The sequence below is a fragment of the Melospiza georgiana genome, chromosome 5 (assembly GCF_028018845.1).
Source record: "Melospiza georgiana isolate bMelGeo1 chromosome 5, bMelGeo1.pri, whole genome shotgun sequence".
Classification (NCBI taxonomy): domain Eukaryota; kingdom Metazoa; phylum Chordata; class Aves; order Passeriformes; family Passerellidae; genus Melospiza; species Melospiza georgiana.
Window position 1 is genome coordinate 32,190,425 of NC_080434.1, and position 141,061 is coordinate 32,331,485.

The 141,061-nt window shown below is 45.3% G+C and overlaps 6 protein-coding genes across 9 annotated transcripts; all 6 read left to right on the forward strand.

Annotated features, from left to right (window-relative positions):
• Positions 1-22,994: 22,994 nt before the first annotated feature.
• Positions 22,995-24,860, forward strand: LOC131083814 (interleukin-8-like). Its single transcript, XM_058024784.1, has 4 exons — positions 22,995-23,058; positions 23,233-23,368; positions 24,151-24,234; positions 24,830-24,860. The coding sequence occupies exons 1-4, from the start codon at positions 22,995-22,997 to the stop codon at positions 24,858-24,860; spliced, it is 315 nt and encodes a 104-aa protein (XP_057880767.1).
• A 2,989-nt stretch (positions 24,861-27,849) lies between these two features.
• On the forward strand, positions 27,850-30,426 carry LOC131083893 (interleukin-8-like). The gene is made up of 4 exons (XM_058024884.1): positions 27,850-27,913; positions 28,585-28,723; positions 29,672-29,755; positions 30,351-30,426. The coding sequence occupies exons 1-4, from the start codon at positions 27,850-27,852 to the stop codon at positions 30,424-30,426; spliced, it is 363 nt and encodes a 120-aa protein (XP_057880867.1).
• Positions 30,427-36,416: 5,990 nt separating this feature from the next.
• LOC131083794 (interleukin-8-like) lies at positions 36,417-38,899 on the forward strand. Its single transcript, XM_058024752.1, has 4 exons — positions 36,417-36,547; positions 37,335-37,470; positions 38,222-38,305; positions 38,869-38,899. The coding sequence occupies exons 1-4, from the start codon at positions 36,487-36,489 to the stop codon at positions 38,897-38,899; spliced, it is 312 nt and encodes a 103-aa protein (XP_057880735.1). The 5' UTR covers positions 36,417-36,486.
• A 17,601-nt stretch (positions 38,900-56,500) lies between these two features.
• LOC131083833 (bifunctional methylenetetrahydrofolate dehydrogenase/cyclohydrolase 2, mitochondrial-like) lies at positions 56,501-95,994 on the forward strand. 4 transcript variants are annotated; one of them, XM_058024804.1, is made up of 11 exons: positions 56,501-56,684; positions 58,971-59,155; positions 59,455-59,577; positions 64,159-64,311; positions 65,018-65,125; positions 68,741-68,833; positions 72,815-72,940; positions 84,568-84,657; positions 89,005-89,125; positions 89,854-90,006; positions 90,291-95,994. In XM_058024804.1, the coding sequence occupies exons 1-11, from the start codon at positions 56,551-56,553 to the stop codon at positions 90,343-90,345; spliced, it is 1,341 nt and encodes a 446-aa protein (XP_057880787.1). In that variant the 5' UTR covers positions 56,501-56,550; the 3' UTR covers positions 90,346-95,994. The 4 variants fall into 4 exon arrangements, 3 of the variants coding, with proteins under 3 accessions (XP_057880787.1, XP_057880786.1, XP_057880785.1); XR_009114485.1 differs by lacking the exons at positions 89,005-89,125; positions 89,854-90,006; positions 90,291-95,994 and adding an exon at positions 83,921-84,067 and having other exon boundaries at positions 84,568-84,654; XM_058024803.1 differs by lacking the exons at positions 84,568-84,657; positions 89,005-89,125; positions 89,854-90,006; positions 90,291-95,994 and adding an exon at positions 83,788-84,011.
• Positions 95,995-105,199: 9,205 nt separating this feature from the next.
• Positions 105,200-117,578, forward strand: EREG (epiregulin). Its single transcript, XM_058024805.1, has 6 exons — positions 105,200-105,298; positions 106,723-106,800; positions 115,264-115,347; positions 115,494-115,617; positions 116,182-116,328; positions 117,187-117,578. Exons 3-6 carry the CDS (start codon positions 115,323-115,325, stop codon positions 117,245-117,247), a joined length of 357 nt encoding a protein of 118 aa, XP_057880788.1. The 5' UTR covers positions 105,200-105,298; positions 106,723-106,800; positions 115,264-115,322; the 3' UTR covers positions 117,248-117,578.
• A 13,706-nt stretch (positions 117,579-131,284) lies between these two features.
• Positions 131,285-138,918, forward strand: AREG (amphiregulin). The gene is made up of 6 exons (XM_058024662.1): positions 131,285-131,435; positions 131,632-131,808; positions 134,370-134,553; positions 135,005-135,163; positions 136,687-136,789; positions 137,711-138,918. Exons 1-5 carry the CDS (start codon positions 131,393-131,395, stop codon positions 136,772-136,774), a joined length of 651 nt encoding a protein of 216 aa, XP_057880645.1. The 5' UTR covers positions 131,285-131,392; the 3' UTR covers positions 136,775-136,789; positions 137,711-138,918.
• Positions 138,919-141,061: the final 2,143 nt, after the last annotated feature.

Here is a 141,061-nt window from a genome sequence, read left to right on the forward strand (position 1 = left end):
GAGGACATGAAAACTGGGGGACCTGCAAACTGAGCATCTCTAGAGGAGGACTGCAACTATTGGAGGAGTCTAGGAAAAGCAAAGGGAAAACAGACCAGTGCACATTTCAAAGCTGCAAGAGCATCAGCACGTCAGGGCACAAGGCAAATCTCACAAAGGTAATGAGCTGTACTTGCCTGTAAGATTCATATCTTACCTGAAATGGGCTTTTTTCCCCCTCAAAGAAAAAGTCCAAGTGTCAGTGCAGAGGCAGATAAGAGGACTTACTCCCTTTTATTCAGTACAGTGATATTTAAGTCATTTACTTAAGGGGACAGACCAGGCACAGTAGAGTGCAGGAATGACATAGCAGAAGTTAAGAGTAAATGGCTACACAGATTTTTAGACAAGGATAAAAAAAGGCAGAAGCAGAGGAGGACAGGAAGGAGAGGGACACCCAGGATCCAGAACTGAGCCAAGCAGGAGCAGCAAGGCAGCAGTTCAGTTTGTGTGAGAGCCTGGATGTGCTTTCTGGTGCATCCATATCTGAAGACAAGGCCGCAGAGTGCAGTGCACTGTGCAGAGCCTCTGCCCCTGCTAGAGAAACTGATACCCCAAAGCTCAGCAAAGACCCCCAGGTATTTTAACCCAGCACTCCCCAAAGCTCTTCCAAACCCACAGGAAGACAGGGGGTTTCTATTTCTTTTACAGAAACCACAAAGCTCAGCTGCCTGTTAACTCAGCTATCCACTACACGCACATAAAATATTTTGTACACAGGCACAACTCCATGTCCAGCTGAGTCATCTTCTAAACTCACAAGTGGCTGGTATTTAGCAAATTTTTCGATCCTGACTAGTTTCTATAAAGATGAATTTAAGATTTGTTCTGATAGATAAACTCAGTATCAGCAGAATAATTTTACTAGTCACATAGTTGTGGGACTTCACGTTCCCCTTTTTTGTTCTTTTTGTTTATGTTAGATGTCCCTACCACCAAAGAAAAAAGTGGCAATTTAAAAGAAGTACTTATTCTGAACAACAGTATTTTCCCCACTAAAAAAAGGGGGCTTTGTTTTTTTTTTCTCGGGCTTTCAGATTTCTTCACACCTTATTTTAATAATTAGCTGTTCAGTACAGAGCATTAAGGGCACTCCTTGAGTACAAATCACAGCATAAGCCCTCTGCTCAGGCAGGCTCGGAATGGGATTTGACAAAACCAGCAGTAAATTGGATTACGTGATGATGGCCCCTTAACTTTCCCAGGCATACCGCAGGACGCGCACACGCTCCCTCCCCTCGGGCATTGCCAGAGCGGGGCTCGCACACATCCCCTTCAAACACTGTGTTCCCCCATTTTAGGAGAAGTTACTTTGTGCCCGCAGCCGAGCGGCACGGGCCGTTTCCAGCCGCCGAAAAGAGCGCACAAGGTCACCGGTGTCGCTCCCCGGTCATTCCCGGAGCGAATGAAGGGCAAGGCAGGCTCCTGGCCACGGGCACAGGAGGAGCGGCACTACCTGTGACCGCCCGCCCAGCCTCAGCCGGCTCTCACACAGCCTTTGGGAACTCCTGTCCTTCGGGCATTTCTCCTTCCCCCGGCACCCCCATGCCCCAGAGGAGTGTGCCCGGAGTTCGGGTGGCTGCAAGCACACCTCGCTTCCCCCGACAGCGCAGCAGAGCTGCCCCAGCCGCCCTCGGCACTCACCTGGCCGGGCGATCCGAGCAGGAGAAGCGCAGCAGGAGTCTCACACGCCTTTCCCTGAGCCGCGAACGGGGCATGGCCAGCGCGGACAGCCGCCTCCGCTGCTGCTGCTCGGGACCCACCGGGCTGGTAATTATTGTTTTGCTTAACAAACTGGGAATGCTGGAAGCCCAGGACACTCCCCGCACCTCGGTGCACGTCGGGAATATTTACCTACCACTTTCCTTTCTCCAAGCGCTGACAGGAGCCCGCCCTTAGTCACGGTTCCACCTCCAGGAGGCTCCGGTTAACCTTTTAATCACTAACTTGACCAAGGGAGGCAACCTGCCGACTCCCTGGAATCGTCTGGTGGACATGCCGTGAAACATCCTGCCCCCAAAACACTTGTTAGGCTTCTTCTGTTTCCTAATCCATCGGATAAAGCAGGCTTTCCCTCACATACATACATGCCCATCCTCAGTGCTTGGGGGAATAACTGGTACAACTCATCAGACCGTGCCCCAGTGTAGATACACAGATTTAGAACGTTATGACAAATTGTGACAGCACAGCTTGATTCCTTAACCCCACACAGTTCTTTTTGCTGAACTGTAGAATACCCTTATGAACATTACTGGGCAAGAGCTGCATCTGTAGGAAGGAAAGCATGGCCTCTTGCTTTAATTGCTCAGCAGTAAATTGCATAAGCAGATGCTTAAGCTAGAAAAAAAGAATTGAACCAAGACACACCTTCACCATTCCTACTGTTGGCCCATCTGTTTCCAGCAAATAATTCATTCACCAGATCAACCCCAAAAGCAGAAGTTATTGGACCACAGAGCGGAGCATGAAAAACGCCAAACCTGAATTTGCCTTCACACCCATATTATTGCACTGATTCATATCAAGTTCCTTTTGTTTTATATAATTTGATGTTAGGGAGAGGCAGACCAGACTCAAATACTGAAATATTTGATTCCTGATCACATCCTGTCCTGTAGCATACTTCTGTCCAGAGACGGACACACTGCCAAACACACACCACAGCAAGCCTGGTGTTTGGGATTAAAGTTTGTGTTGCAGTTTCTGGCTTTGCACCTTGAAAATGTTGACACAAGGATTTAATTGCTATTTACAACATTGAGAGACGCTGAAAACAGGAGGGAGGCAGCACGCAAGGTTTTTTAACTCAGTTCACAAGAGCACAGAAGCTCTGTGCTGGGGCTTGCAGCTTTGCGCCAAGCTCAGTCTCTGGAGCTGCTCTGTCTCAAGTGGGACAGTTTAGCACAAACCACACAGCTTCCCAACTGCTGTAAAATCAGAGGTTTGGTTTTTCCTCTCCCAGCTTCAGGTACTTGAGTGTGCTGCCTGACCCTCTGGGATCAGAGAGCTGGAGCAGAGAGCAATAGCAGCCTGACTCCTTCAAGTCTCTAACCCAAGATAACGTCAAATACCTGTTTTTGACAAGTCTGCCACCCTGCTGGACACTCACACTGTGAAGCTGTTGGGCACCAGGAGGTACCTGGGTATTTTTATAGCTGAAGACCAGACAATTGACTTACAACAGCAAAATGTGATGTTAACCCTCTCCTTCCCCCAAGGATAAATCAGGCTTCATCCTGACCCCAAACTTTTCAACTTAAAAAGCAAACAAAACCTCAGGTTTCTAGGGATAGTTCTTTTCTTTTTCCTTTTTTTTTTTTTTTTTTTTTTTTTAAGTTTATAACCAAGTTTTGAAAACCCAATGCTTAAAATACTTAGATTCATGCAAAGATGTGTCAGTAAGAAACTAATACTATAAAGCAAAGAAACCTCTAATTGTAATAAAAAACTGCGGTTCCCATATCCAGTAACACCAGGTGTGTTGGTCCTTACCTTGGCCTGGGCAATGTGGCTCTGCTTTGTTTCTAGCTCTCTCTCACCCTTGAACTCTTCCTACCACTGGGCAAGTTCTGACCTCATCTGAGTCACACAAAATTACCTGGTGAGTACTTGGGAAGGACTGGTCACCGCAGGCTGGGAGCAGGTGTGGGGAGGGGAAACAAGTCCTCAGGGCCACAGAGCAGGAACTACTTTACTGTCACCTCCAAGAAACAGAAGGCTTTGATCTCTTTCATAGAAATTCAATCATCAATGCACAGAGACAATTATTTTTTCCTCTTTCATAATCAGCATAGTTTGCATGCCCTGAAAATCTATGAACAAGTCACAGCTTGGTAATAATGTTTCACCTCTTGAGTGAAAGGGTAACAATAATTTCTTTAGAGCAGGCAGGGAATGTGATGATCCTGGAGTCTTTACAGACTTTGTTAAACTTCTGCTCCTTGCATGATTAATAACTAAGTAATTTTAGGTTAATAAGTAATTGGAAGTTGCAGTTGAGCTACTTCATGACTTGGCCTCCAACCATCAACAAACACACTGCTGAAGATAGAAGAGAACCTCTAACGGGAAAAACAGAGATTCCTGTTCTATTTTTGTAGTAGACAATCACAATAAGCAGGCTGCCATGGCAGCATCACACACACGTGCTGCACTTCAGTGGAAGGACTTTGATAAACACAAAGTATTCCTTTGTTTCACAGTGAGAAGGAAAATCCCTAATCCTGTTTGCAAACACCTCTTTTTAGACAATTCATTAGCTTCAAGCACAGAAAATTCTTCCAGGATTTTCTGAGCTAACTGCTCCAATGCAAAAGGAGAGCCTCATCTGAAAAGACATGAATTTAACTCAAAAAACAAGTGATCAATCCTTTCATTCTCATTACAAATGCTACCCGAGGTAGCATGATCATAGGAACAAATCAAGGAATTCAAACCTGAATTTAGGCTACATAGGGCCTCTGACTCCTTAGCAAGATTATTTTCTGTCATCAGAACCAAGTGCCAACAGCAGTACTTGTGTGCCAGGACATCTTCTGGAGCCACGACTGATAAGCACAGAAAGCAGAAACTGGGTAACAGATACTAGCTCAGACACTGAAATATATCACAGAAATGAAAATCACACAAAGGCTTGTGCTCTGCCATAGGCCATAATCCCTCACACACACCATTTGGACCATGAGCTTTTAAGGAAGAGAAAAGAAGTAGAGCGGAAGTTGGCAGCAGCACACCCACTAAAGTTTATGTTTTTAAATATCACATCAAGAGCTGGAGCTTACCAAACGCTGACCTTTGCCTGCATGGAGAGCAGCTTGCAGGTGTCACTATCATTATCCTCATGAGGCACTGCTGGATGGGCAGGTCTGACCTAAGTATCTGCAGCACCTTTAGTCATGCCTCGTGGCTGTCACTGCCTACCCACACCCATGAAGTCACCCATTTAATAGTACAGGACTTCATAGAGGTACACCCAGATTCTTACTGCCTGGAGCCACAAAATATCCTAGAGGGCAGACCCAGAGGGGACTGCCCTGTCCCAAAGAGCTACAGCAATACAGCTTGTCACTCCCACTAGAGCTCAGGCAGGAGTAAAATCACCACATCACACCCAGCCACCTTGCACAGCCCTTAAAAACTGTGACTTGGCAACAATCAAGGTTTTCAGATGTGCATTTTTCTTAAGTCCATAAAACATAAATTGTCCATTTTTTTTCTGTAGGTCATGCTATATATATATATATATGGATTTTTCTGTCTTCAAAATACAAAACCCTTGGTCTCCCTTACTTTTGACAGGTGCTATCAAGACCCTCCCAATCCCCACACAACAACCACCCACCAATGCATTACAGGATCCTTTTATGCTCAGTCACTCCTCTGACCAGTTGAGGCCATGTGACTGTATCCCCTGACTCCTTTTTCCCATTTACAATGACTTTTCTTCAATTGTTCCTTAAAGCAGGTGAGTCATGATGTGGACTGTCTCCTATTTTCTATTTCTTTTAAAAATGTCTGTCCAGAACTCCCCTCGATTGAGCAGTCACTTCCTAGAGTTCTGGGGAAGATTCAGATCTTAATCCTGAACTGAAATTGTTACCTTCATTCCTGGAAGGGCAGACTCACCTGCTACAGCTGGGGCATCCTTCCAAAATAGCCTGTCATTTTTCCTGATACTTCCATTCAGATGAGGTATAAATATGCATTTTCAATGTGAAAGGTGTTATACATCAAAGCTTCTCCTGTACAGACAAGAGGACAGTTTGTCCCTGCAGCAAAACACGCTGAAATAAGCATCAGTAATCCTTAAATTTGTACCAATTAGTGCAATAAAAGGGTGAGAAACAGCTGTCTCTTGTTGTAGCTCTGCCTGGGCAACAGGGGATCAGAGGCTGGTGGGCACTGGGCAATGGCAGCAGTGGCAGTGTGCCTGAGCAGCCCACACTCCTGCCCTCACGGCCCCTGTGCTCTGCAGGCATTCTTCACATTTCTGCAGGGCACACAGCTCTGCACTGTGTGCTGCTGAGCACAGATCTCCCCACTGACACCTCAGACTGCTGGGAAGCTGTGAAACCAGCCACATCTGACACCTAAAAATGTCCCTGTAGTGAATATTGGCAAGCAACAGCCCTGAAGCATTAGAAAAATTCTTCACAGAGAGAACTGTGTAATATGTGTGCATTGGAGATCCATACAGACAGTAGAGCAGATGACCCAGAAGCATCCATGGCACTTATTCATTAATTTGGTCTTGAAACCATGAGCCCAGAGAGCACTGGGGAGGAGAAAGTGCAAAGCAGAACAGATCAGGCTGACTCACCGAGGTTCTGCCCTGAGCTGGCTGTCTTGAGGGGACCACTGTGACTCCTCTCTGAGCAAGTTGATGCTCTCACACTCCTTGGCTCAGTTCAGTCTTCTCACTGGAAATCACCCTGCAGACACTGCAGTTGCCTGCTCTGTGTCACTCCTGACCTTCCATAATGCTGCTTTTCCCTTGCAGGATCAAATAACCCCTTGGAGCATTGTGCTGTTGAGCACATTTCACCAAGAATCAATTCATTTATATACTTACTACATCAAATTCTTATCCTTCTCCTAAGTGTCTGATTGTATGGATCACATTTTTCTTCTCATTCAGATACTCAAGGCCCAAATTCTTAGGGTCCTAGAGCTTATGGTGGCATTTATATGTCCCCTCCAGGGCAGAGGCGGTGGCATTTCAGCAGCATTGGAGGAAACAATAGAGTCTCTGATTTGAAGGGCCAAACCCTCTTTCATGCTTGGCTCACACATTTACCAAACTATGCTAGGCTTAACGGGAATTAAGGGGGCTAAACTTTCATTTGATTCTCGAGGACATCTGAATGTCTTTCTGGCATAGAGGGGCTTTGGAAAAACGAATCCAGATGAGAGGGCCATGGAACGTGATGGAGTATCAAACCGCTATCTGATTTGGACTATGAGCTCTGCCTGTGCCTGTGTAAGGCAATATAAACAAGTCAATAGCTGTTTGGGAGATGCTGAAATTCTGGAAAGATTCTTCCCTGTGCAGTTTTTTGGAGGGTGTGTCTTCTAATTTGGAATTTGATCCGTCTGAAACTGTCATTCTCAGCCCCATGGGCAAAACCTTGATCCTAGCCAGTACACATGTCCTTACAAGTGAAGAATCTGAACGTACTGGGAATGCAGAGTCAGCCTCTGAGTTGATGCTGCCCTAGCTTTTAAGAAACCGCAGGATGCTGGCTGACAGAGCCCATCTCCAACAAGAGGATGGTCAGTCAGCTAAAAAGCTGCAGAGTGTCTGTAGGACTGTTACCTGGAAGCTGTGCTCGCCCTGGTCTGTGCACAGTGCACAAGTTCTAACCAGGGCAGGAGCAGAGACAGTTTCAGGCATGAAATGTTATGCCTAAAGTTGTTGCAGAAACACGAACTGCATTGAGCAGTAAATGTCAGCGGTGGCTCCCAGGTGAGAGCAAAACCCTCTCGTACGTACACAGCTCTGGTGGCATGAACTCGGTGTGCGTGACTGGGTCCGGCCAGACACGCAGATTTTGGCTCTGCTCTTGGACTGCCCGTACCACGGCGGAGCGCGGTGCCGTGCCTGATCGTGGCCACGAGAGGGCGCTGCTTCCCGGCGGATCGCGGTGCGGGGGGCACCGGGAGCGGCGTGTTCCGAGCGTGGATTGACACGAGGGGTGCTGCTCATCCTGCGGGCCCCGGACCGCCGTGACCCCGGGATGTGCCTTGGTGCTCCCGGGAGAGGGGTGCTCCGAGCGTGGATAGCACTGCTACGAGGGGATGCTGCTCACCCGCCTGACTCTCAGCGGGGCTCTGGACCGCTCCCGCTGTGCCCGCGGGATGAGCCTCGGTGTTCCCGGGAGCAGCGTGTTCTGAGGGTGGGTACCGCTGCCTCACAGCTCTGTCGTACACCACCTCGCTCAAACACACACGGGAACAACTTGCCTTCCCAACTAGCCAGCCCTAAGAAGCGCTGCTGTTACATTTTGTTGTGCTGCGCTTTATGCAGCGACCCGCGGCAGAAGAGAGAAGGACGTGCAGCTGCCCTCCGCACGCTGCGTGGCCCATGCTGAACACCCACACCAGGGTTTCCCTGCCCAGGGCTGCCCCTGTAGGCTCGGGGGCTGCAGGAGTGGATGTAGAACTTAAAAAAGGAATCCATCCTCAGGGATACTGGGACATGAAAAAGTCAGTTTGGGTTACAAACTCAACAGTGGGTCAGTGACAGGAAAGATAACTGGTCCTGGACAATACAGTACTAGAGGCTCCTGCTTGGCTGAAGGTGTTAAAGAAGCACTTGAAAGAGAAATCCCAATATTCCTAGAAAAGCCAAACACTATTAAAGGAAAAAATCTGCACCAAAAGTACTGAGTCCTGGACAAAACAAGAAATGGACATGGCCAGTGTAGCCTGTTCTGTCCCAAGGGCAAGATGCTGCTTCTGCCCTTGTGAACAGGAAAAGATCCTTTCTTTTAGCTTGCAGGTTCGCGAATTCCTAGACAGGAAACAGTGTCTCTTCCCATCAAACACTGCAATCACATAAACAGGGATCCTGTCAACTGGATCTAAATTATTTGAGATACTAGTACTGGGAGGTGTACCAGCATCGGGTCACCTGCAGGAAGTGTAGGAACTGTTTTTTATCCCAGCTGCTGCTCTGCCTGTCTGCTGGACACTGTTTGCATTGGCTGCTGAATGGCACCTCGTTAAATATTGTAAGCTTCTGACTAGTTATGACCCATCAGGATAACCTGACAATTTCTGGGTTCAGGCTGATGTGTCTGAAACTGACACAGCAAAATGTTACAAGCACAAAACTCAAAACAGACTAACAACACAATGCAGCACTTGTCTTCCAGAGAAAAGGCCCACTTGGGCAGTCAGCAGCTTGCTATTTCCTGGGTGGTTTGTGTGTGCACGCAGGGACGTGCTGCTGCAGGTTACTTCCAGGGTAGCTTCAGAAATTAATCTGCTTCTCATAAAATAAAACATGAGTATCTCTTTGTCATCGTTTCTGAAAGTCATGTGGGCATCAGTTTGTTCTATTTCTGGAAAACACAATCCTCAAGAACACAATTCAAGTCCATGTTTGGACACTGTTGGAGCAGAACCCGAAAATCAATAAGAAAGCTTTTAAATATGCAGTCAAAGCCTTTACAAGATGCAACCATTTTATTTTGGGTGTTTTTATACATGTCTCATGCATTTCACTGACAACCCTTCTGGTGGTTATCAATGTGCCCTGCCATTGTGTTATACCTTGTTCAAAATAAAAGCCAGACCAAAATGTATTAGAAAACACTTAATCTCATTGAGTGTGATGTCAGGATGAACTACTTCTTCATTCTTTTTTTGCTAGAGTAGAAGAAGCAATTTCCCAGGGAAAGAATGTGCAGTAGCTGTTAACAGTAAAGAGCTGCCTCTATGTAACACCTTTCACCTGGGAACATGAAGAAATTTAGTCTAAAACTAAACTTCCCCATTAGTGACTGAAGCATTATTATTAAAAGCCTAAAAAATAGTGAAATCCGTGGACAAGAATTTTTCCAAACGCTGACATGACTTTGAGCAACCCAGATTCAAATATACCTGGTTTACAAAAAGAAGAAAAGGCTCACTCTGAAAATCACCCCACATCCAGGTTTTCAGAAAAACCAAAAGAATTTGCAGCCAACAGCTGGACCAGGAAGCACACTAGGTAATTTCTGCCACCACTGCCAAGGGACAGGAGATCCAGCCTAGAGCAAGCACATGTGATTTAAAGCTGTTCAGTTTCTCACTGAGCAAGGAACCTCACATAGGAAAGTAGTAAAGGCCTGTTTACATTGAGGTATGTATTCAAGACAATTTTAAAAAAATAAAAATCAGAGATATGTGTCTAAAACTCAGCTGTCATTTAAAGATGGAAGGCCAGGAGATCCAGAAAAGGGTTTTCTGTTGTGCTGTAACTAGAAGGAAAGCTTCTGTATTTTACCTTTGCTGTTTCAGAAATGATTAAGATTTCAGTTTTATTTCTGGTCAGAGGACTTAGGAAAAAATCAGGCATGCAGAAAGGTCACAGAAGGCATCACAAGCTGAAGCTTGTTTGCAGTCTGTAGCTGAAGGAAGTTGAAGGACAAAAGTCCATTGAGTCTTTTCTTCCTGCAGTATTTCCAGCTAAATCCTTTCATGACCTGTCAAGCTCCTCTAGCAATTTACCTTCATAGTCCTGGGACCTCTCCATGCATCCCCTCTTGCCCACAGGCCCAGAGGCCAATTTAAGCTTGGGCTTTGGCAATTTTCCTGCTTTTGAACTCGTTTGGAGGAGTGCTTGTGTTGGGCTCAGCCTGAGCTTCGAGTTTTCCTGGCCATGGATGGCACTGATCCGGGTGCCTGCCCTGTCACTTGGTTTTCTGGCTTCACCTGGGACTGGCCTCATTGCCCTGAATTTTGCTGCTGATGTGGGCTTTCGGTTGGACCCAGAACTGCCAGGATCTCCTTGCTCAGGCTCTGTGGGAAGGAGCAGGGCCAGTGAGGTGCCTGCCCAGCCTGCTGGGTTTGGGTGCTTGGCTCCCCGTTTCTTAGGGAGCTGCTGGTCCCTCCTGGGCCCCAATATCCACCTGCCAGAACTTGCCCACTTGCTGCAAACCTGAGCACTGACTGCTGGTAGTATTTTCTGGGTGCTCTCTCACTGAAGGTGTAAAATCAATCGAAAATAAATGTGGAAAAAAAAATTTTGATTCATGTGAGAGCAGGGGAGACACATAAAGATGCTTTCAAGTGGATGCTCTGAGTTCACTTCTGCTGCAAGTAGCAACATTCTCAGTTGGTACCCTGTGATAGCATCCCCTTTTTAGTGGTGTTTCGCCATCTAATGCTTCATCCTGGACCTTTTGAAGTGAAATATTAAATGATCAGATGCTTATTATATTCACCTCTTTCACACCTTCTGAAACAGCCATTAAACCTTTGAAGCCAAAGACTGGTGAAGGATGCCCACAAGAAAGGAATGCCTCACATACCAACAGGAAGTCTTGGCATTGTTCTTTACTTTAAGGATCTTGTTAATGCATGTGAGATGGGAGGAAAATTATCAGATTACAGAAGAGGAAAGTGGGACAGGGAAATCACCTCAGTGACTTCAGTGGGGTGAATAAGACCCTTGCAATCCCCAACAATGTGTTAGGACAAATAATGCAGAAGAGAAGAGAAATAAATCATGCAAATCCTTCATTAAAGGATTGATACCCGTGTCAGCTACAAGCAGGAAGTTCAGCTTTCAGGTGGTGTCTGTAACAGGCACTACTAGGAAAACAAAATGGGCTGCGTTGAAACAAGTGTGTCACTGGTGGCTGAATTTCCTGGCTCTGAGGTGTGGAATGAAATGATAATCCACCTCAAATCCTTTATCCTGTGATAGTTTATTTGTTTATGAAACGTGTTGAGGTGAAATATATTGCTTGAGTCCTTTCCAAAGGATTATAAGGCATATCTGTCCCAGAAACAAAGAAAGCAAGACACTATGTTTCTGAGTCGCAGATTTACACGATTTCTTTTCAAAGGGTTAAAGTGCCCAAAACATTAAAGATAAGATTATGTACACATGATTTGTATTGTTTCACACAAAACACAAAATAAAGTTGATGTTTCTTTCAGAGGTGTTCTAAGTCCACACTTCTAAGTATGCTTGGTAATTCCCATCCTTACTTTTGAAAGAAAGATAGCCCAGTACCACTGACATTGTCCAAGGTCTGTACTATTTGTGTTTGAGAATTGTGCCAATTCCTTATCCATGGCAATCCTCTACTCCTGTTTTTTAAAATGCATATATATGTATATAAATATTAAAATACTAATAATGAAATTCTCAAGGTCACTAACTTTTCTCCATACTGGTATTTTAGTGTTTGTTTCTTTTTCTGAACCTCTAGCAATTATTCTGAAAGCCTCAGTAACTCAAACTCATCTCCTGGTAGACAGGCACCTTCAATCTGTGCAGCCATGTAATTGTGTTGAGGAGTAGTCAGGCACAAAGAAATAAAACTTTGATCTTCAGCAGTAATTAATTTGCTCTGGCAGTACCTTTGAGGATGAGTCTCATCTTTGATGAGGACTTGGCAAATCCTGGCTTAATCAACTATCCCAGAGTCACAAACCTCTGCTCCAAAGCCAAGAGCTGCACTGAAATTTCTGCAGTTCCAGATTAACACTCTAGGCATGTGGTTGTCTTTTCTCTGAATCTATCCATCTTCGAAATCATGTGCATGCAATAAATATAATTTACTTGCAGAATTTGTCTTGGATAGTCCTTATAATTTTCTTTCACTACAGACTTGCCTAAAGCTGAAAATTCCTAATGGGTCCATGCAGTACATTGCATTGCAAGGACTGCATCCACTGTAGTGTCCTTTCACAGGTGCACTTGGAAAGCAAAATACTGAAGTTCTCTTGATTATTGCTTTCCCAGATACCCAAAGACTTCAACTGTAATTAAAATGTGAAAATCAGACCATTTATTCAATGCTACAGCTTTAAACATGAAAGGCCAGCCTGTTAACTTGCCTGAGAAAATTAGCCTCACATTCCACACATCCAGAAAATAGGCACATCACAAAGTGACTTCATATCCTTGGCTTGAGCCTTAGGGAAAATTCCTGCTCCCAGGCAGGATGGTGCCCTGCTCTCCTGAGAGCGGGACCACCACATCTCTTCCAAAATGGCACTGTCCTCGTGTGTGTGCCACCAGGGCAGAGGTGACACTGCACACAGGGCTCCCAGGATGACACTGCAGTACCAGGACATTGCAACATGATGTGGGGAGGATTTGATTGTCTTGCTGGAACTCATTACCAAGTTCCTGCCTCTAAGAACAGGAATGACATGAAAATGCCCTTTGGATGTCCCAGCAATGAATCACTTTGAAATGGGTGATGGCTGTCTCACAGGTTTGAGGATGAGGCCCTGAAAAGCAGCCAAGGTGCAGTGTAGTGGCCTTTTGCAATTCCCCTGGGCAACAACTGCTCTTGTGCCTCCAGCCTGCTTGTTCTCCCTCTGTCCCATCACAGTCACATGCAGCTCCAGCTGCAGTGCTCCAGCTGGGATAGAAGATGTGTGCTGCAAGTCATCCCAGTATGGTCTGACTGCTTCCTGAGCAGCACTGAGTGCTCCATATCCTCACTGGCTGCTGCTGAGGCTCAGGGATCCAGCATGCTGTCAGAGATATCCAGCACTTCTTTAATTTACACCCACTGCTCCTAGCAGGAAGAGCAAACGTGACCCAACTTGTCATGAAATGAAGTGACCTTTATGTTAGTAAGGCTAGTTCTGTGATAAAAAGGCATTATGCCTTGAAGTTCCATTGTGTTGTATAATTGAAATTCATGGTGGCTTGGTTCATAAGGGCTGTAGAGCCATTGCCACTAATCCCTCAGGTATTTTCTGCCAGCTAATACAGTGTTTAGTGTCTCTGGTGTTTCACGCAATGGATCACAGTAAATAATTTTCCAGGCTGTGCTGTTACACTGAGACACAATTTTGAGGAAGCCACTCAGATGTTTTTATTTCTTTTCCAGTCCTGGCCTCTTCCTTCCACCTTTGCAGTGCAGCTTTTGCACCACCTACTCAGTTATTTCACCACTGGTGTCCTAGAGTCAGATTATAAAATGGACCCCCTCAAATAAGAATCACACTAAAAGCAAAATGACCAGCCCGGAAATTAAAGAAATTTGTCTACAATGACAAGCACTCCAGAAATTTCAGCCCATCCTATTCCCAGGTCTCAAAGTCAGTTCCAGAAGTCCTCCACTGAAAATCCACTGTGACTGCATATTAAGGAGAACCACTATTCCTTTCTAGATTAATCTATTGAAACATAGTAAAACAGCACAATAGATGTATATTGGGAACTATCTTTGATTCAGAGAGGAAATAAAGACAAGCAAATAAAGGAGGACTCCAAGGAGCTCTCAATGTGTAACATAATTTCCCTTAAAGCTCTGCTTAAAGAATAAAATGTGATTTTTGGTATCTTCAGAAGGGAGGCAATCAGTTGCCTGAACTTCTGCCACTTGGCTTATGTTTCCTACTATCAAAAAATCACATAAGTACTCAAAAATGTGTTTAAAAATCAAATTGCTTTGCTCTTATGCCTTCTGCTCCAGACACATGCTTTTCATCTGCATTTTCTTTTGGTAAATGATTACCATTATGTTTGGCATTTCCTTTTGGAATAGGCTGTGAAAAGGATAGGACATGCAGTGGCTTATAAAGGATTGCAAGGATTACTTTCAGAGTGCTCTGGGATGAGTTCAGACCATGACACACAACTTTGTAAACAGGGATCACAAAACACCCAATCCAGAAAGTGCATGATAAAAAATTCTACTGCGACAGAGAGCTTTGGACAGGATCTGACTGTCCATCATGGCAAGATTGTTTACACCAGGACAACAAGGAATACAGCAGCTTTTTCATTCTGAGTGTGCATTTCAGGGTTTTGAAGGTGGATAAATGGAGCCTATCTTGAAAATGGACATAAAAGACAAAAAATTTTAATGAGGATGCACAGACACACTCCAGAACTAATTTTCTGCTTCCTGTCCAATTCTGTACCTTGAAACTGAAGCTTTATTACTTGAAGTTTATAATAAGTTTACTGCAAGCTGAAGTGTGATCTGTAGCTATTTCCCACACCTCTATAATGTACTTCAGGAACTTGTGTGAAAGGTGAACAGTGACGTTCAAGCCAACGAGTGAACATCCTGCTCATCTTGCAACATAAGCTGGAAGGAAATTGTTTTCAAACTTTAGTTAAGTAACTGTTCTTTGATCAAAACCACTGTCACATAGCTCTCACTAAAGTGCAAACCAAATCCTGATGTACCAATAATTATGTACCACCACTGCTACAGGCCTGGTAATTGCTGTTTATGACACTATTGCCTGAAAACTCTTTGTGTCCCAGCTGTAGGAGCTTCCTAGGCCTGTTATGCTCGTGCCGACTTTTGTCACTTGTCACACTCCACATGCAATCAGCAACCAAGGTGCACCCACCTATTTTTACAAGAGTAACAATAAAGCCCCTGTGCAGTAGGAGAAGAGTTGGAGCCGCCGTGTCAATGTGCTGTGAGAGTCTTAGTGGATTTGATGGGACAGAACTTGGCTAAATGGCTCAAGTAGAACAGTAAAACTAGAATACATGGGGAAAACCTTTTCAGGAGAGAATCTTTAAAACCTTACATAAGCCAAAAAGTAGACAAAACACGAAGTCTAACCAAGAAGAACTGCTCCTAGGTGTTATGAATTTCATATTTACTCTCTGACAGTCTATGAGAAACTCTTCTGGAGGACATCTTACCAGCCAAGGAGTTTCTGTCCTCTAAGGCTGCTGAAATAATGGGGGTTTTTCAGGAGATACAGAAATGTTCTCGGAAGAATATGTGTGATTAGTGGCATGAACCATATGAAAGGCTGCCAGCTGGCATGCAGTCACACATGCCACTTCAGAAATGAAAATGATAAAACAGTGTCTGGCATCAAAGCCCATAATGACTCCTAGCAGTTTCCAAGCTCTCTGGTGGTTATTGCACTTCAGAGGAATGGGGAAGGGATATGGTTTTCTGTGGGTGATTAAACATTCGGCTCTCTGCCCTGTGCTCATAATGGATAGTTTCCTGATTAATTGTGCTGGGATTGGATACCTCAGCTGGTTGGACCTAACAAACAGGTATTGTCAGATCTCCGGGAAAAAGGTGCTGGGGAAAATCAAACTGCCTGATGCGGGTTGATATCCGTGATCTACATAGATATTCAGATGTCTGAGTTTGGTATCGACCACTGATGTTCTGTGTCATACAGCAATGCAGGTCTTCATGCTAAATAAAAGTGGGTTAATTCCTGACTTCTAATCACATTCCTTCATCTAAGGAAATTAGCTCAGGCCTGAAAGTAGGAGAAACAGTGGCATACAAGAGTAATTTCCATATTCCATTGAATCCAAATGACAAATACTTTTCCTAAAATGAAGAGGAGGATATGCCTTTAGTGCAAAGAGAATCCAAACCCAGAAATAACAAATACTGAGCCCCAATACTGAAGAGAGGGCAGGGTGGGAATAGCAGAAGGACAGTAGAACTTTTCCAAGTTCACAACACACCTTAGGAATTGCTAAAGGTATAAACACATTAGGAGTTCTAACAGTGAGTGTCCAAGCCAGCTGAGATCTTGGCTTATGGTGGTTAGGCAAACATCAGGTCCAGGGACATGAGTCAGACATACAGAGAAAGGATCTTCCTCTGAGGAAGAAGATTGATCTGGGTGGGAAGTGATTACAAATCACTACTTCAAAATGTCCAGTCACTTTCTTCTGAAGAGTTAAAGATTAGCTTCATCCTTTTCTCCCAAAGCACCAGGGTGAATTGCAAGCACACTAGGAAGTTAGTGTGCAGAGGAGATATGATTCAGTGTATAAATACCAAGAGAGTTAGGCAGAGATTTACACTCCTGAACAATGGTATTTTAAATGTTAAGTCCACAAAATCCAAGATGCTTTATACCCTTATTGTGTTGCTTTCCAAAAGTGCTGTAATTCTTTAGGCAAGCTACAGAGGCTTAAAACAATATGAATTCTGTCTTTGTACCACAGGGCCTTTAAAAATCTAGAGAGCTACTTGTGAGTGCTCGGAAAAATCCAAGGTGCAAGTTCCCAAACTCTCCCTGTCACACAAGTATTCTGGTTTGCTGTTACATATCTGTGAGGAATGGGAGAGGGCAAACAGGTCATACCTGAAGCATTTGTTTGACCAGCTGCTAACTCATGATCAGTGTTACAAAATTCAATGGAGTTAAAGGAAGTTCTCTATGGCAGGAATTCCCAACAAATCAATATAATGTAAATTATTCCCTTTCCATTTCACATGGGAATGAAACAATGAAGGAAAGAAGAGGAAAATCCAGTGACAAAAAAATCAGTTTGATTTCCCTATAAATCATTACCTTCCAGCACAGTGTTCCCAAGCAGGGAAAGTAGATGCTGGAATTTGAGGCCAATGCACCCACTTTGTCTCCTCATAGCTGTTGTGCTTTGCACCATCTCAGTGCCTCCAAGTTCAGGACCTTGCTCTCTTTAGATCTACATCCAGTGCTGAGGTGTGACTCCATTGATTTTAATTTATTCCCGATTTACACCAGTAGGGGGGTGATTAGAACTGCAATGCCCATGGAGTGTTCCATAGGGTTGCTAATTCTTCTTCACTTCAGTTCTTGAAAAGATGATAACTTTGGGAAAGCTGTCATTATTTTATCCTTCCCTCCCAAGCAGGTAAACCCTAGAACACAAGCTTCTAGATTTGGAACAACTAAGGGGATACAGGCTGCTAAAGAGGAGGGGGTAAGGAAGGGAGCATAAGCAAGTGCTATTCCCAGAGATCTTCTCCAGTCCTTTCCCTATTCTCAACTACTCTTCCTGCTCAGTTCTGGAAGTCTTGACTTTGTCACACTGAATAAAATATTTTTCTGAGTAACTCTTGTTCATGCATTGTAATAGGTTTTCAGTTACATATGATGATTAATGAAAAAAGGTATCTATCTAATAGGAAAGACAATACATGGTGATACCATGTATTGCAATACTGCAATACTGGAAAGTCCCTGAGTAATCCTACTGCAATTAGTTTTTTCCTTTAAAATGCAGTTAATGCAATTAAAATGGTCTCGTCTGTTCTTTGAAAAAGTTGCTGAGTAGCCTGAATACCCTGACAGTGTTTCAGGCACCATCCTGTCCATTTCTTCTTTTTCTTTTTTTTTTTTTTTCCCCAGTACTACTTCCCCTTCTGGAGATGATTTCATTTCCTATGCAGTTACTACATACATGGGGAAAACCCAGGAATACACAAAGACAGATATTTTCCATCAGACTTGATCAGTAAATGGCTTTTGTTGTATTGTGAATCTACCAAAGGGCACAGAAAGGAAGAACTGCAATTTTGGAGTCCTTCAAAGCGCTGAAAAATGTGAATCAAGTTCTGAGTCAACCACAAATACTCTGCTGGAAGCTCAAGGAGTGCTGAAACAGGGCTCAGCATCTCCATTAGTGAATTTTAGATGCACAGCTGCAAGCGTGGAGTATTAAATGCATAGCACCAGGACCTAGAAGAGCCAGCAGGATTAACACTGGGAAATCAAGCTGGCTGACAGAAAATTCAGGAGAGAGAGAGAGAGAAGTGCTAGCAATGACTTTAAGTGTGTGATATGATTGTGTATTCCTGGAGCAGCTGCGTGTGCTGCAGGGACATCCACGTTCCGTGTGCTCTTGAGACAGAGATCTCATCAGCAGGGCAGGTGGAAAAAAACCATTCACCAGCTGAGATGTTGCAACTGTGCTTCTCTGCAGCAAGAATCACGGGCTGCACGGAAAATACAGGAATAGGGATCATCATCTCCTGTGCTCTGAGGAAGTAGTGCTGTGGTCCAGCAGAGCTCTGCCTCTCATCCTTGTTCTCAGAAGTCTGTGCAATTTTATGACTAATTAAAACTCCTTCCTTAAATCACTTGCACAGTGACCTTTGTAACACCTGCCCAGTGCAGGACTGATTTGGCAAAGACCCTTCACTACATGCCCAGCACTTCTGGAAGTGAACAATTGCTATTTCCATTTTTTAAAAATGAAGGTAAATATCAAACACAAGCAGTTTCAGGAAGTGGGGAGGTGTCCCGTTCTCGGCTGTTTTTAGAGTCTTCAGGTTTTTTCTCGGTCTTCAGTGTTTATTAGTTTTTATCTACAAGATTTTCTCTCGGCCCGACAGAGGTCTGCACAGCACGCCAGCCATGAGCACACTGAGAGCCCTCGGGGCGGTCACTTATCTTTATACCCAAAACTACGTATAAGGTATTTACCTATTTTCCCCAATACCTTTTACCCCTATTGACAAGTGCACTTTTAGTAAGAACCAATCCCAAAGTGCCACCACCACCACAGAAGATGGAGGCCAAGAAGAAGAAGAAGAAGAAGAAGGACAGAACACGCCCCAATTCCTCCATCTTACTTCTCTAGAACCCCCTGTACCGAAATTCTAAAACCTGTGTTTGACACTATAATTAACCTATCCCTTCACCATTCCTCCTCGTGAGATCCTCCCATCCTCATACAGGTGTTGTCTCCTGTGCAGGATCAAAGTCCAGCCACCAGACACTTCTGGCAACAATTCCAGGACCCCCGAGTCCCCCAAGGGTTGTCTCGGTGTCTCTGCATATCAGGTCTGATGTGCTGAGATCCCACAGGGAGGCAGCGACAGAAATTTCAGCGAGCCTCTCCTGAGATGGAGGGCTCAGCAAAAGAAATTTGGCTTGCAGAATTGCACATTAACTAAACAAAAGAGAATTAATATTTTTGCACAGGACTGATCAGACATTGCAGAAGCTCATAGGAGACAGATACTGAATCTCATGGTTACATTTCTAATTAGCCCTTTATTCTATATTTTTCATGTAAAAGTCATTCAGTGAGAAAGCTGGCAAATTTAAAATCTTGTGGAGTTTGCTAATACCTAATTAAGGAATAGTAGTGGGGAAAGACATAGAGTTATGGCATTTGTAACTATAATTAATTCTTTGTTTGGCCCTCTCAAGTCTGTCAAGGAAAGGTTCACAGTAGAGACCATCTCACTGCTAAAACACAGATGAAACTAAAGATCCCAAATGCCAGGAAAAAAACCACGAAGATGTTGAAGTATTTTCCTATTGCAGATCAAAAATATGAGGAGATTTTGCATACAGGGTCACAGAAGCATAAGAAATTAAGAGGAAGAGTTTGCCTAAAGGAAATGTAAAGCAAAAGAGGACTACCCTTTCCTGTGGAACCTAACACTCTTTCAAAAAACCCCATCAGGTCACAGGGACTGACTCAGCTGCTCAGCAATTTTAAAATCATCTTTTACATGTTTGGATGTAAAATTCCAGGCATGAGGCAGAATTACTAAAGATAGCAGTGAGCAGTCATTAAGGGAAATGAGGACAGGGCACTGCAAGGATCCCCCCAGGGGAGAGAAATTCCTCACTGTTCATGTGGGCATAAGGAAATGTAAATTTCCTGGGCACTCAACACACAGAAAATTATCTGAGAACTGCAGTATTTTCACTTGGGTATCTCAGCCTCTCTCCTGCCCTTTGTTTTCTATAGTATAACTGATGTGGAAGCCTTAATTAGTGGAATTACTGAATCCTATGCCTACTGTAGCACCTCCAGGTTGATCTAAACTAACCCTACACGTAGCAGTTTGCCATGTGATTTGGACAGGGACTGTTGGACCACACACCAGTGTCAGAAGTTGACACAGGACAGCCTGTGTGTCATATACTGCTGATAAGCATCAGTACTGAGAAATCTTATCACTTGGTAGCTGTTAAGGCACTCTCCTGCCAAGAAAGTGGAAGCTTGTCAATAACTGTATTCATGACTCTTACAACAAAAAGGTGTTTATACAGCTGGAGGATATCAGATATCATTTATGACACCCATATTTAAGGCTTAGCAATGGCTCTTTTCAGTCAGAGTGTGTGTGAACTAGATTCCAGCAGCTCTTAATTCACCCACCTCACATCTCCAAAACAAGATCCTTGAAATCAATTGGAACAGCATCCGCTTTCTTTGGACCAAATCACATGGTTTACAATAAAACGTGTAACCTTGTCATTCAGAGTTTATCTCTTCTGACTTCTCTCTGTAATCACAAGAGAGATTTTATCTTCGTGGACTGTGAGTTTTTGCAGGCCACTCCTGAGCACTCTGCTCCCTACATCATAGCTTACAAGTCAAAGCACAGCCTCCAGTGCTCAGTTGTCCCACTGCTCCATGTCAAGATTTGTTATGCTGTAACCATGATGTTGTCTCTGATAGATGTAAAACACCTAAGCCCTTTCTTTATATTTGAGTAAAATACACAGAGTCACAAGCATCTGCTCTGTCTGGACCAAGAAAGCAGAAATGGCATTTCCTTAAAACCAAACAGGCAGAAGGTTTTGCACAAAGAGCATGAAGGATAAAAGCTTCATTGCATATAGAGTCCAGAAAGAATATCTTCTTACTTGGGATACAGAAAATAATTTGTGAAATTAAAGAGGAATAATAGTTTGTTGGAAATACTTGGGGAAAAAAATCCACACTCCTTAGGCCCTGCAATTCATCCTCCCATTTTCTCCTTGTATGCAGGCTAGAAGACTTTTCCATTGATACTCTAGCTTGCATTTCTGTAAACAGCTTGCTCTGCATGGAATTGGTGTGTGAGAGGAAAATAAAAAGTCCAGAGACAGGAACAAACGATCCAGTCTGTTGGACAGGACAACACTTGGTAAAAAGAGGTTAACCTGGAGATATGATAAAGCCTACAGAAGTATGAAGCTAGTGGAAATCAATGATAAGGATCAATATCTACTTCTTGTAATCCTGTAAAAGAATCAGGAGGCAGCAAACGAAACCAGAATCAGACTGCTAGGGATAAGTCTCAAAGACACTTAGTATTTTCTTACACAAGACACCTGCTGATTGCCATGGTTGAAGAGGACAATCCCCAGGCAGACCTCAGGTCAGACAAGCAAGGGCTGTGATGAGGGGTTTTTCTGTTTATCTCTTAACTAATCCAGCTGTATTCTGCACGCTGTAAAGTGACAAGGAAACCAGGTGCTTAATTCCATAGCTTCTGGAATAGCTACTGTTCAGATGATGTGCTCTAAGGCAATTTATAAACTACAGACAGTGATAGATATGGTAATAGGAACTGGAATTCAGTCTGGCATATGTAAATCTCTGAGACCTTCATGATCAGTCAGAGAAAAATAACCTGCATTCATTCATATTTGGCCCTATGTTTTGTTCCTTTGACTTCTCCATTACCTGGCAGAGGAACAGTAATGAGAGTCCTTATTGTTTAACCCAAATAAGGCCTAGTTGTATTATAGTATTAGTGTCTACTGTTGAAAGAAATGGTTGAACACCTCTGACATTGTCAGAATAATCCTTCTTCATGACCCCATCTTCAGTTTTCTTTATTTCCATCATAATCAGAAGAAATCTTCTCTTTACAGGGTCAAATTTAAATTCACAAAAGTGCCTCACTTTTTTTCAGAAGCAGAATCCTACAGCAGCTTTTAGAATTTTCCTTTGCCCAAATTCAAAGCAGCAAATAACTAAGAAGTTTTTGCTTCAGAAGAAACAGTCATTCTCAAAAAACAAAATCTACCTTAGGTTAGACAAAGGAATTCATTGCATCATATTTACATATTCTGTGTGTTCTCAATGGTTCTACAGAGTCTCAGTGGTACTATTGCTTATTTCAGTGAAACTAGATTTGAATTCATCAAAAGAATACTGTAAATATTTCTGGTAAAGTTATCTCAGCATACAAAACAGTTTTTTAAAAGGTACATGAATACAAGGACATGGAGAGCTAGTATCTATAATTTCTAGAATTATTGGCTCCTACTTCTGTCATGTCTTAGAACAGAAAAAAATAAAAGTGAAGTCCAAAGACACAGAGATAGAAAACCACAGAGCAAATGCCTTTGCGCTGTGGTAGAAAGTCACAAGGAGGACACAAGTACACATAAAAATTATTCCAAGAAGAAATTACAAACTCTCTACAGACTCTACACAGGTCACTGCAGGGCAACTCTACATGTCTTTACTTCATAAAGTGCTTTCTATGAGTGAGAAGCAGCTTTGTGGTTACCAAGGGAAAGGGGCTTACCCACTCACCTGTGACTCAGGGCTCGGCAGCATCTCGCAGGTTCGGAGTTTCCCGGGTATGACCCCCCCTCCCCATGATGCCGGAGTGCCCCAGCTGGCCAGGCAGGATATAAACACAGCCTGCCCCAGAACACAGGCACTTGTTACCCTGGGATCTGCCAGAGCTCACTCCACCACACAACCAGGCCCAGGCCACACCAGGAAGACACTCTCTTGCATCATGATTGGCAAGACTGCGGCTGCTGTGCTGATCCTGCTCCTGATCTCAGCACTTGGAGCACAAGGTAAAGAAACCTTTCCTCGAGCTCTGCTGACTAGTGGCCAGAGGAAATGCTGGAGGGGAGACACTGTGCTGTCTTACCAGTGCAGCAAAGGGCTCTCCCAGGGCTGTCAGCAAAAACCCCCAAGCTGTGCTTCCTGTGAAAATAGTGAACCATTCCACTGCTTTTTTTTTCCAGGTGAGGCAGTGCCACGCTCAGCCATCGAACTCCGGTGCCAGTGCATAAGCACCCATTCCAAGTTCATCCATCCCAAGTTCATCCAAAATGTGAACCTCACCCCCAGCGGACCTCACTGCAAGAATGTTGAAGTCATGTAAGTGTTTTGCAAAACCTTCCTGATTACTTAACAAGAAGGAAGCAGATTTCGCTCTTGATAAGGTGCAAGTGTTCTGCGAGCAGTGTGAGCAGTCTGTCGAAGCAGCTGCTTAGAAAGCAGGACAGCAACATTCCCTGCTCCTACAATGTGCTACGTGTTGGGAACTGAGTGTTGTTTTGCCAATCTCTACTTGTTGAACGCATGCAATATTTTGACCTAAATTCACAGTCATCAGGCAGCAAATAACTTTCTAAAACTCTGAATTCCACTGGCTTGTGAAAATGCATGGAGCCATGCTGAGCAAGAGATAAAAATATACTTTTTAAGGACTAGGTCAAGAAAATGATCACACTTCTGCTCAAGTCTATGAAAAAAACTACCATTGGCATTCAAATCGTTCCAGTTACATTCCAGAACTTTTTCTGTAAGTAAACAAGTTCCTATGGACTGGTAGTTCCTCTGGACTGGGCAGTACAATTTCTGAATCAAGATGGAAAGATTTAACTCTTCAGTGAAAGACTGACACCAAGCCAGTTGGGGGAAAAAAACAGTTTTGAAGAGAGGGAGAGCCCTGCAGATGGTTTAATGCATCAAATAGATATGAGAATATACTAAACCAGTGAAAATGATCCCTTTATGTTAGGCTACAGCCTCAGTTTATACAGCCTAAAGTGGAACATGTCAGTGTATGCCTAGAATGATGTTATTATGAGAGAAAGGAGACATTGCCTTGGATTTCACTGAACAGCCCTTTTCCCTTCCTTTCTTCCCTGTTGCAGAGCTACCCTGAGAAATGGCAGAGAAGTGTGCCTGGAGCCCAGTGCTCCCTGGGTGAAGCTGATCATCAAGGCAATTCTGGACAAGTGAGTAATTTCTCCTCAATAAGCACAGCTTATTGAAAACCGGTATTTTAATTGAACTACCAAACACAGACGGGTGTGAAGGGCTCCAAAATTCTGTCTCCTCAGGTAGTTATTACCTTTGTGTTCACTAATTGTAACAAACACTGTGATTGCTTTGAGCCTTAATTACAGCATTAGCTATTGAAGCCTTACTGTGCCACACATCTCTGGGAAGGTTACCTTCCTCTCCCTTAAGGCAGAAGCATTTTGGAAACCTGCAGCACAAGTGCTCAGAGAATCTGAGCATTAACTGACTGGTTTTCTCATGCTTGCAGTGGCAGAAAGCAGCAATCAGTTTTTCAAACTACTGGCACATAGATAAGTGGGGGAAAAAACAGGCTCCAGTTGTCAAGTGAAGCATCAAATGATGGAAATGCACTGTTGTTGAATCATTTTGGGAATGTTATGATGTACCAGTGTCCATTGGGTTCTGTCATAGCTTTTCAGGGTCTTGGGTACAGAAGCAGAGAGTGGCGGATTTCAGCTGACGCCAGCAAGTCTTACCTGTTGTATGGTTGTTTTTAATAGCTTCCTTTTCCATCTTCTTTCTTTCTAGGGCCAACACCAACCCTGAGACAGAGTCCTAAAACAAAGAAGAAAAATGTCCTGACTTCTCCAGCAAGGCAAAATAGGGAAGACACTCACCTGGCTTCTGACAGTTCACCTCCTCCTGCCTCCTACATCACAATGTCACATCATTTAGAATATGGATTCCCTGGTCTGTAGTTAGTTGACAACCATACTTTTAGTCTTTTAAACTGGTTCATTATGCAGGAAAGAAACCACTGCCACCTCAACAAGAAGGCAGGAAAAATGTCTCGTGAAGGAATATGGAGATGATTCTGGAATAATTTTTGCTAGACACAGCTGTAACAGTGCAGTGCATGCCCAGTGGAACTTCCACTAAATGACTCATTCCCTTTGTGCTAACAGTTTAGGAAAAGACCAGCAACAATTTCTCCCCAGCAAAGCATGGACAAGTAACTTCAACTGCACCTGGGTCACGGGCACTCGCAGTGGGCTGCTGGCTGAAGAGGGGAGTTCCACAACTAACACATCAAAATTCTTGCACATCAGGTTTTCTGTCATGATTATTTATTGTGATGAGTGTTGTGAAGGTATAAACATATATTTTAATGCCATCTTTTGGCCAGAAAAAATTATTATTTATTTATAGAATATTTATTTATTTATTTATTTATTTATTTATTTATTTACTTGTCTAAGATTTTTATGTTTACCTATCTAATAAATACTTGTTGAAAATGTTTTCCCTTCAATTTTGTTTGTTATTAATTTCCTTGTTGGAACAGAGAACTGAAAAAAAGAGGAAGCCTTTTCTTTCAGTTTGTATCTCATAAGGGGTTCCAAGAAGGGCAAGGGGAGGATCTGATTTGTGGGAGCCAGCAAACTGAAACAGCATATTGCTGCCTCTGTAAGGTGTAGATAATGAGAGGAATTATGAAAGTTATCTACTGTCTTCCTCTTTCCTGTCTGTGTTTTCAGAAGTCTGGACAATAAAATACCCACATAGTAATGACCACATACTGGTTAGTCACAGAAACACAAGGCCATAGCAGTGTGGTGCTCTGACAGCACAGCACCTGAGAACATGGCAGTGAACAAGGGGCTTCACTAGCTTAAAGAAACAGGGAAATCTGATAAACATTAAGGAAATCACTGAGCATCCTCCCTAACTCCAGTTAGGGGGGAGGACTACATAAGGGGAAATCCTAAGAAACAGAGGTCCAATTCTATGGCCTTATATCTACCTGTAGCAGAGCAATTTACAGAGGAATGTTGAAATTCAAGCAGCAAACACTTGTGAAGTGGGAAAGCTGAGCAAATATTTTGATATTTGTTTAGGTTTGGTCTTTTCCAACAAGAAGCCACTCCATATTCTGCACAATCATCTCATGTTTGCTCATGGTGCAAGACATAAAAGGAGTTTTTGGCAGTGTTTGAGTAAGTTCTTGTGCAAGAGAACAACTATTCTGTCCACATTTTCCTCCCTGTCCCCATATTTGCCCCTGTCCCACTGCACAGCTTTGTACAGGCTGCTATTCCTCAGAATGCGAAGGAGTCAAGGTTTCTCAAGGAGACAGGTTTTGTTCAGACTTGTCTTACAAGTCTAAGCCTTCCTGTAAATAATCCTGAGGGATTTTTATAAGATATCTCCTTTCAGAGATGTAATTTGGAGATAAGGATGTTGCAAGTATCAGCCAAGAATGGGGAGAGGTTGGGAAAGACCACTTGATCTGCACAGCCATAAAAATCTGGGTGTATCCTAAAGGATTGACATCAGTTTTAGTGTAGTGCAGATAGGCATAACCTCTGCCACCAGCAAAATCCCAGTCAGGTTTCTGGGAGCTGAACCACAGCCGAGAAAGGGCTTTTCTCATCAGTTCTTCTGTCCAAAATGTCAGCAATGGCTGCACTTGTAGGACCCTGGGCAGAGCATCTGCACCTTCCTCTGTAGGCTCATTGGTGAGACGCTATTCCAAGGGTAAAAATTCCAACATATCACATCTCTGTTATGTTTGCAGTTGCAGAATACCTTCCTTGGAAGCACAACAACCACTCTCATGCTTCCAAAAATGTGTTTTGGTGCTCTTGGAGACTGCTAAGTGAAGCACTGTGGCTCTTCTGACTTGGTGTCTACCTTCACCAGACTGGGCTGCTCTTCCTTGTCAGTAGAAGTCACTTATGACATGTGTTTATCTGCTGTCTTAAACACCTGTGATTATTCTAAAAGCATGAGGTTAGAAAGAAAAATAAGCAACTTCCTAAGTGTTTATTTTAACCAAGTATCATTACAGCCCTTACTGCCAGATACTTTCTCCTTTCATATTATGAACAGATTAAAGTTTCAGAAGAGCTTAAGTGACTTTGGTGATGATGCCTCAGTCATTTTAAGCTCATCATTTCCTCCTTAATGACTAAAGAGACTTCTCAGTACAGAATAAAGCATCTAAATCCCTTTAGCCAAACTGAAAAAGACAAAATCCTTTCAGAAAGCAGGAGAAACTAGTTGAGTCTTGTCTTCATAAAACACTGACCAAATAATTTCATCCAATTCATATCAAAATATAGTGTGCAAGATTGGGATGAAAAGTTCTTGTAATTATGCTGGGTAAATGTTTGTGCACAAGGCACTTTAGCATAATGCAAAGAGCTGAACAGAAGTTCTATATGCACAGAGGAGGGGAAAAGTCTCTTTATTTTGGCTCAGAGAGACGTCTGGTAATGTTACACTGATTTCCAAGTGCAAGCTTAGCATTGTTGACTAATGTCAATATTCCATGAAGAAGTGAAAACAGAAAGTGATGGATAACAACAATTTAAAGAATAATTGAAAATATACAGCAGCAAAAGGCAGGAAAGTTTGAAGTGCCACTGAATGGACTGTACAGAAGTTTGGGTTTCTTATGCAACGCTCTCCTGTGTTAGGAAACCTGCATGTGCAGATCCCACCTCTCAGCACTCAGGCTGCTGGGAGTGCACCTTTCAGGTATAAAACCTGATGGGAAACAGCACCAGAGCAGGACCTCTGTCAAGAAGAAAATCTGCACAGCAATGGATGGCAAATCTGTTGCTGTCACTTTGGTTCTCTGCTTGGTCTCAATGGCAGGGTCAGAAGGTAAGAAAATTATTTATTAAAAATCATGTAAGCAATTAATCAGTATACACATGCAAATGCAAGTGGGCTTATGCTATGTCCATGATGACTTTTTGCAAGAGAAGTGCATCCTCGGTAAACTGTCATTCAGAAGCAAAAAGGATCATTTGTACCTCTTAGGATGCTGTGGATGTTTCCAGGAGTAAAATATGCTTCTGTCTGCAAATGGATTTATTCCTATGCTACAATATATGCTTGTCTCTAGATTTTAATAAGTGCTTGAATTAAAATAGGACCTTTTCCCCTAAATATGTCAATAAAGATCTTCCTTTACAATTGACAATTCTATCCTTTTTGCAATTTTATTCTTAGTAGGCAGGTTGATGACAGAGCAAGAATTATCCTGTTTGCAAGAAACAATAAGGAATATCTTATTCTTATCTGCTATGATCAGATGATCATGGCCGAACCTTAGCAATCCAAGTTTAAATTCAAATGCACCTGCACATCAACAGCTCTGAAAACGCAGTTGCTGTGTTGTGCAGATGCAATTACTTTTATCTTAGCACACAGCAAATCTGAGTGTCTGAGAAACAAGAATGAGGCTACAGGAGAGAATGCAGTTTGCTTTACAGGGGGGCAAATAAAAACACTGTTCATGTATCCAGAGATAACAGAATTTTGTTCCACAGGTAAGGCCCTGGAGAAGACAGATGAAAGAGGCTCCCAATGCCAGTGCATAAGCACTCATTCCAAGTTCATCCCTCCCAAGACTATTCAGGATGTGAGATTAAGCCAAAGAGGACCTCACTGCAAACATGTGGAAATCATGTGAGCACTTTTCCTCAACAGCACCTTGCTTCCTACAGGAGGAACCAACCCGGCATTTCTCATCCTTTTTACTCAAGTACTTTGAGTGGCAGGATGTTTCCCTAGCAAGCCTCAGAGACATCAAGTATCAGGAATGAGGCCTTATGTCCAAAGGAATAAGCTATTTCCCAGCCAGTGTTACAAGCAGCTTCCAGACAGTATTTTAATTCTCTTTCTGTCATCTTACTTATGAAGAACATCAGAGGGGAGAATCAGATTCCCACAACACAGAGCACAATGAATAACTTAGACATTGAAGAATCAAAGATACAAGCTTGATCCTCTTGACATGAATTAAAATGGTTTCCTCTGCATGTGGCAAAGTTTGAAAGGCCCCAAGTTATTTCTTGTGTCAGAATTTCACATGGAGCATTTCCCTGTTTGAGGAGTGGGGAATTTGGATTATACTCCATGTGGGTACGAAACAAAAGATACAGTAAGCTTCATTTAAAACCACTCCTGGAACTATTCACAGGAACCAGAGCAGTGCAGTCAGCAAACAGAAAGGCTCTGTCAGGCTTTTATGCTTTCACTACGGTTTCTTAAGCAAATAATGGTTATACAATTATACCCTCTGTGCAGCACTGCATGGCATCCTGTTCCACCTCACTAGGCATTGGTAATTTAAGCCAGGCTTGGTTAAAAGAAATACTTTTAAAGGTAATTAAGTTCCCAAAAGTTCTGCTAAAGAGTGGCCAGATAGAGAACTGAAACCAAATAGAAAATTCTTTAGGTTCATCATAAGATTATAGCATAAACACCTGTACTGACATCATTCATTAAAAACCCCCAAACACATAAGACAAAACCAAACAAGTCCTTCATCTACTGGCTAAGAGAAATTTGCAGCCCTTAGCAGAAGTGTGGGGGACACACCTGGCCCTAACTCCTGTGCTCCTTTCCTGGCAGAGCAACGCTGAGAGATGGCAGGGAAGTGTGCGTGGAGCCCGCTGCGTCCTGGATCTGGCTCGCTGTAAAGACTCTGTTGGCCAGGTGAGCTGTTCCCTTTCCTGGAACACCTGCACCTAAAAGCTCATTTTAGAAGGCTACTTAAATTCTTGGCATGCAAATGTTCACCCTCTTCAGGCATAGGTAATTCTTTCCATCAGTTCTCTCTAAAGCAATATTTCTACATGCCTGAGGAGCGAAACAGTTTCCTTTGATATCTTCCTGGTATGTTAAACAACCCAAAAGGCCATGGCTATGAAGGCCCTAAACATCTACTGACAGACAGCACATTTTGTGTGTTTGATACCTCCAAAAACCAAGGTCTCAAAAACTCACTTCCTCTTTCTGGGTATAATTCAGACAGACAGCTGGCATTTCCAAGATCTTTCACTGCTGAAGACAGGGATAATCAAATCCCTACTTTGCACACAGGCAGATGAAAGTTCTTTCTGTGGGAGCGGTTCATGCAGGAACAGTTTTGGTTTTGGTTTTTTTTTTTCTTTGCACAAATGTCCATTGGTTGGCACAGTAAAAATGAGTAATTAATGATTGGTGAGCACTTACTGCTCTCCCTTAGCTTGTATTAATATTAATTGTTTCTTTAATTTCTGAATTTACTTTATACTTAATCTAATTACAGGGCCAGGGACAATGTTGAGTCACCAGTCAAAGAAAAGTCAAGGAAGAATAAACCTTGGATTTCTCCAAGGATGTGAAATGAGAGAAAGCATTGCTGCTGAGAATGCCATAATTTCTGATGCGAATGCCCCCTCTGCTAATAATCACTACAGTTGATTATTTTTCTTTCCCTGAGATGGTTGCTGATTCATGCTATTTTCTTTGCTGTCACTCTCTCTTAACTTCTGTCTGTGATAGATCAAGAAGCTCAAGGTTAATGGAAGTGTTTAAGTGTTGTAAGGATGAGAATAAACAAGATGAAGTTAGTTACCTCTAAATGGTCTGACTGAAACAGAAACAGAATGGATACAATTAGCAAACACATGAATAAACACATAATAAAGAAGCATCTCTGTAGCTTTGAAGGAAATCATCTCTCACACACTTGTTGCAGTTTGAAGGTGAAAACAAGACAGTATGGACAGATGTGACAGGTCTCACAGGCAGAGCCAAACTGCCTTTCTGAAATGCTTTCACAGCCCTCACTAAACATTGGAAATAATGAGGCAAAGAAACATGTCTTGGAAATGGATAAGTAACAGATGAATACATGGAGATGAAGGGCAGAATGAAAAGATCAATTTATCAATTTTCATTGATGAAGGGACATCACCCATGGATTCTTATACCACATTGTGTGGGGTCCTGGTAGGTTTGGCCATCCCACACAGGATCTGGGAAGGTCATTTGCCATGAGCTGAAGTACTCTGGTGATGCTAAATGATGATGTGAAAACAAGGCTTATCTATGAAGAACTGCAGAAGGACCTTGGGAGAGTCACTGATTAGGCAACAAACTACTAGGAGAAATTCCCTGCAGGAAGTAGCCAAAGTGATTGACACAGGAAAAAAATTAGAACTCCTACAGAAGCAAAACATTCTAGGCTGACCTTCAGCACACAGGAGAGAGATCTCAGGGGGATGCTGGGTGCACGATAGGAATACCAGATCAGGAATGAAGAGTGTTTGTAAGTGACTAAATGGGATATGACTGGGTGTAAGGAAGGTGCAAGCAAGCACGGGCTGATACCTGAAATACCTCCTGTCTCATCAACAGTTCCAAGTCACTGTAAGCCTCGGGGTAAAGACTGCGAGCTCGGGGCTTTCAGAAGGGAGCAGCTAAAAATAGAGACACTACATAACTCTTGTTACTTCTGTTTGTTGTGCTGCAGTTTTCACTCACAGACAGGAAGATGCAGGCAGAAAGACACACATACACATATATACCAAGAGAAGTTTAGAAGTCATCTTTCCAAAGAAAAAAAACACATTATTTACTTCAATATAACAGAAAATATTAGGTCAATATTTTTCTCTCATGTTATTTCACAGATTAGTCTGAGTTGGAAGGGACCCAGAAGGATCATCAAGTCCAACTCTTATGTGAAAGTCCAATATGGGGATTGAACCAGTGACCTTGGCATTATGAGCACCATGTTCTATCTGACACCCTAACAGACCACATTTTTTGTTATATAAAAGGATTTTGCAGCTTACATATTTATTCTGTGGTGCTTTTCCAGGGTCATGGAGAATGGTTATATGGCTTAACATTAATGTTGATGTGTCTATTCCCATTGATTTATTGTTAATTTTTTCTACAGTCAAAAAGATGTTTTGTCTTAGTGACTTGCTTCACACTGTTTATGGCTGGCCATATAAATCTGATTTCTGAGGTAGAAAGCGCTGAATTGCAGATTCTAGCAGCGTTCATCAGACTAGGCACACATGGTGAGAGTGATGGAGGACTCAAAAATGCCATGAGTGCCCTGTGGGGGTCGGTTTTGTTAGCCCCAGGGTGGGTGGTGGGGTTTGAAGTTTGACCCCCAGCAGCCCCCTTGTGGAAGCAGCTTATGACTCAGATGTGAATCCATGAGCTGACTGAACACCTCCACTGTTCCTTCCTGCAGCTGCACCACCAGGCTTTGGTGAGCAGCAAGGTTTTACCTGTCCATCAGCCTGAGATCCATTGGATCATCAAAGTTACATATTACAGCTTTTACACCAAACAGATCTCAGTTATGAGAGTTAGAGATGAGGGTGTGATGTGTGTTATGGCCACTGACCGCCTCTAATTTAATCAAAAGTTCCTGGCACAAACTTCTTCAAGCTCACCATGTGTTTCCTCCTGCCACTTCCAGGTCCTACTTCCATAGTCAGAAAATACCTCTGGCCAAGCTGATGAGGGGCAGATGCAAGATAAGCAATAAATGCAGCCTTATAGGGCAGGTAAAGCCCAGGTGGTGGTGCCTAACAATTCTCTAGCTGGACTTAGTATCTCTTCTGTTCATAGCACGTAGATAAATTTTATTTGTAGTAGGTATATTTGTTAATATTTTCTAGTATTTTATGTTAACACTACAGGTGATACTTTTCTTGTATACAGGTGTACTTTTCTTGCATCCTTTTCTTGTATTACTTTACACCTTATATTAATATTTTCAATGCATTTTCATGTTGAGTTAGAGCAAATGAAGCATTTAATGGAATGCACAACAATTTTTTAAGTGGAAGCTACAATACAGAATTGAATCTTTTCAAGCACAGCTGAAATACATATCAAAAATGAATATGCAGTAACATACAATTGTTTTTATAAATACATACATTAAAAGGCAAATCAACCTAAAAGCTCTGCTGCTACTTTGGGATTCCAGAGGGATTCAGGAAAGTCCAGCACTTGCTGTGATCTGACTAAGGCTACATAACCATCTATATTTAAACATTGAAGTTTGAAAAAACTCCACAAGCTGTCCTAAACCTTTCTCCTTTCCTTGCTGTCACTTCCCCCTATAGCAATTCTGGTGTCTAGCAGATATTTTGCTTTTTGCGTGTCTGTTCCCTAACCATTGCCTCATTGCAGACTTCCACAAGTGTTTGCACAACACTGGGCACAGCTTCTGAGCAGCGGAAGCGATTGTTTCCCAGCTCCTGTATTTGTCCCTTCAGCCCTCTGCAGCTCAAGTAGAATGGCAGCTGAATGCCAAGGCCCTTGAGGGCAAAGGAGGTAGTTTCAGAGGCCAGAGTGAGATTTTCCCTGGGTACAACTGTAGCTGGAACAGAGGACACACAGAAGGCAGGAGTTGACAGACCAGCTGAAACCTCATTCCAGCAAAAGCTTGGCCTCCTGGGCCTCTGGGTCTGTTTGCGCAACTTCTCAAGGGAGAGGATGGAATTTGCCTAAAACAAGACAGACTCTTAATTTTCTCAGGGCAAATTTATCAGCTCAGGAGCTGGAGCATTCCTCTGGCCCTGGAGCAACTCAAACAGTTATGGACTGAAGCTCAGCCTCAGTACACTAGAATCTCCCTTAGTGTGTCCCTTGTGCAGGGGCATCCTTTGCTACATGCAAAGACTAACGGGTCCCGGTCAAGATCCTAAAGATGCCCTTTTGACTTTTGTGCTTATTAGACAAGCTGATGAGTCATAACAAACCACTAGTTTCCATCCTGCAACATGGGGAACACAAGCTATATCCTGCCTTAGTACATAGGCACGGGAGCTATTTGCTTCCTTTTCAGCAGTCTTTCAGTAGTCAGACTGTTGTGTAAGCGCTGTTTTGTTCCCTGCCAGCATGGTTTTTACAGGGTTTAGCCTGGAAGGAAGGTCTCTGCTCGCGGCAGTATCAGCTCACTCAGTGACGCCATCCTTCCAAAGGAGCAGCAATTCCATTTGCACAAGTCATCTCTAATGGCTGGCAGGGAAACAAGCTGCCACAATCCCATAATGGATTTGCAGTTGCCATGACAAAAGCCTGGATGAGATCCTGGGCACAGTGCTGAAGGGATGTAGGGAGAGCTTGGGCAAAACATGGCACTCCCAGAAACACAGCCTAGGAGTGCCTGGCCTTTGGGCTCGATCTCATGCCTCAACGTTTTCATACCTCAGATTGTCTCTCTTACTCCCGCTTCACACAGTCCCAGTGAAACTGCAACTTTGGTGAAAAAGTGCAGGGATTTATATTCCATTACAAACATCTTGCTCTTTTAGACAGATACTCACTCTTAGTTCAGTGCAGGGCTCATCATAGGTGGAGCAGGCTCTTGGCTTCAGTTCTGCCCTGGGGATTTCTGCAGATCCATTACTGCCACATGCAGGAAATAGCTGAGCCTGGTGGTCAGGAGCACAAGCACTCACTGATTTCACTTGGGGATTTGAAGGGGAATTCTCTTTCATTTCCTCAGATATTGATAACATTTCAGCACACATCAAAATTATATAATAAGGCTGCAAGTAGTAACTAAGAAAAGTGTGATCTCAAATCAAATGTTAATTTAACCTCTGTGTGTGTACATACACATGCATACATGCAGAGAAAACTCAAAAGAAAAAAAAAACCAGCAAGACCTTCCAAGTAAACTGGTTAAAACTCCAACATCTACAATCTGGCACCAGTGAAACCACAAAACATATACATCATAACGGAACATCAGCAATAAAATACAACCCTAAGTTCCTAGCAAAACGCTCTCCTGATTCACATCTTCAGAGAAATAAATGTATTTTTCATTGAAGTTGTCTAAGAGACACAGCTAAGGAGCAGCACTATCAGGAGTCAGTATCTTTTGTCAACTTAATAGTCAGTAAGAGTTAGGAGAGACAAAGATGCTGGATCTTTTTCTGGCATAGCCCATGCAGTGATCGGAAACAAATTAATTTTTATCACAAAGTTCCTCTTATCAAGTTAATGATAAGTGGTACTTGAAACTACAATAAATTATGGGCAAACAAACATTCTTACTGTAAATAAACTGCAGTGCTTTACATGCTAAAGACGATTGAGTTTTTACGAAGCCCCCGGATTTGGGGAGAAGTGCCTCATTCAATCCACAGATCCCAAAACCACAAAGCTTGGAGTCTTAAGACTACAAGCAGCAAAAGTTATCCTGTCAAAAGGACGGTGTTTTTACTGCACTGAAACAGAAGGCTTTCTCCCAATTACACACATTCCAACTGAGTATGAAAATACAGATCTTAATACAAGCAAAAGCTCAGCATTTGACCCCATCCTCCCTTGGAATTGTCTCCCTTGCAAACTATTATCCCCAGCCACAGCAAAGAGAAGCTCAGCATTCATACAACAAGGATCCCCAACAGAAAACTCTGTACAGTGTCATAGCTCTCACTCTTGTGTCCCTTTGCTAGGACCTAGGGTTGCTGTCACTGAAAAGATTTCAGAAAATGCTTATTAAATATGTCTGGAATTATGGAGGAAACAAAATCAGCTGTGTTCAGCAGGTCATGCTGTTTAGCTTGCATATAAAGCTTCCTCTGTTTATCATCCATTAACACGTGTAACAGGAAAAGTAGAGGCATGATTTTCAAATCCATTCAGAATTGAGCATCTGCTTCCAGCAGAAAGCTTTGAATACTGCAGCATTTATTAGACACAAAGAATTAGTGATGAATTTACTTTGAACCATGCCCCTTGAACAGAGGAAGAAAATAACTAAAATATTTTATGTCAAAATAGTGCTGAGGTAAAATCATGACTCAGTAAAGAGCTTCTCAGTAATTTCAGCACTGCCTGAATTCCACTTTGGTGGCTTGTATCAGGTAAACAGAAGCTGTCACCATAAGTGGGAATAAGAAATTCAGTATCTCAAGTATAGACCTGATACATCTACAAAGAACAGTTATAACCCTGAAGAAAATAGTAATAAGTGACAATCTATTATTATTATATTATATATTATAATATTGTTTTGATAAATGTAACTGAAACCATTCTAAAGTTGCATTATTAAATAAGGATATGCTTTAGAAAAAGCACAAAGTTTACAAGTCTACCAAAATAATTGGAATGTGTGACTATCATAGACATATTTTAATAAATTAATGCATTGTATTAATTGTATTTGCAGAATAATTCCTCGTCATCTAGGAAGAAGTTTCACAATAGTCATGTGACTCATTTTTACTGCATCTGGGAAATTCCTCTAACGCAATCTCTGTGCCAGCAGAGTACAGAGGCTGGGCACAAAACGGTATATAAGCAGGAATCAACAGTCCCCACACACAGCAGGAATCAACAACCCTTTGGGACTCCAGCTCACAGAACCAGACCTAAACAGGCCAGCAAAAAGCTCCTGTCCAACCATGAACAGCAAACTTGTAGCTGTCCTGGCTCTTTTCCTGATCTCAGCAGCTGTGTCTCAAGGTAAGTAAAGCTTCCCAAAGTTCCCCTGGCTGCAGTTTTGCCGAGGCATCGACTGAGATGCTTGTTCTTGCAGGGTACCTTTCTATTTGTCTCACTAAGTTAGTCTCTTTTGAGAGATTTTTAGCACCTCTCTTCAGTCAGAAATCTACCATGTAGACCTCAGACTGAAGAATTACTGACATCTTGTGGGAAATATTTTAAGGGTGCAACTTGCATTTGCTTTATTTCTGTTTCTATTGAAGTGTATAACCTAGATACAGGTTCTTCTGTGGCTAGAGACAGATTTTTGTTCTGGAGTGCTTTAATGTTTCTCTCCCTTCCCACACAAATAACAGTTTATCATCTCATATTTTTTGCTTAGTGACCATGCTGCCTCAAGCAAGTAATACATAGTTGGAAAGGGAGAGCAAACGATTTGAACATAGAACATGGGAAAACCTCCAAGTAATGACCAAATCTAGGGCTCTGTCTTCTGCAGAGTGGCCAAGATTTTTTATCCAGATATTAAAACAATGCAATTAACCATACTGTGCAGTCAGTATGGTTAGTAACTGCAAAATATGTGGGTTCATTCTTAAAAGATTAATTAATTTAGTTTCCAATGTAGTTGGGCATCAGTTCCCCTGGAACCCAAGTAACCCTCCCCATAAGATGAGGATTTAGGCAGCTTGGACAAATGCAGTGTTTTAACTGAGAATGTTGTTACAATAGAGCAGCTGTGCTTTATGTCTGATACATGGACCATAGGAGCACCTGCCAAACCTCAATGTGCCTTTTGTGCTCACAGGGAGGACCCTGGCAAGGATGGGAACCGAGCTGCGGTGCCAGTGCATAGCCACTCATTCTGGGTTAATTCCCCCGAAGTCCATTCAGGATGTGAAGCTGACACAGAGCGGCCCCCACTGCAAGAACGTTGAAGTCATGTAAGTAGCTCTGCAAGAGGTTCCCTCCCCTTCCCCTGCACTGCTGCCACTGCTGCTGGACTTTCAGGCTTCACAGGCACCACAGTCAGCATGCTGACCTCATGCAGCCAGACTTGGCTTTTATTTTGGGAGGGATAGTTTTAAGTGAAACACCCTGTTTTTCACCTTCACTATGACCTTACATATTGCTGAACTGACCATTGTTCAGCTGTCAGGGACATATGAAATATTTGTAGTAGTAGAATGTGAATTCCATGGACTTGTCAGCTCTTAGTATACAAGGTAATGATGCAGTTTGAATCCTGCATTTATTAGGCAGGCAGACTCAAGGAATAAAACTGAATTCCAGTAAGCAGATTTAGGGAAACAGTGAACCAGCCTAACCTGGTCTGAACAGCGCAAAGGAACTAAAATGTTAAAATTTTTATTCTGCTCAAACAAACCTTTTCACCACTGGAGGTTTCAATAATTGTGTAAGAAAGCTTTAGTAACATAAATACATCTGAAACAGGTATTCATATATAGAGGGAAAGATTTTTGGGAATGTGTGTCTGCTTTGAGAGCAGACACAAGACTCACAGTTCTGGATGGTTCTAGTCTCTTCAGTTGTATAAAGCAAAACAGCCAAATCTAACCTGGAGTAGCTGGGATTAATTGATACTATCTGATCTAAAAATGCAAGATTACATTCTGTGAGTAAAATAAAACCATATAGTAATTTCCTGACTTTTCTTTATTCCCTGTTTTGCAGAGCTACTCTGAAAAATGGCAAAGAGGTGTGCTTGGAGCCCACTGCTCCCTGGGTGCAGCTGATTGTAAAGGCAATTATGGCCAGGTAAGTCCCATTACCTTTCTGTCTGGGCAGCGGAGTGGCAAACCTCCCAGAAAACGCCAGTTTGTAGGATTCTATGGTGATACTTCCCATTCTTTCTTAACCAGATTTAAAGAACAGAGAAGCTTCCTGCTTAACTATAGAATCAGTCTTAGTTTTTCTGGCTGTGCTTCAGGGTCCTTGCTCAAGCTGATAAGTCAGTACTAAACCTCTGACTACCAGCAACTCTGTCTGCATGGAAGTACAGAAGTGTTTTTCTCCCTTTGAAAAATAAGGCTTAAAAAAAGTCATCTTCCCCTTACTTAGTTGCTATTTTTAAGCTAGTGAGGTTCTTGCTGTGAGGAACTGCAGAAGCTTGTGCTGCAGAGCTTTCCCAGCTGTACACCAGGCATGCACACAGTGGGATATCAGTAGTTACTTTCGAAACATCAACTTTATTCTCCCTGTGCTTCAAGACAGCACAAAGAATGGGAAAGAGACCCCGCACCCTAAACTGCTTGTGCTATGCTAAGCAGTGGTAACTTGAACCTTCTTTTAAATTATCCTCTTCTCTCACCTCTTAACAGGGCTCAAAAAAATTCCGACTCTCCTCTCTAAGAAACGCCAGAACAGAAAAAATCTGGGAACTGCTTCTGCTCCTTAGTCAAGAGAAATATTTGGGAAGAGCGTCATTGAAGCAGTGTACAATCTTCCACATGCTGCACCTGTGTTATGATGTTAATGCTGGATGGTTTTATTTATTTATCTATTTATTTAACTGTGTGTATTTAAGGAAGTCTCACTTTGGTCAGTGTTGTCCATGGGACATGCTGCCCTGACACTGAAGGAAAAGTGGTTTGCTGAAGGACATGGAGAACCCTCGGCAGCCACTTGAGCCAAACATATGCAGTGAGGTGCAATGCACCTGCAGCACAGCTTATTCACACTAAGCCTGATCATTTTGCTATTTCACCAGCAAACTGATGAATCCTCCTGCTCCCCTGGAGCGCACCAGTATGTTGTGTCAACAACAGCTTCCTGAACCACAGTCAGCCTGTGGCCAGACTGTGAACTGTAATGTCTCGCTTGAAAAACCTAACCTACAGAATGTGTAACGCTCTATTTGGTATTTATGGATTGTGATTTCCGTGGTATTTATAAATGTATTTATTGAGCAGTTTCTATATAAGAAAGAGAAGTTATAATTTATTTAATTTTTACTGGATTTTTCATTCCTGATATCTGTTTGTGGAGAAATATTCACAATCTCATTACTCTGTACTTGATTTTATGTCTAATTAGCTACTCCATCAGCTAACAGAAAAAACTGTATTTTACATACCTAGAGTTTGATTATGAGAGTGTAATTATTCCTAAAAATGTACTATTAAAAGTTTTAAATAAAAAAATTGGTTTTCTGCTTGATCTTTTAAATCTTCATTTGCTTTATTTGAAAATTCTACTTTATTTTTGCCAGCCTGATTTCTGAAACTGAAATGAAAATTTTTAAGTCCATGGTGCCATAACTTTCCCTGTTATGGAAGCCTAGCACTCCTGACTACACTAACACAGACTCTTAAGCTGGGCTAAGTAGCTCACTCTCCTCTCTTCAGGCTGTTCCCAATCCATGGGGACTAGTGGGCTCTAGGGCAAGGCCCCTTCTTTAATTCCCTTGCAGATAAAAGTTTTACTCCCAGATGCCCAAACACCACTAAGTGTCTACTTCAGCCTCACACTTGTAACTACTACAACAAAAGGCCACTATCTGACCATCAAAACAGAGATTTGCCACCTTTACTTTGGGTATACAAAGAGCAAGCACTTGTCCTGGTGTAACAACTGCTTCCTGTTCTGGTCCCTGATATGCAGTGTGCTGAGCACATGACTCTTCCCTCTCTTAAAAACTTCCCAGAAGGAAACAGGGAATAAGAGAGAAAGGGCATAAGTTTAAAGACTATTGTTTATAACTAGAGTATAACTGGTTTTTTTGAGGGATATACACTCTTATCTCACTTTTATCTATAATCTAGATAGTAATAAAACAGCAGAGAGATTTTTGCTGGGTAACTTTGTGATCATAAAATAAGACAGCTGTCTCTGGCTTGTTTTTTTCTTGAAGACCCTTCTCAGTAAGCTTGATGCCAGTCCTCTCCTTCACCATTGTTATTTTGGCATCAGCCAGAAGAGTTCTGCCACTTTAAACAATGTGTCCTGTGGCCCTCCAGCTATCAGGCCATGCAGAAGCCACGGGGGAGAAGTGCACACTTTGGAGACATGCAGAGCCTGCAGTCAGTGTCTGTCTGGATACATGTGCATGTCTGTGTAACACAGCAGGCAGCTGGCCAGCAGGTGATTAAGGGTCAGATGTTTGCACCACAGGGAAAGGATGGACCCTGAGATTTCCCTGCAGCTAACTACATGCTCTTGTCCATCTCCTCCTTTTCCCAATCCCATGAAAGTTTCTGCTCCCCTCGGTCACTTCATTTAGCATTTAACTGTCTTTCTACAAGACTGTCAGAAGACCGTTCCACTTTCCAGCTGCTGTGTGCATTCATCACCTCCCTTTCATTTCAGTGCCTTCCACATCATGAAATGCAGCAGAGGTGTTTACATATCCTTTCTGTCCTCTGCTATTGTCTTGGCCCCTTTACTTCAACTTCCCTTCAAACCACTTTTATTTTCTTCTTGCACCAACAGGTTAATTTGGGGGGCAAGAGAAGTGGCAACTATCAACTGACCAAGCCATGACCTCCTGTCATTTCTCTTTCCTCAAACTCCCCTTCCAATGCCTGGTTGCTGGAGGTCTGCTCTTGTATGAAGAAGTGCAATTTGTCTCGTCAAGTGTCTATGATTGCTGTCCTTGCAATAATGAAAGTATATTTCTCTCAAATGTATAAACACTGCAAACTATAGAGGAAGTCATGAGAAGAAATACTGGAAAGTCCCTGAAAAATACTCCTAACTCTTCCTTAGAAGTACAGAGAATGCAAACATGAGTTTCTCAGCCCCAATTTCTCTGTCTGTGCTGAATATTGGCTAACATAAACATAATGTTGGCTAACATAAACATCCTGGTTTTGTGTTAGGTGACAAACGTGCTTAACTTGCTTTTGGTTATGGACTGCTTCCTATTCTAAAATGATTGTTTTTCTTATGCTCTTATCACTTAACAAGGGAAAACCCCATTTTACCAGGAAAATTATGCATAGGATGGACTTAAATCACAGATTTGTTTCAGGAATTTATTCTTGTTTATAACAAGATATCATGAGCAACTCTACAGGAAATGGATCCTTTGGAAATTACACAAACTGCCATGGAAACTTTGGGATCAGCAAATAGGCATTTTGTTTCTGAGTGCACAGGTGAAACAAGAATTTTGCCATCTACAAAAATAAGCCTGAGATCTCTGCTGTTGGAAAATGTCATGAAAAATGACTTTTATATTACCTGCAGTTAAATTACTTTTAGTAACAATCATTGGTGTCAGCCAGTGCAAAGACTACTTCACAATCCCTGTGGAATTCTGGAGAGGGAGATTCTGTGGAAGAGTCAGGAAGGTTATAGGTATAACCAGGCTCACTGATACTGTTTCCTGTGCCCTTTCGTGAAACAGGCAGCAGTGTGACGTCTCTACAAGTTTCTGTGGGCAGATTTCAACATAACTATGCTGAATAACTTTTCATCACTAACAAATATAATTTATTTTAACAAGCATCAACCTCTGATACACCCAATTATCTTATTCCATGGAAGTTCAAATTCATGAGGTACGTGATCAACATTTTTTTGAAAGAAAAGGGTTGCACTAGGTTTCCCAGAACCCATCTCCACTGACTCAGCCAAGAACTCTAGCAGAAAAGCGAAGCTAAGACTGCACCACCCAAAGTGCACATTGGCAACTCCAGTATCAGTCTGTCCATTTCTCCTATTCCTTACTAGAGGACAGGTGAACTCGGGAAAATTCTAATATTTTTTATCTTTTGCAGAAAACTTTTTGATACATAGACACCTTATAAAAATCTGTGGAAATAAGAAGTTCTTAGGCAAGTGGCTTGAGAACATATTCGAATCAACTTACCTCCAAAAGAGCCTTCAGTTTTCGAGGAGAGTTAAGCAGCTTTTCTGACTCAGCTAAATACAAAAATAATTTTTAAGCATGAAGTAACATTCTTGCTGCACTCCTAAGATTCACAATTTCTAGCTTTTTCCTTGAAATAATTTTCCAGAATGATGAAAGTTTCATAGATCATAAGAGAAGCAAATTAATAAGTCCACTCTCTTAGCCTGATTGTTTTATTAAAGACATATATAATGTTTGCACTGAGATAAGGAGACTTCTAAAATACTGACAATTCTTTTCCTCTTCTGTTTTCAAGGTCACACTTTTTACAAGTGTGCAAGCAGACAGGAGAATCAGAATTCAGCTGTTGTGCTAAAGCCAAAATGTTAATAAAATTGCAAAAGCTTAAAACACCATTTCCGTGTGAAGTGTGTCTAAAGCATCAGTGGCAGATTTTATGAAGAGTGAGACAGGACATGTGAATGAGAGCATGGACCACATGGGCTTCTTTTTTACTTGATGCAGAACTTCTTGAAGGAATGAGAATGTGTGCAAAAAGTACAGGAGAAGCAAGATATACTAAGCCCAGAAAAGGACCAAAGAGCTGAACTTGGAACACCCCCTGCCTTTTCTTGCTATTACTGAAAAGTAAGAGTTTGTCCATGCAGGTGTCAGACCTTTGTGTGAAAGGAACTTAGTCACTCAATACAAACAGTGAAGAGCAAATGACTTGTCAAAAATCCTGACTCTTTGAAAGCTTTGTGTTTGACTTATCAATAACCAATGAAGGAATGCACAGCCACCCAGCTCGTTCATTGCTGAGCCAGACTTTACCAGTAATAAAGCAAATAAATCTAGATTTGCTGACTTACTGCACCCCTGTAGTCAAAAATTCCATCAGTTCCTCATTTTCTGCTTTCTTCTCTGTTTGGTGCTTGCCTCTGAGAGCAAAGCCCATGATCCTGCAAAAGAGAAGCAATTGATGTAAGCACTGCTCACCCTGAGCACAATCTCAATGAGAAGAGCCAAAGAAAACAGGCTCTGCTGTAGCTGGTTCGTGTTCAACACTGCAGCTTCACCCACTCCTTGTTACCACCAAGGAAAACCCAAGAGGTTTTTGCATACACCAATCTCACCAAGGTCAGCAGGAGACTCAGCTGAGGAAGGAACACGGGAAAGAGCTGTCAATCCACCTGCACACACCTGACCTGTTGGCGGGCCAAATGCTGGAGTCATTTCCATGTTGAAAAGTTCTCACAATACTATTCCTGCTTAGAGGAAAGGATGAGGGAGAGCATGCAAGGTCTTCTGATAATAAAATGACCATTAAAAAAAGAAGAAAATGCATGAAAAGTACCCTGTGCGGTTTGTTTCAAATGGTGTGTACCAGGAATACAAGCCAGGGCATCCAGATGGAAAGTCTGCTGGTGGAACAGTGTTCCCTTAGAAAAATGAAGATTTGAACAAACCAAAAAAACCTCATTAGAAGGCAATGATTTTGTCAAATTCAAGCTTGTTTTCAAGAGCTAAGGGCAAAGTTCATCTAAATTAAACTAATCTTAGCTCACATCAAAATAGTATTTGGAGCTAATTGAAATTAGTATTTTCAGTCAATGTCTCGATCAATTTCATGTTATGGGGACTTTCACTGTCTAGAAGAAAACCAAAGGTAAAGATGCTGCATTTCAATGAAATCAAATGTTGCTTTTTTTCAGTAGCCAGTTTTTCATGGAATGCTCCTAGCTTGCTTATTCTCTTGCCACCTCAGTTTACTCCTGACAGCAGCACTCATTAGCAATTTTAATTTCTTACTTCTTAAGAAAGAAAAAATGCTTTCCTCATGTTTGTTGCCACAGCTTTTAGCACAATGTCTTGGCATAGTCCTGTACCCTGCATGTACTGAAGCAATTCGGAATCACACTATCTGGAAATTTTAAAAAAGGAAGGGAAAAAAGAAAGAAAGACAAGGTAATAGGGAAGAAAACCATTGACAGTAAACTCAGTGGTGATCACATTTACCAAGAATGTTACCTGTGTGTTTCCTCCAAACATCTCATTCTCCAAACACCTCCCTATAACAAGCTGAAAGGATGCATGTCCCTCTTGCTGCTTTCTAGGCCATTTTGGATAATTCAGTAACAATTAAGCAAATTCATTGGTATTCTTTTTCCTTCCTTCCAACAAATAGCAGCCATTTTTTGTTGCCAGGAACAATCTAATTCATTTTACTACGGAGTCCAAGTACTCTGGAGACTAAACCTGCACATGGCACCCAAAGGGCTGTAAGGAAGCATTCCCTGAGATGGCAGCTTCAGTGTCACCTAGGGTGCAAGTCAAGTATGGCTTCTTCATTTTTCCTTCATTGCAACACAAGCAACGAAAGTAACAGACAGGACTGAAGTCTGAGAGTCATGAGAGAAGACTTCAAATATTTTGTGATTATTCCAAAGAGTGTTCCCATTTTCTTGTGGTCAGATGTCTCGTGTCACTGTTTTCCCAAGTGATGCCATCACTTTAACCAAAAGACCACAACTATTCAAAGCACGCTCCCAAAAATTACTCAGCTCCACTGAGTCCAAAAACTGAAATTGCCTCAAGCCATGTTGGGGGGAATGTTGATTCTGGGACCATGGATTGGGGTTTTTTGGGTTGAATAGCTCATTTTTTAAGCAACTCATACTTTCTTTACTTGCAACTCTCTGCAGATGGAACAAATTTTATTGTATTTATTTCCAAACAGATAATTTCTAAGTTGACCAAAATCTTTGTTATGAAGTTCACACAGATCCAAGGACAAAAGCCTGCAGGCAATTCATAGGATGAAGAGCATTTTCTGCTCCAGGTAAGGCCAAGAGGAGCTCTTTCTGCCTTTCAGAAGCTGTGATGACCTCAAAGGCTTATCAATTGAACAACTCTGTGGGGGTGGAAGGAGTCACACAGTTGTAATCTTTGTCCAGGATCATGCCTGCCACTAAAAAGCCAGGAGATTTTTCCCCCTCAGCAGAGGTAAGATCAAATTGCTTAAAGAGTTGGGTCCCAAACTCAAAATAAAGCCCCTCTTGTCTCCTTATATGTTAGGTGTAAAATACCAGAACCAGTGAATCCACCACCAGTCACTCACTTTTTGGGAATTGTTGTGTGTCCAGGAGTCCCACTTAGTAAGGTGACAGTGAAACCACAGTCTCTGCAGTCCCATCAATGATCTCAGAAAAGGTCAGCTGGCACCTGAAACTGAAAAACAGAAATGATGGCCAAACACACGGATTTCAGAGCCAACAGGTTCTGTTTGCCAAGGTAATGCCTGAGTAATACAAACACATTCCTTTCAGCTAGCAACAGGGTGTGTGTGTGTGTGTGTGTGTGTGTATGTTCACGCTCTGATTCCCAGCAGTGGGCACAGGTGAAAAACCTCTAACTCTGGTGAAGGGAAAAAAACCCCTGAGGGCTCCTGAATGTTAAATTTAGGTGAAGATGTAGGAAGGCAGGCAGGAAGATACTGAGCATCATTTGCTATAGATAATTATTTTAAATGTGAATTTTCACATCTCAAAAGGTATTACAGAAAGGAGCACACAAAAACATGTGATGCGGGCCCCAATGCAGCTGGCAAAATGGAGCTGGGGTTCTCCATGACACTAGGTGAACACGAGGACACTTCTATCTCTTACATCTTCTGGTATTATTTTCAAGGGCCTATGGACTGGAAACATTTCAAAACTTGAGAAACACACAGGGAAATTGAAGGAAGTAAAACATCTGATAGATATAAAACTTACCTTGCACAAAACCGTAGCTTGAAATTTGGTTTCTGCCTCCAGCAAATATGTTTGTACTTCATGACAGAGCTGGATTCACAGGAGGAGTTATAGGTGCTAGGGACCAGCACCTCATATAGACAGGGAATACTATGAAACATACTGCTATAGGTAAAAAAGGTAACATAATGAAGATGAGAGGATATCAGCAGTCCATACCCTCTGACTTCAGTCTGTACTAGGTAGCAGTGACTCGACATTTTACAGATCAGAACATAAATCATTCCTAATAAAAACCTTGGAGGAAATAAGACTGCTCCTTCAGAGATTGGCCATGTTAAATGGTTTCTAGGCCATGATCAAAGTTGACCTTAGTCTTCTATCTGGGACACCTCCTCCAAGGTAATTCTCGTGCACTTAGGAGAAGTCCTCACTTGTTGAAGTGAGACATCTCTTGTTTAATTGTCTTGTAGCTCTCCTGGGCCTGCTGCCAGTGAATGGCTCCCACTACAGGTGCCAAGCCAAATAAATACCTGTTGTGGAAAGGCACACAGCCAAAGTCTGAAAGAAAGGAGCCAAATCATTTCCTGCATGTAATGAATTAAGGACTGGATAATGTGAAGGCAATTGAGCCATAAGGTTTATTGTCTTTATGTACCTATTCAGGGCTTGCCTGAGCTGGGAGTGCTTTCTGTGTCCCAGTAACCCCAAGACCCAGGCTAAGGACGCTGAGAGATTTCACAGAATCACAGAATCCTGGCGTATCTTCACACAGCAGCTTCTGCTAAAGAGCTGGGTGAGTTGAACGGGAACTTCAGTGAGGCAAATACAAACCTTGTGGTGAGCTCTGTCCCAGCTGCACTGACACCACAACTTAAAATAACTAATTTAAACTTAATCCAAAATTACCTTCAAGGTCTCTTTCCAATTCAAGCCATTTCATGATTCTATTTGTTCCACCTGCACTCAGTGCATGGCAAACATCTATAATGAAAGAGGGCAGCAGGCAGGGAAAACTCAGCTTTCTGAAGTGATGCTGTCTGTTCCTTGTCTTTTCTGTACTTGCTAAAGGCATTTTGTCAAAGGTGGTGAAGGGAAGCCGGGCAAAGGTTACAATTGAAGAGAATTACTCTGCAGCTCAGCCTTGTTGCTGCTGTCATCTAGACTGAAGAGATCTTACTCACATTTCCCCACAGAAGGGAGCTAGAAGCAATCTGAAGTCTGCAGGTACAAAGCCTTGCTCAGGCAGATGGTCTTGCATGTTGAAATAGCTCCAGAGACACCCATTTCCCTTGTTCCAGGCCTGTTTGTGCAAGCCCTGAGTCAGAGGACCAGGCTCTGTACCATCTGCTGCACCACAGCATGTCCATGACTTGACTGCGGCTCTCAGGGAGAGCTGGCCGCAGAGTTTCACACATTGCTGCTCCGTGTCTAAAAACAGCTTCACACTCCAGACCCCAGGAGACATCTGGAATTTCCTCAGCAGTAACCACTGTGGAATGAGGCTGATGGGTCAGTTCTTGTTAGCAGTCATGCAAGCATAAAGCCAAGTGCTGTCACGTAAGCTGTCCTTACTCATGTGTACTGTCCAAGAGCAGTGTGTAATCTGACTGCGCACGAGTGACAATGAGGGATCTGCTCCCCACATCACTCTGAGCTGGATCTGCCAAGGATAATTGCAATGACCCGGAGCAGATTGGGCACCATCCTACCTGCTTGTTGCCTCAGTTTGCTGCAGCTGGGCAAATCCTTCTTGCTGCAAAGAACATGGCACTTCCTTGGGACAACCATATGGGGAACTCCCAGTCCAAGGCTTGTGTGGCTATAACCTGGAGGGAATGGTGATTCCACCTCCATCATCTCAAGGGATCTCAGTGAAGGTTTCTAATTAGTGGCTGCCCCTAAGCTGACCATGTAGCTTCCTTTTAAGACCAAGCTAAAAGCCAGATGCTCCCAAGGATGTCGTTACCAAACTGCATCTGGATAGGGGTCCAAACTAGTAATTAGATATTTCCTGATAACATGGGTCAATCACCATTTGCTTGTGATATAAAATCTTCCTGCAGGGCTGATCTCCTGAGGGACTAAGCCAGTAGCTGTATGAAACAGCTGAGCTGTAGATGATGGAGCCCAGGAATGAGAGTCTTTGTGTCCCATCAGCTTGCTATGTCCTTAATCCCTTTTCAGGACTGCTTTATACACTGTATCTTATCTGGTTTGGGTCCTGACTTGGTTTTGTACTCAGACAGTTCTTCTAATCTAAGGCATTCAGGCAAATGGGGCAAGACACACGGCTGCCTGATCCTGGAACAAATTGATTTGCTGAACCCCACTCATGCTCACAAAAGTCTGTGCAAGAAAACAGATTTGCTAAAAAAAAAAAAAACCACCCAAAAACAAACCAACCCAAAACCAAGACAAATAAAGTGCAATATTCTATTTTGTACTAAAACTTATTACAAAAGAAAGTGTGCTTACCATAACTGATCTAAACCTGTGTGTAAATAAAATGTAGAAAACCTGTATCTCGTTTTCATTAAAAGCTCATAGGAAACTATCATTTTGCTTCTTTATAACTGAACTCAGCAAAATGCCTTGACAGGAATGAAGATAGAGAGTGACCTCTGTATGTGAAGGAGTGGAACAGAAGGCTGTCAGTAGTAGAGTGTACATATGGAAATCCGAGGAAAAAAGGGTTTTCAAAAACTAGGTGAATGAAGGGGTGCTCAGGAGAACAATGCCCACTCAGTAAGAGTGCGTGGTTGCACATGGTTCGGCAGCAAGGCAACCTCCAGAACCCAAATTCCCCTTTGGCACAGCACCCTGCACCCTGCAAGCTAACGGAGAGCCCCCACAAAAAGCCGCCGCTCCTTTCGGAGAATGGGGTCCCAGCAGACGCTGGGAGGTTCTCGGGACGGTGCAGTGCCACACTTCCCTCGCTCCCGGACCTAAAGCAGCCGCTGTGCCGGGAACGGTCGCTCTTCTCTCTCCGCCCTGCTCCTTTAGCTGCATACACCCACCGGTGGAAAGGGGCCAACGGGGCACTGCCCTCTGGCTACACTCCGGGAAATTCCCCGGCAGCTCCCGGCCGGGAATAAAAGCACGGGAGGGAAAGGGGGCCGCCTCGCCGGCTCCTGCACCCTCTCCGCCGCCAGCACCAGCCATGAACCCGTACCTCTCTCTCCTCCTCCTCCTGGCCGCCGCCGCTCTGTGCCAGGGTAAGCGACTGAGCCGCGGTTACCCCTCCGTCCGCGGCCGGGCCTCGGCAGGGGTGCGCGGGGGGCCGGGCCCGTCCGGGGACCGGGGGTTTCGGGGGACCCCGGAGCCGAGGCTCAGAAGGCTCCTCTCGCCTGCCAGGTGCGCCGCTGGCCGGGGAGCTGCGCTGCCGCTGCGTGCGGACCGTGTCCGAGATGATCCCGCCGCGGCGCCTGGCCCGCCTCGAGTTCCTCGCCGAGGGGCCGCACTGTGCCGTGCCCGAGGTCATGTAAGTGCCCGGCCTCGACCCCGACCCCGACCCCGGCCCCGGCCCCGGCCCCAGCCCCTGTCCCGGCCCCAGCCTCACCCCCTCCCTGTCTCGCCCGCAGAGCCACGACGAAGCAGGGACTGACGATCTGTCTGGACCCCATCGCTCCCTGGGTCAAGCTCCTGGTCACCAGGATCCTCCGTAGGTACGTGCCGGGCCAGCTGTCACCAGAGCTTGGGACCAAACTTACCTTCTTAAACACAAGAATAACGAGCCACATTCTGTTATTGATTCCTGTAAGGAAATCTGGTTAGTTACTCCAAAAATGTGTCCATAAAGTGGCTTCTGTGGTGGGGAAGAGACAACCCAGCAGGCTGTCAGGGAGAGTATCCACAACAAATGCCTGATTAATTGCAAATCTAGCCACAGTACGTTCCATCATCACCATCAGGCATCTTTTCCACACATCCTATGGGATTTATTATCTGGTGTATGCAAAAAAAAACTTATGGAAAAACTTCCTGGCGGGTTTTACAATTTGAATTCTGCCTATTGCAGTTCAGCCAACAAGCTGTGAGTGACGAAGGGAACACCTTGGAATGAAGTTACCTGTTTGCCACAAGATCCCAGGAAACAAATGCTGTGAGGACACAATAGCTCAACTCTCTAGTTTTGATGGATTTGTAGATCAGATGTTCTATGTTTCATTCCCTCTCCTCATGGTTGTTATTGCCTAATCCTCTGTATGGTTTTATTGCCTGAGACAAAATGATTGAATCCCTTTGATAAGACAGTGGAAGCTTTGCTGGACACCTCTCAGCAGCCTTCTCAGAACTTGCTCCACCTTTGTGCAAACTCCTTCTTACCAAATTCTGTTTGCCAATAAGTTCCTATATAATATTAATATCTGAAAAGAAGATGAATGCATCATGAAGATGATTTTGTAAACGTCTGCAGAGAGTGTGACAGGAGAGGTTTGAATGGATTGTGCTGATATCCTTGCATCAGGAATAACAAGAGTGCTGGCTGGCACTTAACATTGCAGTGCCTGTCCAGGATTACATGGGAATAAAACCTGGTTCAGGCAAGAATGTTTTGCTGAATCTCTTTTTCCTACTCCAACTCTCCAGCCTCTAATACAGAATGCCTTGGACCTTTTTGCACAATGTGCTGTCTAGTGAAATCACAAATTTTGCCCCTGAAGTCTTTTTCCCCTATTCAATACTTAGAAGGATTTAATAATTTCTATGAAATTGTGGGGGTTTGTGCCATGACTGGTTTGGGTTTTAACCAGATAATGTTGAGGTTGGTTAGCTGGTTTGTTTTTAAATGAGTTTACATTACAATATTTGGTATTTATGCACAAGATCTAAAGGAACAGTAAATGTTCTGGAGAGACTTAGACATTTTATGTCTACTTGTATGACATAGTGTCATGACTCATAAAGAATAACTAATATTCATTATTCTGCTTTGGAAAATTGTATGTAAAGAGGTGGATTTCTCATGATAATGTAATGAAATATATAATGCAATAAAAATGTTTTCCTGTTGAAAAACATCCCAGGTTTTTGTGAATTCCATGTTAACTGGAGCTGTGTACCTGTGTCAGTTGGGCCAGTGGGATGCAGGGAAGCAGCGACCTCTGTGTACCCCGGGATTCCTGGACACACCTGCAGACCAGCTCTCTCTGAAGTGTCAGGGGCACTTTGTGCCAAGCAAACGTGTTTCTAGATTCAGAGGCACATTACTTGAACCCTCTGATGTGAAGCTGATCTGAACTGCTGGTATGAAGAGACATTAACCCCAGGACGGATGGAGGGAACCCAGGCACACCCCTGCAATCTGCAGGAATTTCCATTCTTGCTATTCTCCAGCCCACCTTGAAGTGGGCTGTGTTTAAAGTTAAACGCATTTTGCTGGGTGGGAAGGAGTTAACAGTGTTTGCTATGGTAGGAAACAGTAAAAGTTTGCAACAGTAAATTTGTTTCCAGAAGAGAAATGGTTCGGGTCCCAGCTGTAACAAGGATCTCTGGCACTTCTGAAAGCCAAGAATCCCCTTGTCTGGATTCCTCAGTGCACATTTCCAGGACAAACAATCTCTGCTGTCACTAGGTACATGGTACTTGTTTAGTGACAAATCTACTGAAATGAAATGAAATGAAATGAAATGAAATGAAATGAAATGAAATGAAATGAAATGAAATCCACATGAAATCCACATGAAATCCACACAAAAATCCACATGAAATCCGACAAAACCTTATCTGAAAGCACACCCACATCGTGGCCTTGCTGACATGGGGCAGTCATGAGTGTTCTCCTGTGACACCTGAGGAAAGCTGGCTCATCCCCAGAACACGGGACAGACAAATGAAGGTAATGGAAATCTGTCTCCTTTACACACCTATGAGTAGAGAGCATGAAATGTTCTTCTGTTTCCTTGTGAATTTCCTTGCACATTTTTTTCCTTGCAAAAATAAAAAGGTGATTTTTTCCCCTGCCATTTAAAGGTGACCTGAGACTGTTGCTCCCTCTTCAGAACCTTGAGAAAGTCCTGCCTGCCCTGGGCACCTCTCAGCAAACTCCAGTGTGTCTGCACACATGATGGCTTTCCCCAGGGAATGGTGTCTGTCTGAAATGACCACATTGCCCTGTTACACCATGTCTGTCTCAGGAACAGCCCAGACAGAGCTACGCACAGCTTCACTTTACCAGAGCAGCAGACATTTGACAAAATCCCAGGGCAGATTTTTCACTTTCCATGCCCAGTACACACCAAAGACCGTGACTAAAACACTAACAATAACCAGATTCTTTCAAAAACTGAAAAGTATAATTTACCAGCAGCAATAAATGCCTATTTAATATGCTCTTTTTGAAAGCCATGGCTCAGTAAAAACTTCTATACTTCTTCCCTTGTGCTCTGTGTCATATGTTTTTCTTCAGATGCAAGTTAATCAACTAAAACAGCAATGGAAGTATCTTGTGCAACTCTGGATTTTTGCCTCCCACCCAGTTTTCAGCAGGAAAGTACATTGCCCAAGAAAAAATGTTAGTAAAACAGGACACATCAAAAGCCTCCCAGGTTGTTAAAGTCCTCATGAGGTCCAAGAATTGTTATCATCCGTTCTTTGAAATTGTCAAGATGGTAAGCATGAATAAAGTTAATCTTCACAGCACCCTAAGGCATTCACATAAGTGCCTGTAGATAAGTCAAATATACAAAGTCACAGTAAGCCTATCATTGCAACTTAACACTATGTTTTACACTTGAAATTGTTTGGGTTTTTGTTTTGTTTTTATTTTGATTGGCTGGTTTGGGTTTTTTGGTTGTTTGTATGTTTTTCGTCCTGGAATTGAAAAGAGAGTTTGGTTCCCATGTAAATTTCCAGATTTCAGCAAATAGCATATTTTGTACTAACCGGTAATGAGCTTGATGAACTGAAAACACTTATAAAATATTTGAAGGAATGACTAGAAAATTGCTTAGTTCTCAATAGCTGCAGACCATGGAGCAAAATGCTTTCTTGGAGAAAATAAACATGCTTACTCTGCAAGGGTAAAAATATGACAATCAAAAATTATGATTGTCACCATCTGAATAACATGTCACTCGCTTGTAAAGACTTCTCTAGGAAGGCAGGAAAATTCCTTGAAAAGTATATTCCATTTAACATCAAAAATAGAGGAACACTTCTGCAAAAACTCAGCCAAACACCTTGTTCCGTGGACCTGAGCTCACTATTTTCTTCTATACAAAAAGAGCACACTCAGAAGCTATCACCCTCCAAGACAGCAACAATTATTATGGAGCTTGGGGGTTTTCACCACTACTATTTGATTAAAGCGGCTGAACACATTTCAAATGAAGGCGCTACACTTAAAGGGTTTCAACAGAAATAAAAAGCAGATTCTTCTGCCCTCTGCAGAAACGGCTTGTCACGAAAAAGAAATAGCAGACAGGTTTTCTCAAAGCTCCCCTACGGACTGGGGAGATTTACCTTAAGGACGAGCTTCTCCCGCCCTCAGCTCCGCCCACCCCTCAGCCCCGCCCGTCCCTCAGCATCTCCCGTCCCTCAGCCGCCACCTGGATCTCTCGGTCTGTCCCCAAGCGACGTCGCTTCCACCTGTGGGGTCCGGCCGACATGGCTGCGGCCTCCTCAGGGCTCCTCATCCCTGCTCCACGCTGCTGCTCCCGGCCTGGGCGCCGCTGAGGGGCTGGCGAACCTTCCTTCGCCTTCCTCCCGGCACCCCGGGCCGGCTGCAGCGCCAGCAGCGCCCCTCGCAGCGTCGCCAGGTACGCGGCGCCCACCGGGGAAGTTTCCGGCTCGCTCCTTCCTCCTCACCCTCCTCACCCTCCTCGTCCCCCTCACGCTGAGGCGGGAAGCGCGCGGGGGGCAAAAAGGGCGGGAAACGCCTGAGGGGACGGCGAGGAGCATTTGATCAGTGTTTGGTGAGGGACCGAACGCGGCACAAAGGTTCTGGTACTGCTTTCACAAAGTAATAACAGTGAAAATAGCATTAGAAAAGCAATAATTTTAGAAAGTAATAACAGAAAAAACAGCGATAAACATTAATAATGCCATTCACAAATATTACTGGATCATTTAGACCCATTTTTCATGCATGTTTTCAAGTAGAAACAATCTGATTTATCTGAAATAGCAGTTTCCTTATTACAAAATAAGTGATAGACAGTAATAACTATTCCTACTAGGAGTAGTAACAATTCTTTCTATATAGTGACAGTCTCCAAATTCTGTCAGATATTTGCAGAAGTGTGTGCTATTTTGACTTTTTCACTGGTTTTCATCATTAGGCAAGAGAACAGGGATTTTCAGCTTCTCTTAAGCTGGATTGACATATTTTAACTTGGTTTAACTTGTCTTTTGGGTTATTCTATAAGAATGATTAAGAATTACAGATGTTGCCAAGAATTCTAGTGTGTCTAAGCACGCATTACAAATTCTGTGTGGTAAGGGGATCTTCATGAGGATCTCACCTTAAAGCTTATTCTATTAAATGGAGGGGGGGGGGGGAAGAAAATCACACATTAAAGTTCTTTTTCTCTGATAACAAATCATCAAAACAAACCCAGCACTTTATTTTTTTTTTACTTGGGTATGCAGATGAAATTAGCGCTGCTACTGAAGTCAACAAAAGATGTCTTTGTGAATTTAAAACAAATCAAACCCACACCGAAGTTCCCAGCAATCCCCATACCTGTTATGTCTGTCCTCTTGTCACTTGCCAAACCATTCTTCAGCTGACTTTGGTTCTGATAGATCACTGACCAGATGATTTAAAGATTTGGGATAACACTCATTTGTAGACAATCCCAGAAACTAACTTCTCTCCACGTCAGTCACATAACTAAAAAAAAAAAACCCAGAAAATTTATGTCAGGTCACAATTTTCAATGTGCTTTTCATATTAAAAGTTCAGCAAACGTGTTGCATTGCTGATGCCTCTCTAAGATCGTGGTATTTTCCTTATTGAAAGTGTGTGTATTTTTCCAAAGCCTCTTGAAAGTTGCATAAACTCCAAAGAGTTATGCACATATTGTTGGCATTCCCTTCTATACCTTCGCAATATTACCATATTCTTCGTGGGAATTAGACACGCTGTAGCATTAATGTCCCACAGCTGCAGAGTTCCCGACTCTTTGAATCTGGTTGGTTTTTTCGTTTTTGGTTTTGGAGTTTTTTTTAACAGCACAAAGTTTGTGCCTGAAATTTGAAAGTCTCTACTTTTCCCTGGTTGAACTTTTGCGTCTTCTGAAAGTAAAACCAGGACATTTGTGCCACGTTCTGTCCCCTCACCAAACACTGATCAAATGCTCCTCGGCGTCCCCTCAGGCGTTTCCCGCCCTTTTTGCCCCCCGCGCGCTTCCCGCCTCAGCGTGAGGGGGACGAGGAGGGTGAGGAGGGTGAGGAGGAAGGAGCGAGCAGGAAACCTCCCCGGTGGGCGCCGCGTACCTGGCGGCGCTGCGAGGGGCGCTGCTGGCGCTGCAGCCGGCCCGGGGTGCCGGGAGGAAGGCGAAGGAAGGTTCGCCAGCCCCTCAGCGGCGTCCAGGCCGGGAGCAGCAGCGTGGAGCAGGATGAGGAGCCCTGAGGAGGCCGCAGCCATGTCGGCCGGACCCCACAGGCGGAAGCGGGGTCGCAACCGCGGGACGAGGGGAAGGACCGGGACAAGCAGCCGAAGCGGGTGAGGGGTGGACGGGAGATGCTGAGGGACGGGCGGTGCTGAGGGGTGGGCGGACAATGGCGTGTTTTTATCCAGGGTATAATTTGATAAGAATAATATTTTAGAAAGGGCAAGCCATTAAAACCCAGCATGCACATTGTCTGTGGAAGCACCTGAGCCACAATGCTTTTGGAAACATTTAACTCGTCAGAATCCTTGCCAGGACCATAGCAGAATATGAAGCCTCACTAAGCTGACACATCCTTCCAAAGCTTTTCCCAGCTTTATAAAGGAATTTTCCCGCTGTCAGTAGGCTGGTGGGAGTGCTGTTATTTTGGCATGCTTTTTAAATGCTATTTCAGATCTTGGTTTGTTTGCTCCTTCCGCTCTGCACAGGCGATTTTTTTACTATAAAATCTGCCATTGAACATGACAGAAGTCACCAATATGCAAGCTGCAAGCGATTCCCTGAGTTTTCCCCTCAGAAAACACGGGGGTGCAGGGAATAACTATAAGGGGCAGCAGCGATGCTTGTCCGCGGAGCCCTGTGTCTGCCCAACCCAAATTGCGACGGGAACAGCAGCTCACGGGAGCCAAAGGCTGCAGCCAAGCCCATGTTTGGGGCATCTTTTGCGCGGCTCCTGCTGTACCCTGAGGCTCCAAATCCCTGTCACGCAGATTCCTCAGCTCCTGCCGTCCCCGAGCTCCGCCCGCTCTGGCCTCGATCCCGGTGCCGGCGGTGGCCCCGCCTGCCGTCGCTTGGTTGCGGCGCCGCTTCCGTCGGTGGGGACCGACCGAAATGGCGGCGGCCGCCACAGCCTTGTCCCTCTCCTCCGCCTCCTCTGCCGCGCTGCTGCGCCCGGGCTGGGCGCCCCTGAGGCTGTGGCGAGCCCTCGCTCGCAGCGCCAGCAGCTTCCCCCGCAGCGCCGCCAGGTACCTTGCACCGATCGGGTCTTTTTCCTCGTCATTCTCCTTCCTCCCTCCTTCTCATCCTCCTCATCCTCGTACCCCTCATGGCGCGGCGGGTCCAAAGGGCGGGAAACGCCTGAGGGATCAGCGCGCTCGGGCCCCCCGCGATCGCCCTTCGGGACGGATGCCCTCCGATCCCCGCTGAGTTCCGCGGTTCTTCCCGGGGAAACGGGGAAGAAGCAGCGGGAGAGCGGGGGGCGAGCGGGCCGTGGCCCTGGCCTTGGTGATACATTGGGGGTTTAAGCGGTGCCCTTGAAATTGAAGAAACCCCTCGCGATGTGACCTTCCTGCCCCCTCCCTGAGGGGAGTCTGCGAGTTTGCTTGCTCCTGATACCTTAAAGAGCCTGTCAGGGGATTTATACAGAATTGCCGTGTATATTCATCATTTAGTGGCAAACAGGGCATGCTTTGTAGCACCGGGGATCAGTGTCATGACAATAATCACCCCCTGCATTTTATTTATTGTGCTGTCTGCAAATGGATTCTGGTGTTGGTTTTGCAGCACTGCAGCTCTGAGCTCTTGCCTGGGTCTGCGTGGGAGGGTCTGTTTGAGCTCCTGCTTATGGACCTTTTCATGAACATGTAATTGTGTTAAGACCTGTCTGAAAACTGACTAGAGGTTCAGCACGTCACAAGTGCCGATGCTGAGAGCACTGTCTTTGTGATTTCAAGAATGAAAAGATCAGTGAGCTGAACAGCCATTGAAATAAGCGTCTGACCCTTGGATGTTCTGTGTATTGAGTATTGATTCTGTCAGTTTTGGGAGAAACAGCTGTATTTCTGGACCAGTGCATATTCTACTTCTGTGCTACGTTGCTAGTAACTGTTTTTTCCAGTTCTGCAAAACATAGATGTCCCTGCACTAATAATTTTCCAGAGGTTTTTATGGGGTGTGGGACATGTCCTGTTGTGATGCTAGATGTGATCTCGGGCTTCTGGAGTACAAATTGATCTAAAATAGCAGTGCAGATCTTAGTTTGTGTCATGGCCTGCAAGTCACTGGGTTCATAAACAAGAAGAATTTTCTGTGGTAAATCCATGGTGGGTTCAGAGTAAGAGCATGCCTGGGTGGGTGGGATAACAGTGGGACAGGATGGTGCAGTGACACATATTAAGTCTGTCATTTTAACTTGGTCATGAAATCTGTCACAAATCTATCATTAAACCTGTCATTTGCCAACACCTGGTCAATGTTTCAATGTGTGTAAAATTTACAATAATAATTATTCATGACTTAGTTTCAATGTCTGCTGCAGTGTAAGCTTTCTGTACAGGCAGTGATTTATTTGTTCATGCAGTTCTTGTGTGATATAGCCATCAAAGGACTTATCTAGGTTCTAAATCTAAGAAGCATCAACATATTTCAGTATTTGCTATTTTTATATTTTACAGATGTGAGAAGTGCTATGTACTGACTCCTTTCCTATCAGCTATGAAATATGAGAACTACCTCTTTGAGGCTTGGACAAAAAATTGTGTAAATAATGCTACATCAAATCAATTTTTAGGGAAATTTGAGGAGGGAAATGGGTAAAGTAAAACTTAAGGGAGTAAGACCATCCTCATATTTTATTCCAAAACGCAGGAGTTCATGTACATTTACATGGCTGGCTGTGTGTGTTGGGAAATGAGTTGTGGATGGTTAGCTTCTCTTCCACGTGCACTGATGGCACATCCACACTCTTCAGGTAAGAGAGTGGATGTGGGCACACAGTTTGTGGAATTGGGAGTGGGGCTGTGGCTGAGCCTCATCCCCAGTGGGCTCCAGCTGTGAGCAGCAGGTGAACCTTGTTGAAGGTAACAGCCATGGAGTGTCCAGGGGCACTGACCAATCACCACAGGGAGCAGAGGGCACACAGGTGCAGTGCATAAACAAGAGGGTGTAAAAGGTTGAACAAGAGCAGAGGCTTGCAGCCTTCTGGAGTTGTGTGCTGTTACTCTGTGTAGGTAAGGGCATGGAGTCATCTGAAGAGCTATGGTGTCACTGTGTATGGATGAGTGCTGAAAGCCTTCTGAAATTGTATGGTGATACTTTGTGTATTGTGGCCATCTCAACTGTGACAAGTGGGAAAGCACTTCTTTTCCCAGGTAGGTTTGTAGTGTTTTAGTGTTTTTGAAGTAATAATTGAAGTACCACTACATGAATCAAAACATTTGGGAGTGTTGAAAATGGTAGAGTACACACTTGAAGGTGCCTTCTTCCTGATGCAATTTTAACCCTAAGTACTGTATACCTTTTTATCTTTGTAGTGATGAAGCAGCTGTTATCTCAGGGACGAGGCTTGCACACCAGGTTTTGAAAGAAGTTCGAAGGGACGTGGAATCGTGGATATCTGCTGGCAACCAGAGGCCTCACCTCACTGTCATATTGGTAGGAGACAATCCAGCCAGTCACATCTATGTCAGGAACAAGATAAAGGCAGCTGCAGCTGTGGGTATGTCATATGAGTGTTCCTTTAGTAAGCTTTAAAGAGAAAAAAATAAAGCAGGAGGAATCCCCTTAGTGTCTTAATTTAATTTTGCACCAATTTCTTCCACATGTTTTCTGATGCACCTAAGGAATTGCATGGATGTATGGAGAAAGTAGTTTTAATGTGATTTGAATGGGTGCTGCAAGTTTCATTTTGTGTTTGGAGACAGTTCTTAAGAATCAGACTGATTTTTGAACTAAATGACTAAGCTGATCACTCTGTATTCTTATTCTGCCATGTCCTCTGTCTTTTGTTTTTATCAGGCATTTCTAGTGAGATCATACTGAGGCCTAAAGACATTTCACAGGAAGAGCTCTTGGATATGACAGCAAAACTCAACAAGGATTCCAGAGTTAGTGGCTTATTAGTTCAGCTGCCTCTCCCAGGTGTGTGACATCTTTGTCCCACTCCTTATATTACATGGTCCATATAAGAGGAAAGAGTTGAATAGTTTTGGGTTGCAAGTGTACCTTAGGGCCATAAGAAAGTCTTGAAAGAGGATCTGCATAAGGAAGGGTTGGGTGAGGTGTTTTTTGTTGAGTATGCAGTTCATTTTAAAGAAAATACTTCCATATGTAATACTTGTCTTTTTTTAATGATCTATCACAGTGGTGTTTCAAGGCATTTCACTTAATTTATCCAGTTTTATCTTCTTTATTTTTTTGCGATTGTTGCACTGCTTTGCCTTGAATTTTATGCTTTCATTCTCTATACCATGCAGCATTATGATATATAGCAGGTGATGCCATAGCCTTTCTCATAGCGATTCCAGGTTTTGCCTTAAACATTCAACATTTGTTTTCATTGTTGGCCCTAATGTTCCAGGTGAGCATTGTGCTAAAAAGCCTTGACTAAGTTTTTGGGGTTTTATTTACCTTCTTTTAATTTATTATAAAATCTCACTGAAATATCACGGGGGAGTATTTGGCCAAGTGGTATTTTTGCAGGGATGAAACTTGCAGAGAAATAAAGAACTAAACTGAAAATGTTTTTTATCTATAAAACAGCCAAACTGAGTGTTATGAAGGAAAAATGCTTTGGTTGTGTTTGTAATAAACAGCAGTGCTCATGGTGAGGAGGGTTTGCACTTGGCGGTACACGAAAGCCGCCCAAAATGCGCCATGTAGTGAAATAAGTTCGCCACAAGGTGGGAGAATAACACAAGTCAGGAGCCACGTCCTGGCCTTCAAGGTAGGAGCTGATGGAATGTGGACAGTTTCCTTTGGAGGAGCATCTTTCCCAGTGACAGAGATTTGCAGCAGCAGGTGATGTATTTACCAGAGTTTAGTTGCAGCCATGAGAACTGTAGAAGATGAAGCACCAGCAGCTTGGGGATGGGAATCATCCTGTCTGACGCCTGTAGCAAAGGAAGCAGGCTTGTACACTGGACTCCCAGTGTTCCCTAAAAATGAGAGGTGTCATGTGTCTTGCTGGTGAGGGTACTCAGGGGAATGGTTAGGTACCACTCATAGAAATGCATTTATCAGGAGAATATCAGGTTGCTAAAGTCTGCTTTCATCAGTGCACAGTTCAGAACTTCTTTTAGTCTCAATATGTAATGAGTTTAAACCTGGTCAACATGAGGAAAGAAAAAAAGCATGATGATAATTCTAGCTGTGTCAGTTGAACTGTTTGATGCTTCTGTACTGAAGTGCTCAAGTCCTTAAGTAAGGATTAGTCCTAAAATTGTTTGGAGATTCTTGCCCAGTGACACAATAACTACATGAAGACTAATTAGCCTCTCTCCAATCTATCAGACAGGCATAGCTGTTGCTTGTGGTAGGAAGAGCTTTAGAACAATTTAATCCATAGCAGAACTTTGTCAATATTGCAGTGTCTGTATAGTAAAGTAAAATGTGCGGTTTCTTGTGAACTGGAAATATTCAGTAAGCTCTTTGTGTGAGTTATATTGTTATTCCATAACAATATAACTCAGCTAAGTGGGCTTTTTTCCTCAAAGGAACTTAATAAACTAAAGGGTTAAAAGTTAAGTTAGCTTGTTTTCCAGATTTTATTTGCCTTGTAATGGAAGGAGACAAAGCTCAGAAATTGTGAAAACTCTGTCATTGAAGGCTGCTTATTCCAGAACTGAGGTTGTGGTGTGGGGTTTGGGACTTTTCTGCAGTAAACTACTTAAGGTGTGGCTTTTGATCAATTTTGGGTTAAAAAAGGAATCAGAAATAGCTTTGTTCTGTTGCACTATTTTAAGCTGGGGCAACTTAACTTTGAGGATTTTAATCTTTGACTCAGGAGAAATTATTTTCTGTGCACTTTTGAGTGCATTTCTTCGGATAGTTTTCTAGAAATTTTCCTTTTTTATTGGTTTGAGTTGCCTGGGAGAGGGCCACAAAATATTAATGTATTTGGGACAGAAGATGAAAATCCATGCAGTATTTTTTTCAAATGCCTTTTGTGCTATGTTATTATTTTCAATACTCTTCCCTTTTGAAAAGCAGCCTTTATTTTCCATGTCCTAGCACCAGAGGCAGTTGTTGTGTAAATAGGAGTTTCTCTGTGGGCAAATGCTTGGCCAGTGATGCCCAGTGTAGTCCTGCAAGTTCAGCCAAAAAGGGAGAGGAGGAGTGCAGGGAGTGGCTTGTAATGACAGCAAGGAAATTTGTATGGGTATCAGCTCATGTTTTATGAGACTGACAGTAAGATAATTAAGAAATTTCGTTCCTCTGGAAATTAAGAAGGCCTGTGGGAGCTTCTTCTCTGGCTCACAGCTCACTTGTCCCCAGCTGTGCAGCAGCGTTTCCTCCCAGTACTGTAAATCCTGTTCTGGAATTCTGCAAATCAATTTTGAATGTTGAAAATATCCATGTAAAACATGATTTTTTTTTCCTTTAACATAATTGTGTCCATTATCTGTCAGGTTTTGGGAAGCTAAAGACAGACAGTGTGGAGGAGGTGTTTTTCAGAGCAGTGTTCTGCTCATCCTAGGCACAAGGAAAAGCATGGCTACCAAGTTTGTGTTGGAAGAACAACTGACTTGCCTAAGGGTAACAAGTGCTTTTGCAAAAGCCATTTAATAGGTTACTCCAAATTTCTTCCTTGGTTTTGTTTTCCTTTTTAATTCCCCAGTTGACATGAAAACAGGGTTATGGTTGCTTTCAGTCTCTGTGAGGCAAGTTTCAGTTCTGAGAGACTCTTTCATCAATGTACTTAATATCTTAATTTCCACAGTCTTTTCTCATTAGGATTCAAAAGCAAACTTGCTCTCATCATAAAGTGGAGAATTAAACTGTAAATCTTAGCAGCCTGGTTTATCTGTAGGGGTTTTCTAATTGGAAATCTTACAACAGGAGATTAGTATGGTTTAAGTTCTACAGCATGCTTATCTTTTAATTATCTACCTCCTTTTAATGGAAAACCACAAAACCCTCCTAAATTAAAACATCCTGTTTAGGTCTTTAAAATATTTTACTGGCAACATCTGAATTTCCTTGTTGATGCTTATTTTCCTTTATTTGGTTTTTTTAAACCTCCTGTAGTGAGCTCTGACTTGGACACTGGGACATTTTGCCACACATTTGCAGGATTCTGTTCAGGTTGTGAGTCATGTAAGGGATGCAAAAAGCAATTGCTCTGAGATGGAAATTGTAAACCCTCAGCCTACTTGTCGGGTTTAGGGGAAAGTAGTTTGGTTCACTCTTGCAGGTGCTGGGGAGGAACAACCGAATTCCCAGGAGGTTCAGTAACAAACAGGTCATTAACTCATAGAGGGTCAGTGGCTCTCTCCCCATCTACCTGCTCTGGGGTTCAGCTTGCCTTTCTCCCGGACAAAAGCTTTCAGCAGGTCTGGGTTACTGCAGGCCCTGGGTCAGTCAGTGCCATTATGGGGCTCTCAGCAGGCCGTGGGTCGGTCATTAAGCAGTTTGCTTTTTGGATTAGTATGGGATGTTTTGTGGAGCTGTTCCTCTGTGGTGTTATGTATTCCAGGTTTATGCTTGGGTTTGTAACTCTGCAGGAAGAGCTCTGGCAAACACTTTTTTTTTTCCATAATCAGTACTAAAGTTTATGCTGTGTAAGCTTTAAGCAGTTACAGAACTGTCTTGTATCAGTGCAAATGAAAAATATTCAGTATGAGTACATATGAATACAAAATTTGTGTAGGCAATGTCATTTAAGCCATATTTAGTGTTTTGAGATCACCAATATCAAACAGTTTGGTGTCTTCTTGGTTTTTTTCATGAAGTACACTATGTTTTGGTCCTACTGATGAACAGTTGACTAAAAAATGCATTGTTGGAATAGGAAAGCTAGACCTTCAAAGTTACTTCAGCTTCAGATTTCCATTGATTTGTTTAAAAATTAGCTTGTGTGTCCTCTGTGGGCTTAGAAACCAGAAAAATGCATGTAACTGTTCTCCTGTGGTTTGTTGGGTATTGTACTCATATTGCTGTTATTATATTTCTAGAGTTCTGTACCTTATGAGCAGTTCTTCTCAGCAGTATTGTTTGTTCCTTCACAGTCAGGGCTCCTCCAAGGCTCTCCCTGACTGGAAAGCCCACCCCCTTTTATCCCAGTTGCCTTCATGAGCCACAGCTGCTGCCCAGTTAAAGACATCACAGCTGTAGCTCATTTAGAACAGCTAGGATTGGGGCACAGCCACTTACATAGTACATATATTTTACAAGGACTCCTACTACAGTTGGACTTTTTGAGTCATTCCATGTTTTAAGAATTCTACGTTGCAGAAATGAGTTCCTTGAATATTTCCTCTAATAGTTACTGTCCTCATTCTCAGCTGCATACTGGGTCTGTTGTATCAACACTGTAACAAATGGCTTAACCTAATCTTCAGTAAAGTGTTTGTTTGAAAAGGTAAAGCTGCCTTTAGGGGCAGTGTAGTTGGTTCAATCAAGAGCAGTAATTGATTACCCTGGCCAGGTCTGGGCTGTGATGATGCATTGATGGCACCTGACAAGGGAGGGAGCTGTAGCTGAGGGCTGTGTGTCTCCTAGATCACATAGATGAGCGGACAGTCTGCAATGCCATCGCCCCTGAGAAGGATGTGGATGGGTTCCATATCATGAACATTGGGCGGCTGTGTCTGGATCAGCCTTCCATAATCCCTGCCACCGCTGCTGCTGTCTGGGAGATCATCAAACGGACAGGTAGGAGACTCTCCTCTCCTGGAACTCTTCTTGTCCTGGGAGGTGAACAAGGGATCAACTCAGGTGTGAGCTAAAAGGTCAGGGTTCTCTAAATGCGTTGGGCTGATTGAAGAACGAACATTTAGAGTATTAATCTGAATAAGGAGCTGCCAAGTAGATGGCCACTTGTGCCATTAGTGCAGCTATTATGTAAGTGTAGACAGTAGTATTTGGTGGAACACTTCAGTAACTTTCTGGGTTTTGTAGTTTTGCAGGAAATTTTTGGTGCTGTTGTTGTTCTATTTGTCAAATAAAAGCTGGGATGTGTAAGCTCTTGTGGAGAAGGGAGAAAAACAAGAACAAAAAATGGGAGCACTTAATTCAGTACTGGAAGGGGGGAAAATGCATATGTTTTCAATAGTTGTAATTTTTTATTTACAATGTACATGTCCTTACTGGTAGACATTCTGTTGTGGCTGGACTGAGGAAATTAAGTCCTTGCTAAGGGTGATTCAGGTACCCTGAATGAGCTCTCAGTTTTCTTTCTCTGAGGTGAAAGCTGAAAGTTTTGTGGATTCATCCCTCAAATTCAGCCTTGTGGATTTTCAAGTCGTGTTGATGTCAGCAATCCACAACCATAAATAATTCTGTTGTGGGGATTGAGAAGAAGGGTTTAGATATATCAAAATACTGGAAAATAATTTTTTACTTTTTTTTCCCCTGCAAGGAATACAAACATTTGGAAAAAATGTTCTTGTAGCCGGAAGATCCAAAAATGTTGGAATGCCTATTTCAATGCTTTTACATACTGATGGAGAGCATGAAAGGCCTGGAGGTAAGTCCAGGAATGTTATCCCAATGTTTTCATTTGTGAAGTCCTGAAAATAAAGCTGGCTAGAGGACTCAGATTTAAGAGCAAGCTTTCCACGCTTTTGAATACTTTTGACCAGACCAAGAAAATAAATTTGCTCACACATTTCCTGCCTTATTCTCAGGAGAGCAGTTTCTGGACTTGACTTTTTCTGGTGTTAAGTCATCACTTCTTCCTCCATTTGAAACAGCTACTATTTCAAGTGATCCTTGAGCGTAGCCTTGAAGAGCTGCAGAGGCTCCCGTGATGTTTTTACAATGTAGCTGTTTATATGCCTTACCTTCATGCTTGTTCAATATTGATTTTGTTGGTCATGCACCAGTGAGCACACATGTACACATATGCCTACATGTACACACACAGATTTAAGTATGAATAAACAAAAAAGTGTGGCATGACCCTTGAGTTGTGCTATGTCAGTGAGGTGTTGCTTATAAAAGTACCTGAATGACCAACTAAGGAACTCTACAGTGTGAGTACCATGATTACTTGTTGGCCTGGGGAGTGTTTCTGCAGTGCAGTTTATATCCCCCTGGAAATTGAGTGCTGTGGTGGAAATATTTTTAAGGAATCCTAATTACAGAAGCCTACATGTGCTGCTATAATGGTGCTGTAGAAATTAAAACAAATATAGCTTAGATAGAATGCTGCCCTTTTGCTGCTTCATTTTGATGTTAGAAACTGCTGTGGTGGTATCCACAAATGAGGTGAACATGGACATTTAATTCCAGGCCTGTTTAATTGGAGCAGAGTGAAATCTGTTATTAATATAATAAAACACTAAAAGCTTTATACTAATCATAGAGTTGTTTTTTCCGTTCAGCCTCTGTGGGAAAGTTGCTATTTGGAACTTCTCTCAGTGCCTGGATTGTAATTACCATTGCTGCATAGTTCTGGTCTCATCCTCATTCCCACGGAAATTAGTAGCATTTTTGCCATTTGCTGCAAATATTGGGTGACATTTGTTATTGGCAGTGCAGCTGATGTTTGAAGTAGGCTTGGTAGAACACAAGGTCATGTTACGAACTACTTACACATTTCCCACCTGGAAATGAGGGGACCTAGTGACCTGTGATGCTTTTAGCAGCTTGTTGCAAAACCCTCAGCAGCTGCATGGGCAGTTTCTAGCTGTAACTAAATACTGTTTGCAGCTTCCAGCTTTTGAGTGGATTGGATCCACGGCTCAGTTTTGTTGTCTTGTATCCTGGCTTTCTAGTTCCTGTTTGACTGTCTGGTAGTGCAGCTTGTTTTGGGGGGTCAATCCATGAGGTTTTTGTGGTGCTTCATGGTCTTCTGCCAAAGTTGTGGTTCCTGACATGTCAGAAGACTTTGATTGAAACCCTGCTTGTGGGCATTGCCAGTGGTTCTAGGTGTGTCACATATTTGGTGCAGGGACAGAAGAATCTTCATAGTCCCTTGCTGACACTGGAGCCTGGATACAGAAAGAGTTAACTCATGGAAGTTCTTTGCCTAATCTGAAGAAATGGATTTATTTCTCAGGTAGTTTCATAGTTTTCCAGTCTGCTGAGTGCTGGCACACAGTATAGAACAGCTGGCAATGAGAAAACAAAAGAATGTGTACTCCTCTGATAATGAGCTGGCATTAAGTGTCTATGTGCTGTGTATATGATGGTAAATAATTCTGTATTTGGGGTAATATGGTGGAGTTTTCCTCCCTGACTCACAGATGGGGCTCTCCTTGAAGTTCATCTTCTGCATTTGGGTTTAATTTCTGCTTTGAGCAGTGAGAAATTGGCCTGGATGGCATGTGTAAAGGAAGGGGGGGCCAGGCCATGGTTTCAGCTTTTTTTCCTTTTTTTGAAACTCGGGAGGATAGGGACCAGAGAAGAACTACAGTAAGATGCTGAAAAAACTTTCTCAGGTTATCAGTCAAGAAAGAGGTTTTTTCATCAACTGGGCTGATTTGATTATTTTTTTTACAATTGAGAAATGATGCAAGGGGTGGGTATACATGGTACTACTTTTTGTTGTGCATTTTGGCTGATTTTCTTTCTAGATTATGAACAAAAATTACAAGTTGGGGACTGTCATAATTTGTGATGTTTCATATGTAGATGCACTCATGTCCTGCAGGTGGCAACATCTGATCAGATGGAAAAGCTGTGTGAACCCCTTCCAAAATAAATACTGTTCTGTGTAGGCAGGTCAAGAGACTATCTCTGTTTTGTAAGCTAGGGAATTGGCTTGGGAGTATGATGTGGAGTCTTAATTGTTAAATATATTCCTCTTCTTTCAGCAGAAGTAGCAGTGTAATAGTAGTTGTTTATTTTCTGTTTGGGCATGATCACAAATAAATGGAAAACCTCCCCTTTCTGAGGTGTCTGTAAGCTTCTGGACTGCTGTTCTTAAGGTAGGGGCTTTTTTTTTTTTCCCCTTTTTTTTTCTCCTTTCATTTTTGGTAGTGAAGGCAGTTGCTTGGTTTCAGGAGCTGACTACAGACACGTTAAAACTTTACAGACAAATTAGCACCAATTTTATTCCTCAGAGATAACCTTGTAACTTTGGCTTTTATCCATTGGTTTTTCTCAACCTTTATGCTGAGTCGTGATTGTGGTTTTGGGTGAGACATACTACTTTTGCTTAGAGGAGTCTTCCAATATCTGCTTTATTTTTTTCAGCCTGTACTTTTCTGTTTTTGTCATCTGCAAATATTTTGATCTGCTTGTCTTTGGGGAGATAATGTGCACTGCAGAGCCTGAAGAAGAGGCATAAAAAATGAGGGGAGAGAGCAGTGAAGCCAGGGCACAGAAAGGTTGAAGATGAGATGCCTGAGAGAGATAATGAGAGGCACAGATTAGACCAGTCAGACACATTCCAAAGGAAGCAGATGTGATGGTCATGTCCGAGAAGGCAAAAGGTTTCAGTTTAATTGCAAATAACACAACCTAGGTGTCTGTGATGAGTGGAAGGCAGAGATTGGGGGTATGTAACACCTGAACACTGCAGTAAACATAATTACAGAGAGGGTTGGCAGAAGTCTTCTTGGAGAGCTGTTCTCTCTGCTGCTTGCTTGGGCAGCCTTCAAGGGAATACCACACTGCTGTTGGATGCAGTATGAGCCTTTGGACCCTCTCCCTGTGACTGCTCATGTTGTGGTCTCTCCTCAGTGTCTCCACAACACATCACAAGGGTTTTCATGTCTTAGCAGGAGAGTTTATTATGTGTGCTTCTACTGATGGTCTTGTGTTGAAGTTTTTGTGTGTGGCAAACAGCTGAGACATGTGGCACCCTCTACACACTGACCTTGGTAAAACACACTGGCTTCTGTGCTGGGTTTGTTTTGTGGAGTTCCACTGAATGTAACAAAGCCATGGAAGGGAAGTATATAAATGAATTCATCCTGTGAGAACTTTTAAGAACAAATGTTTTTTCATGTGTGAGCAGCAAGTCTTGTGAGTGTTCTGCCTATGCTGATTTAAAAGTCACATCCCAAGATAAATCTGATCATCTGTTCTGTTGTTAATGTACCAAAGTAAATAATTTGTGCCTGAGGGTAAATGCTGTGCTTTTTATAGTATTTTACATCTGACAATTAATTGCTTTTCCCTTCTGTTTCAGGTGATGCTACAGTGACCATTACTCACAGATACACCCCAAAAGAGCAGCTCAAGATCCATACACAGCTTGCTGACATAGTAATAGTTGCTGCAGGTAATGCTGGTTGGTGTTGATGCTCCAATTGCAGTATTTCAAACCTTCTGAAAAGAGGACTTTGCAGTCTGTGTCTGTGGCACTGGCTGTTTCACACTTCACTGAATAATCAGTGCTTGCTGAGGGTGTTGCAGTAGGTAGGATTTCTCCCTGTAGGAAGAGCAAGTGATCGGGCTCTTTGTTCTTGCCCTTCACATTTGCAGACTCATAAACTGCTTCTTGTCACATGCGACACCTTTCCCTTAGGGAGACTTTGGAGTGAACTCAAGATTGGGAACCGGTCAGTGCATAGTTTATACAGGTGTAATTATGTAAATTAAAACATTCTCTGTGCCATGGAAAAATCATGAGTCATTTAAATTTCGACAGGAGGGTTTCTTTAAATCAGCTGGAGCCTGCATTCATAAACCCACAGTATCATTCCACCACTGTTAGAATTAAGGCCAACCTTGCCAAATTAACTGGAGGTTTGGGTAAATGTTAGTAATGGCTGGGGCTTTTTTTCTTTTACAGTTATCATGTCAAGAGAAAGACAGTGGTAATTGCCTAGAGGAAGGGGACTGAAAGAGCAGTGTCTGTGCTCTTAAAGCAACATAAACTGAAATACTTGGGGTTTAACTAATCTGTCCCAAAGAAACAAAAGGAACTCTGCTTCTAAGTGGCCTTTTAATTTCTTTATAGGTATTTGAAGTAGAATACAAATTAATTTTAAAAAAATCAAGTGACCCAACTTAGTATGACCTTGGTAAAATTCTGGGTCCCTTTGCAGCTCAGGGGTATCATCCTTCTCTTGTACTGTTTTGTTGGACTACAAGAGAATTGTCTTTCCTCTTTTCTGCTCCCTTTCCCCCTCTTTCTCATCCTGAAGACCCAAGACTTCCTTATGTATTTTCTAGATGAAAATAGACAGACAGGTACCTGTCTAAAACTTGTCACTTCATGCTGAAGTGAGATGCCCTTGCCTTCAGAGTTTAACTTCGCTGGCAGGCCAGGATCAAGAAACAACTTATTTATCCCACATCTAATTGTTCAACTGTGGGCCTGACCAGAATTCACCACTGTGAATAAAAGACAGCAATGGTGTGCTAAATGGAAATAAACCAGTGGCATTTCATCCAAATTCACTGCTTCCAGTTTAATCATTGCTTCTGATTTCTGTGCTGAACATGGTTTGTCATTGTTTATGCTTGGAGTTAAATGGCCTGGTAGCCATTCAGCCATGTTTACCTTTCACATTATTTTCCTTCTATAATTTGTAACAGGAGCATGATACAACACTCATTACACAACTTGAGATATACTTGGAATGATGAAAAAACCTGGGGCTAGGTTGTGCAAACAGGACTCAGCCCTGCCCTGGTGTGTGCTCTGGGGAAAGTTGTGTTTTAGAAAGGTGGAATCACTTCAAGCTTCCTTTTATTACATGAGAACTGTGCACATTTTACCTCTGGGATCACACACTCCCCGGAAATGGGTGATCTGTTGAGTAAGTGTTACCTTTCTTGCAATTTGTACCTTGCCAGGTTGGAACAGCTGCTTTTACAGGCCACTGCAGAATATGTGCAGAAGAAGAGAGCTTTTTTTGTATGTGCCTGCATTGGAAGACCAAGGTTCCTTTTCCTATGTGGTACTTTTGCAAGAGCCATCTGCATCCTGGCTCCTGATTGGTGACTTGTTGCAGTGAGTCCCTTCTGATCTGGCGCTCCACCTCTGAGTGCTTTCCTGTTCACTTGCATTCATGGTTTTGGTGGTACTTCAAATCAGGTGCTTCTTTTCTCTTACTCCTGAAAGTAAGATGATCTGGCTCTGTGTGCTGTCTCTCATTTGCCCCCAGGCTTGGGGCACCAGTTTTCCTGATTTGGATTGTAACTATCCATGCAGTTGATTCCTTCTTATTCCTACCCAACTCCTTGCATCTTAAATTCCAACAGGCTGCTCTTGTCCAGCCTGCCCCTCCCTAAAACTTCTTTCAATACCACACAGCTTTTGGATTTCTATCTAAGGCATTGTTTCCTGTTAAGCACACCTGACACTTTGTATCTCGCCACAGGGGTTACCTCTCTTGGCCTGCACTCCCTGCCTGTACAGACATCCCATGGAGTCTGTTCTTTTTGCCATCAGCCCAGCCCCATGGCAGCAGTGCAAGTGCAGCTTTACCCAGCAGTGCTCCTAGAGCCACCTCAGGACAGGCAAGGCTGTGATGGAAGCAACAGGACTCTGGAGCCAGTCAGCTTGCTGCTCCTGCTCTCTGGGCTTTCCAGTCTGCTGAGAGAAACAGGACTCATCTGCCTGCCACGTTTTGGAGGGGGATAAACAGGGAAAGTAGTGACTGTGTCAAATTCCAGATGAACTTCTGCTTGGACTGCTTGTGCTGTCCCTCAGGACATGATCTGTGGTCTTCTTGTGTCAGAAGTGCTGGTTGATCAGATCTTTTATTCTGGTTAGCTTCCTTGGAATTTCACAGTTCTTGCACCTAAACTCAGATTAGGTAGGGCCTTGTTTTTCCTTTGTTTAAAATGTGATTCATCATTTTCTGCAAAAATTGCCAATGGAAAGTTTTTCCATATTCTTCAGTGAGTACATTTTAGGAAAACCTACCCTAATGTTTATCCCTTCCTACTTGGTATGTAAAGCAGGCTTAAGTAGCTGGATATGCTCATTTGGTTTGGGGGTTAGTTCATTTGTTGCTATTAAGTATTTGGCTTATTATCAAACCATTTTACAAAGCATGTAACTGTGCAGCTTCCATTAATATACTTGCAGCCCTATCACACACAGATCATTTACCCCCATAAGGCTGAAGCATTATCCAATTACCAGCCAGGTTACTGTGGATTACATCAGATTGGGATGAAGGAGATGCAGTCAGATGTTATCAAACAGGGTAGGAAAGAGTTTGAGATCTTGGCTTGCTCAACATGAGAAGCAGAGTTTCAAGCAAGTATCTTATGGGGGAGTGAGAAATGGAGAGCAAGGAGTGTCCTGGTACTGTCTGTATCCAAATGACTGTGTCAGTGCTTCAGCACTGCACATGGAGCCAGAGCCTTGTACACTAGCCCTTCCCTCCAAAAAACTGCAGTTTCAACCCATATGGATTTGGTTTGTTTTCCTTTTTGCTTTCTCCCCACCTGAGAGAAAGCTGCTTTGATGGGGAGAGGGGAGTTCAGACTCTCTTTTTGGAGGTAGTTTAACATTGCTTTCAGAACAAAAAGCTGATGGCATTGCTCAAGAAGCAAGGTGAGTTGTAATATTTAGTTTGGAAATTCCCACTACTGAAAGTTGGAGGTTGCACGGTAGGGAAGAAATTCCTGACAGGAGTTATAGGGCCATGGATACATTTCATTAGCTAGACTTTGAAGTGACCTTTTAGGTTTTCTGGGTCCCCACTGAAGCACATATTTGTGATGAGTATCAAGAAGCTTCACATTTAAATGTGCTGGAGAAATATGGTGCATATGAAAAAAGATGAGGTGGTTTGTTGTGGCTCTTTCAGGTGGAATTTTTCAATAGCCAAATACTCCTACTCCAGGACCCCACACAGAGATGAAGAAGCCCATAAAGTTTGCAGTGCCCAGGGTGGGTCTCCCAGGACAAGTGCAGAAGTCTCCCAAATTGCTGTAAAGAGCAAGAAATGGTCTTTTGTCCCTGTGGAAGACCAGTGTTGTCTGCTGGGATTACTGTAACAGTTGAAATTGCCTACTGGTTGAGTGTGTTTCTTGTCCCAAAACAAATCCCATGGCACAACTTCTGATGGGATGTTTTTTGTGGGGTTTTTCTCCCTCTTTTCTCTAGTAGTAGTTACAAACAATGTGCAATTGATAAATAGTTGTGTTCAGTGTCGGGTGTACCAAGAAATATTCAGTGTTGTAGATTTCTATTCTGTGCATGCATAGCTGTGCATGCACACCCCTTGATATCATTCAAAAGTGGTAACTTCAGGTTGCCTGGCCAGGGTAGTGAAATGTGTGTTTATGATTCCAGGTATCCCAAAGTTGATTACAGCTGATATGGTCAAAGAAGGTGCAACTGTGATTGATGTAGGCATCAACCATATCCATGATCCTCTTACAGGAAAAACCAAATTAGTTGGTGATGTGGACTTTGAAGGTTAGTGAAACACACTTTATATAAATCCATTGGATAAATAAATTGAAGTTCATAGCATTCACTCATGGTAAGTTTTTGGACTAGGCAGTGTTTCAAATAAGACTGTTTTCAGGAAATTTTTATAATGTGTTTACTTAGATAAGAACAAAAATCTATCTGCTATTAAGAAATTGCTTGTTAGTTAGGAGACAAAGTGTCACTTTTAATTACAGGTACCAGCAACCCCTAAGAGACACAGATGAGCTCTTTGACACTGGTGTAGAAGGTGCTTGTGTCCAGTTCCTTTAATCTTTTCAGTTTGTGGAATGTTTGAAAAGTAATCAATGAAAACAATTTCTGCTCTTTCTCAAGCATAGGGTCTCCTGCTGTTCATAGCAACTGTTATTAAACCACAGCTTCTCAAAGCCTCCTTTTGTTCTCCTCCTCTACACTTGTCTGTGAAAATGATAACTTGGCTTTAGAAATATGCTTTATGCTAAAGTTTAATGTGTGCTTGTCTAAAGTGCTTAACATCTTAGTCCAGGCAAGCCTAACAGATAAATTGTTGTTACATATTGATCTTTTTATGTTTAACTTGTTGCAGAGCAAGTTCACAATGTAACTTGATTAAATATCTCTGCTCTGGAGGAGCTCCAGACTGGAATAGCAGGATTGTTGCACTTATTGGCAGGGTAGAGTGTGGGAAGCTTAGACAGCATTTACCCACATTATTAATGGTTCTCAACAGTTCCTTGTTTTGATAAGTATGAAAATCACCACAGGTTTTTTTCCACAGTTATTAACATCTTGGCTGGCATAATGTTTCAAAGCTTAATTATATTCAGAATGGTTTTAGCCAGCTGTGTGTATTTCTAATTACATCACTCCCTTAGTTCCCTGCTGCTTTTATTCATCATGCATGTTACCTGTCTGTTAAAGTCTGTGAAATTACCTGCATGAGTATAGCTGAGCGACTGTCTTGGAATGTGTTTGGAAATGTGTAACTGGATGTGTGCAACAGGGCTCCAGGAAAAGAAACCTTTTGGAGGACAGCTTAAAAAAAAAATTCCCCCTTATCCTGCCTGGGTTTGTGGTATCACAAAGAAAAGGTTCTATTTTCTGTTTTCAGAGCTGAACTAAAATACAGACAGTTTCCAGGTATTTGGTTAGCTTTAGCAGGTAGGGGAGTACAAAAGCTGTTAACTTTGGGAACGTTTCACGTGAACCTGCATCCTTCTTGTTTATTTCTCTTCAAACACGGGACCTTGTGCCTGCAATAAAGGTGTAGATTCAGTGGCAAGGCCATGATTCAGAGTTTCAGCAATGTGCTGTATCTGTCTCATCATGTCTGCTGTGGGTTGTTCTTGAGATTTCACCTGGGGGGAGGGAAGATCCAAAAAAGCGGGAGGAACTTGAGCTTGGATTATGCCACTGCAGTTACAAGTATCATTTCTCTGTGCATTGCCAAAGGGAAGCTGTTGTTGGTTCATTGGTATCGGTGAAAGTTTCACTGAATCTTTAACAACAACAAAAATCATCCCAGTGTATACAGTTCGGAAGACTAGCAAGTAAACCATCCTTGGCAAGTACTTGATCTGGCAGTTAGGAAATGGAACAAGCCAGCAAGTTTGTGTAGCAAATAATTTTATCCTTTTCCCCTGTTTGATCACTTGGCTGGAACTCTATTTAAGCCTGAGTGGAAATGGATTTTGCAGGTTGAGGCTAGGCACATAAATGGCTGTATTGAGATGTGGCCCCTGTTTAACATCACATAGCCCACCAGTATGTATTGTCTCTTCATCCACTTCAGGAGAAAAATCCGGCTGTGGAGAGAGAGAGAGGTTTAAGTGGGCAATCGGAGTTCAAACTTCGTTTACAAAAACTAGAGGGAAATGTCTTCCTTCACCAGGTCATCTGGCTGAAATATTCCTGTAGTGGAAATTAATTTTATTAGGTGGGTGGAAGGTGTTTTGATTCAGTTGCTTATCTTGCAAGTACTTGGATCCCATCTTCTAATCTCTGCAAGGTAGGTGAGAGAGTTAAGTTTATTTTTATCTTTTTAACAACAAAAGGATGCATTTAATTTCTTTTTTGTGTCTTTCATTGTTAAATTCAATGTACACATTTGTGAAATTAACAGAATGCTTTTAGTAAGCAGTATTTGTGATTTCCTATTTCCCCATGTGTCCTCTTTATTTTGACACTCCAAACTGCATGCACATCAAAAACCAGTTGTTGTTTGGTCCAGAGTAGTTTACTGTGCAGTTCCCAGGTATCTAAAAGAGCAAGACAGAAGAACACTGTGCATGTGGAGGTCAGCTGCAAAGCACTGAGATATCCAGCCTGATACTGCAGGGATAAATGGAACTGCATGTGCTACTCTTCATGTAAAACTACCACAGCGTATGGAGAATCCCTGCTTATGTTAAGAATTCTATGCTCTGGAGAGTGGCTGTCCTCCATTGTGGAGGCATCAGGAGGAAGAGTGAAGTGCCAGGAATGAGGAGAAGCAGTGGCATCCCTGTGTGATCCCCAGTGCCATTTTAGCTGCTTTTGGGCAGCAAGTTTCAGTTACAGAAAGGGAGATCTGTTTCTCTGAGCAGCCTAGTGCATGTGTGGGTGCACTTGGCCCTGTTTTATACGCTTTTGTTGCCACAACTATAGTGCCAAGGGAGGAGGAGGGCTACAAGGACCAGGAACATGAAGTAAAGCAACAACTTACCCAGAAGATTTAGCTGAAACAGCTCTTTTGGGTGGAGCATCATTTCCAGGAGTAACTGGTAGAGCAGGCTACTAACACGCTGCAGTAGTGGTTCACCTTTGCAAATGGAACTGGAAATACCAATGAAACTGAAGATGCTTGTATTGCTTTACAATTCCTTCCAGATTTTTGACAAACAGCAGTGCTGATTGTTAGGTCTTGATTAGATGCCTATGTAGAAAAGGTATCCTTTGTGTGAGATTTTTTTTAGGTGATGCAGTTGTGATGTGAGTGGAGGGCTTTACATATGAGAACTGTTTTTTCTGACTGGACAGTGTGAAAGATTGTGGAGAATTGGTCCCACCATGAGCAGGGAGGGATTGCCAGTGCTGCAGAGCAGAAGAGGGAGCTCCAACAGGTGATTGATGTGATCTGAGGTGATGGGCCTATATTATGCATTTTCTCTGAATAGGATTACCCACCAGAGTCTTCAAATCCAATTAATTGGTGGAAGTGGTGGTCCTCAGGTGTGCCTTGGCAGCAGTATGCAGGAAACCTGGCCTCTGTGACAGCCACTGCATCTGACGGTGTTTGCTGCCTCTCCGCGTTCATTGCAGTACCTGCCTGGCTACAGGCTGCTCCTGACTCCTTGAATCTTTTCCAAACTAGCTCCCTGTGCAGCTTTCCCAAACAGTGGTCACAGAAACAGAATGTGCATGTTCCAGGTGCTTTTGCTATAACTTTAGTTAGTTCCTTTCTCAGTTGATTTCAAAGATCTGGTGTTTATTTTGCCATGGAGAAGAGCCCAGTCTGTGTGATCACATCACCACATCGCTGCCCTGCAGACCTTAGGGGAACCATTGCCTGTTTTGCTCCATGACTGCAAGGAATGAATCAGAAGGTTGGTGTTAGGCTGTGACAGAAGCCAGAAGGCTGCTGGCTAACTGGGGTCAGTGAGCTGCTGCATGGCCTGTCAAGGTTCTCCTGCACAGAAGAGGGTCTTGTTCAGCAGTGTCACTGATACACACTGTTGGAATTCCAGCACTGCACCAGAATTCCTTAGTTTTCCTTTATATTGCAGTTAAAATAGCTACAAATAAGAGAAACAAGGATGAGAAAAAGCAGGAGCTCTGAGAAATGGGGTAGATGCTCACTGGTTGGTGTCCCACAGTGCATAGTGAGAAGAATCCCAGAACATGTGGAGCAGAACATGGGATATCTAGTGTGGCTGCTGAGCATGTGATTTCACACTTGGGCAGTGCTGCAGGGATCTGGTGTAGCTTTACAGGGACTCGTAAAGCCGTGTGGAAACAGTGCTTAGGCAGGAATTACTCTGCATCACTTAATGCAGATGCACAGGACCCAGAACTGCCTTCAGGTTGAGACTTGCCATTGGTTTGTGTGATTAACCCTATTAGGTGTCTGATGTCCTCAGCTTTAAAGGAACCTAGGAATGAAGGGCTGTCTCCAAAGCAGTGGATCCTGTTTTTCAAGGAAACAATCTACATTTCATTTCTTCTGAAGAATCAAAGGAAGATTTCAAGGTTCTACAGAAGCTGCAAAACAGCAGCTCCTCCCCCATAGGTGTCTGATTTGCATTTTCCAGATTGTCAGGGGAAGGCCTGGGAGACCAGGGCCCATCTGGAGAAAGCAGGAGAAAAGCTGTGGACTTTTTTACTTTGAAGTAACTGAAAGTTACTTCATTCCTGAGAAGCAGAAGCAGGACCTGATGGAACTGACAGCACACTAGCTCACCTGCCTACATGAGATCAGTCACACATTTACGTGGTGTCTGAGAACTGTGCTTGGGCCTATTTCACTTGACCAGGAAAGTCTATTGACGTTTTTGAGGCCAAGGCTATCTTCCCCCTTTGGTTGCTGGCATTCATCTTGGAAAATTGCACTCACCATATCTGTATTTACTCTTACCAATGGAAACTTATCAGATGGCAATTTCCCCAGCACAGACACAAAATCTGGATCAGCTTTTGTGCATGAGCTATCTGGGTGGTTTTATGCTAACTGACAAGAAATTTGGCTTCTGCCACGCCCCTCCACAGGGATTTCCATAATGGTATAATATGGGCAGAGGAATTCCCCAACAACTTGGGAAAACAGTGCACTGTGTGTTTCCTGCTGGGTAGGGTTACTAACACCACAGGCAATGCGTGCTGTACCTGATAGTGACCTGACAGGCATTGAAAGCCTTTCTTGAGGAAAGACAAGGTCTGTTTGTGGGTTGTTCTCTTTGTAGGTCAGGTGGGAGTAGTTTGAATAACACCACAAAAAGAGGTAGGTAACATTGCCATGAAAACCATCATATTTCAGTTTAAAGTGCCTACAGTATTTTCTGTGTGAATGACTGTGTTTTCTTCGGATGCGGGTACATTTCAATAATTATGACATTAATCTGAAAACTCATAGTAACTGTATTAACTCTAAGCACCATTCTGAAATGGTATGTACTTCAAAATAGTATTACTATTAAAAAGGTCAATTGTTTGTGTTTGAGAATATTGAGAAGTAACTGTCATATGATATCTTAATTAAATTTGTTGAATTTTACATCTAAAGAAAAACCACATTGTAGCCTGATTTCCTTTCCGTATGTTTTAAGAGTATATCTGGTGGTGCCAGTCAACAGGGCAATTAAAACCTTCCTGGTTGTATTTACCGGCTCTCCTCAATGAGGGTTGATCTTCTGTTCTTTAATTCAGTGAGATATTTGCTGTTAACTTTGCAAATGCTCTCATGAGTTCCCTGCCATAGGGGACGTTGAGACAGCATTTTATTAATTTCATTTATGTCTGGCTCCTCAAATCTAGTGAATATCATTTCCCAAAACCCCCAGTGTCCAATTTTTCAAATTCTTTTGTAATATTTTTTGAGACCTTGTTGAGACCTTGTCCTGACAGTTGAGCACCACATAGATTCCAGAGATTCAAGATAAATACACTAAAAGCAGTAGCAAGTGATCTTGTTTGTTCCAAAGCCAGGTGCCTAGTTTTCAGTCTCTTAACATCTTCTGATAGGCAGGCAGAGTCTGGTCTGTAGAGACTTCAGTGAAATTGAATGTGTTTCTGTCAGTTATGCTTGCTTAGGTGTCTCCTATGTGTGAGTCTTTGAAAAAGCAAAGCTTCTCTAAGTAGGGAATGATTTATCAAGAACTTATTACTAAGCAAGCCAAAAAAAGCCCCAAACTAACAAACAAAAAACCTCTTATGGCGGTGCCCTAAAAAACCCTGACTCTTCAGTATTAACAAGGTGAGTTCCTACAAAGTTGAGCAGAATTCCATTGCCAACAGCCTGTAATTCTGATCAATGGCATTTTGCACAGTAGATAAGAAGATCAAGCCAGGATTTATTGCTGTGTTGTATGAATTCCTCATACAAACAGGTTAACTTAAATGCACTCAAATGTACACTGAATTTCAATAGTCTAACATGACTAATGGTTGGAGCTACTTTGGTAGGATTTTCCTTTGTGGTACTTCACAAAGAACCTGCCCCTTTGCATCCTGGTTTAACCTAGGCACCCTAGTAAAACTGATCTTTAAAAATGTCTTTTCTGGAGGAACGGAGTGTTTATGGCTGAAATTGCAATGGGAATTCTGCCACTAGAATTGTTTTTTTTTTTTTTTCTTGAAGTAAACTCTTGTCGTTGTCTATAGTGTGAATCAGAAAAACAAATCAAACAGAAAATTTACTCTCTCTCTCTCCAGTTTTAAGTTTCTTTCCATGATCTCAGGGTGTCTTTATAGCTTGTGGTGTAGGAGAACAGATTGTGGGGCTGGAGCCTCATCCCTAATGGGGTGCAGCTGTGTAAAACAGGTGAACATCATTAAAGGAAAATGAGCAGGGAATGCTGAGGTGCATTGACCAATGAAAAAGGAGTAAAAGGCCACACAGGTGTTGTACATGTGAGAAGCAGGGTAGAAAAGGTTGTACTGGGGAGTTTAAAAATGCAGATGCTTGAAACCATTTGTGGTGTTGGTTGTGTGCCCTCTGTCACGTGGGGCACAGAGGCTGACTAGGTGACTTGGCTGCTGCTCTGCTGTGGATGGCAATAGTTCCAGCAATCTCCTGCTTTGCGTGCTGCTCCTCAGGAACACAGAGTTGGGGGGGGGTCACCTCCGTACCTACAGAATGGCATCCCCAGCTTCCATAGCCCTCCTGGATATTGGAGGTGTGGTGTCCCAGCTGACAGATGGGGGTGATGCACATCCATGCTAATCTCCTGGGCTCATCCTGACCACCTGTCACACAGATGTTCCTGGGACAGCTGGTCAGCTGTGTCCCATGGGCAGAAATTGCCCCTTACCAAAAGAATTCCTTGGGATTAACGTTCCGTCTGTCTGAGCACAGGCTGTGTGAGTGCCTGTGCTGCCATGGGGAGAGGGCAAGGTGCTGCAGGTAGATCAGCTGGAACAGGTTGTGCAGCCCTGGCCCAGAACTAGCCCTGGGTGATACATTCGCATTAGGAGAAGAACCTTGCAGCCCCGATGCTGGCCCTGTTCCATCCCTGCCCTGGCTGCAGTCAAGCTTCTGCCGTGGCTGGTCCCTTCCCTTCAGTACCTGCCAGTCACAGCCCTTCCTGCATATGTGGGAAAAAAGGTTTGGAAGTGTTCTTAGTCAATGCCTTTTTCTCTTTTCTCTTAGAAGTGAAGAAGAAGGCTGCCTTTATCACTCCGGTGCCGGGAGGGGTAGGACCTATGACTGTTGCAATGCTTCTGAAGAACACACTCCTGGTCGCTAAAAAGCTCATTTACTAGAGCAAATGGGTTACCTTGGAAGAAGAATCTGGGTTATTCTATTTATTGATACACAAAACACTTATTTTTTACTATAAATATATTTATTTCTACCTTGTATTTATTTTTACATGTCAGGTATGTTAAATCTGATGGTTTATAAAATGTTCAGATACTTTGTCTTTCCTCCTACTGACTTATTGTGAGCAAAATCGACTTGGAGAATGCAGCCTATACGGATATGTTGGTGGTGGTGGCCAATTATGTGTTGGAGAATGAAGAATGAAGCATAAATTACAACTTCACCTATGTATTGGGGCAAGGTCCTGTAAACACTTGGGACCTATTCGAACAATATAAAAACTAAGACATGCTGAATATCTTTCAAATACATGGTTTGGGTTCTGAGGTCACTAAGCACTCTGGATGTAGTTCAGGATCTTTAAATACTTTTTTTGAACGAGTAGAGCCAGCAGTGGCCCAGCAGTAATGTTGACATGAATGCGAATGTTCAGTAAATGTTTTAAAAGAGTCAAGCTTGAATGCTGGTGAAATTCTGACTTGAAACATCTGCAATAGATAAGCATGAATAAGTAGCTAGAATTGAGACTGGAGTTAATTTTTTTCCATGTCTGGGCAAATTGCTTTGGTGCCTAATACTGCCATCTCATAAAAACCCCTCAAACCTGGCCAGTTGATTGGGCTGAATTTGATTGAAATTGAACGGAATGGAATGAAATTGATTGGAATTGAATAGAATGTAGTTAAAACTTCTCTACATGTACAACATGTATGTGTGGCAGGAGATCAAGAGGAGGAGAAAACCAAAGCTTTATCCCTCATGAAATATTTAAGCCATTTAATTATTCTCTTATTTTTCAAAACTGCATAAAGAGGGCTTTTTTTAATCCATGTTGTAAGCCTTGCCTTCAATGGCCACAGTATTTTGCTGGTTAGAGAAGAGCACATGGGATGAGATCAGTGTGCCTCTATTCCCAAAGCTGTTTCTTGGATGGATCTAGAACAGTTACTGCTGAGATGCCAGTTCAGCTGAATGTGTGCATGGTGACATTCCCACTGAAGGCACTGGTAGACAGTTAGGATGTCTACATCTGCACCAGGATTACTGATTTATTTTCATCAGGAGCCATAGGTGTTTGCTATTGGGCTATAGTTAACTTGGAAGGGGAAGGAAAAAGACTGTGGTTAAGTTCCCTTGCTGTTAAAGGGGAAAATGTCTTTACTGTGATAAGTCAAGGTGGAGCATCCTTTCCATGCTCACTGTTCTTGTGATGGATTTTGGGTTTGCTCTAGCACAGTCTTTGCACAAGTTTGACAGGATTATTGCTAAACATACAATGCTAATGGTGCAGATGCTTGTCTTTTTAAATGTAGGTGGTAATATAAATTTATGTGGTAATGTAAGTGGTAGGAGGATGAAGGCACCTATGGAGACTGTACTTGGACTCATCAACCCATGTCTGAAAGATGGAATAAAACTTGTTTGCTGTTACCTTGGTCTTGCTGGAGGCTGTTGATGTGGTTTGGGGCATGGTTGTGTTCTTCCTTTGTTTATTGTGTTCAATCATTGCTGTGTCCATCTGTTTGCACTGCTTTTGTTTTCTTCGGTTTAACTGTGATCATCTCCGTGATTTTTGTCAGAGTAGCCATTTAAGGCACGGTACTTGTATTCCTTGAGTGAGCCTGCCTGTGTCATGCCCTCCAAGCAGGTCACTGTGCATGGTAAGCCTTTCTCTTGATCCCATGGGAGCTGCGTTAGCATTACAGCACAGCCTGTGGGGCCTGGGCTTGGCTCCACTACATGCTGTCTGCAGAGCTGCTGGAGGCTTCCATGAGAGTGCTCTCTGCTGGGGAGAACATCAGAGGGAAGGGCCCATTAGACAACCCAGAAAGCAGGCTGGTGTGCCTGACCTGGTCAAGGTTTGTCCAAGAACAAACACCCTGCGGCAGACAGAGCACAGCCTTGCCCATTGCAGCCTTGTCCCAGGCCTACCGCACCCGCTGTGCTGCTTCATGACAAAGCCTGCCCTCGGATTCAGGCCAGATTAAGCTGCCATTGTGCAGCTGAATGTTGAAAGCAAGGCTCACCAACCTCATCCCTGCTTGGGACTGATAGTAGAGGTTATCCAGGTAGGCATAAACACTCCTGTCCGTCCAGGGAGTGTGCAAGTCGCACTCAATCAGTGTGCAGGCATGCAGTAATTCAGGATAGCAAAGGAAGGGAAAAACCTCCTGGAATGCAGTCCATGAGCAGGAAAGGGCATAATTAAAATATGCATAACTAGCTTGTGTTTTTCCCTGAACACGTGAAGTGGTTGGATGTAGTCCTACAGATCACTGAGGAGAATGCCATGGAGAGGGAGGATGTGAGCTGATTGGAGTTACCAAGGCACTTATTAAAAGGCTTTGGGTTTTAAAATCTAAAAATTGTGAAATGTCTTTGCTGCTTGGAGCTCACAGTTGAGGAAGTGAGAGTTGTTGCTGAGGTGAGCCATGTACCGCTCCTTTGGTCAGTCAGGTTATGGATGTCTCAGTGTGTTACTGAACTGGGATTTTCCAATTAACTGCTCTAGTCTGGGCACATCAGTACCCTTCACAGAGACCAGTCCTGCTTGTCCCAATCTGCCTCTGACCAAGGAAGCTGTACAGTGTTTGGAGTTGTGGAGAGTGGTTTAGTATAAGAAGCATGTTTGAGAGGTCTGTTCTAGAGACCCTGCAAACACTATGTAACAAGTATGAGTGTTTGCATTAAGCACAGTCACTTCTTGGAGAGGCGGAGATGGGCTTTTGTGGCAGAAATGAAGGGCTCTGCTGCTATGGGAGGCAGCAGTTTACCTGCTTTTTCAGCCTGTGTCACTGCTTGTGCCTGGCCAGGTCTGGACTTGTGCCCTGCAGCTCTAGCCAGCAATCCCAGGCCTGGCACCGGCCATTGGGCTGCCTGGCTTCCCGGGCTGTGCACAGCCAGGCTGAGTGGAAAGTGATTAGCACAGCCCTCGGGCTTGCAGGGCCTGGGATCAAAGGCCTCCTGCTGGCAGCCAGTGATGAAGAACACCATCCATTATCTTTGTGCCTGATCGCTTCCTAATCTCGGCAGTTCCTCTATTCCTGCAGTTCCTCTTCTGGATGGCAGGGACTGAGAGATGGGAAAACAGGGGAGCAGAGCAGGGACTGGTGTCTGCACTTGAATTCCAGTGTAGCATCCTGAGGGTGCACTTGAATTCCAGTGTAGCATCCTGAGGGTGAATATCCTTCTGGAAGTAATACAAGACCTGTATTATGAGGAGAAAAAACCACCACACTTGCAGTTGTGTTTTGTTTGGCTCACCTTTGTTTGGCGTTCTTCTGCACTGTCAGATTCTGGGTCTCGCTCTAAAACTGCACCTTTATGCCCACAGGTAATAGGAAACCAGGGTTTCAAAAGAAAATCTGATGCCATTGCAAGATAATAGCAGTTTCCTAAATAAATGTGTGGTTGCCCTGGGGGTTAGGTTGTTACCAGATGCACCTTTTCTTGATTGGTGAGAACAGGAGATGACGCTTCCTGGAGTATAAGTGCAAGAGAAAACACGGGAGCACAGATAAGCACAGCAAGCAAGCCACCTGGAAAGAAGACCTGAGAAGGTGTTAAAGCAGCTGCCATGGCGTTTGGAATGCTAATCTATATTTTGCTGAAAGGTAGGTTTGGAAGAGGCTTTTCTGTGTTGTGAGGTGCCAGGCTTTGTTAAACAGAAACAAAGCCTTTCTCCTTCTGAGATAGGTGGTGGGGTGGGAGGTGTGCAGAGATGTAGGAAGCAGAGCTACTTCAGCCATTTAAAACCTGGATGAAATTTTAACTGATGGGGTGTAATTTAGACTCTGAAAATAAGCTACTTGAACTGGTAAATAGGTGTAAGGTTGTACTATGTTACATGTATCTATGCTGTAAATTGTGCAGGATAATAGAATGGAAAATAGGATGGATTTGTGTTTTGGGACATTTGCAAGCCATCATTTGTTGTCCCACAATCATAATTACGCTGTGTTAAAAGGAAGTTTGAGGCAAGAGTGTTTTAAAGGAATTGTTATTATATTGCTGCCTTCTCTGGGGTTTGTATGAAGTGCTTTCTGGGTGAAATGAACCTTGAATAGATACACTGAGTTTTCTGTTCCAGTAAGCATCTATTTGCATTACACAGCAATGGGGGCACTGAGTGAAGAGTCCGCTATTACCGCTTCATCCCTCAGCACGGACTTACGGATTAATTGGACAAAAAACAATGCTGGAGGTATTCGGTTTTTGTTCTGTTTGTCTCTGTTAATCTGTCAACTGGGGGAAAAACCCAACCAACAAAATAAAACTTCCACCAAAATCTGTGATGCTCCATCCCTTGGACACTGTGGGATTTGTGAGACAAGCTGATTTCTTCATGGAGCCTTTGAAGCCTCTCTGGAGTAAGGGCTGCCACCCAGCTGGGATAGGCTCAGCAATGAGCAGCTGAAGGATCATTGAACTCAAGTTTAGTCATGATTTGAAGGATACATTTTAAGGCTGATGTCCAATTTCTGTTACTTTCACCTGGTGCTTGGTTTCTGTCTGTCCTCAGCACGCACCTGAATGCACGGAAGTGAGAAGGAACAGGCACAACGTCAAGCAATGCCTGTCATGAGTTGTTACTCAGCAGTTTCTGTCTTTGTTGCAGTTTTGCTTTTGGCTGTCTGGGCTTTCACAGCTCTCATCTGAGTGCTGGCTCTCTCTTCTTCCTTTCTCTTTCCTGACTGAAATGTGAACTCAGGCTCTTTTACCTGCCAACCTCTGAGAGCAGAGCAGTGTTTATCCTGCCAGCTGCATTGATGTTACCTGAGATGCTGGTGATGTCATTGCTTTTGGGGAGCTGTGCCACCTGGGAATGAGGTTTTGGCAGGTCAGTAAAGGAGGAGAGGAATCTAACTGCAATACTTTTTAGTGTCTCTGTACTTTGAAAGGCATATAAACCTGCATACAAATAATCTGTCAATTCTAAGTCATCACAGGATGTCTTCCAAGCCTTTTTTAGTAGATCCATAAGCTTTTTATTATTTTCTCATAACAAGTCCAGCTGTCTCTTGTAGTGGCAGAGTGTTACATATGCATTCATCCACACACATACTGTATGTGTGGGTTCCTTATACATATACACATAAAATATGGATACACACACTTGTATGCATGTGAAATCGGTAAGGTGTTGGTTTTTGACCACAGTACTTTGATTTATCAGTGCAGCACTGTGGTCTGGTTTAGTCTGTGACATGATTCTTGCTGAGCTGCATACAGCAAACAGGAGGATAATGAAGTGGAAATACCCTGTGGCTTGTTAAGTGCCCTGTTAGTGTTGTTTCTAGAAAGCAGGAGCAATGGGTCATGTTTCAACAAAGAGGAGGCTTATTTACAGGGTCACAGCCATGTCTGCAGTAGTCTGTGAACCTTTGTTGCAGCTGGAGCTGTGGTAGTCAACTGGACACCAGCATTTTCCTTTAAGAGAATTCCACTCAAAGGTAGTAAGGGAGGCTCTGGAGCTGGGACTGAGCCCTTCCCTGCCTCCTCCTTCCCACTGCCTTTCCTCCCTGATGCACCATACTTGTGGACTGAGCTGTCATGGTCTTACTGGCTGACTCCTTTTGTTGCCAGTCTGTTAGTTTTGGCAAGCCCAGGCTTCCAAGTACCTGTAACCCTGATTTCATGTCAGGTCTTGCCAGGTGCATCTCTTTGAATGACTCAGTTGCAGGCAGCTGTCAAGTGCTTAGATGGCATGTTTCTCTCTCCTCATGTGACATGAAAGGGCACATGGACCTGTTTATTCAACAGCTTGTTTAGGATCTAGGCGGGCAGTATGATAGGAATTAACATAATGCTCTGGGGCAGGCTAGGAAATCATCCTTTTTGTTTTTGAGACTCATTCTTTCAGAGGTAATTTGTGCTTTTGCAATGTCAAAATAATTAGCTCACGGAATTTTTGTGTGTGGACTTAATAGGTGATGTTACCCACAATGGACCAAGCTGTTCCTCCTGACAGCGAAGAAGGAATGTGCTGGTCTGTCTCAAGTGCTTTCTAGGCAGGCTGCTGCTCCGGGCTGACCTGGCTTTCTAATGACACCGGCGCTCAGGGAAAGGGGTTCCTGTGCCTGCGCAAAGCCGGGTTTCCTGCAGGTGTGGGTAGGGGGAAGTCTGCCACCTCTCGGCAGAGCTAGCATGAGCAAGGAGAGATTTTGGGATGTGGCAATCCATCTGGTCAAAGTTGGGGTAGAGGTGGCTTGGGATTTTGTGCCTCTGGGGTGTGAATTTGTACCTTCCTCATGTTTATTTTCTTTCTTCCCCTCGTGGAAGAAATGGAAATGAAAGGCTAAACCTGTGCAATAGACACCTTCTCAGGGCCTAGGCGAAGAGCAGTACTTTGGGCAGTGGGAAATGCTGGCTGAAGTCTCCCATTGAAGGATATTTTTAGTGGTTTTCCAGTGCACTTTGTGCTGAAATGGTGATTCAAAACAGTTGGTGCCTGAGTGTTTGAAGAGGCTCCTGGGAAAAGTGTGCATGCGCCATTGTCTGTTTTCTGAAACTCTTCCCTGTGGAGCTTAGGTAGCTGTTCTGCAGGTACTTTAGACCTAACCAGAGTGGGCTGTTGAGAGTCTCTGGCACCCTGGATCTCCTTAGCATGCTGAGCCCTGCAGCTCTGCTGCCCACATGCTTTCCTTTGTGCTTTCCTCATCAGAGAGCAGTGTACAGTTCTCCTGTGCAGCCAGTAGGGTCATCCATCTCTTGCCCCAAAATCTGTCTTTTCATCCTGAAAACTGCCCTTTCTTAACTCCTTCCTGAAGTCTGTCCCACTAAGGCCTGGTCCTTGGCTGACTCTGCTCTTAGCCAACAAGCCTGTCTCCAGAGATTGTCAGCAGCCCAAAAAGAGCCAGAGCTGGACACTAAACTCCGTTTAGCCAGCACCAACTTCCTCACTTGCATTGTGTTTCTAGGTCCCATAGTGTGAAGAGAAACTTGGGGGTAACGTTTTCTCTGTGGAAGGATGGCTAAGATGCCCTTTTCTCAGCCATTAGAAGTTCATTCTGAAACAAGGGATGCTTCTCCCACCTCTGTAGCTTTTCTGAGGAAGTGCAGTAAGCCAAGGTGTCATTTTTTCAAGCAGACCTGAATTGTCACTTGTTCTCTCTAGGTCTCATGCTAAGCTGGGAGTCTAGTTATTCTGTCAGGTTTGAGAGACACTGTTCTCAAAGGAATTGTTAGATCTGAGTGTCAGTGATAGCATCATGCCTTTTGGGTGTCCAAACCACATCATTCACAGCTCAAGCTGAGCTGCTCTAGTGAGAACAGCTGTTTGCCATTGCTTGTCGCCTCGGATAAAGCTGCAGAGAGGAGGAAGAAGAAAAACCTCAAAAACTACTTAGAGGAGCACACAAAGGAGGTTCCTGCAGTTAGATGGTTCAGACTGGAATTTGATTGGGAGTATAGGGGATTGGTGCTGTTAATCCTGAAAAGTGTGTGGTGGGCTCACAAGTTGCCCTCAAGGAGGCTTGAGGCTTGTGTGTGTGGCAATGATTCCATGATTGTACCATCTCCAGACCTTGATTCCGCACTTAGTCAGAAAGGAAGGGTTCTGCTTGCTGTACCTTTGAGTCACCTTTGTTGGGTAGACCTTGTCACCTTGCTGCAAGATGTTATTTTTGTTGTGGTCGTAACTGAAAGCTGCTGTTGACATGCCCTCTGTTAGGAAATCACCTTCAGCTGTCCCTGATGCAGTCCCCTGAAATAGCAAGTCATTGCTTGGACACCCCACCCCACCAGTGATTCCTGGAACTGGGTAGAGAGACCAGTTGGAACAGATGCCTGCAGTGATGGCAAAGCTTTGGAGCTTTCTCCTCACCTGCTGCACCCCTGTTCCTGTGACTTCTTTATTCCCATTTGAACCACTGTGAATAAGGAAATAAGATAGTGTTTTCTGTGTGAGAAGTGTGCTTGCTGACCCAGTTGTGTAGAATTCAGCACAAGTTCACAACCTTGCTGGCCATGGACTGTGCTTTTGCACAGCTAAACCAACCAGGCAGTCTTGGCAGCTTAAAACTATCCTGGGACACTCAGCTAACATTGAACCATGGAGAAGGGAGGGGAGGGAGGAGTCCCACCATTCATCTTCACCCAGAGCTGATAGGCAGGAGCACCAGAAGTGCAATAGTTTGTCTTGGGACAAGGAAAAATTAGCTATTAATTGAATCCAGCCTGGGAAGGATACTGAGAGTAATTCAGTGCTCTCCTTGTGTCCTAAACCCCTGCTATTACTGGGGAAGTTTTTCTGATTGCATTGCAGATTGGATAGTGCTGATGTTACCCTGTGTGAATCTCCCATAGTAATTTCTGTACATGTTGCTCAAGAGCAGATGATTTATTTGCAGTTAGTGCTTTCTCAAAGCTGTGCTGGACTGTCTGGGAAGCTTGTTCTGTTCAGTGCTTGACTGAACCAGCTCACGGGACACCACACAGTAAATTGACATACGGAGTGTTTGCTGCACATTGTCTGTTCTGCTCGGGGTGTGAAAATATGTTCAAACAATATTCTGTCCTAAAAGTAACATGACTTTGTTCTGTTTCACAGTAGATTATTCAGAGCAGCCAAAGCTCTTGAAGCTGATGCAGACCTGCCTTGAGGAGCATCACAGCTATTGTATCAATGGGCTCTGCGCCTTCCACAGTGAACTGAGGAAGCCCATATGCAAGTAAGGAATGCTGCCTGTTATACCCTTCTTCAAAAATTGCACTGGCATTGATTATTCATGTGCTGCATGTGCAGCTTCACAGTGTCAGTCAGATATTTGCAGGATTAAACTTTGTCACAGACCTGAGTGCTGTGGTGTTTCAGGACTGCAAACAAGGCTGCAGTACTGTGCTAGTGGAAAACTGAGGAAGGGAGAGGAGGAATTCACAGCTTTGTAGGTCACTGCAATGGTGGCATCTCAAATCACAGCTGGTACTGGAATTAGTAGTAGAGGAATCAATAGATGTTCACAGTGAGTATTAAGAAGGGAACAGCACCTTCCAACATATCAGCTCTAACTGCCTTATTCCACAACTCTGTACCAACCAGAACCATGGTGTCCTTATAGTTCTCTAGGATGCTTAGTGCACAGCCTTGGCCTCTGGAGACGTAACAGCAGCTGAGGATCTGCAGAGCACAGTGCTCTTGGTCCACACCCTGCACAACCAGGGGATGTTTAGACTGTGTTGCTGCTGTGACTGCGGTACTCAAGTGAGCTTTAACCTAGATAAACTGGGACAACTGGTAGTCTTGGTAGAGGCAAGAGGTTCTGAGTGAGCAGCAGGTTCAGCCCCTCCTTGTTTAGACTTCTTGTGATCTGTTTGAAACTGATGGAAACTAATGTTTCATTTTCTATTTCAAATACACAAGCTCTGAATGATTTTTGCGTGATGTGTATTTATTTTGTAGGTGCCTTGCAGGTTATAATGGAGAGAGGTGTGAACATTTAACACTAAATTCATATGCACATAATTCTTATGAGCGCTACATTGCTGTGGGGATTGGGATTGGAATACTGACCAGTGGAATACTCGCCATCATCTACTGCTATGTAAGAAAGAGGTATGGGAAATCTGGAGTCTTCTGATTACATTGATCTGAATTTCAGTGGGCAGAGTTTTAGGGGCACTGGGATTGTGTCTTCACCTGCTACTAATCTGTGGTGTGATTTTCAAGGAACTAACTCTCTATACTTCTGATTTCTGATCTACCAGTGGTGCAGTTGTCTTAACTGTGGGGCTCCTCTGGGCTACCCAAGTGAGTTAGGGGATTAGATTTTGGTTCTGTGCAGGCTGCTGCAGTTTCAGGTTTGGCTGATGCAAATCACATGCTGGTATCTGCTTCAGATGCAGGAAACTGCAATCCCCCTACAAGGTGTGTGTGGGTGAGACGGCGCTGTGAAGCCCTGTGCTGGAACTCTCACCGGTTTGCCTGCTGAGGAGGAAGGCCCCCGCGCCATGGGACAGGTGCCCCGGCCTTGTTGAGGAGATGAGCCCGAGGAAACGGCGGAGGAGCGTGCCAAGGGAACTCCTGCAGCACTGACAGGCTCTGGGTGTGGTTGAAGAAAGACTTCCTCTCTTGGGTGAGGGTGGATGGTCCCCAGGCCCAAGCAGCTGAGGACACTGCAGGCATCTCAGCACTGTCCTGTGCCTAGTGTTTGCTCTGGGGGAAGGACTGGTTGGTTTTAGCTGTTTTCAGTCATTTCAAGCACTTGTACAGTGTTCTGCTTTGGTCTTTTTTGTGTTCTGTTTGGTTTTGTTTTCTTTTTTTTTCTCCTCTGGAGGATAAGCACCACCTCCCTCATAGTGGAGCTGTATTCTGGACATCATGTGCTGACCACTAACCATTTGGGTTCTGATTTTGTTGTCTGCTGGCTGTGTGTGGATAAACAGTCCTCTCCCAACCCAGTGGTTACCCTTGGTGGGCTGGGCCACGTATGGGCTTCTGGTGCCATAAAGGACAACAAATGTTTTGGACTGAGGAAAGTGTCTGGTTCTCAAAACCATACTTAAATTAAAATATAGAGACTAGGCAATTCTTCTGGAAAATCAGACCATGACACCTCTGGGCATGGCATGTTCTTATTGTTTTCATAAGCAAAGCAACAGGATGCCTTTCTCAAAATGGATTGTGGAGTGTGATTGTGACAAAGAACTGTCTGCTTCCCAAACATCCTACAGCAGGTCCTCAGTTCCATGGAATTTCAGGCAGAACATTGCCTTGCTGCACCCTAATTCCTGCACAAGACTTGAATTCCTAGAGAAGCTGGAATTTTGATATGAAACTTCACTACAGTTTTTCCCAGGAAACAGACTTTCTCCATTCCATTTGCACATTATGGGGACATTGTAACCACTCAAATAAGAAATTATTTTAGGGATTCAGTTCCACCCTGGACTAACAGATTGCATATCGGATGCTTGGTTCCATTCATCTTATCTACAAAGAGTTGGTAAGGTACAAAGATTTGGTTCAAGGAAAAGGGAAGAAAATTGGTTCTGAAGATGATGGCACTAATTGGGATGTCTCACAGACAGCTGGAGTGTTTGCCATGCTGATGTGACTAGAGATGGCTTTCAGACATTTTCATTTCAGCTGTTGCACATTGTAGACTCATCTGCTGTGCTCAGCCATCTACCAGCGAAAGGCAATTGGTACTTTGAAGTCTTGTGGAGTCATATTGGCTCCAAAATTCAGGTGCCCTGCTGAAAGCTCAGTTTTTTGGTTATGTGAGTTAATTTTTACAAGAGGGATGCATGTTTTTGGTTGAAAAAACCCGTGTATTTGTGAGACTACAGTGACAATGCTGAAATGTGTATGAAAGGTGGGGTTTGAAAGGGTAAAGGTGTGTGTGGCATGTCAACGGTCTGAAGTTCAGGGGCTTCTCATGTGGGCATCCTCATCAGTAGCTGAGCCATCTTGGCTCTGTGATACCAGTAAATAAAACAGCACATCACACACTGCTTGGAATCCCGTGTAACAGAGGGAGCAAGCAGCATATGCACACACAAAAAGGATTGCTGGTGAGAAGTGGATGGACACCACTCCTCTGCACATTGACACCATTGTATTCATCCCTCAGCCTTTTTGTCTTCTTCATCTCCAGTCAAATCTTCAAATCTTTGCACTGCTTCCTTTTTTCCATTCTTCTGATCTTTTCTTAGGTTCCACTGCTGGGTAACTTGTGCTCGTGACTATCTTCAAGTCAGCTTTTGGTAGTGGCCCTGTCATTTTGTGTCACACATATGTGGTGAGAGGACAATTAGGTATAAATTAGTCTGCACATCCTCACAAATGCAAAACACCCTTCACCCATCTCACATGGAAATGGAAGATGTGCATGCCATTAGGAAAACACAGGTGAGAGATCCTGCTTGTTGGTCTCAGGAGAAAATGGTGGAGCTGAATATCCAAAGGATGAAAAGCCTCAGGGTTTTTGTCACATGAGTGAATCTGCCTCTCCCCAGTGAGTTGTCTCTTGTGCTCACACTGCTGGTGTTGGATTCACTTCCCAAGGACCAACCCCTCTCCTTTGCAGAGGCTGTCTTGGAGCAGGCATGCACCCTACACAGCTGCCTCAGGGGGTCTGTGCACTTGGCACACAAGTTCTAAGGGCATGAGTTGGAACATCTGGACTTCACCTTGCCCAAAGAGTACTGTTGGAGAGATGCATTTTGATTGCACGTTCTCTTACTGATGTTTGTTACACCCCTTGTGTACCAGAGGCCATGCAGGTGCCCTGCAATATGTGCAAGTGCCTTTTCACTGGTTTTACTCATTGCAGTGAGCCATTTTGTACCTACAGCAACATACTCTGATTTTTTTCAGGTTTGGTTACTCGTAAGTGAAAAGGAAGGTCTACTTAAGGGCCACAATTCAGCAGGAGAATACATAGTGAAATGTTTTTCTAGTTGTCTTTCAGGCCCAAGGAGGCTTTGGAAGTGAGAGTTTGCTGGTATTTTTTTGCCAGTGGAAGTGGAAGGTGAAGCACCAGGTAAGCCTGTGCTATGAAAAATGAGACTTGGTGTCAGGACAGCATGAGAATAAAATAGAAAGATGATGATGGGAAGAAGGCAAGGCAGGAAGGAAAAGAAGGTGCTTGCTTTATTTTAGTTCTCTTTTTTCCAAGTGGAGTCATGGCTTCCAGCACAGTGTTCCTCACCGCCTGGGTGCTGTGTGCCCACCCTGCAGAAGCACAGCCTCAGAGCAGGCCCCAGCTGTGTGTGAGGCATGGCTGCCTGACTGACTCACGGTGCACTTGGGCTGAGGGAATCTGCATGGCCTCACATTGCTGCAGGGAGTCAGCCCTGCTGAGCCCTTCCTTGATAAGTGACAGATGCTGCCAGCCTGGAATGGTGTGCTGCTGCTTACGGTGCTGAATTTCCTGCAGAACTGGCCTGTCAGAGGATCAGGATCATCTTTCCTAGCTCATTTATCAGGCTCACTACTCTTTGTGTAGTGGCATAATTAAGAGAGTCGTAAGCTTCTTCTTCCCTTTCCAGCTGCACGTGCCAAAAACTGTCATTTCAAGAGGAGCTTCTGCTTTATGTGACTTTTAGGTAGGGCTGCTTCAGCTGTGGGAGGCAGCAGCTTAGCAGGGGCGGCAAACCAGAGACATCAAAGACCAGGATATTCCTTTCTCAAGGACAGAGCACTTGCCCTGTGAATGATCCAGGCTGGTGGAACCACACTGGCTTTTGCTGCAGCACATCTCTCACGCTGGGTTGCCCTTAAGCTACCCAGCCCTGAACCTGCTCCACTGGCATCTGCAGCCACTGTGCAGGTGTGCTGGGCTGCCACTGGAACATCTTCCCTGCATTCAGCTCCCATTTTCTGCTCAGCTGTGTGGGTGGCCTACAAGTTTCCCTGATCCCAGCGAGGTCTGTTGCAAACACTGAGATGTAAGCCTGGGGACAAGATGGCTTTAAAGACATTTGATTTGGTTTTGGAGGGAAGTGTAAGGAATTGAATTGATGCTCTGAGTGCACAGTGTCCCTGTCCCTCCTGCTGGCTGGGGCACACTGGTGGCTGGCACACAGGTAAGAGACAGTTTTTCCTTGGAGGTTTTCTGTTATTCTTAGTAGCCCACAGTATATTTGGAAAATGACACACCAGGGTTTGTTCTCCATCCCACTTACAGTAAAAGTACAAATCTCATTGGTGCTGCTGCAGCAGTGCAATCCTGCACTAAGAACCAGCTGTGAAACTAATTGCTTCTAAGTGACTCTCAACCTCATGCAAAAAAAAAACCCAAAACAAGACTGAACCCCCCCCCCCCCCCAAAGAACCCACTCCAACTCTCCCCTCCGCCTCCAACAAAACCCCAAAACCAACCCAAAAAATCATATTCCTCTTGGCAGAAGAGCTTTGTAATTCTTTGTACCTGTTATATGTTTTGTTTCATTTCTGGTCCATGAAATACACTGTAGCATCCCACAAGGTTCATAATTAAGTTCAGAATAACTCCTGTTGCCCCTGAAGGTTGCAGTTCTTAATGGATTGCCTTTAGACCATCCCTAGGAAGCAAGGCTTTGAGAAGGATGTTCATTATTCTTCTGTGAGTTCTTTTAAGAAATGGTGCTTGGGTAGATCAGTAACACAGTAAGTGTTAAGAGACAGGAAACATGGGTCAGATTTGGTAACATGCAAGTTTGAGGGCAAACAGCTAGAATTTCTTTCTGAATATTCATTTCAGCTCTCTCTTGTGTGATATGAGTGCAGATTTACTATTTGTGTTTTAACTTTTAGAGCTAATCTGAAAAGTATCATGGCAAAGTGTAAGTGTTAGAGAGCAGACAATGTGCATGATAAATAATCTGAAGGATTCCGATTCAGTCAGAGCTGGGTTCAGTCAGCTCCAGCCTTGTCAGAGGCAGGGTCTTCATAGCCCTGCTGATTTCAGAGAATGCTGGCATGGAACCCAGAGCTGGCTGCTCCCTGGTCTGTGTGTCACAGAGCTCTGGTGTGGCTGCTCTTACCTATCCTGAGCCTTGCTTGGAGAAGGGAAACGCCTGTAGAGGTCCCTATTGTACTGCAAATCCAGGAAACCGCTTGGGACTCCTCCTTTATGACCCAGTTGAGGAACAAAGGCAAAAAAGTGCAGGTACTCATTAAAATCTCAGTGTAAGTAGTCATTAATTATCATGACAGCAATAAAATCTTGTACTGTGACTAGACTTGGGGCTGCTCCTACTCTCGCTGAACTGAGTGGAAGGGAGAGCAGGTTCTGTGAGCAGCAGACCTGGCTGAGCTGGAGGAGGTGTGCATGAGAGGGGACTGTTCACTGGGCTGCTCTGCGAGCTCTGCTGCTCCGGGCCCTTTGGCTCTTGGCTGTGCAGGGAAGAGCTCCCTCCCTCTCTGTGGCTGCCAGGGTTGGGAGCTGGGGCACAGGCTGGGTTTGGTTGAGAGCAGGGTTTGACTTGGTATAAAGCCCATGGCCTGTGTGTAAGCAAACCTCTAAATGAGAGGTTGCTTGAGTCAAATTAAAATTCTAATTCTGTTTTTCATAAGTATAAACATAAAAATAGCCCATGAGACACAGTTTCAACAGACAAATTAGGGTTAAAACTGCTCTAAATGCTTATTCTCTGGAGCAGTTTGGGATGAGCTGAACTTGGTAGTTGAGGTATGTCTTGCATAGCCATTCTGGGGGAATTTTCCATTTGATGATTTGGGGGTTTTGCCCCATTGTGGAATTAGGGCCATCTGTGAATGGTCACCTGCCTTAGCTCTGGGCTCAGTTTTCTAGTTCATAAAAAGGTTCAAGGTACCCAAAGGCGAGGTTTTGATTCCATGTCTAAGGCCAAGTCACTTAAATGCTAATTTTTAATCAAAACTTCGTGTTGAATTTATCTGGTTGGTATTGGCAAGGAAGTTTCCTTGTATAGATTTCCCAGTGCCATTTCTTTGCCTTTCTATGAAGGTGTTTTGTCCTTTAATAAGCAGAAACAGAGTTTACTGCATTTTCAATACCTGATATTCAAATGCCAGCTGTGTTTCCTGGCTAGGACTGAGCAAAATGTGGCATGGCAGCATTGCCCCTGTTATGCTCTTTGCCCTTTTTATAATTGTTATTCAGGTTTTTTTTGGGGGCACGGGTAATGCAAGAACCTTCCTTTTTCCTCCTTCTCCAAGGCTGTTGTGCAGAGAGGCCTCTCCCCACAACTCCCTCTGGCAAACAGCACAGCCAGGCTCAAGACACCAGAGGACAGGGCTGAGCTTTGCAGGAATGTCTGAGTAACTCGGGCAAAGCTAATTTGTTTGACATCACTTCAGTACGTAAGGCTGTCTGTTTGTGTCCCATTGTTATGGCAAATCCCGCGATGGATGGAATTTTATTGACTAGTGCTGGCTGCTCGGCAGAGCCCGGCAGCGGGTTTGGCCGGAAGCACTGTTCCAGGAGCTGCCTTAATAGGTGCCAACACCGAATTCAGAGGCTGTGTGGCAATGTAGGGGGATAGAATATAAGAAAATAAAAATAGGGTAGAAAGTAATTTTACCCCTAAGGAGTTGCAGCTGGGCTAATTAGCAAAGACTAGGAGCAGGCCTGACTTTAACAGGCCACAGCTGTAACCAGTGAGAAGAAGAGTCTATAAAAGAGTGGGGTGGCTGGTTGAGAAGGGAATTGGAGTCAGGTGGTCACTTTGTGAAGAAGAAAGAGTCAGTGCTCTGAGGAGCAGCCCATGAGAAAGCACCAAGAAGGTCTGAAACTTTTGTGATAAGGAAACAACAGTATGGAACCCCTGCAGTAAGATGACCACACAGCCACAGCGGGGCCTTGCAGGGAGCTGTGGCAGCCTCGCCACAGGGAGGACCCGAGCGCTTCCCCTGAGTGCATCCCTGGTCTGCCGCCTCTGGGCAGGATGAGTCAGGAACATGGGCTGGGAGAGGGACCTTTGCTTAAAGGCCGTGCCAGAACATGCAAGATGGGGCTGACAATTTTCTGCTTTTCCTCATATTTTTAAGTGGCTAGGGCATTGCATGTTCATGGGCGTTTCTTGGAGGGATGCTCTTCCGACAGGCAAACTCAATGAGGGCCTCCAAGTGACCTTGTCTGTGTGATTCTTGGAAACTCAGCATCTCAGGTACCAAGTTTTTGGGTGCAAGTCTTTGTAGTTCTGACACAGTAGTTCAGGAGCTTAATCTGCCTTGTGTCTCAGGATGGATGACTGCTACACTGCCCTTTCAGGTCGTCCAGGTTTGCCGAAGCAAACCAATGCCCTGGAACACAGGCAGGACTCCCAAGGAGCTGAAAGGAAATTCTCCTGCCCTTTCCCCTTGCCTTGTTAATGCTTCTCTTGACTTTGGTGGCATGTTCACGACGTGTCTTGTGCAAATAGATATGAAAGTTCTCCCTCAGGCACTTCTCAGCCGTCTCCTGAATTCCTTTCTCCATCACTAACAACGTTTTCCATCAAGATTACAGCAGGAAAAAAATGTTCTCTATGGGCTAGGTGCTCCCCTTTGCATGAAAAGTGTGTGCAGGAGCCAAGAAACACCCGGAGTTTCTTCCTGATTGTTCCCAGAAAGAATGGAGAGTGACGCAGTGGAAGGGCACGACCTTACACCAACACACACACTCCAAGACCTGCACAGAAGTGTCCATGACCTCAGCACGACAGTGAGGAATTTGGGGTGCCCTGACCCAGTTGGGTGTCCCCTTGCATTCCTCCCTGACCTTTTCCTTCTGGCCCAGCAGAGTTCCTTTCAGGGTCATCCTTCCTGGTCTACCCAAAAGAGGTGCCTCCCAGGCAGGAGGAGGTGTCCTTGTGTAATTCAGGTGCCACATCCAAACTGCAGCCTGAAAGGACTTCAAAAGGTTTGTAAAGGTGATTCCTAGTAAGGGTTGGTTTGATTCCTTTTTAAACCATGAAGCACTTGTGAAATGTACTGGTGGAATGGCTCCACTGAAGGCTTTTCAAGACAATCATAAAGTAGGGCTCTGTGATTTTCCCAGTCAGTTCTGGCCTAACTCCAAGCCCTGCTGCAGGCTGTAATAAAGCATTTGTTGCCTTCAGAGGGTGCAGACTCAGGCTACTTGCACTGCCTTCAGTCCACAGGTATTTAGGTGTTTATGACTTTTGAGTGCTGTGTGATTCTTAAAAATTCCTATTTGTTTGTGGTGATTTCTTGAGTGAGAAGAACCATGATAATCAAGAACAAGGTGAGAGATACAAGCCAAGGTGACAACAGTAAGACAACAGTAACAGCATGTACTCTGAATGCTACTTGAAGGTTAGAAACCCTGGGTGCAGGAGGAAACTCAGGGGCACTTGGCCCCAGTGTGTGTGTGTGTACGTAGGCACATTTTGGGTAAAGCCTCTTCAAGTCCTGGGCTGCCACGAGGTTTCTGGGGACTGTGCATTGTCCATAATTTCAGTGAATTGAAGTGAGACTGTTTCTGTCAATACAAGTAGTCCTGTGTATGTGCATTGAAAGAAAACATGACACAGATGGGAAACTAGTTCCCTTTGTCTTCCAAACATTGGAGTACATTCGTTTAGGATTGTGCATTGCTTCATTATTTGCACATCCTTCCTTCAGCACTTAAGCTGTGTGCTGAATTCCTATTATGCCAAAGGATATTTTCTGTGATCAGTGTCCAGGTGACATGGAAAAGCATGGTCAAATATTGACCGGAAGTGCCCTCTATGTGTCTGATAAAAAATCTCAGACTTTAATGTGCATACCATACCTTGTGCTGATGAGGAGCTGAGGCTCTGCCCTAGGAGATATCAGGTGCTTCTGTAATGTTGAACAACAAGTTAGTCTTTATTTCTCATAAAAATAATCTTTGTTGACCCAGAGCTTGGGTTCATGCAGATCAGTACATATGCAGAAAGCCCTGCAGAAAGCATTCCATTATCCTTCAAAGAACTCAGAGAAACCCAAATCCCACCACTGTGGGGTGGAGTTGGAGCCCCTGTGCCCCCTGCCCTGTCCTTCCTGTGGCCCGTGGAAGGTTTGGAGTGGGGGGCTCTGCCCTGGCACAGGGGCCAGGTCTGTATGCAAAAGGTGCAGATCAGGGCCTGCTCAATCTTCTTATTCTGCACCAGAACTTTTGTCCAGCCCTATCCACACAGAAATTCCCCTAGGGTCTATGGTCCTGTGCAGAATGCAAAAATGATAATTGATAGGAATTACAATTAATATAAATAAGACAAATTACACTTCCATGTGATTTAATGCAAGCCACTGCCAGAGAAGTACAAGCAGAGCTTTCCACATATCACCAAGAGTGAGATGGTGCAAAAGCAGCTTGATCTGCTTCAGGTGGCCTGTTAGTTCAGAGGCTGGACTGAATGTGGTTCCTATCTCTTGTAAAGCAAGAAGCTAGCTGGGCACCAGGTAGGAGCAAACACGGATTTAGCCAGTGCTAAGGGTGAGCAAAGGGAATAGCATGGATTGCTGGGCTGAGCCTGCCGTGCAGAGGTTCTGACCTGTCCTGGAGGAAGGAGACCCAGGGGACAGCAGTGATGGCATGGGAATATAATGACCTGATGGTTTTCCACACCTGAATTTCTCTCTGTGGTCACATTTAACTTTGCCTTCTGCAGTATGGATCAGGACTGCAGCATCAGCAAGAGGAGCCTGGGAGGCAGCAGTGCTGCTCTGGCTCAGCATCCACAGAAGAAGTGATCCATGAGAAGGGCAGGAGTGGAGCACAGGGACAGAGGTAGGAGTCCCTACTTCTGCACGTGTTAGATAAGTTGCAGACCCTGTGCTTGCCTCCCTGCTGCCATCACACAAATATCCAGATAGCTACAAGGATGCCACGGGGATGAAAGTGTTACAGCCTTTGGAGGTAGTTCAGAGATGCTGGGGCATGGTAAACCAGCACTTAGTCCATACCTAACATTGTGCATCTGTAGATGAAAATGCAGCCTTGCTCCCAGTGTGACCTCTAGGGGAAGCAGACAATGTTGCAGTAGCTAGCTGAAATTATCCAGCTGAAATGATCCAGAGCCTCCCTCGGCCTGTCACGCCGCAGAGAAAGCGGAGCCTTCTCTGCCTCTGCTTTTGCTCCTTGCCTCCTTCAGCCCTGCCATCCATAAACAACTGGGGGGAGTTTCGGGTGTTACTAATTTTAATAAAGTGGTTTTAGGAATGTTTTGCCTCTCCAGAGCTTTCATAACATACAGTAATAGAGGCTTTTGGCAGGAGCAGTAAAGCCAATTGCTCCCACCCTCCCTTAGCATGCGGTAAGCTGTGTGTGTCCTGGCAGCCACGTGACTGAAAGTCGGAGCACGGCGCAGCACCTGGGAAACTGGGAATGCCCTTGTGGAACACACAGGCTGCCTGTCCTGCACACAAGCACCAGCCTGTGCTCTCCTACTCTTGCTGGGCCCACGACCTCTGCCAACTGGCGCACTTCTCTGGAACTGCTTATTTTGGAGATGATGGGGAGTGTTCTGTCACTGGGGATGCACATCCTTGCACCATGTTTTACTCTAAGCCTTAATTTTCTTTGCTTTTGAGGGCTTGCATCAGACTGTCAGGCACTATTGAACAGAGGCATTTGTGTTTATCTGCCTACCTGGTGAGGGAAAGGTAAGCAATCTTTATGCTTCAAATGCCTCTCATATCTCCCCAAGGGCATTTAGTTATCTGGCTCCTTGGCTGTAGGTACCCTTGTAGTGGGTGTAAGTTACAGCTTCCTCCTGCTCTATCTGCAAAGCAATCTGGATCCCAGCTGAGTTCATAGTGCGGTACGAAGTGATATACCTTAGAACAAGTGGGGTCAGGACTTGACATTGCTTCCTTTGCCCCTTGTTTTAAATAAAACCAGTTCCTGATGATTTCCTTTCCAGTGAACGTCTTTTGCAGGTGTGGCTTTTGCTGTCCCGGTGGTGCTAATGATGGGTTAAAGGGGTGTAACACAGGCCTGACATTTGCAGGTGACAGTAGGGATGTCACCAGAGCAGTCTGTGCCACTCATAGGAGCAGAGGAGAAGAAAATTGTGTCCCTCTGGGAAGGTTTTGGGAACGCCACTGAGGTTATGCTGGGAATCAGACTGAAATGAGACTGGTTCTAGTTTTTTCTGGCTTGTGACATAGCATTAAAAGTCTTGTCCTTTTAGCCAAAGTCAGGGGGAAGTAGCTGAATGCTTTGCTGGCATCTGACCTGATGCTACCATGATTGTAGCCTGGAGTTACAGTTCTTCAAGGTGCTTGTTTTTGTAGCTGGGGATGTCCTGTCAGATTTCTTGCCATCAGCATACTCCCAGTAGTGGGTTGTTCACATGCGAATGAGTGGTGACTAAACTCTGTGCTTCTGCATCTACACCAAGAGTTCAAGTAGTTCTTGCTCTTCTGTTTTCTTCCAAGCTGGAGCTTCCCTCTGCATGAAAGCAATTCCTCCATCCCTCTGAGCTGGCTACCCAGTTTGTCAAATATGAGCCAACCAGGAGAGGTGTGCCTTGCTTTTAATAAAGTATTTGACTGACAGGGAACTTTGAGCTTCTCTCTAGCTCTGCTAGGAGGTTCTGTCCTGAGATGCACTGCCAAAACAAAAGAGTTAGGTGTTATGACTTCTTTTTGAAAGCTATATTTGGATTTACTGCAGAAAATTTGCAGATTACAGACAGGTATCTAATTATTGACCATCAAAAAAACCCATTTTGCAACACTGAAGAAACTCACAAGAAAATTTAGGTTTTTCTCTGTGTGTCACTTTCTTTGTTTAGCTGGAATGGATTGTTTATATGAAAGAAAAAGAACCCCTACCTTGAGGTAAAATGTAGCAGCAAGCATTCCACCAATGTAACTCCGGGCTTTCTCTACCTGAGTGAGAGCTACACAGCATAAGCCTGTGGAAAATAATGCCAACAGTAATGTATCATTCCTTTGACTTAAAATTCCCCAGAAAGCGCTCTCCAAGTGCACCAGCTCTACAAACAACTTGTAGAAGCCACGAGGTAGAAGTCCTGGTATGTACCACGAGAGGCAATGCGTGGTCAGTAGGGGTTGTGCAACGTTACCAGTGAAGCCATAGGGGAGAGAGGCAGACTCGCTGCAGACAGGCATGCATCAGCAGCTGAGGGGCTTCTGACAGGATATTTACAAATGGGTGATATCCTGTTTATGGGAGCCATGTAAACAATCGAAGGCTGTTGCCCAGAGGCTCCACTGTTACTCAGACGTGCGTAAAAGGCAGTTCTGACATGAGCAGCGCAGCGGGCACTGCGATGGTGTGGCATGGCCATCAAAGCTGCTGTGCTGTAATTGAACATGCTCAGCAATGCACAGCACGTTGCATAAGGTGCAGTGTGAGATGCTGGGAAAGGGCTTGCAGAGAGACCTCTGGTTTAGTTTAGTTAACCTGTGCGCCCTTTAAAGTGGCTGCTTTGGAAAGATGGGTAATGAGCTTTGTGTACTGTAGCTCTTCCTGGAAATCTCTCTCCTGGTTCACAAAGGGGACTGTTACGGGAACAAAATGAGGGGGAAGGGTTGAGGAGGCAGGGTGGAGACAGAAGAGCAGAGCTGTGTTCTGGACAGGCTCTCAGGTCTGGCATGTTTCACCTGAGACAGATCTTCTCCTGTGCTGGCTTAATGGGCTTCTGGCTGATGTCAGGCTGCTTGTGTGATGGATTTGGAGGTTTGGACAGGGAGGCTTAATCTGGGTGTGGAGCTGGAAAGGGAGTGTGTGATGCTTGAGGGGGTGACCTCGGCTGTAGGCACGCTGCAACTCAGAGGCCAAAAGTGTCTCATCCTGAGCATCTGATGTGCAGCCTCACAAAAAAGGGGTTCTCAGGGATGTCTATTGAAAATCCTCTAGAGGAACTATTGTTGTTCAGAAGTTTAATGAGGTTCAGAGACCAAATTTGTGGTTGGCAGCCTTGGCCAATTCATCCTTCTTCCCTAGCCCTTCATTTCCTCTCTGAAGGACACAGACCCTGCCTGCAGGAGAATCAATCAAGAACTGCCAGCCATAGCTCAGTGCTGTTGCTAATTTAATAGCATCACTGATCTAATTGAGCCCAGCCCTGGCCTTTGTCCTGTCCCACTTGATTTACACGCATGCGCTCCCGGTGTCATAAAGGAAATCTCCTGCCTCTCTTAAATAACACTAAGCTGCAGGAACGAGGACGAGGGGGTGGATGTGTAGATACCACATCAAGGAGTTATGTGGGAAGTGGCACAGTCAGCCACTGCCACCTCCCCCCCAGGACATCCCATGGCAGATTCCTGCCTGTTCCTATCTCCTACTTGCACCTCAAACAACCAGCACCCCCTGTACACATGGATGGAGAGACGGACAAGTTCTCTGGGGCTGGGGCCTTTGCCTCCACTTGGCCTTTGGGCAAACCCAGAGCTCCTTGCTGAGAGAGCAGAGAAACATGCAGGCACTGAACACCTTTTATTTTGCTTTTTGGTGTGGGAGGAATCCAGGCTGCACTCTTGAGATAGGTTGGAAAACAGCCAGCTCTGACTAGAGAACTGGGGTCTGTCTCCTTTCCTGGTAGCTGACAGCAGCCTGATCTGCATAAATGAGAGAAAAAATCAGCACTGTAGGCAGATTGTTTCCACCTGTGCAGGAGCTCTCCCTGCCCTTCTCAGCCCCACAGAGGCCTACAGTCCTTCCCTGTGGCTTCCAGTCAGTACCCAGTTGGTTAATCCATTTCTTCTGTGTGTAACCTAGGAACGGTGTCCAGGGAGACTTGGATACCTGAGATGATGTTCAGACCATTGATGGGAGGAGAGGGTGACTAGATGATTTCACGTAGTCTTGGTCATTCCCAAACCAAACCCCAGAGGTTTCCACGTACCATGTGACTCATGGACTCTCAAGAGTTGGTGGTATTGAATTCATTGGAGATCAAAGAATATGGATTTTATAGCAGTTTGAGCCCAGTGAGGGAAAACACCGAATGGAAATGTCTTGTTGGGTGTTGCTACATCAAGGTATTCCTGATCAGCTTCTTTCCCTTCTACCTGCATCTGCCCGCAGGCAGAGAGCATAATATCCAGCCTGGCTCCCAGCTGATGTGAGCTGGAGGGATTATTTTTGCTGGAGTTGTAGGAGATCTTCATTGGGGGCCACAGTGTCCTAGTTTGAAACATGACTACAGCAATGATTTGGGCACCTGTGTTTATGGGCTCCCTAGGGAAGATTGTCTCATCACCTCTGCATGACAACAGCCAGCACAATAAAGGCCTGATCCTCACAGCCTTTTTTTTTCCTTTTTTTTTTTTTTTTTTTTGGTCACTTCAGTAACAGTAATGATTAACAGTAATTATCAGAACAGTAGTGGGAGTGTCCCATAATGCTAGTGGATGGGGGAATTCCAATAAGTGCATCTGCTACAGTGCTTAGTGCTGGTTACCAGGCCAAACAAATACACCAGAGACCTGTGGCTCTTTCTTAGATTTGGTTTCTGGAACATGTGCTGGCTGAGCTGGTTTCAGGTGGATTGCTGTTTACTCCATCATCCTTAATGACACATTGCTCCTGCCAGGGTGCCCCAGCTCCCGTGTGCATGGCTGGTGTGCAGGTGACAGTCACTGCTGTGCTGCAGCCAAAACGTGGAGTCTGTGGACAGCTGAAGTGCCAGTGGTGGAGCAGGGCCTGGGGTGAGTCACAGCTCGGTGCTGCTTTGGATTCAGCAGGCCCAGCGCAGGCAGGGAACAGCCTGCTAGTCAGCCCTTCCTCTGCTCATATATGCTTGAGGTATAACAGCAAAATATTTATCAAGGGCCAAAATAAACTTGCCAAAGGGATTGAAGCCAATGCAGCTGAGGCCTGTGACAGCCAGGCTTCCCAGATGGAGCAGTGAAGAGTCAGGGGCTCTACTTATGGTGTGTGTGCAGCACATATTGGTCAGGCTTTAGCACAGGCCTTAGAGGCTGGTGCTGTGTTTCAGCAGGTGTGCGCTTCTCATTGACAGTGTCTTCCTCTTGTCTTCCCCAGGCTGGCACCAGCTGTCCTGATAGGAGGTGCAGGAGAGGCATGGAAGGTCGAGATGGAGAGCCCACAGCTAGGAGAGACTGCTGTGCAGATAACCTGAGAGCAGCTGGTGAGTTCCCTGTTGCAGTGGGCTTGCCATCATTTCACTGTCCTGAGGGGGATGTCCGTCTCTGGGCAGAGCCATCGGGTGGGTGGGCCATATGGTCATCCACCAGGGGCATCCTGCCATGTAGGAATTTCAGTTCTACTGGCCACTGATCAGAGGCATGAATGATGCTCCCCTGTGTGCACATGGTGACTTGTCAGAGAAGGCAGTGTTCACCTCTGCATGTGTTCTGCCTCTCAGTGGTTAGTCCTTGTCCTGGAGAACAAGAAATTCTGTGGAGGAGATGACTTAATAAACTCAAAGGAGCTGCTGATGGACAGAACAGCACACAGGACTCGTGGGTAAGGGGCTGGTGTTCTCCCAGCTTGCTTGCAACCTACTATATGCTGTGGGGAAATCCCCTTTGTTTCAGGCTTTGTTCTTCTATTATTCTGTTCTATGTAATTGTTGTAAACAGTTCAGCCAAAACAAGGAGAAACAATTAATATATATAGGGACAGTGATATGGGGGGGACTTGGCTTGATACCACTCTCAGCAAGGGCATGGGTTTGTTTATCACCAAGTAAAGGCAGAAACCATGGAAAGACTCCACAAATTAGAAAGGCTTCAACCCCTCAGAGGCTAAGAAATCACTCAGCATGGAGCACTGGGCTGTAATTAGGAAAGGGAAATCACCAGCTGAGCATTAAGAAGCTCTTGGTGTCCGTGAGATGTGTTGAGGCATTTAGGATTTGCCCAGGGGAGAGTAATGGCAAAGTCATACAAGCCAGGAGAATGAAGTTTTAAAAACTGCCCTTTAGGGAGGAATGCAGCATGAACTGGGAGACCTGTCTCCCTTTTCAATGCCATCTTCTGAGATGGATGAGAATTAGCTGCTTGGGTGTTTTTTTTCTCTTTTAAATTGCTGGTTAATGCTGACCCAAGAAGTTGGTAAAGAAGTCAGTGAATTTGGGGAATTGTTCTTTATTTTTAATAGCACAACATCTTAGTTGTCCAGTAACTTTGACCTTGTGCTGTGTTTACAGGAAGAGGCATTGGCCACTTTCAGCCCTGGGTGCAGAATTTGAACTCTCATAGTTTATAGGAGAGAGTGGTTGTTTAATTCATCCCTTGCATTCACGGCAAATTTGAATCTGACCTTTAAACGGAGTAATTTGGCTCAAGGTTTTTCTCTACTCCATTTCCTCCAGCCAGTTGCGTCTACGTATTCCAGTTAAAAATACTTTCCCTTCTTAGGGCATTTGTCCTAAGGGCATGTTCCCATGAGTCTCGAGATTTTTACCATTTATGATTTTCACAAAATCATGGAACCTTTTGGGTTGGAAAGGCTCTCTAAGATCACTGAGTCCAACCATTCCCCCCAGCACTGCAAAGCCCACCGCTGAAGAGTGATTCCAATTGCACATCTACTTGCCTTTTATATCTCTTTGGGAACTTTATATTAACCTTGTGTAGTTCAAATGAAAGTGCTGTCAAGATTGAAGTGCATTCCAGTTGATGTCTGACCTTCTGAGAGTATTTCTTGAGCATCTCTCATTTTGTGCAATGAAAGTTTGCTCTATGTAAGTCTGCTAACGGATGTACATGCTGTTTGAAAAATTCTGGATGATTTTCCCAAGAATTTACAAAATTGCTGCTCTTTGTTACTTTGTGTGGAACAGTGGTGAGTGCATCACTGCAAGGCTAGGAATGATTTTCTTTCCATTGCAAAAGTACTTTCTAGCAAGAAAATATGTTGATTCTGCAAATTTATCTTGTTTTCAGGAGATGAAACCAAGGCAGGTCCATGCCCACAGCAGCAATGCGTAAAACCAGGTACAAACCCTACAGAAGGCAGCTAAAGTAAGTGGTACAGACACTCACCATGTATGGTTTTAAGTATGTAAAAATGCACAGATAAAGTGGCTGTTCATTGCTGTGAACACATGTATTCTTCTACAGCGAGTCGCCACAGAAAAATATACATTTCATCTGTGTTTTTTCCTCTTTAAATCAAAAAGGGCATGTTGTTCATAGAAAGTGCAGTGCCTCATCACTGATGGATACACTGACAGACAAGGCTCAGTCAGTACCTGGGAAATGATCACTGCTGTGAATCTGCTGCTCTGTCCCAGAGGGGGAGGTGAATGCTTTAGACATGGCAGGGACTGAGACAAGCTGAAACAAGGACTTCAGCTGAGCCTCTGTACTTTGTAAAGAGAGATTTCTTTTAAAGGTGGTTATTAAGGCAGTGCAAGGTAATAAAAGCAAGCAACTCTTTCGCACAAATTCTTGAGGTACTTCCTCATATCCTTGTTACACTTAGTAAAGAAAAAAATCCCGAAATGTCAAAGCATTCAGGGGTGGTGAATGCAGCCCACACTGGTGGGGTGCCAAAGGGCACAGATCCCGGGGTGCCTTGCCCTGGGTGTGCCAGTTCACCCCGGCAGGAATCGAGGCCAGCAGCAGCGGCGATGCACCTGTGATGCTCTGTTGCCCAACCAGCACTGCCTCCCAGCATTGCACAGACTTGTCGCTCCTACCGGCACCTGTGGGATGCAACGAGCCTGCCTTACAATGACCCCATTGATGCTGCAAGGCCTCTTGGAAAACTGGCTCTTAAGGTGCGTGCCAGCCTTACCCCAGGAGGCATCGTCCACGTGGAGGAGGGGATGGTGAAAGCTGCACGCGGGGATGCCGGATGCGAAATCAGGCGCTGTGAAACAAAGCACATTACAGAAAGGTGGAACAAAGATGTGTCCGTGATACTTGTTTTCCACATATTCAGATCTGAAAGAGGAAATTCCAATGAATTGCTCCAATTGTGTCAGCGTTACTTGGTATCTGGGTACCGGTACAGGACTATAATTAAATGTTGCCCTTCAGAGGATAAATCATGCAGGAATTTAAGGGTAAAATTAATTATAAAGTGGAAGTTCTTTGGTGATGCTGCTTTTTAAGACATCTGTAAGCCCACACACAGAAACAGGTTGGTAATAATTGCAATTCCTTCCTTTACTCATTATGATCCCTGAAAGAGCAGACAATAAAATCCTTAATAAGGGGGATCAGCACAAATTAAGGAAGCAACAAAAACAGTCATGCGGCATCAAAAAAGACACCATCTACATGGCATGACTCATTAGAGGGGAAAAAAGGGGACTGAGAAAAAGATTCCAACTGTATCATGAACCACTTGCTGGGGAGGACATCCTTCTAAATGCTACTTTCACACCAAGCTTTATTACTTTATCTTGCCAACTCTCATACCACTTAGGTAATTAATAAGTGGTGCTGACACACAATTCTGTAGCAACACACTGCCTTTTTTCACTTCAGCATCTCCATGCCACTGTAGACCTAAGAAAATGATCCGAAAATAAGGAGTATTATTAGTTAGTACCAGATCTATTGCAACCCCCTGAATGAATGTCTTCACTCCTTAGAACTGCATTCTGAACACAGAGTTGTGAAATATGGAATTCTGCAGTGTCCAGTATGTCTGGATTCTGCAGTATCTGCAGTATATCTTCTACAGTTACCTCTCTTCAATACTAGTATCAATAACTGCTTATAAAACAGAGAAACTAGGGACACTTGAGTTACCAGCTGGTGCAGTGCAGCTCAATGTCAATTCTCGGATTCCTTTCAATGTGAGATAGGCTTATCAGTGCCACAATAAACTGGGTATCGATGTGCCTTTATGGAGAGCAGTAAGGCAGGGAAAGATGATTTCTCCTTTAAAAGGAAAAGGAGTAAACCATCATTGCTCTCAGCAGCTTGTTGAGATGAAACACACTTCACATTTTAGGCAAATGCGTGCAGTAGGGATTTGGTGGATGGGATCCCTCGCTCATCTGATGGTGGGATGTAACTGCTGAATGAGGTCTTGCCTAATATAGCAACAAAGTGCGTGGGCTTCAACAGGATGCTTGAAAGGATTTTTTAAAAAAGTAGCTGTTGGCTGCTCTTTCAAGGATCTTATAACTGATAGAGATGTTGCTTCCAGGAACTGCCTGGACTGTGGTGCTGCTGGGCTGTGGTGAGCCAGGGGCTTGAGGGGGAACGTGGCATACACATCCCCTGAGCTCAAGACCATTGTGGCCAGCCCAGGTGCCAGGTGAGGTGCTGGCATTCCTGGTACCTGTGCTGTAACCTAATAAGCCATTTCTGCCCCTAGCTCCGGGGTTCCCTGGCAGCTGCTGAGGGTCACTTCAGAAATGCCAGGAGGTGGGAGATTCGCCCAGCAAGTTCCCAGCTGCCCACCCTGGGGTGTTTCCCAACCCTTGGTTTAGGCACAGGTGCTGTTCATGGCAATGCAATGGCCCAGTGGTCCCTTGTGTGCTGGCAGGGGCTACCTGGGCAGCTGGCTCTGGGTCTGCAGGGCCTCTTTCCATCGAACATCACGTGGATGGATGCTTTGAAAGCAAGCAGAGGCAGCGGTCCCGAGGTTGTGCCGTAGGCATCCACAGCCCCGGGAAGTCAGCGCATGGGCTAGACTGCTCAGAGGGCTCGGGTAATTTTACGGCCCCAGGTACTATTTGCAGTGCTACTGGCTGGAACCAGGAACACCTAATGTACCCGGGCACCAGCCGACGGCCGGAGTGGGCAGAGCTGCCCCCTGCTCCGGGCAAATGGCTGGGACAAGCCGGGCCGGGGGTGCTGTCGCTGCCCACTATCGGGGCACGGCCCGCGGGCAGAGCAGGGGGCAGCCGGGGGCGGGGGGCAGGAAGCGCTGAGGCCGAGCCGAGCCGCCGGGCCGGGCGGGCCGTGTGGGCCGTGTGTGACGGCTGCGGGCCCCGCCTCTGCGTGGGCACATAAAAGTGCTGCCGGCCGGCCGGGCGATTGCACACCGCTGCGCCGCTCCTGCCGCCGCCGCCGCCTCCTTTCCTGCCGCCTCCTTTCCTGCCGCCTCCTCTGCTCCCCGGGCACCGAGGGCGATGGACGCCGGCTGCCTGTGGGCCCGCAGCCTGCTGCTCTTCCTCGGTAAGCGGCGAGGTCCCCGTTCCCGCGGGCAAGGGCTGGGAGGGCATCGGGTGCTGCGTCCTGGGGCAGGGGCATTCTTTGGCTGCTGGAATATCTGCGTCAGAACATAACGTTCAGGTTGCCTTCAGGTGAGGCTGATGGGTTTCTCTCCGAGATGAAGTCCCGGGTGCTGACAGGTGTACCCGGGTGGATTGTATGAGCTGAGGAGTGGAGCACACAGCACACTTTGTGGTGTGTTCTTACAGGATGTTTTGTTGCTTATGTGATGCCCAGGTGTGTCCTGTGACTGAGTGAAGGTGGACATTCTTTCCCTTCTCACCAGCTCTGCTCTCAGTGCAGTCTTTTCCCTTCCACCTTGACCTGTCCTGTTTGTAGCCTGGTCCTGCTGCCTTCTCCCGGGCCATGCTCTGGGTGAGTTCAATGGGTGAATCCTCACAGCAGCAGAGACTTCCTGATCATAACAAAACAGTTTGTGGCCTCCTTCTGCTTGACACTTCTCCACCTCCTCGCTGGGAGTGTGTTACTCCATTGTATGACATAAGCTACCTGAAAGTCTCAAGTGAACACGTGTATCCTTAGAGCATCAAGAGTCCTGGGGCCTGGGTGTGCTGTGATGCAAGAGCTGATCCTTGTCACACACCTCCATGGGGTGCTGGCAGTGACAGGTGATGACTGCTGAGAGCTGACCCTGCTGGGCAACTTGAGCTCTGTGGGCAGCAGATCCTGAGACCTGGCACACTCACACCTTGCTTTAATAACAAAGCATGTTCTCACACTCAGGATGTTGGGCTCGAGGTCATAGTTGATGGACAAACTCAGTTCCCAGCACTTCTCTTTTGGGACAGATGTTTTCCTCACCTTCTGAGCCCACTGCAGTATGAGTTTGTGTCTTTCCTCTTAGCTGAGTCTTTCCATAACAATTGATGGAGCAGGTGCTGCACAGCATCTCACTTGTCAGGACAGCAGGCTAAACGTCTTGTAGTCTGTGAGTCAGCCATGCTTTGCACAAAAATGACACTGGTAGGAACTGGTATGTCTTCATGGATCTATATATGAATTTCTTTGTTTCCGGGGCAGGCACAACATCTAATAGTAAGGGATGGGTTAGTCATAGCTAGGTGCCATCATAACAACTGCTATGAGCACTTTACTGCCTTCCCCTCCCAGGGCAGGACTGTAAGCAGAACTTGATGCTTCTGGGAAGACTGGAACTGGTGTTATGCCAGACTGGAGGAGGTTCCCTGCTGAATGGCTGAAGCCCTACTGAAGTGACAGTCTCCTTGCCAGGTTCATTTCCTGGCTATTGTGGGCTTGGAGACAGCAGCAAGGGAGTGGTGAGATAGAGATGTCTCTCACTCCTGAGGGGACACGGTGCTATGCCAGCCACATGTGGATGTGGTGATGGTGGGGACAAGCTGGGGACCTGCCTTTTGTGGGAGTTGTTGCAGGAGCCTCGGCACTGATCCCCTTGTGCTCCCTGTAATGCCCACTCAGAGGGGAAGGCAGGAGTTGGACCTCGGACTCACTGGACAGTTCCAGGACCTGCTGTCCTTATGTTTTCCTGTGTCACATTCTTCTGGCTCTCAGCAAACTGGCTCAGCATAAAGACTGCTGCATCTGAGGATGGGGCAAGTGTTAGTGGCCAATGTGTCTGGCTGGAAGTCATAAGGGATTGCTGCTTTTGTGGCATAGGGACCTCACCCCCATGCAGGAGTTGGGAAGCAGTGTGGCTGAGGCACAGGGGCAGCACCTGAGTAAGATCAGTGGTGTGCAGGTCTCCAGAGGGATGGGAGCACTACTGGGATGATGGGGTGCACATAACTGCATTATCTCTGCCCAAGGGTAAGTCCTGGCACGATGCTGAAGATGATCCTGTGGGCCTGTAACAGTTTTGGAGCACCAGTCTTCCCATGATAGACTGGTGTTTCCAGGGCTGCCTTAGAGCTGCTGTGACCTGATCCTGGACATCCACAGCTGTGAGTCTGTGGCTCTGGAATTAAACAGTGGTAGTAGGGATGCTCACAAAGCCAGTGGGACAGACTGGGTAGCTTCCATGTTCCCGCTTAGTTTGCCCAAAGACAGAAGACAGTTAAGACATCCCCTGGATGTCCAAAATCAAGTGGTAGGGATGCACCTTGGTCTGTCTTTGCAGTTAAAAAGGGCTGAGATCTTTCAGGTGTGTGTCACCTGGGCACCTCTGCTTTGAAAGTGCAGCCCATGGGGAGGGTATAGGTGCTGCTGCTGTGGCAGAGAGACCATAGAGATGCCAAATGGGAGGTAGCACCATTCAGGTGAATTAGTACAGGACTGGAAATCTCAGTGACAGACGAAGGCAACTCAAATAATGATTGAGCTCTCAGAAACTTGACAGTTCCCCAAGTGTAAATCTTCCACAGAGGAGTCCTCAGTTGAGTGTATCTTGGCTGTGCATCCTTCATCCTTAGCAGTCATCCTGCCACTGGAAACTACAGCTGGCTCACAGTGGGCAAACTGATGATTAAGCCTTGTAGGTAATCTCTGATGGAGGTTGCAGGAAGTGAAGACATTTGGTCACTGGCCCTTATTTTCCTTTCTTCCCTCATGGAAGGACAAGTAAGCAGCAGCATTATTCCTGTTCCAGTGAGTGCTGTCAGTGTAAACCTTGCAGGAATACCTGTGAAGCTGGATGGGATTATGATGTAGGAATACGACTTGTAACACTCACATTACTGCAAGACACAGATGAAAATCCACCACCTAATTACTCTTATCTTGTACCCTGTGTTTGCTTAATGAACAGTGAAGGAATAAAAATATAACCTCTCCCAGGTGCTGTGTTTAGTATGCATCATCTGATAAATATCCTGGGAAAGGCTCTCCTTTGCCAGTGCTGTGTGCGGATCCCTTATCCTCCCGGTGATGTCAGAGGGGAAATATGTGCACGGGGGAAAGGGCAAAACAGAGCAGTGCAGAACAGGAAGAACTTTGCCCAAAAGCAGCAAATACTGCTGGGTGTCAGCAAATATCCACACCTGCAGTCCAGCCTTTCCGGCCCTGGAGTCTGCAGTCAGGTGAAGGAGGCACCTGCACATGGCTGGGACTGGGAAAGCCCTTGGGCAGTGTTGGAGGAGGAGGTTATTTTTAATTTGTGCCCCATAGATGTCTGAGTTGTAGCCTTTAACTGGAAAGCCATGCTCCTTTCTGGAGCCAAGATGAGAGCTAACCTGTCTCTTCCATGGATCTTTTGGTTGGAGTTTTCTCAAATATGAAAGCCAGGTTCTGCTAAGTCTCCAACTGAGAACTCCAGCTTAAAAAGCAGCTGCTGGGGTTATGCCCAGGTCAAGGAAGCGAGCAAACTGTGACAGAAATGTGTAGGCTGCATGAGATCCTCAGCTGGCTTAATCCATCTGCTTAACAAGTGGGTATCTCAGATACCTCTGGCAGGTGTAGCCTTGACTTTTTTTCATTTCTGTCCTTAATTCTTTCGGTGACATGATGTGTCCTTAGTCGGACACTGCTGTCTTGTACCATAGCTCCTCCCTTACAAGGGAGCAGCTTAGTCCATGGAGCACTCCTCAAATGTCCCCCTAGTCCCTGGGAAGAAGAACTGGCTCGCTAAATCTTTTTCCAGCATCTTTTGGGACCCCACATCCCTGGGCTGCCTGTCTGACAGCTGGTGGCTCTCCTTTCACACACTTGAACTTATGTTTTAGCAACTCAGATGGGCCTCACAGAAATGTTAAACTGCTGCTGCTGAGGCAATCTACAGTGAGCACACTGCTACTTAAAAAAAGAAAATCCCACCCTGAAAGTAAACTTGCATGTCCTGCCCCATTGGAGGGAAAGGCAGGTCCTGCTGAGTCATGCCAGTAGGCACAGGAGTCTCCAGCTGGTATAGGTGCTGGCATCATGGACCTGTTACTGTTGCTCTGGCTCTGAGGGACCTAGGCTTTGTTCTTTCTTCTAGAGCTTGGTGGAAATCTGGTTTATTAACTTTGCAGAGGGAGGTAAGAAGGCGGAATGATGTTTTTAAAAATGCAAACACAGGAAGAAGCCCCGTCCCTCTTAGATATTCCTGCTGCTTTGGTGTGTAGCTGGAATGAAGGATAAAGGAAGCCTACCTATCACCCAGAAGTAGATGAGGTGCCGGAAACCCATAAATTACCACTGCTAGATTTAACCCTGAGATGTAATGACACTTTCTAATAACTGGAGTTGAATTAGAATGATCGGGAAATTATGGAGGCACACTCCCTCCATTAGACATGCATGACCTGACAAGTTAATAGAGGCAAACAGCCCAAAGACACAAATTACAGACTTCCGTGGAATGGGGCTGATGACTAAGCAGTTCATGAGCAGGTTAATTTGTGACCACAGCAGGAGTTTTAGCCAGGTGGATTTCATTTCCATGGGTCAGACATTCACTATTCCTCATGGACTCACTGTAAAACTACAGGCACCTGGGCTGGCTTTCCAATCCTGCTTGCAAATGTTTATTTAACTACTGGAACAGCTGAAAGCTGTGCCTGTTTCTTCTGGTGTTCTGCTAGGTAACAGTGGCCCAGGGTCATAAAGTGGTCAGTAACCTCTCCAAGCCCATGGGCAGATGAGGAGTGTTTGGTATCTCGTGTTAGTGGCTTTGCAAGCGGGCCTTTCAGCAAGGAACTTCCAAAGGAGTCAGTGCAGGAACTGTCCAGCCCTTCAGCTGTCTTCAGCAAGGAGACGGCTGATTAAGTTATTTGCTGGTAAAGAGCAGCTTTTGTGTTAAGCCTACCTGGAGCAGTTTGTGGTCTCTGAAGCCAGTGGTGGGGTGCTGAGCCTGGCTCAGCACTGACCTGGTGTGCTGAGTCACCAGCTGCACTGACTTGCAGATTCCTAGGGAATTCTCTTCCTGTGGGCTGTTGTGAGTCAAGGATATCTTGATTTTGATCAGCAAAAGGACTCCTCCTGTGATGAGTGCTGGACTGTCATGCCTAATTGTGGAAGCCTGGCTATTTCCCTTGCACAGGTGGCATGCCAGACCAGTCAGAAACCTAACACAATCATCAAATGGCCTAATTCCTGCCTCTCCCCATTATCTCTCCAAGCCTGTTCCTGCCCACAGTGTGGGTGAGAGGTGGTCACAGACACCAGGTTTTTGTTCTGCCTTATAAGTTTGCATTTCAGAGATGTTTCTTTTGGCTGCTTTATATAATGTAGGCGGCACATCACTCAGACCTGTAGTTTTTCAGCTTTCAACTACAGGTCTTTCCTACCATGATGAGAAGCTTCTGTTCTTCTTACATTAATTACTACAGCAGCTTAAACAATTAACTCAAAATGCATCTAGTTTTGACTGTTGTTTTTATTGTCTTTTAGGTTACCTATTGCAAGCAGTCCTGGGCACAACAGTGATCCCGTTATGTGGGCCTGGTGAAATGGAGAACTGCACAACAGCACTCAGTAAGTACTGCACAGCTCTGTGTAAATACCAGGCCTTTGGTTCCCAACTTCCTTGGGCTGGCAGCCTCACTGAGGTGCCCTTGGGAGTCATTTTTCTCTGAGCAGCATTGCCCACATCCTGAGGCGCTAACGAAATATCTTTGCAGTCCAGACAGAGAACAGCCCACGTGTGGCCCAAGTTGGGATAACAAGATGCAAGCCTGAAATGAAGGACTACTGCTTCCATGGGCAGTGTGTGTACATCGTGGACTTGGATGAGCACTACTGCAGGTATGGACAGGCCCCACTCATCCTGCAGGTCTCCCTGGGGTGGGCTTTGAGGTGGACTTTGCTCTGGCTGCCATTGACACTTAGCTGAAACAGCAATCCAGCCAAGTATTAAATGCTCGCAAGAAAGTGAAGAGGAGCACCACGTCTGTAATGCTTAGCTGCATTTAAAGCAGTGTTAAGCACATGTGCTGCCTCCAGTGATCTCTGTGAGGGTCTCAGACACCTGAAATTAGTGACCAACCCAGCTTAGACTTGGGACATTCTTTCTGATGTGCTTCCCTGTCCATCTGTATTTATACTAGTATGAGATCCAGAGCTCAGGCACAGCACCAAGGTCTCTCCTTTGATCCAACCTATGAAATAAAGATGCTTTAGGCATTTTTAGGGGTATTACTCGTTTACCTGAACAATTTGCAGTCATCTCTAGGGCCACGTGGCCTTGAGTTACATCAGTTAAAGTGTTTGGTCCCTGAGGAAACGGCTGGCCAGCAACCTGGGATGCTCTGTGAGCTGCTGAGGTGTAACTCCTGTGCCACATGTGTGACTATGCCTCTGTCCCCTCAGGTGTGACGTGGGTTTCTCGGGGGTGCGCTGCGTGCACTCGGAGCTGGTGCGGCAGCCCCTCAGCAAGGAGTACGTGGCGCTGACCGTCATCGTGGTCCTGCTCTTCCTCGCTGCCCTCTCCCTCGCCGCCTACTACGTCTGCAGAAGGTGAGACTCGTGCTTCTGGTGGCTCAGGAGGCTGGCTAGCTGGGGGTGGCAGGCATCCTCTGAGCCCCCCAGGTAGCCTGGAGCAGCTCACTCCCTGGGCAGTTGCACACACAGCCCCGCTCAGCTGCGCCTGAGGCACTCAGGGCAGGCAGCGTGCTGGCAGTGTGGCACAGGCGAGGCTGCAGGCCAGGCAGCAGCACTCCCAGTGCCTGTTCACCCTCACTCTGGGGCTCTGTAGGCTGGTTCCTATCTGGCTTAGAGGGTGTGTTGAGCTCAAGGAGAGAGCAGACAGGAGTAGGGAAATTCTAGTTCTTTCATTGGTAATGCCATTCCCTCAGACATCAGGGGCAGAAGAGCAGTTGAATTTCTATTAGCTGATTTGTTGATCTGGTAGGTTAATCTGAGTGTGACATCATGAGCACTGCCTTATCAGCTTTACTATGGGGGACAATACTCTTCTCCAAGAACAGATCCAAAGCAGCAAGAATCCTTCTACAGCCTAAAAACTAATGGTAAGCATTTGTCAGAGAGCTGAGGAGATGGAACAAGTCCAGAAGGAGAGCTCAGCTTCCCAGATCTGGTAGGCAGCTAGATGGTAACCAGCAGGATTTCTCAAAGACAAGCCTAGTACCAGCAGGAGGACTTTAATGCAGATGTGGAATTGTCAGTGAAGAGTTGAGAAAGGAGACTGCATTCAAGTGAAGTCAGACCTGGAAATGAGCACAGAGAGAGCCCAGCTGCTAGAGATTTTAAACAAATGTGAGGAGCTGGTACAGCTTTTTTCCTTTGCCCCTACTCCCCATCACTCCCCAAAAGCAACTGGCTTTCCAGAACTGACATTTCTGTCTTCTACTCCAGGTACCGCAGCAAGAGGAGACAGACAAACGCCAGTGAATACAAGGAAGTTGGTGCCCTATAGGAGAAGCTGTGGCTTCCTGCAGTGTTCAGTTCATCTGGATGGACTCACCACCTACACGTCTATTTAAATGTTATTTTTGTTAATAATATTTACAATATTTATAACCTTTAAAAAATTTCAATTGTTTGGTGATTCAATAAGCATAGGTCAAGCATTTTATGTTCAGTGTTTTATTTTTTTATTAAATATTTCCTAAAGGGAATCCCACCTAGGTGGTTCTTTGGGATAGAGATATATTTTTATAAAAACTCATCTTCTTGCTCTGGAGAGAAGAATTTTATATTTATTCTTGTGAATATACTCAAAGCAATTGTATTCCTTGAAATAAAACTTCTAGACAAAGCCAAAATGTCTGCTGATTCCAGCGAGTGGTGGTAGATGGAGTTACCTCTAGCTGGCTGCCCCTCACTGGGCATGTTCCCCAGGGCTCAGTCCTGGGACCAGTCCTGTTCCCTATCTTCATCAGCAAATCCTCATGAAAGGAAGGATATTGAGAGCCTGGAGCATATCCAGGGAAGGGAGGTGGGGAAGGGTCTGGAGCACACTTCTGGGGAAGAGCAGCTGAAGGAGCTGGGGGAGCTAAGCCTGGAGAAAAGGAGGCTCTGGAGGGAACCTTCCATCTCTCCACAACTCCCTGGCAGCAGGGGTGGGTCAGGGGATCTGTTTCCAGGGAACAGGGACAGGACAAAAGAAAATGGCCTGGGGAGGTACTGATTTATCCCAATATCCAATCAGTACCTCTCCAAGCTCTGCCTGGGGAGGTACTGATTGGATATTGGGGTAAATTTCTTCTCTCTAAGAGCTGTCCAGTCCTGGTGAGACTGCACAGGACAGTGGTGGAGACCCCATCCCTGGAGAGGTTTAACAGACACAGTGATGTGGCTCCTGGGGAAATGGGTTATTTGGTGGGTTTGGCAATGCTGGATTAATGCTTGGACCCTGTGATGTCAGAGTGAAACCCAGCGTGGCTTGACTGAGCAGTGTCTTAGAGGCCTCAGCAGTTATTCTTGGAGAGAGAAACCACAGTGCTATTAATGATTGTGTCAATTCACCTTAGTTCCAATGGATAGTTTTAACTGGCACAGCTGTAGGAAGTCTCAGAGGACAGCTCCTAGTGCAGCATATCCAACATGGACTGCATGACAGCAGCAGGGATCTTGTCTCATCCATACCCTCAGGAAGGGTGTGCTGTCTGCATTTTGGATTTCAGCAGGGAGGCACAAGCCTGATGAGTAGCACAGTAGCACAAGCTGATAAGCCTCTGTAGCTGAGCACATGAACACGTGGCAGCTCAGGGTGTGAGTGTAGCTACAGCAGGACACCTGCTTTGGAACCAGCATAAGTCCTCTCCATAGAATTTCTGCCACAGCATCCATTGTACAGCTTGGAGCAGGGCAAGGAAAATTTTTGAGTTTGGCCATAAATATTTTGTTGGCCTAAAACAGTGATCAAGTAGCCTGCTGAGGTTTAGCTGAAGAACCCCAGATGTTGGCTCTCTGTGAACAGGAAGGATTCTTGCAGCACCTGAATCATCCCTGCTAATCCCGTCCCTTCTCACACTTTCAGAAGATGTGAGAAAAAGCCCAACCTTTACATCATTCCTGGTCACTGCCAGACATCTGGGCAGGCTGTTTTGGTGGGTGTGAGATGGGTGATCCCTTGGCTTATGCAACAGTGGGTTATCCTATAGGGATTATGCTCGCCCTGCTGGGTCTGTGCAGGTAGCCTGTGGCTACCTTCTGCCACCTCCTGAGGTGACCTAAGTGCTCATTGTTGGTGGTGCTACAGGGCTGTCTTGGCCCAGCCCAGTCCAGGTCAGTCAGTGGTTAAGATGAGTTTGGTTTGTGCAAAGTTTTCCCTGCTCCTTCTAGACCCTCAGCATTGAACTAGAAGAGGATTGTTGGTCATTCCCAGTTAACTGGGTTAACTCACAGGGCCCTCATTAGCTGCCCTTCAGCTTTTCACTTCCTCTCTCCTTCTCCTGTAATCCTGTTGTGACACAGGAACCTGTTCTACTGCCTAACTGGTGACTGCTAATGGCAATCCCAGCCACAGCCTCGTTGTTACACAGCCTTTCCCAGTGGGAAGATGCGGCAAAAATCGATTCTTGGAGCCTCCTTCCATTCTTGCTGTGACCCAGTTAGGATATGTGGTGACACATCCTTTCCCCTTGAGGCTTCCCTGCCTGCCTGTGAACTACTCTGGCCTGTCCCTGTTTATCCTCCAGAAACTTTTCCTGGACTCCTGGAGAGGCTCAGCCCAGAGGCCTGGCCCCCAAACACTGACCTTTTTGCTCCTCTGCTCTGCTTGGCAGGAGAATCCCAGAAGGGGACCTGAGCAGCCCCTGGAGCTGCAAATCAATCTTTCTCAAACCCACACACCCCTTGCTGCTCTTGCAGAAGGTTACAAGTGCAGTAACAGCAGCAGCCTGGCATTTATTGTGCCCTATACTTTGGTCAGACACATCTAACAGGAGCAGTCCAATTTCAGGCCTGTGTAGGATTTGTTTGGAGTTTTTTATCTGTCATGACTTTCAGCTGATTGTCCTGATCTGGCTTGGGCTTTCTCCACCTATCCTGTTGCTCATCCGACTCCCAGCCCATAGCAGCCCTTCCAGCACCTGTGTTTTTCTCACTCCTGCACATGATTGAGAAACTGCAGAACTTAGGGCCACATACCAGCTTGCCACCTCAACAGCTTGTGCTGGCTGGACGGAGATTGCCGGTCCAGCAACCACACAGCCGGGTCCTGGGGACACACCCCAAATAATTTGCCTCTGAGAATGAACCTCCCTCATTCTTTCCATGGTTTCTGCTGGCACCACCTCTGTCCCTCTGGTGCAGCTCTTCCTCACCTGCACCACCCACTGTCAGAGTCACCTTTGGCTGCCTCTTTCCTGCGGTGAGAGCACCCGTAGTGTGTCTCCCGGGTGGCCCTGCCAAAGCCTTCCTGACACAATGGCTTTGCCTGCTGCATGAGTATTACAGGCCAGGCCAGTTTTTTCCCTGCCTGTGACAAACTAATTCACAGCACAGGGAGTGTGGGAGGGTGGAAAGGGACTAGAAGCTGGTGCTGGAGAAATCCAGCTGATGACCTATCATCACACAGGTGGGTGACAGGTGGCCATCAGCCTGTCCTCAGGGTCACCAGCAAGTCACTGTGCAGGGTTTCTGCCCAGGACATTTGTTCTGGCAGCTTTCTGGAAGACTGAGCAACCACAGCTCCCATAGCTGCAGGGGGGCTCCATTTGACATCTCCCATCCTTTTCAAACCTGTCTCATCCCAGATTTGCCCTCTTTGTAACCCTGCCCTGGGATTCCTGCCCACAAGACTGTATGTTTTATCTGAAACTCATTCCAGCCTCTTGGGATTCAGGCAAATGCCAGCTGATGCTTGTTTTCAGGCCTGGGGCTGTCTGACCTAGAAAGCAACAGCAGCAACTCCTTCCTGGTGTCCTGCGGAAGGATTGTGCTCGTGTGAAGGCTCACTGTAAACCCTCCAAAATGCTCTGGCTTTGTGCAGATGTCACTGGTGTTGCTTCCCCTGGTCACCACATGGCTGACTTGTTTTAAGACAGCATTAGAAGAAAGACCTTTCCAAAAGCAGCCACCAACCACAGAACTGCAGAGATCAGAGTGTGAGTCCTCACAGCAACGTAAGCCACCCACCACCTCATCACTTCTTGAGGGACAAACGCTTGCAGTGCCTGTGCCGTGCCAAAGCACCAGAGGTGGAACTGCCATTGGCACGGTGTCTCTGGCTGCTCGAGCGTTCCAAAGCCCCCCTGCAGGACTCTGTGCAGCTGCAGCCCACGGGGCAGAGCTGTGCTCAGCTCCAGAGCCGAGCCTGCTGCCTCCAAAGCTGCTGCCCTGGCGTGCCTGCCGGCTTGGGCAATCCCGCAGCGGCTCTCCTGGGAGTGCGTCAGCCGCGGAGCTCAGGAAGCCTCGCTGAGTGTCCCGCTTACATCACACAGGCGGGGGGCGCTCGGACAAATGGTCCTTGTCCTCGCTGAGGCAAGCCTGGGATTGCACAGCGCATCTGGCACCTCGTCCCGGGGCTGCTCGTGAGAAGGGCAGGGATGGGTCTCAGGGAGGAGAGAGGAGCTTAAGTGGGCTGGGAAGACTCACGGGTCATGTACTCATCGCATATCTGACCCGGGTCAGTGGCAGTCATCCTTTGTGTCTGCACTGAAGAAAGGATGGGTGGATAGACCAATGAACGGATGGGAGAAGGGAAGAAAGGACGGACGTAAGGAAGGATAGATGGAAGGTGTTTCATCAGTAAATGTAGAACTTTAGTCTTGCACAAATAGACATCATTATTTTAATAAAGCCAGTGCCAAACCTAAATTACCCCAACACTCCCATGATATAATCCCATCCTATATGATTAAAAGATTTCCCAGCAAACTTGGAGATTAAGAAAGCTGATCAAAAAATATTGAGAAATCTCTGTGCCCTACCCTGATGGCTGCTAGTCTGATCCTTCTGACCCTGTCACCAGAGGGCTTCAGCCTCTTGAAAATCCAGCTAGAATTTAGGAAATGAGATACGGTAGTGAACAGACACCAGGCACAATTTGGAACCCCCGTTTCTCCATGGATATTTGTTCCCAATGGTCCTGTGACAGTGGCTCTTTCTGGTCTGGTTTGTTGGGCTTGTTATTGATGGCCTTCATTGTAATGGGAAGCTGGGGAAGTTGGAAAAGCCACATGAAGAGGAAGAGACATCAGTTCAGTTGCCTCTCCCAGAGCTGCTGGCATTTGTGTGGTACAGGGAAATGGAGGCTAAATTTAGGAAAGAAAACTGGCTGATGGGAGTGGATATCCAGATTCACACAACAACAGGGGAATAAGCCTTCAGATCACTGCTGAGAGGGGGACAATGGAAACCTGAATGAGGAGTTGTAATAAGAGGACAGAAAATCAGAGAATAGAGTTGCAGTGAGAGCAAGAAAGGATGGTGAGGGTTTTGACAGCAAAAGGGATATAGAAGCCAAGTCTGGAGGAACCAGGACTCAGTACATCACAAAATCAGAGCACCTGTGACCTCCCAGACACATGGAGCTCACTGGGGGTCAGCTCCTCCAGCCCCTGGGAATGCTCACCAGGAGGAGTGGAGCATTTAAAGGGGGAAGGGCAAATATCAGAAATCAGACTAGTAATCAGTTTCAGGGTTGTTTCTTCTCCCAGCACATTCACCTATTGATTTAGATTTCCTTTCTGCTATGATAACTGAGCTTGGGTATTTCATTCCAGCTGCTTCATCACTGGTCAAAACTTGGTTTTTCCCAACTCGGACAGGTTGTTTTGTTTCAGTGAATTCGTATCAAACAGACGAGGAAAAAAATCTGTCTATCAGCTGGTGCTCCTGACAGGTTCGGCGTCCCGTGGCGTTCCTAGCGCTGCTTTCGTTCCCATCTAGTGGCCACCTGGAAGATTACACTCCCGGATCCCCAGCTCTTGGCGGGAGCGTCATCCCGTGCTGGCCGCCGTGGGGCTCGGGCATCGGGACGGAGGAGGGTGGGAGCACAGCCTCCCTGCCTTGTTTTATGGCAGGCCATGGGGGAGTAAGCTGGGAAATTTCCTGGAGAAAAGCAGTGGTTTATTCTCATCCTGAAAAAGGCAGAGAACGTTCTGAGCTTAGGAATACTGATATTTTTGTGTGCATCCAAAAAAGGGTGGAAATAAGGGAAATTCTGGTGGAAATTATTTGCATTTTCTTAATGCAAAATTTGGAGCACCTCCACCCCCAACATGGATAAAATAATAATATTTCTAGCATAATGGGTTTTGGATTAGAAATGGAAGCTGGAAAACCACACTTCCCAAAGGGGCACATGCATGGCCTTGGTCAGTCCTGGTCTTAAATGCAGAGTTTCTTTGGAAAGTTGTCACCTGTACCTGGAGTGATTAAGCACTAATGCAAGACTCAGTTTCCTGACATTTTTGGCAAAGTGTCCCTATCTTTGCAAAGCAAAGGTGAGCATCAGCTGTCTCAGAGCTGTGCAGCCACCGAGAGCATTTGTCAGCCTCATCCCTGACTTCTGCAGGAGCCCTTAGCTTGGCCTGCCTTTGGCAGAGGCTGGAGGCCATGCCAAGGTCTGTGATGGATTTTATTCACCCCACAGCTGCCCTTCCTGCAAATTCATCACCTTCCAAAGGAGCTGCTCAGGCTCACAGTCTGAGAATGCAGGAGTCACCACCGTGCCCTGCCAGGGTTTGGGCAGTGAGCTCAGCCAGCCCTGACACACTGAGCCCACCGACGGACACCTGGATCTCTGACTGCCACGGTGCTCATCTGGCAGTTGTGGTGGCAAGGAAATGCAGCTTGTGTCTCTCCTGGCAAGGAAATACATCTTGTGTCTCTCCTGGCATGGGTTTTGACCCAGCTCAGAGAAGGCTGGCTCCTGGCCTCCCCTCTCTGATGCTTTGTCTGTCTGTCTCCTTTGCAGGTTTCTGCCCCTGGCACAGCGTGGAGTCACCACTTCCAGCAGCAGAGGTCAGGAGCTGGGGAGCAGCTGCCTTTGTGTCCCACTTGCCACACCAGAGGTCTGGGATGGCCTGGTGGGAACCAGCCAGTCTGGCAGTGCCACAGAGCACAGCAGCAGTGAGGTGGGTACAGCCCACAGGCACAGACCTTCGGGCTGAAAAACCTCTGGGAGCCTGCACTGGCCTCTGAAGAAGGGCTGCAGGGATACCCCCAGGGCTATGGGCACAGGCACGCTGGGAGAATAAGGACCCTGTGCTCGGCAGTGGGGCTGGGACAGAGCCAGCATGCCTCCCTTTTGGAGGCATTTTAAGATCGAGCATAAGGCTGCTTTTTGAAGGCCGAGAGAGCCCTCAGCAGCTCTCCTCCTCTCAATTTCTTCCAAACCAAAGTGTTTACTTCCTCTGTGGCTTCACATGTAGTGCCTAACACCTATGAAATGAAGAATTTGCCATTCACAGGGATCAGGATAATTGAAATGTGATTCTTATGTTGTCACTGTAGGACCACTTCTGAATTTTCGTACAGTCTTATGCATTTTTTTCAGTTCAGCTCCTTTTAAGAGTTTTTTATTTTATTTGCCACCACTCTGCTAATGGGAGGGAAAAATGGCTGTCTGGCTGCAATGCTTATTTTGTGCATGTTAAGATAATATGTCTTTAAATCCTGGGCTCTGCTCCAGAGGGGCAGAATGTGCCTCCTGCAGTCAGGCTTGGGCGGACCCAAACATGCCAGGATGGCATCATGGCGTGCCAGTGTAACCTGGGCCCTGTCCAAGGCCTTCAAGAATAGGGTTTTTCCTGCATGGAGGCAAACCCACCTATAGGAGGAAATGAGCCTGTGCCTAGGAAACCTCCTTGGCAGCATGAGTGTGCAATCTTTATGCAAATGAGCCCTTACTCACGCGGTGTCTCAGCAGCCCCATCCTGGGAACACTCTGGCCCCACGCTGCCAGGACACACGTGACACACAGGCGACGTGGGCACCAGGTGACACGTGGAGAAGGGGGGCACCAGGTGCTCTCCCTGCTCATGTTCCGCTGACAGAGGGAAGTAGTTTCCAAAGCCCTCACTGAGCTGCCATGAACACTCCAGCTGCCAGGACTGACTGATTCCAGCAGCACCTTTCTCCTTTGCCAAGTTTCATGCCCCTCTGCTGGCATCCTGGCATGGTTCAAGGCAGCTGGAGTCACGAGGGCACAGCACTGGCAAATGCAGGCACCACCAGCAAACAATGGGATTTCCAAGGGAGCATAACTAACATGCCTGTGAAATGGAGTGTTCTCCTGAGCTTCTTTGCTTGCTCATGGCCTGTGAAAAAAAACAAAATCCAGAGTGATCTACGTAATCCTTGTTGTGCGTAGGAAGCCTTGCCTGGCCTTTGTGCTAGGGAAAAAACTTAGCTATGGCAAAGGTGAGAGGAAAGGAGTTGCTAATTGCTGTAGGCTTCTCCTGTGATTCATTCTTTCTCCACATACCAAATGACTTCAAATAGGTGAAGAAAATTCACCACCTGATGCACCCAGTGGGAAGGCACTAGGAAGATCTCAAAGCAAAAAGGCTAAGACTGAAGCTGCGCTTCCAGGAGAAAATTCCCAAACAATCCTCACATGTCCTTTATTTCTCTGCTGCTCTGGACACAACTGGAAATAATGTGCAATGTAGGGGGAAAACATCACAGCCTCTGTCATGTGCTCCCAGTCCTTACGTGGGGTTGCATTCCCCAAAACAGGCAGTACTCTATAATTTGCTCACAGGGTCTGTGCTCTCAAATGAGCTGTGATAGACATCTCCCAGGTGACTTCATAGCCCAAGGTGAGGAAAGGGACATAACAAACTCAGTCAGAATCCCTGCTGCAGCTCCCATCAGCACCAACACGCTTTAAGTCAGCCAGAGTTCCATGGCCAAGACCCTTAAAGGCAGGCCCAGGCTGTTGCCACTCCATCTCTACCACTAGACAGTGGCAGTTTGCTTTGGGGAGGCTTCTCCTTATTTGGAGGTTTGTGCTCTGACTCTTTTTCAGCTCAGTCTCTAAGACACTGGGCCAGACCACCTCTATTTTCCCAAGTATAGGCATCATTTTTCAAGCAGCCACCCTGCCCACATAACTACACTTGGTCTCCAAGTCAGTGCATCCTGGGATTGAGCTGGGAGATCTCCCAACTCAATGAACAGTTGTCACACAGCTTCTGCTACCTTGAACACGCTTCACATTTTAACATGTTTTTCTCTTCTTTTTAGAATGAGGACCTCTTAAGCCCGTGCAGAATGATCCAGTGGTTCCATGCACCTTTGGGAGGTGCTGAGCTGGGTGCTCTCCTCTGCCAGGCACTGTTCTGTGCTGCAGTATGGAGATGTTAGAGACATGACTGGATGATTTTCCTCATCTAACAATGGTGTGGTAAGCTGAATATGTACAATAATGCGCACTGCAGGTGGAGCACTATCATTCTGAAGGTGAAGGGCTACAGTAATGTTGTCAGGTAAATGCGTGTAGGCACTGGCCACAGCAGCTGAGCCTCTGTGTCCTTAGAGATTCCTATCTAAGGCACCTTCCCCCTTCTGTCCAGGGGTGCCAGCAGGGTGGCTTTGCCCTGGGGTACCACTGGGGAGCCTGGCTTGGGCTGCATGTGGGGATAGCCACGAGCCTGCCCTCTTCAGAGAGTCCTGGGACAATCCTGCCAATTGCCTCAGGGAAATAGAAGGAAGGGCAGCAATTTTCAGTGCAGCATGGCAGGATGTGGTATTTTAGAGAAGAAGATTGCTAGCTGAGGGGCAGCTCCCCATTCTAGTGTAAATCCAGTATTGCCTCATCCAAGTCCCGGCTTCAGGCCCTTAAAATTACTGCTGGGGTCAGGATGTGCCCCCAAGCATTTACAGGCTGAGCTATTGCACAAAAACAAGTGGGTGAGTGCTGGAGGATGTGTTTGGTCAAAGGAGAGCTGTTCAGTGCACACTGTGTGAAAAACAGAGCAGCTGAAGCCCAGGACAGTGTGCTAACAGCAGACAACTTCCCAAAAATCTTCCTAGCAGGCATCGGGATGGCTGTCCTGGGCAGGCTTGCAGCACCCCTGAAGCAAAACCACGCTGGGCATGTCCTGCTGAACTCTGCCTAGTGCCAGTGAGAGGCAGTGACTGCAGCCACAGCATGGCACAAGGCATTTTGCAAATGATCAGGCTGTGCTCCCCACTGCCTGCCTTTCAGGAAAGCCTGTGGAAAGCAAGTGTAAAGCCCCACTGCTGTCATTTGGTAGCATCACACTCCTTAGCACTGCTGTGGGTTTCATCAGATTAAGCAGGGGCGCTCTGGGTCCCTGGAGTTGATGTTGTCTGCCTGATTTTCAGGAGGGACCTGAAAAAGGCACCATTTTTCCATTTGTATTAATATAAGTGACAGGAAATTCCACAAAATCTTGTCATCATAGGGCCAGCAGATTCTGTTCTTTTTGTTTTTTCTTCTTAGACATGCTCCAAAAGACATGCTCAAATGTGAAGGAAAATACAGAGCACTGGGCAGACTTTCCTGGGAGAACAGTGCATAAATTCTCCCCTTTCTGGACATGTTTTGCAACCCCTGCTTCAGTCAGGTCTCCAGGGAAGGAGGGGAGCACAGGGAGAAGTCACCATCTTAGGAATAGGATTCTTTGCTGAGAGCTTTCTCGGCAGGGAGGCACAGCCACCTCAATGCCTGCATGTCTCAGAGGTCAACAAACTCCACCAATATCCAGAAAGGCAATATCCAGGCCTTTCCCTCCCTTCCTCCCCAACACCCTGGCTATGCACTTGCATGCTCTTTATTAGAGCAATCTTGATTTACATCAGCAGGAGCCGGAGTCACACATGCCTCACTTCAAAGCTCCCTCCCTGCCTGTGAGGGAGCTGCTGATAGCAGCAGATAGTGGTGTCTGCAGCTCACAAGTGAAGTGAAAGTCTGGTGAGCTTCCCAGACAGACACCACTCTGGTTTGAGTCATTACCCTTTTCCACCTGTTCTCAGCTGGATGGATGAGAAAGGATAACTCATGTTCAAACACCAGGTCAGCTCTGCCCACCCCTGCAAAATAAACATTTGATGTCAGTGAAGAACATTAATGGGATGGTATTTCAGGTACTCCCTTTCCCTTCACGCATTTCTCAGGGGTTTTATCAAAAGTAAAGAGAGTGAATAAGATCCCAGCAGGCACTCAGACTCTCCTGGAAGCAATGATGTGCCAAGGACAAGGCCCAGCAGCTGTCAGCATGGGTGGCACTGCTCCTCCACAAGCCCATGCCTATGCCCTGGATCATCATGGCACAGCTGGGAAGTGATGGCTGTGTGCTGGCACCCCCTGTTCCACAAACAAGGACAGGGATCCGAGGGACAAAGAGATGTCACCACCAATGTCACCTGCACTGGGTGCTGCCAGGTGCTGTCTGAGCCCAATCAGTGCTGAAAGTCTTCAAAATGATTGTCAAGGCCCAGGGAGGACTGGCCAGGCTCCTGAGCCCATCTTGTCTCCCTTCACTGCCAGCCTATGGAAAACCAGGTCTGGCTCAGGGCAGGTGCCAAGAACTGTGCTGAACATGCAGCCCCTTGCATAGATTCCCTGCTCATCTGTAAGCTGAACCCATTGGGGCTCCCCAGCCTTTGGGACAGCTCCCTGTCCCCTGGGACCAGCCCCATGGAACAGCCAGGGCAAGGACTCTCTGAGCAGCAGCTCCAGCCTGGGTGTGCTGCCAGAGAACCCCTGGTGCTGCCGGGAGCGAGCGGTGGCTCAGTAGGTGGCACTCTGCATCCACAGGGAACCAGCGCCTTCCCAAAGGGGAGCCCTGCCCTTGCAGCCCCAGCAACTCAGTCCCAGGCCCTGCTGCAGTGGGGCAGCCCAGGGGGCTTGCCCACTGCAGCCCCCTTAAGGCTTCTCCTCCTTGCACCATGCCTGGCGATACCTTCTGGAAGTTCATCCTGGGGACAGAATCCAAATGTCCTTCCAGCCCTGGAAGAGAGCAGTGGCCAGGCTTAGTGCCTTTTTCCTCACAGCACACAGAAAAGCTGGGGCTTGTGGCAGATCCCATCCAGAATGTCCTGAAATGTGTGGCTCTGGAGGATGTTCTCTCCAAGAAACAGCCAAGCAGGGCTTGGCCAGGCGGCTGCCATTTGGGAAGTGCTCCCCTGATGTCCCTACCAGAACCTCTCCACGAGTAACTGGGTGCCCATCACCATCTTGCTGCACTTTCTGCACTCTGAGGAGTTGTGCTGGTTGATGCCAGGCCGCCCCTTCTTCTTCAAGGTCACAGGGAGGACTAGCAGGAGGAAGCTGATGAAATGACCAATTCAAAGCATGGCAAGCCAAATTCCTGGCTGCTGGCCGTCAGTGAGATGGAGCTATCAGCTGGAGACTAGAGAAGAGAGAGAACATGGTGAGTCAGCTGCTGGATATGCAGTGTTTGGTCTCTAAACAGAGCAGGTAACACGGACAATTGCACTTGGGATGGGACATGCAACCTTTCCCCCCCCTTCCCCGCTAAGCCTCCTCCAATTGCTCAGCAGTTTGCCAAGTGCAGCAAACGGGGCAGGAGTGTTCAGTGCTCAGTATATTTCTCAGACTGGACTTTAAAAAATTATTTAAATGTTTCCAGTGAATCTCTGATTAAAAAAAAAAAAAAAAAAAGGGAGAAATATTTTGTTTTAACAGCTGAAGAAAAGAAAAATTCATGGGGGAAGCTGTGGTGCCTGGCTGAGGAAGCCAGCCTTGAGCAGAGCAGGAGGGAGGAAGAGAGGGAGGATTCCTGGCTGACAAACCTTTCTTTTGCCATTCTCAAATCACCAACCCCATGTTTCATCAGAAGAAACTCCAAACCTCAAAATCTCTGCCTCTGGAGAAACTCCCCTCACATGCAAAAGATCTCTGTGAACTCCAGGCACTGAGACTTACGGAGGTCTTGCAGGAAGGGAACTCCAGTCCAAGGGGGAAAGGAGGAGCCCTCTGAAGCCCCTGGCTGTCCCCCAAATAGCCCAGGACCTGCTTGTTGACCGCCTGCAGAGCTCTCTGACATGGGGTTGCAGTAATGAGTGGGATTTGTCTTTTATCTGCTGTCCCTCTGAGGACAGGCAGCGAAGGGGAAACATGACAAAACCCCCAGAAGTAAAGCTGTCAGCTCCTGCCCACTGTTTCAGACAGTTTCAATTGCACGAAAGGGCTGTCAAAGGTTTGCTGGAGCTATCTGTGTCAGCATAACATCTGAGTGACTGATTCAGCATCTTCTTTTTCAGACCTCTTGCGCATTGCCTCTCAGGATTGGTATGACATGGCAAAAACACCGGGAGCCACATATCATGTGTGCCCATTGAAGAAGGGAAAAGGTTCAGTGACTGAACCACTTTGACCCCTGCCACCTTGAACAAAGGCTCCATCAGCTTCCTGAGCCGTGAGTAACATACTGTCCTCTTTCAGTTAAAAGTCCAGATCCTCCTTTCCCAGTGGAGCATTGCCACCAGCTGCCCTCCTAGCTTGCTGTGCTGTGGGACCGGAGCAGGGGGACACCACTCCCTTCATCCTCGACCCTCTGGGCTTCTCTGGGTTCTCATGTTGTCCCAGTTCTTCTCCTCTCAAAGCAGCAGCTCCCACTACAACTACCTGAAAGGAGGTCGTAGTGATGTGGAGCACCCAGTCTCTTCTGCTGTGCCTGCAGTGAGAGTACGAGAGGAAATGGCCTTAAGAGGAGACAAGGGAGACTCGGATTAGATACTAGAAAAATGTTTTTTCTGTTTGGGTGCTCAGGCACTGGGATAGGTTGCCCAGGGTGGACTCACCATCCCTGGAGGTGTTCAAGACGCATCTGGATCTGGTGCTGGGCAATGTGGTTCAGGGTTTTAGGGGTTACAGTGGCAGTGCTGCATTGAGGCTGGACTCGGTGGTCTTACAGCTGTCTTCCAACCTTGGTAATTCTGGGATTCTTCAGCAGGTGCTACAACAGCCCGGAGAGGTGGCCATGAGGAGGTGCCCTCCAGGGAGCTCTCCGAGGCAGCCGTGAGTCGCAGTGCCCCCGAGGAGCACATTTGTCCCTGCCCGGTGGGTGCCACCGCTTACTCAGCCCTTACTCATCCCCGCTCAGGGAGACGTAGCCAGCGAGGCGGGGGGGGGGAAGGGGGGGGGGGTTGATGACCGGGTTTATCGCTGGAAAACACTCCTGTGGGAGATGCGGGGACAGCAAGGAGCAGACAGGTGTGTCCGCAATAACCCGGCTCGCTCCCGACTCGCGGGATCCAGGTTGCCCGGGGAGGCTGCGGGTACCCGATCCCTAGAGGTGTTCCAGGCCAGGCTGGTTGGACGGGGCTTGGAGCAACCTGGTCTTTTAGAACATCCCCTTGTCCGTGGCAGGGGGTGGAACGAGGTGGTACTCAATGTCCCTTCCAACGAAAAAGCATTGGGAGATTGTATGCTTCTATCGCTCTGGGACTCCGTCATTCTGTGATTCTGGGATTCCACGATCCCGCCCCGCTCGGCTCGGCCCCGCCCCTCTTACGTCGACGCCCCAGCTCCAGGCGCCCATAAAGTGGACGGCGGCGGCAGGCGGCTCCTCATGGAGAGCTGTGCGCCGCCGGTACCTGTTGTGCTACGGCGACTCCTTTTGCCCCGTTCTCTCTGTGTCTCTGTCGCCTCCTGCCCCGGGTACGGACGATGAGGGCCGTGGTGCTGATGGCCGCGCTGGCCGTGCTGGCAGGTGCGTGAGGGACGGGACGGGGGAGATCGGGACTCGGCCGAGACCGCGCTCGCGCCTGAGGCGGGGGACCCGCGCCTGAGGAGGGGCTCGCGCCGCGGCCGTGGGCGGGAAAGCGCTGAGTCGAGTGAGGGACTCCGCGCTCGGTGGCGACCCCTCTGTCCCCCTGCTCACTGCGCTGTTTGCCCTCCTTCAAAAGCGAACCGTGCGGCCGCCGGGTCCTCGCCCAACGCCACGGAGCCGCAGCGGCACGAGGAGCGGGAGGCCGGGAGCCGTGAGGGCGAGCCCGTGCCGGGTCCTGACTATGAGGAGGATGAGGAGGAGTATGAGGAGGCGCCGCCCGTTCACCAGTACATCGTGGACGACTTGATCCGAGGTTAGTCGGCGGCTCTGGGCTCTCGCAACTTGCGAGTCCCAACTTACGCCTTTTCTTTCTTGTAAACACTGCTGGGCTTAGCTCGTGGAGTATGGAGCAAAAACGCACTTGTGCTTGAAGCTGCTGCTTTAGAAATAGCTGTCGGGGTGGAAACCTAGCTTGAATGTGCCCAGGGTGAGTGGAAGCTGCAGGCCAGCCGGTAGCTTACTGTGCATAGCTTTATTTCCTGATAAACCTCACAGGATGATGGTGACCACCTCCTTAGTGTAGAACTATCAGTGGAGATTTAGGTGCTGTTTGGCCCTAAAGGTTTGTTTTACATCAAGTTGTCGGTCTTGCTGCAAGAATTTTTCTGGATAATTTCTGGTGGTGGCCTATTTGGGTTGGAGTCAACTGAAATTTTGTTGGGAAAGCAGGCACTTAAATCCTTTAAGTAGCCACAGGAAAGTTTGTTAAACAACTTTAGGCCAGTGCTTCACTGTCAATAGGTATTGTGTGTATTTATTGTAATTTGCCTGCTTGCTGAGCTGTGAGGAGATCTGAGCAGTCTGCCTTACTGTGGGAACGGGAGCATTTTGTTGGTTCTGGGCTGAGTGTAGTTGCAGTACAAGCCAGGTATCTGCAAGTGATTTGAACCTCAGTAGGTGTGAGTAGGCTGGTCCTGTTGCCTCCGGGGTGGATCTGACTACTGATTTTCCTGCAGAAGCACCCTGAGACTTGAATGTGACTAAAGGACCTATTAAATTAAGTGGGACCATGCTCATTGTGGTCACTTGAGGGAACTGGTGGACTTGTGCTTAAGTTTCCTGTGAAGATCTCTGGGGGAAACGCGCCTGTCGGTGTTGTCAAGCAGTTTAGCCTGTCAAACTACTGGCTTGATGACTGAAGTGCTGTCTTAACTGCACAGAAACCAGACTTGTTACCTAAGGTGGTTGGTTTGTAGACCAGCTCTTCTGCTTGGCGTGAGGTTTATCTGTGGCTAAACCTTGAAGCTGTTATGATTCAGCTGTGGATGGCTTTCCTGGCCGTGCAGCCTGCAGACAGGGACACGGAGATCGAGCTGACAAGCTGAGCCTGGGAGAGGGAGGGAGGGAAGTGGCCTCAATTATGAAAGCGCGAACCTAAAGATCAAGTCAGACGGGACAGAACAGGGGCCTTTGACTGTCAGCAGTGAGCTCACACTGCCAGGCACAGGAAACCTTGCTGCAGGAGCTGTGTACCTCGTTTACATATTAATATAGCTCATACTGTTTTAATCAGACTTCTGGTTGCTGAAGGCATTTTTGCTTTTAAGTAACTTCAAGCCAGGCTTGTTGCTCTAGAAGTGAAAATGATCAGCTGTCTAGACAACAGTGAGCTACACCTTGTTTCTTTGAATGGGCTCTCAGCACCAGAAATACAGGGTTAGGAAGTAGTTAGATCCAGTTGTGCCCTATTGTGGTGATTGCCTGTATGCACAGAGCTGTGGGTAAAATATTAATCACCCAAAAATGATTTTCATCAGGTCTTCAGAGCACAAGGGCAAAACTGGAGCTTGTTGGAAATAGCTTTGCTGTTTCCTAGGGCCTATTTAAATCCCTGGGGTAACTGTTACTCCTGAGCGGCAGTGTTGCACTGCCAGGGCCGCTTTAGGGCTAGCAGTGCAGGGGGTGGGCTCTTGCTGCGCCAAGTTATTTCAAACTAGTGCTGTTGAACTCAGATTGCTGCATGGGGCTGCTCTGGAGCTTCTGATCCTCAGTCAGTGGCTGGTCTGCTCTCCTCAGTGAAAGGAACCTGTTTGCCCTTGCCTCAATGCAAGGGCTACTAAGTCACCAGGATTTTAAACCACACTCTTCTAGAGGTTTGTGTTAATTGAGATAATGAGGGGCAGCAGTAAGCGGCAGAGTAAATAGGCTGAGTGTCGCGGACTCTGGCCTTCACTCCTTCCCTGCGCTCAGCATCTCTCCCAAAGCAGGAGAACTGGAAAGGAGTGCTCTCCTTCTGAAGACAGCACTGCAGGTTGTTTAGGAGAAACAAGTATGCCAACCGGGACTGCAAGCTGCTTTGCCTCGGCAAGTGCCCAGGACTATGTAGAGAGTTCCAGTGCCTTTCATCACTGATGCAAATGGAGAGTTTAGAGAAATGGAGCTATTAACCTTGTACCTGTGCCCATGTAACACTAGAACATGGCTGGGCTCAGCATGAACTCCCTGTTCTTTACAGGCCTTTGCTTGAAACTGTGCTGTTAATCTCAAGTGTCTTATGCTATGAAATGCTGCAGTCCTGCATCTCTGCTGCTCTTCATCTTTGGTGGCTCTTGGCTCATCTGCTTCTTCTGGCTCTGGTCTGCATGGCACAGGACTTAAGTGTAGCAGAGTTGTGCTTCAATGTGCTGCTGAGCTTGCTGCCTTTGTGCTGGGTGTGAGATGCCCAGCAGCATTCTCACTTGCATCCTGTGCTTCCTGGTCACAGATTCTCCTGTGGTGGTGGTCCTCCTGGCTCTCATCAAATTCTTCAATTCAATTTTCTCAGAATTGTGCTTTCTAGCACTTTTACACCAAGGCGTCGTGTCCTTTTTTCAGTGGAACCTGTGGTTAAACCCAAGCCAGCAAAGAGGGGGGGAGAGAAGAATGCTGGCAAATCAAGAAGGAAGAAGAACAGAGGGAAAAACAAGAAGAAAGGGACTCCCTGTGAAATGGAATACAAAAACTTTTGCATCCATGGAGAATGCATTTACCTAGAACATCTCCAGATGGTGACCTGCAAGTAAGTTACTTATAGCTTGTGAGTTAGGTGTCAGTGCCATGAGCCAGTGGCACCTGAGGGCTCAGAGGAAAAATCATGTATTAGTTTGGTATAGGTCCATCTCCTGCAGTATTTTGACTGAGAATCCTTCTGCCATGTAAATTAAGTGATGATGGAATCTGAGATGCATAACAAGCCACTGAACTCATCAGTTGGTCATAAACTCAAACCAAAAGAATGAAAAGGCGTGTCTTTCTGGAACATCACACCCAAACTAATCTCGACTTGTTGAAATGCTGACAAACCTTGTGCTAGAGCAGTGACTGCATTTCACGAACCTGCTCTGAAGTGAGCACCTTGAGATTCATGGGAAACTCAGAAGATGTCTAAGTCAGGTTTGAGTATGTGTGGGTGTCCTTGGCTCCAGACAGCACAGGAGCTGATAAGAACTTGTGTTAATATTTACTTGCAGGTGTCATCAGGATTTTTTTGGTGAGCGCTGTGGTGAACAGTTCATGAAGACTCAAAGGAAGAATGATGTGGCAGACTACTCAAAGACTGTGCTGGTAGTGGTAGCTGTGCTGCTCTCGAGCATCAGCTTCATTACTGTACTTATCATTGTGATAGTGCAGTAAGTATTATCCTCTTTGGTGTCTGTCTTCCTTAAGTGTGAGCAGGGCCTGTGCCCAATAACACCTGAATGTGCATGGCTCATCTGAGTTACCTCTGTGAAAAGCAGCTGGAAAGGATGGGTTCTTATCCCAGCTTGGGTAGGTCTGGAGGGTAGAAGCAAGGTCTGTGACCCTTACATTGTAAACCAAGAGCCTTCCTGCTCTTGCTACAGCCAGGGTAGTTAGAGTGCTGCAGAGCAACAGCAGGAAGCCCAGGAGGAGCATTAATGCTGACACAGGACTGCGTTCCCTAATCCTGGTGGAGAAACCTGCAAGCAGCAATGTGATAGCCTCGTGCATGACTGTTAGCCAACAGCTGCATGCACAGGTGGAGGGTACGAGATGGTGCTCTGAGAGTCCATTTGTTAATGGATGTTGCTGGGCTTAAATGCCTGCACTTGGAGGGGAAGCAAGTGGGGAGGCAAATGCTGCTGGTCCCAAATTCTGCTTGCTGTTAATAGGAAGGAAGCACTATTTCAGCTGAACCAGCCCCTGCAGTTCAGTGTGGTGGGTTGTCAGAATCTGGAGTCCTGGTGAGAATTAATTCAAAGAGCTTTTCTTGGTACCTGTTTCAAACCATATAACAAACAGAAATACTGAAACAGTCCTGCAGTTCTCTTACTGCTGCTCCAGCACTGTTAGGGCCTGGGATATTATAGTAACTCCAAGGTTCAGTCTAATTTTAGATCTAGATGAAGCACATCATCTGAGTTGGGTACGTGCTGTACCTTTTTCTGCAATTCAGGAAACAAGGTACGCTTTGTCATTTCAGTGTTGCTTCATATTTAACTCTGAACTGGAGGAATGCTGGGATGAACACTTGTTCTCTGAACACTGCCCCATTCCTTGCTGCTAGGAGAGGTAACCAGTTCTGTAGTGCTCTAAGAGCAAATGATTATTGGTAGTTGATGAAGTGCATTTGCTTCATGTTCTGAACTCTCACAAGGTGGATGCACGCTAATCTGTACCCTCATCCAGAGAAGCTGCTGGGAGTAGTCACTAAAAAACACTGGAGAAATTGGGAGAAATCAGTAAGGGGCTTCCTTATTATGTATTCAAGGGACAGGGACTAGATTTGAAGCCTGCAGGGCTCTGCTGTGGAGTCGAGGAAGGCAGTGTGGTCTCTGCAGATATAAGCTCAAGCCACTAGGAAATCTGTCACCCAGAATGTCTCCTGTTGCTTTGCTCAGTCCCAGCAATAACCTCTCTTCATTTTGCTCCCTAATCTGGTTTAAGTCAAGAAGCTCAGTCTCTGTGAGGCACAAGTGTTGACATCTAGTTCAGAGATTCCTTGATTTTACCAGCAGATACTGCTTGATGCTGAATGCTTAAAAACTTGTCTTGCTTGAAACTCCCTGGTGCCAAGGAGTTGCTTGAGGATTCACAGAACATGAGTCCAAATGCTGCAGAGGATAGGGAAGCTGGTGACAACCGGATGTGCATCAGGGTTCAAAATTATCTCTAACATGCCATAATTCCACAGGGTCAGGAAAAAGTGTCCTCAGTATGAAGAGAAAGAAGAAAGGAAAAAACTGCGACAAGAAAACAGAAATGGCAATGTTGGTGTGTAAATGGGGAGAAAGCAGGTATGAATGCTGACTTCAAACACCTCTCAGTCCTTCCAGGCTGTATGGGAATTGCATGCTTGTTTTGCAAAGCTAGTGTTTGCTTTTTGTGCTCCAAGTGTCTTGAAACACATAAGTTACATGTGAGCAGCTGGCTTGGTTTTCTGGTTTCTCAAAACCACCTTGAATTGTACAAGTTGTTCAACAGCTCTGTTAAATTTCTGGCCGTGTTAAAGACCAAGTGAGGATGGGAAGCTGTGATAAGTGAGATAAGTGGAGCTATGAAGAGGAAGTCCTGAGTATCTGGACAGAGGCAGATTAGTGCAGGAAACAGTGGTAGACTTCAGTCATGGAAGATGGTGCTAGAGCATCATCACCTCTTAGAAGAAAAGTACTGAGCATTTTCATATCTTTCCTGCAAGGAGAGTTTCAGGAAGTTTCTGGTGCTCAGAAGCTGTGGACCAAAAGGAAGCTGCGAGTTCTGTGAGCACCACAGATAGCCTCTCAGTCAAGTTGCATACTGTCACAGCAACTGAGGCCCAAAACTCCTTGGCATGTGTGGATTGCTTCTGGGAGTGATCTAGTGGATTTTACTGGGCAGGCAAGTTGGTCTTTTCTGAGGCCAGGCGTAAGTAACAGCAGACTCAAGGACCATTACTGGAAAGGAGTTACACTACAAGCTGAGGAGGAAGCCTTACAAGATAGTCCTGCAAAATTCCAGCCGACTTGTCAAGTTTTGCTTTGCCACATGTCAGCTAGCTTTGTCCAGTGACAGTTGGAGGGTTTTGCTCAAAGCTTTCTTGAAGCTGAAGAGTATCTGGCAGTGCCCTCAGGCGTGGGTACATCCTTAGCTGCCTGCTTTGCTTGGTGGTTTGCCGTGGTGCTAGCACAGGGTGCTTGTGTCTCGGGTGCTGATTAATGTGCTTGGTCTGCCTGTTACAGAGCAATTCTGAAGTGGCCATGGCCAAGCTGCGGGGTACCTCTGGCTACCTGTCACATCCACCTGGACACTGTGGGCTGGAGCTGTTGCCACTAAGCCCTGATTCATCCAGAGAGAGGCTGCTGCAAGGAGATGTCAACAGGCCACTTGCTGCTGAATCACTTGCTGAGGACACCAGTTATTACTGCATCTTGGCACAACGATGTGGAAGGAGCTGGCTTGTTGGGGGACAGTACCTGCTGTCAAGACCTGCTGGAGACTACTGCTACTAAGCCTCCTTTCTCTATGCTAGAGCTCCAGTCTTGGCTGTTGTGTGGATGGACTTTGTTCTCTTAGCAATTCTCCTTTGGCAGCTCTAACTCTAAGGGGGAGAACCTGTTGCTGCTTTCAGGACTGGATGGAAGGGAGGAGATTCCCTTCCTTCCCTCTACAAAAGTGAGAAAGTGAAAGAGGTTGGGATGGCTTCTCTCCCTAGACCTCAGTGGATGAAAAACCTAATTCTGTTGTCACTGTGCTCCATGTCCGTATTGGCTTCCAAGAGCTTCATCTGTAGTTGTGACTTGCAGGGCGTTGGTGACAGATCTTTGTCAGCCACACCTGGGCTCTGTTGCTGTGTGTGTGGAAGTAATCCCTCCGAGCTGTGTGGGACTCGTGGTGTGAGTGGAGCTATCCATTTGCGTGTGTGCTAGCCCGAGTTCAGATTTGTCTCCTAGGATGCTGAGACAGTGGATGCAAGACCTGAAGGTTTGCATCTAAAGGAAAAGATCCGTGCTCCAACCAACTGATAAGGCTGGATCCATCTCTTCTAAACACAAAGCTACTTCTGTTAAACAGATACTTGTTGCTGCTTTAAGCAGTGCTTAAATATAAAACACATCAGATCTCATCAGTTTAACTTGACTACTAAGAACCCTTTCCTTTGAAGAATTTAATTCAGGCACTGATGCTTTGCAAGCAGTTGTCTCTTGTGCTCTACGTTCAGGTGTGAAGAACTCATCTTACCTCAGTCTTTTCTGACCCAGGTGTCCTTGGTTTCTTAACTGTCCATGCAGTTTTGAGCACAGAATATTATTTGAGTTCAGTTTCTTCTTGGAAGAGTGATTGTGTTCTGTATAAACAGAGCAGAAATCTTCTGGTAGCAGAGAAAAAGCATTAATTGTCAAGTTGTATCTGTAAATGTGTAAATATTTATTACTGTATTTAATATTTAATGTTTCTATAACATGTTTCTATATTATTTATTTTATAATTAAACTTTTTACATAACCTAATCATGGTAAGATTTTTTTTCTTGCTCTCAGGAATACATGTAAACACTTGAAATTAGAGCTTGGTTTCTCCTCAAAGCAAGAATTTCAACACTTGGGAGCACAAAGTACTGCTGTGAGGAACTGCAGCCATGTGTCAGGCATGGGCTTGGTGCCCTTACAAGAGTGCAAACTGTTTGTAAACAAAATGTACAAATGCAAGTACCTGTTTGGGTAAGAAATCCATTTCATTCAGCTACGAGGGATCTTCTAGTTCCTGAATTATTGTGAGGCTAAGTCAGCTGTCTCCTTGGCAGCCAAACTTCAAACTGACGTTTGAGCAGATGTAGCCCTTTGCACTTGAGTCAAGAGCTGGAATATTGAATGGCAAGAGCCTTTCATCTCTGTGCAGAGGGAATTTGGACAGCAGCTTGAAACCTGGTCTTAAATAAATGAGGAAAAGCAGCAAGCCTCAGGCCAGTTACTCCCTGAGCAGAAAGGGAGCCTGGGCCTCCACTGTCCGCTTGGAATTTCTTCTCTTCCTTGGTGTTTATTAGTCCAGCTATGTATTAATGTTCCCTCTAAGCACTTGTGGCAGTGAGCTGGGGTCTTAAGTTCAGAGTTGCCTAAATAAAAAGTTTCAAGGAGGAGGAGAGTTTGACTTTATACAGTTAAAAAGAAGGGGATGGAGAAGATGGTTTTGGGGCCCTTTTTTCATAAGCATCTTCAAGAGGTGCTGATGGCTGGGACTTAGCTCTGCTTCAAGTTGAAGAAAATCCCCAGCCATCAGTTTTAATTAGGATGCAGGTGGTGTATCCAGTGTAGGACTAGAGCTCAGTCCTGCCTGGAGTTGCTGAGGTGCCTTGGCCTTCTGGGCTCACCAGGGAGTTCTCAGGCTCTGAGAGCAGCCTGTATGGTATGTAGCTGAGGTACAGGTAAGGTATTGCAACACCTCTTGGGAAGATTGCAAGACTTCATTCCAGGGAACTTGCTTCATTACCAAAGTAAACAGCATTTCTCCAAGTGGCTTTTCCACAGACATTTGCTATTAGAGCTCTGGCAAGAAAAGGTGTTTCTGTCAGTCATGCCAAGACTTTTTTGCTTTGGAGTAAACAAGCTTGATCTCAGTGGTAACCAAGCCATGGCCTAGTGAGACTGGGGATGGATTATAACTCCCTTTTAAGAGCCATTAGACTCTTTTCCAGAAACTTTTCTCTCTCTGGTCACCTTTTGGGGAAAGTAAGAAGCTTTTTACTTGTTAAGCTATATTAGCACTAGTGTGGGAAACAGCTGTTCTCCCTCTCTTCTGCCCAGCTTCTAAGCCTGACAGGAGTGAAGCTACCAGTGTAAGTTGTAGATTCCATCTGTTGTGTACTTCTAATACCCTGATTACTGAGTGGGCTGGAGAGTGTTTTCTGCAAGTAAGGAGCTGGGAACTGGAGAGGCAACAGCAGAGGTCAGACTTCATAGAAGACTTTATCCTCTAAGGATTTAGGTTACAGCCAGGTTTTCTGGGAGGTTGTGCAGCCAGCAACTCTACTGTAGAGTTCTTGTTTGTGCTTTGCCCTTGGTCAGTCTCATCCAGCACTGCTGTAGCTCTTGCTAGCAGAGCTTTGCTGTGCCTGAGAGATGAGATGATGCTGTCTCATGCAGGGCAGGGAGCTGCCAATGTTCCCTGTAGTGGCTTGTTGAGCACTCAGAACTGCTTTCTGTGTTTGGGGAACTGAGGGCAAATCTCACTGTCCATGGATGGCATGGGTAATTATAAATCCAAAACTGGCGTATGTAAGAAAGTAAAAATTCCCTTCATTATGCTTTAATCAATTACAAGTTCTGGCCAGCAACTATGTGTTTTTTCTACTATGGCCCTGGCTAATAACAGCCTGCTACAAGCTTCTGAATAGAAGTGTGATGCACAAGCACCATCCAGACCTGCAGTGTCCAGTGGGTTGGTTACTTAAAAGAACCCACAATAAATGGGTGGAGCTGTGTGTCTGGAAGTCTCTTGCTGTCCAAGGATGCTGTACTTGTGTGACAAGAATATCTGATTTGCTCCAAGGCAAGGGCAAAGATAATTTTTACTGTTGATCCTGCACAGCCAGGTCT

Bases quoted from the DNA above. Each gene is read 5' to 3' on its own strand.
- AREG (XM_058024662.1), top strand. From the start codon at position 131,393: ATGAGGGCCGTGGTGCTGATGGCCGCGCTGGCCGTGCTGGCAG. The intron at 134,554-135,004 runs GTAAGTTACTTA...ATTTACTTGCAG, and splicing joins CTCCAGATGGTGACCTGCAA to GTGTCATCAGGATTTTTTTG. The intron at 135,164-136,686 runs GTAAGTATTATC...ATAATTCCACAG, and splicing joins CTTATCATTGTGATAGTGCA to GGTCAGGAAAAAGTGTCCTC.
- LOC131083814 (XM_058024784.1), top strand. From the start codon at position 22,995: ATGATTGGCAAGACTGCGGCTGCTGTGCTGATCCTGCTCCTGATCTCA. The intron at 23,059-23,232 runs GTAAAGAAACCT...TTTTTTTTCCAG, and splicing joins CTCAGCACTTGGAGCACAAG to GTGAGGCAGTGCCACGCTCA. The intron at 23,369-24,150 runs GTAAGTGTTTTG...TCCCTGTTGCAG, and splicing joins TGCAAGAATGTTGAAGTCAT to AGCTACCCTGAGAAATGGCA.
- EREG (XM_058024805.1), top strand. From the start codon at position 115,323: ATGGAGAACTGCACAACAGCACTCA. The intron at 115,618-116,181 runs GTATGGACAGGC...CTGTCCCCTCAG, and splicing joins TTGGATGAGCACTACTGCAG to GTGTGACGTGGGTTTCTCGG. The intron at 116,329-117,186 runs GTGAGACTCGTG...CTTCTACTCCAG, and splicing joins GCCTACTACGTCTGCAGAAG to GTACCGCAGCAAGAGGAGAC.
- LOC131083833 (XM_058024804.1), top strand. From the start codon at position 56,551: ATGGCGGCGGCCGCCACAGCCTTGTCCCTCTCCTCCGCCTCCTCTGCC. The intron at 68,834-72,814 runs GTAATGCTGGTT...TTATGATTCCAG, and splicing joins CATAGTAATAGTTGCTGCAG to GTATCCCAAAGTTGATTACA. The intron at 89,126-89,853 runs GTAAGGAATGCT...TTTATTTTGTAG, and splicing joins CTGAGGAAGCCCATATGCAA to GTGCCTTGCAGGTTATAATG.
- LOC131083893 (XM_058024884.1), top strand. From the start codon at position 27,850: ATGGATGGCAAATCTGTTGCTGTCACTTTGGTTCTCTGCTTGGTCTCA. The intron at 27,914-28,584 runs GTAAGAAAATTA...TTTGTTCCACAG, and splicing joins CTCAATGGCAGGGTCAGAAG to GTAAGGCCCTGGAGAAGACA. The intron at 29,756-30,350 runs GTGAGCTGTTCC...ATCTAATTACAG, and splicing joins GTAAAGACTCTGTTGGCCAG to GGCCAGGGACAATGTTGAGT.
- LOC131083794 (XM_058024752.1), top strand. From the start codon at position 36,487: ATGAACAGCAAACTTGTAGCTGTCCTGGCTCTTTTCCTGATCTCAGCA. The intron at 37,471-38,221 runs GTAAGTAGCTCT...CCTGTTTTGCAG, and splicing joins TGCAAGAACGTTGAAGTCAT to AGCTACTCTGAAAAATGGCA. The intron at 38,306-38,868 runs GTAAGTCCCATT...ACCTCTTAACAG, and splicing joins GTAAAGGCAATTATGGCCAG to GGCTCAAAAAAATTCCGACT.